The following is a 144,179-nucleotide window of genomic DNA, read 5'->3' as shown; positions in this document are numbered from 1 at the left end:
TTCTCCTAAATTATTTAAAGGTATTAAAAATGCATAGCACATATACTGTACCAAGTCTAATGAAAGAAAGGATTTATCCCGACTTTACATTGAATTACACATTAGCCATTATTTATTGTTGCACTTTATTTCATTTTGGAAACAGAATTAACTCAGATGAATACTTTCGGATGGACACTACTCAGTAATCCCCCCATGTTATTTAATGGGTTTTGTAAATCTACACATAAATGTTTGCAAAGAAAGCTCATTTCCTATTTAAATTGAAATGGGCAGAGTCACCCCTTCACATTACAAGAATTTACCATGATAAAATGCAGTGTGTGTGTGTGTTGGGTTGTTGCTTTTTTTTAAATCATGTGTCTACTTCTGTCTCCAGTCAGGGAAGAGGGGGTCAAATAAAAAATTAAGAAAAATCTCTTCTTCCTTGCCTCTCTCTGCCAGTCTCTTCTGCAATATATTTACCTTTTAAGGATATGAGAGTTTGCCTTGAAATTGTAGAAGAATGTCATGAGGAAGCTGCAACCTTGTTAAAATACCATGAAATTAAATGAGTCTCGTATAAATGGATAGCTATTGTATGAGATTTGTCTGATAGTTGGAACCTTCCTTTGACTGGAGAGCTTAATAGGCTGGTAAATAGTAAAGCAATTCCACTGCTAATTGCACATGTATTAGCCTGGCTTGATACTGAAATACAATCTTGGAAAAGCATATATATCAGTTACAGAGAGACATAATACTTCTCTCCTGATATCATCCATGCAGATGGAGGCAAAAGCTGGCAATGCTGGGGACTGTGGCTGAAGGCCTCCGAGTTGTGGCTGACCTCTGGGGTTGTGCATCACACTGGTGGGAAGAGTGTTTCCATCCAGCACTTGTTCAAGAGGAAAAGAGTTTAAACAACTGTTCACAACAAGGCAGTAGTTTTGTTCCTTAGGAGAAGGATACTGTATGAGTCTACAGTTGTCCAGATCTCTCTTCTGGGCTTCTGAGATGCCGTTTGTCAAAGGGCATCTTATGTCAAGGTTTTTTTCCACCTGTGACCAGGAGTGGGGTGATCCCTTTCCCAGCCTGCAGACCATCTGAAGCCCAGTCAGTTCCCATGTCTCTCATTCAGCATCTTCTGATGGTTGCTTGATTTGAGGGCTCAGATCCCCATTTGCTGTGGGATTAATCTCCTGTCCCCCTGATGTCATATTGTGTTCTCAGGCAGCTGAAGAAATGGTCTGTCTTGTGGCAACACATCCCCAGCCAGCACTGATGGTCTCCACCAAGAAAATCTCGGCCAAAACAAGGAGTGACCTTGTCAGTTTTGCCGGGTGCAGTAATTGCGCACATTTGCATAAATGCCGCTAACATGTGCTATTGCTTCTAGATGAGCGGGTCCTCACTTAACAGTAGCACAGTACCAAGCCATTAATTATGGGAGTCAGAGGAGAGGTACAGCTGCAGATCTGCCCCGTCAGGATTTATCAGGCTCCATTTTATAATCAATGGTTTATTTTTTAAACCATCACAAATGGGGCATGCGCTCTAGCCACGGCCGGCTGCAGCTCTGCTTGGATATTTCATCTGAATCAATGGAAGCAATCATCAGCTTTACATCAGGTATTGAACCTGTGTGGGTCCTTGAGTGATAAATGACTTTATTGTCTGGGTGGAATTGACTGGAGCTGATGCTTAAAGCTGGGGATGAGGGAAAGGTGGTGAAAACGTTGAGTTCCTCCATAACTGGTGCTTTTGTGCTTTTTGTTTTCCTGGTTTTTCTTTTTTTCTCCTCTCTCTCCCTAGCTCCTGAAAAACAAATCAGTCTTTATCTCTGCATTGCTGAGACTGATGCAATGAAGGGAGAGACTAGTGATCTTGGGGTAAGAGGAAATGTACTGGAAAGCAAAAGGGAAGGGGATTTGTCCTGCTTTGGATATGTTAAAATTCAAGGTAACAACCAGAAGCAGTGGCCACTGCACTGGTCTTGGCTCTGACCTCTTTGGAGCACACATCGCACACAAATGGTCCCAATGGGCTTTGGGGATGCCATGGGGCCCTTTGGCTTTTAAGGGCTGCTGCCAAAAAAAAAGACAAAGCAAACAAAATTGCATTTGAAGCAAAGCAGTCTCCAAACCCCTGGAAATCCCCCCTCAGCCCTTCTCATTAACACTGACCAGGCAGGGAGTTGACATTAAAGCTGTGTGATTTGCATGTTGCATGGGGTCTGTTACTGACATAATGAGGTTTTATTGGATTAAAGGCCTTGCTGCCAGAACTAATTGCTCAATAGAATATACAGTTTTTATAAACCTCCAAAACTAGCCTTTGTAAGATCTGCATTAATATATTTCACACCCATGTAAGTAATGGGTAATTCAGGCATGTTCCTACGTACTGCAAGGTAGAGGATTGCAGGGAGACATGTCTCCCTGTAAGACCATGGCATCCCACAATGTTATACAAAAGAAAGGCTTGGGCCAGTGTGCCATAAAATTCTGTATTAAATAAGTATGTACAACCTGTATTTGCTAAATTATATCCATGATAGTTTTGTAGTCAGTTCGTTGTCCTGAACATAGAAAGGGGTGGGGGAGTAATTTTGGTTTCACCTGGGAATAACGTGATCCTTTGCCTTTTCAAAACAGTTAAGTATGAGTGGGCTCCTGTATGGGCCGTGATGGTGGTGTTAGAAAAAAACACGAGGCATTGAATACAATGAACACATTGAAAGTGTATTCCTCACCATGCACTCATTTTCAGAAGTGTACGCCAAACCTTAAACTAGCAAACGTAGCTACAGTCTGCACCATGTGGAACCCAGGCTTATACTTCCAGTTCTGCTGCTGGCTGCCATTTGACATTGAGCAAGTCATTTAACATCAGCCTGGCTGTCTTCCCCTTTCTTGGGGCTCGTTTGGTGATGCATAGCTGTAAACTTAAAACGTGGAGTGGCAACTTCCCTGAGTAGAAGCAGGGAAGAGAATTCATTTCCCACTGGAGCTCACAGTTGATGCTGGGTGATGGGGTGGCACCAGGGAGTGGGAGGGAGACAGATAGAAAGATAGACAGATAGACAGACAGATAGATACATGGCCATCTGGCAGCCCCAGCCCACTCCCTACATTTCTCTACAGCTTCCTCAGAAGTGCTGCCTGGACCATAAGAACTTGACCTGCAGGGTGGGAGACAAGGGTAGTTACATACTAAACCACACAGAGAGATAAATATTCACCTGTCATCTTGGGCAGCTGTTCCAAAAACCTGCTCCCAAAGGGCAGGGTTTTCAAGGATTTGCACAGATAAAGGAAAAAATAAACAAACACCTGAACACATGTTTATCCAAGCAGCGAGTGTCAGCATAGAAACAGAAAAGTCTAAATATTCCTTTTCCTAAAGATCTGCTCCTGCCCATCAGTGAGTGGTCTGTTCTGGGGGGAACACCAGTGTAATGTGTGGGTGAGCAGGTCTGTTCCTGATGGCACAAGGCTTTTGGGGTGTATCCCTGAGAGCTGCAGCCTGAACACACATTTGCTCCTGACTGGACAGTCCCCTGGGAGCAGATGAGGACCCCATCAACATTGTTGAATGCCAGTGGCACCCCAGCAGCTGACATCCAGTCGAGGAAGCTTTCCCAGAGCAGCCTCAGTCATCACGGTGCTTCCTGCTCTTACACTCCGAAGTGTTCATAGCTGAAATTCAGCTCAGAGTAAGTCACGCTATCTGATTTATAAAAGGCAGAGCTGCTATTTTTCACTGTAAATGTACATCCCAGTCATTTCTGGTGGTGTGCTATAGTGAGAAGTTATGTACAAGGTGGAGTTCCTAACTGGTGACTAACGCAGTGATACCTTTCGCGTGTATGTTTACTCTTGATGTTTTCCCCTCCAGTCCTACTAGCAATAAAAACTTGGTGAATGTGGGAAATATATAGAGCTGCAGATGTTATATCTTCTTTTCACTGACCTATTTTCTGTATAAAAGAGGTCAAATCACATTAGGTTTTCACTACTGAGATCCTAGGGCTTCAAACATGAAAATTAAACTAATGTATGCTTATTTAAATGCACTAAAACCTGCACTGATACATTTTCTTTTTTCTTTTTTTTTTTTTTCATTAGAGAAGTTAATTATCTGAGCATAAAAGTGTTTGGTAGAAGATCATAAATGGAAAATTAATCCTCTTTTAAACATTTTGTTTGACAGTAAGTTACGCAAAAAGGACGGATTGTTGCTTCAGAATTACTGTCTTGCTCCTCACTTTGGTATTAAATACATTCAAATTTATACTAGCCAGTTCTTTGGTGTGCAATTTGTGTGCATGTTGATAGGGTTTCAAAAAGTGGTGGGTTGTTGTTTTTTTAACCCTCCGGGGACTTTTTATGTGCAAGCCAAGTGCTTCTGCACGCATGATAGAGCAATTTCTTCGCTCCGGAAAGTGCTACTAGATAGAAATACGATAGCAGAGCAAACATTGACTTCCTCAGAATTGTTACTTGTTCAAATAGGGATACCATAACAAAATCTTACACAGGGTCAAAAGTGCTTGTCTCTGTACTGATGAAATCTCTCTCAACAATTTTTGGTAGGTTTCCAAACAGAGAGCATAGTTTACTGCAAGTTGGCACACAGTGTAGAAAAAAAGCTTATATAACCTCCTGATGTGGAAAATAACTTAATTTAAACCTCAAATAAATTACAAAGTATTTTTATAATTATTTAGGGCTTGTTCCCTAGCTAAAATAGATTGGTAGCGTTTGATTTTGGTCAGAGAACTCATACTGATTTACCCACTTAGGAAATCTGAAGCTTGATGGAGATGTTTTGGGTTTTTGGGGGTTTTTTTGAAACAACTTCATCTCACTGGAACTGTTTAATGCAGTGCCAGCAGAGCCTGGAGAGTAAAGGTGCATATGTATAGTTATATGCAAACACACACGCATCCTTCTAAGAAGAGTGGATTAACAGTCAGACAGACTACTGTTGTACAGAAGCCTGTCATGAAAACTTGAACCCAAGCTAAGCATATGTGCATATATGTAAAGCCCATTTCAAGAGCAGATTCACAGCACAGACCTATTTTAAGGGGATTAATAATCTATGAATAATACATATCCAAGACACACTGCAGCAGTGTGGGTTTGGAAACTGAGAAAACTTCCCGAGAGTTTTGGTGGAGGCTGTGTCCACACTGGAAATGGACTTATTGGGGCAGACCTTCTAACAGCAAAAACCAGCTCCAGGTCCTCTGGCTTTGGAAAAGGAACACTGGTATAAAACAATGGAGCATCTAGTTCAATCTGTCTAGCATAGAGATCTATTACCATTGCATATAAGTAACGATTTCATACTAGCATTTTAAACTATTGCTCCCTTCTTAAACTGTATGCTAATTTTCTTAAAGAGAGGTCTAATTGCTCTCTTTATATGCAACTCCAAGTCAAAAGCTTAATTTATCCCTCCAGTTGGATAATTAAATCATACAATGTTCATCTCTTGTGACTCTTCCTGTCTCAGAAATCTTAAATTCTTCTTCTCTAGCTGTCTTCCACAGAACACAGCTCCTGACAAAGCTTTCACCTTTAATTTACTTGTGCCAGTAAGACAGCCGTTTGTCTCGATTCAGAAGTGAGGCTTCATTTTCCTTTACTTGAGTTTCCCTGTGTCTTTTTTTTCCTAGAAAAGAAACCCCATCTCTCCCACATGTGCCTTCTCCAGGCATTACAAAACAGGATTTTTTTTCCCTCCCTGTGACCTGGTTTTGCAAACCTGCAAGTATTTCCATTTAAATCAGCAGCCTGGCTTGTACGGTTGTGGTTTGGGAAATGGAAAGAGTATGGTTTGAGTTCTTGTGTAGTGTAGTTTGAGTATTACTGCTGGTGGGCAGTCAGAACTCAAGCTGCAAGGGTGAAGAAGATGATGATAATGCCCTGCTGCGGGGAAGTCCTGGGAGTCACTGGTGCATTGCATCCCACAGGAGCAGGCTGCAGGAGTATAGGCTTGTATTGGAAAAATAAATTGAAGGTCTAAGAGTTCATGCTTGGTGAGGCATTTCTATTAGGATTCTTTCCTTTGTAAGGTTCAACATCCTGCTTCATTTCTTTACTTCAAAACAAAGAGTTTTTTGAAATCTCAGCTGTAGATCAATTAGACCTGGAAGTGAGCAGTCCTGCTGCTGTCAGGAGGACCATGCACATGTCCAAAATGAAGACCTCCTAGCAGCTTTGCTCCAAGATTTTGCAGGATTGCATCTGATAAGAGGGATCTCTGAATAATTTTCTTGTGGTGCACTTGTGGCTTTCTAAGAAATGGTATGACAGGTAGTTTCAGAATGGCAATTCTGGTGTTGAAACATTGGTTCTGATTTTATTTTTTGGGTGTAACAGTGCCTATACCTGAAATCGTGTTAGCTTTGCTTAGCCATTATGCTCTGGGTGGAACAGCTGTGTCACTGCACGTTAAAGCAAAGGGTTGGTGAAGCAAGAGAAGCTGACCCTAAAAAAGCTAACTAAAGGACTGGCTTTGTGTTCGCTTTGTATTAGGGTCCTGGTGTGCTCCCACAGCGTAGCGTGCCTACCAGCACTGCTGACTGTCCTTTACTGGAACTGCAGATCAGCATCTCATACCTCCCCACTGATTTTAAAATGTTTTGTGTTTTCCAGTACATTTCGTTCATGTCACTATTCAACACTGGTATTTAAACATCCTTTCAAATGACTACACTGGTTTGGTAGGTGCTGAAGCACTGCTCGCCCTTCTTCTCCATCTTCCCCAGCATCAACCCTGTAGGATCCTCTGCATCTTCTGTCCTCCCCATGGCTGACTCAGGATGATACCCCAGGAATTCCTGAGGGAAAAGCTGAGACATTCCTAAAATTTAAATTAAATGTGCTTTGCACCCAAATGTACGCAAAGTACATTTATTTTGAGTCACGCAGCAACCTATCTTGTGGTGCAGTGTCTGGTTGAAAAAAAGTATCACTGCTCCTGATGGCATTTGTACTGTTGGCTCTCTCTGGCAAAGCTCTGCCTGCTTGGGCTTACATGGGACCAGAGAAGTGATGGAAATTTCACTCTCCCTGCAGCTGGCCAGAGAACAGAGGTGGGAGTCATCACAGCTATGGATTTTTCTTCCCTTCCCTTTGATTTTGAAATAGCTCATTTGTCAGATTTCAGGTAAGGATCTTTGCTTGTGTGAGGGTTGTGGGTCCTTAAGCAAGCAGGTATGATTGCAGATGTGTTGCAGAGTAGGTCCATTTTTTGTCTTGCAGTCCAGTGGTACCTACACAGGCATCACTAATGGTTCTTTTAAAGTGTTGTTTTAAAACTTGTAGAAGAGTGATGCTTAAAGAATAGAGTGCAGTTGAAAGAAGGCGCTGAATCGCCTGAACTACTTTCCAGAATAGTGCAGTACACCCTGTGGGTCAGCTTTAGTACCTACAAGTAGATTTTTTTGTGTGTGTGCTTATTAACCTTGAGACAGTAAGGAGCCACGCAGGAGAAAGCACTGTGACATGAGGGCAGTGATTTTGTCAGAGGTCTTGTGTGCATCTTGAAGGGTCTGGTCCTGAGATTACCCAGATTGCTGAAGTTGCACAGAGATATGGACAAGGAATCCCTTTGAACACTGACCTTTTGCTTTTCCCTTTTCAGTGATAAAATATTCAAGGGAGCAGAAAGTGACCCATTTTGTGCTCTGCCTGCCAAGCCAAGCAGAGGAAGAAGAGTACAGTGAGGGCCCAGGTGGAATCCAGTGAATGCAAATGATTTATGGAGTAGCTGTTTTAAGCACTTTGAATTACTTCTATTGTCATCCAGTAGAGTCTATTTATGGGGCTGAGCTTAAACACATTGCCCAGAACAAACGGATGGCATAGGCAGCTGTGGGACTGATACACACTCCAGCATCTCTCTTTGTCCCTCTGCTCACCGGGTATTTCCTAGGGATTTGCACAGGGAAGAGATGCCTTGCTTGGCAACCCCTTTACATGAGCTTGGTTTTTCCTCACTGCACCACAACTAAGCAGCCCAAGTTAGGTGCTTGGTGCACCCTGAGCTCAGAAATGTTTTGCCAGCTTTAACAGGTTTTTTTTCTTGGAGGCTGCAAAGGAAGGCAGTTCACCCGACCAAGCTGCAGAAGAGCAGAGAAGATCTTTCATGTGTCAGCTAGGCACACAAGTGTGTGCTCTTCTGTCTGACCCAGAAGCATCTGTGGGCTCTGTCTATCTGAGGAGTGTCTGAGCACCTTTGGGCACCACAGCCACACCACACTATCAGTGTGGAAACATGGCAATCAGCTGGCTCAGAGAGAGAGAGGAAGCTGACTTGTCTAGCACAGTCTTTAATTTCAGAAAAGGTTCCAGGGTACGTCTGGTCATACACTTTATCCCAAGGATTGTTTTAGACTAACTTTATGTAAAAGCTAATATTTCACTCCTCCTAGGTGCCAGAGGTTTCATCTGGGGTTAAACAAACAAGCAAGAACACCAGGATTAACCATCAAACCACCATCAGCTCCACATTTTATTCTCTTTAAGGGGCACTAGGAAGGTAGTTTGTGAAGTTGAACATCTTGGTGTACAGTGGAGCTTTTACAGGGCTTCAGCATCAGTAAGCAGCATGCTTCACAGTCCTGAGAGGCCTGAAGTACTTTTTCCACCCTAGTATGCGAAGAACACACGTACTCACAAGTGATAGCAACAAGTCAGCTAAAGATAGGACATTTGGATGTGCTTTAAAGGACCTTGCCAGTATTCTGCCTCTATGCCAGAGTTCTTGTCCATTCTCACTCCGAAGGAGAGCTATTTCAGGGCATGTTCTTTATATTCCCTGCTGGTTTTTACCTTTTTTTTTTCTTTTTATTAAGCTGTGTCCTATTTCTGTTTAATGCACTGAAGAGCATTACGCTGATGATATACCTCCAGTTCCTTAGCGGCATCTTTAGGAAATGAAAAGTGATCAAATTCCCTTGTCAAGTAGGACGCTGACTTAGAGATTCCTCTTTTCTTAAAAATATAACCTAGAGATAAAACATTTTAAAAACTTGCAACCCAGATAGTAATTATGTACATTTAAAATGTAAGCCGGGACAGTCCATCACACAAAATCATTCACAAGCAAATAGTCCCCAAAACCCACGATTCTATCTTTTCTTCACAGGAGTTTAGGTCCTATACAGTAACCAATTTTATGAAATACAGTATGTCTGTTAACCAAGAGAACTGAACACTTCAGTTGCTTAGTAACTAATCCAATCCAAGGAGGAAATAAAAATAGCATACATAATTTTAGAACCTTTAGGACCTTTGCCAAGCAAAATATTCTCACCAGCAGCAGTCAGGTTTGTCATTTGAATGGGTTAGCTTAATAGGATAGATTCTATTTGTTTTATGTAGATAAATGGTCCTTGCTTTTCAAATCTGATTAATTACATATCCGGGCCATTAGGTCTTGTAGCTTCTGTACTCTTCCACAACTTTATTTAACTAAAAATACGACATAACTAAATATAATACAAATAAAAAAGGAAAACTGTTTTAGTTGCTGGCTTCTTTTTCAGCCTTAATCTGGTTAAAAAACCAAAGACTGCAGTATAACTCAATAAATCATATTATATGGCCAGGAGGAATGTCATAAGCATCTGCTTAATTCAAGTGTGTTTTTTTTCCTATGCTCATCTGTAAAGCTTGTTGAAAGGAAAAAGGATATTATTTTTATAAAAAGATATTATTGCCACCATTGGTGGAAATTGCCATATGGTACCATAGTTTATTCAAGCAAGGTAGGAAGAGTTTCTGTAAAATTATGTTTTAGCTGACAAAATATGACACCTGCTTTAAAATACATCTTCAAAAATTCAACATTTGTCTACGTTTTTAGAGGCTTGCTCTGTTCATGCACATTGCCCGTGCGTTTGACAAGTTTCATACACCAGACTTCTGCAAATTACAGCGATGATCTGCATTTTTTCCCCCCACATTTTTATCGGCGTCGCCACTGGATGAAGGATTTGCAGGACTAAATTCTAACGTGTGTGAGTGGCATCGCCGAGGTTGGCTCTGTGGCCCTTATTCCTGAACAAGGCAGGCAGTTCGGGATCTGATGTTCGTGTAACGCCTGTGTCCTGCAGCGGTTGTGGCATTTTGGGCTATCAAAACACAGAGCACTCCTTGCACAGAACAATTGGAATACTGACTTCCAAGTACAGGAATGCTGATTTAATTCCCCGCTCCTCTGAAGCATGCATTTGGGAAGATGTCAGGTTTTCCTTAATCTCTCTCAGTTCAGTAAGTATTTTAATGTAGGGCGAAAAGCACTCAGATTCAGTGTTACATGGCTGGTACATTTTGCTCGATGAAGAACACATTTTTTTTTAAATGTAGTGATTCAGCACATTTTTCCTTCCACTTTAGGATTATCATCCTTTAGGCTAAAAAAGCTAAATATAGCAAATACGTGCCTTGCATGGTAGTTTTAATACTTTCTGCTTAATGCTTTTTTCTTTTTTTTTTTGGCCAGTGGAGCTTCAGACACTGCTATTCTTATTTTTGGCTTTTTAATTTATTAATACAGCTGACAGGATCGTCTGAAGGAAATTAAGATTGTTCATCATTTTGTGCTGGAAGAATTGTGTACCAAATCCAAGAGGAAGTTTCCTCTGGAACATCATTCTAATTAGTTTATGTGCCAGAAACCAGGAGAGATGTAGTAGGTACGTCCATGACAGAAGCAGAACCACAGGCGTTACCCTGCAAGGCCATTGCTTGGTCCATGGGGCTGCCCAGGGGGAAATTTCTGAGCACAGCAGGAGACCTCCGTGTTGGCATTTTGGGGTAAGATCCACAGGAAAGGAGCTCCTGCATGGAGCCAGTGTCCATTTTCTGCCCAGAGTTCCTGTTCGTTGCTGCCCCGGCTGCTTGCATAACCTTAGAGAGCTGCTTTAATGTTTGTATTTTACTGAGGATAAAAAAAATATGAGTGCCGTGGTGAAATGCAACTTGATACACAACTGATGTTTTTCCCTAAAGAAGTTCAGAAATCATTGTGTTAATACCAGGATTTCTGGCCAAAATGTATTATGCAGTTAATTCAAGTAAATTGCAGTTACTCTGTAGCAAATAATTACCACCTGTTTCACATCTGTCTGAAATCCACTCAAAATACAGCAATCTAGTCATCATTCTTGTATTTATGTCATTTTATTATTTGCTGTTAGACTTCTATTTACTTACCCGATTCACAACAATTTTTTCATGCCTTCTGCACACAGAATGATGAATTTAATAACCTCCTTTGGATTTGTTTATAAAACCTTTCAAAATATGTTTGCAATGCATGACAGGGCTTCTGAAAAGCCGCAGACACCCAGTGGCCTGTTTCATCATGAACTGCAGTTGGGAGCGTGCCACTTGCTGCCCTTGGACCTCAACGCCTCCGTTTCACCTTCAAAAACAGTCCACATTAACCTGTCACATGCGTGATCTCACGAGCATTTTCAGTCACATTTTGCTCTGTTAAGATGGGAGCTTCTGGGCTGCCTCCTCAAAGCATTGGTGTGCTTTGATAGTGGATGGACAGCAAGGCACATGAGGGGATTTTAGTAAGAATGATCACCTCCTGCAAGGGTGCCCAGGTACAATAGAAATCCAAAGGAAGGACAGGGACAAAAGCCAAATGTAGGCTGCTTTAAAGTACTCAAACCAGTCTGCAAGCGGGGCTCGGGCTTTTTGTGCTTTGTGCTGATCATTCTCACTCACAGCAAGACATGTTGTCGTAGTGGTTTCTTTCAATATCACACTTCACACAAAATGGCATGTGCAGGAAGGAGGGTGAGGGGTTAATTCCTTGCAGCACATCTAGGCCATCCCCTGAAATCACAGGAGCAAACCCAGCTGAGCGGTGAATCAGGCCACCCTGCCTCTCCAGGACAGGAATAGCAAGAATCAGAAATCTTGCCCTCAGCTGTGCTGGCGTGCGGGGATGCAGAGGCAGGGCACAGGGAAATACAGCCAGTCACTTGCCTCTGAGTTTCAGGTCTTTTCCACGACACCCAACTGGTACATATGGTTTTGCAGCTCCAATACTAAGAGCAAAACAAGGTTCCCCATATACTTTCAGCCTGAGTTAGGGTGACTGGCCTCCCAAGAAGAGTTGCTGTGTTAACACCCCATCTCAGCCTAACTCCTAACCTTAACTCCTTTTCATTTCTGCAGTACCTTCTTTACATTAACCTCTCTCATAACAGGAGCAGCGTTCCCCTCCACTAGAACCAATCCTGCTCAGTTGTGATGCAGTGCCTGTGCCCAGCATGATGTGGAAATGTGCAGATGAGGGAAACATGGAAGCATGTTTCTGTTCTAACATGCTTCCTTGGGAGGGAAGGGCAGCAATGGGTTGGATTCTCCAAATAATTGTTGAAGGTAGAAAAAAAATAAATTATAGCTAATAAAAGTTAAGCCTGGAGGATTCCAGGGGAATGAGTTACAAACTCAGCAGCACTATTGCACATCTTTATGATACCTCTCAAAACTGCCTGTCAAAATCTCCCATTAAGGAGCATTGCAGATTAGTAATTATGCGCATCTATTAACTAAGCATCCATTTTTTCTCTCAAATTCTTTGTAGCAGTATCTCTCCAAAGAAGCACATATCTCATCTAGGTGTCTGCTAGATGGCCATAACACCTCCCCAAGGGAGATGCCTCTGATAACACTATATTAAACACCGGGCTTGGTTTTGTCTCTTAAACCGCTATCACACAAGCCAGTGCACAAGGAAAGACACCTATTATAATTTTGTAGACAAACGCTAACAAAAGCTGCCTGCACACAGGCACACAGAGAAAAATTTAATGTTAACATTGCAGGAGGCTGTGGTGATGATTTATTGCTAGCTCTTCTGTGGAAGGAAAAAAACCTTCTTATTTGTGCAAATAACCCCAGATTAGCTTTATTCCCAAGCATCCCATTTGCGCACATGAGTATGTTTTGTCAGCCATGTCTTTAGGTACTGGTTTTCATCTTCAGCTACTTATGCTTGTTTGTGTTAAACAAATTAGTGTCATAATAACACACACCCCCATAGAGACATTAATATTGTATAGTAAGAATCCGAAATACATGGTGGTCTTGCTTTTTTTGTTGCAGGTTTGCTGTTCTGGTTTGTTTGGGTTCTCCCTCCCCCCTCACCCCCCCTCCCCAAATGCTTAATTGAACTCTTTTATGCTTAGTTTTCCTGATTATACTTTTTTCATTAATAGAGAGCGAATATGAAAAGAACTAAGAGCAAAACTGGAGGCAGAGGATAATAAAATCTACTGCTATTAATTAAACTGAAATCCTCAAACATGCCTCCTTCCAACTTGCTATCTTCCAGATCGTAGATTGCTTCATTCTTTCAGTGACTACTGCTAGACAGACGCATCCCGTTCTGATGAAGGAGACCAGCTGGATTTAGGACTGTGACTTTGCATTTGTGGTACAACTGACCATATGTGATTCTCTGTCAAGTCTGCAGCTTTAATGGGAAATCTCTGAAGTATTTCCACTTTGATTCATGTTTTCTCACTGGTTTGATAACAAAAGGGGAGATGGCTTTGTGCAGCTGGCTTGCACTAACATAGGTTGTAGTGTGACTCTGCAAAGAAAAGGGAAGCTTTTGCATACTTATCCTTAGGAGTTGCTTTGAGCTGTTTCATTTGTTTGTTTGTTTGGGGGATTTTTTGAGGGGTTTTGGGGGGGTTGGTGTTTGGTTGGTTGGTTTTGTTTGGTTGGTTGTTTGGGGGGGTTTTTTAGGAAAAAATAGCTGGGACCAGAAACTACATTTCATTAGGGATATAATTTTGAATTCTTATGCAGATCATGGTTTTTATCTGGCTTCAACAGAACTGAATAATTCTGTTAATTGTTATTGTCTTCCTGCCGGCTTTGAGAAATGTGTGTCTCCAACCTCTCTAGGTCTGGCAACAGAAGGGTAGCTAGTTGTGAAAAAAGCATAATAAACAGCAGATAAAATTTAAAGGAGTTTGGGATCTTCTTTTCCTGAAGAATGATTTGCATTTACTGGTCTTCCAGACCTGAGAGCAGTACATGTAGGGGCAAAGGACAGTGATGGTCACATGGATATGAAGGAAAGGGGAATAAGAAAATTCCCTTCCTTTTGCACTCTATGCAAGTTTTACTTCAAACATGCAGTGAATTATCATTTGTAGTGGGCTACTTTCACCTGTGTTTTATCTGCTCCTCAGCTCTCTGGGCTTCAGGCAGAAAAGTCAAACGCCACAGAAAAATCTCATCTTCTAAGATTTGCAGCCTCAAGGCAACTGGTGAGGCATCAAAACTTCCAAGTCAGCCAAGTGTCTGAAATCTCCTGTTAAACAGGCACACAGAGAAGGCATAGGTTAACACTCAGTACCCAGCCCTGGGCTTACCATTTGTCCTTTAGTCGAGTATGGACCACATTTGTATTTTACATGGCCAGTGAGTTGTGATGGGATTGTATCTTCTTTGCACCTTATCAAACACTGAATGTTTGAACAGTGCCTTAATTATAGTGATCAGTGTTTGCAAACAGCATCTTTACACTTTTCATCCGGACTTTCTTGATAAAGGAGGGGCAGAGAGGAGGCATCCTAAGAGTGACACATGTGTCCAAGCTGCTCCCCACCTCACAGCTGTGGAAATCTCTCTCCTTCCACAGCTGTGGAAATCTTGCTGGTGGTGAGGCAAGATGCCCTTTGCTGCGGCTGGGAGGGAGGAAGAGTCGAGGCGCTGGCCACTCAAACGCTCTTCTTGAAGTGTCCATCGTGTCAGGTTAGAAGCCAGCACCACTGGTCCAGGTGCTATCCCTCTGTCGTGCTGGGAGCAGATAAATAGAGGTGAGAGGATTCAAAGCAATGATTTGTAACTTGGTTTTGCTGGCAATTCCTATGAACAGTGAACGGGCAATCTGGTAATGGGCTATAGATTTCCCAGATGAAAGCCTGCTTGTTACCACACAGATGTATTTTCCGATAAAGAAATTCTAAAATGGATGTGTTGGCATCCAATTCTTTACGAAAATCATATATATATCCAAGTGAAGACTGCATTATTTGAGTCCACTTAAAAAAAATGGTACACTTAGATACTTTGTGGATATTTGACATCCTTTTTCGTTTGAGGCAAAACTTTCATTTTTCTGGAGATAAATGATGTTTAAATTTAAAAGGAGCAGTACAAAATAAAAATGATCAGCTTCTGTCCTGAAAGAGGCTGTACTGCAGCAGAGTATTTAGCAAGGACTGCATTTTTACCTGATGCAATGGTGGGATGCTGATGGGAAGAAGGATGCTTCCAGGTCTTCACAGGCCTTGCAGATGGGGCTGCAGTGTTGGCAATCAGGGAGATAATTACCGCACCTGCATTTTATTTTAAAGTGCTATTATACTGACACTGTTCTCTATTGCTGTAAATCAGTTTCCTAAAATATATGGATGTTTTTTTCTCCTCTCAGACAAGTAATATTCAATATTTCTGAATACTTGATCATGTAAGCATTAGACCCTCTAAAGCAGCTTGTGTGAGGTACCATGGAGTGAGCTCTGTCATGAACGGTAGCAGTCCTGTCCTGCTGCTGTTTGCTTAATGGGGAAGAGGACGCTGACTTGTCTCAATATTGCATTGAGCAAGCAAATCTTCATATTATTCCCTTAAATCAAAATGGGCAGCTGCATCCTAGACTAGTATGGTGCCTATCAGAAGTGTACATTTCATCTGAACATGTCCCAGAGACTGTTTATTTTCTCATTATAAAGAATATTCTGGCCCAGTGTAAATGTCAGTGAGCTCCGTGCACTTTGTGCAATGAAACAGACGGATCTAAAACAGTAGAAAGAGGCAGGTGTGGGTCCTTGGAACTGCTGAAAAGCACTTTCCCTTTTTTGTTTTTCAAACACTGTGCACTTGATTCCCTCTGCCCACTAACTTGAGGCTTAGTCAGCCTCAGAAGGGCAGTAACTTTGCACACACCTCTTTCTCTGAGAGGGCAGGAAATTGCTCTTCATGAAGTGGATGTTGTGCTGGGGGGGTGTTTGCTGTTTTTTAAATAAATATTTCCTTAGTCTGGATTTTGAACATCCCCATACACAGTAAGGAAAACGTGAACGAGACGTCCTTCGTGACCAGATGTGTTGGTGGGAAGGAGTCTCCTATGAGCAAACCAGGCAGTGAACACAGACACTCTGTGCTGTTCCATTAGGTTGTCTGCAATCAATGACACTTAGCAAGAGACAATGAAGCATCTGGAAGATTATTTTGAAGTACACATGTATTGTTTTGGTGAAAACATTGAAAAAAAAGCCAGAAAATCCTTTTGAATTTTGTCATGATCAAAGAGTCCTGCTATCAGGACATCCAAAGGCAATCCTGCAGTCCCCAATGTTAATGATTGACATTGATTACAAGGTGATTTTTCCAACAGAGAATAAGCTCACCTAAAAAAGCATCTTTCTGTGCATATAAAGCATGTACCAGCCTTTACGAAGAAATCAGCTGATTATTATTCTGCTACTGGCTTTTATTTTCTTTTACTCCCTCCCTTGCAGGAAGGCTGCATACAAATATAGCAATCGATTGAGAGGAGATGTTCTTCCTTTACGAGATTAATTACAAACACAGGGATGCTGTGTCTGGCCCATGTGTGTATGATTGATCTTGTAGGAGGAAATGCAATAGGAAACTAATGCTTCCTTTTATCCAGTAAGCAAAGTTCAGAGATGTTTACATTCTGCTAGGTAAGCACAGCTGTCCAAAGATGTGAAGACGGATGGACTGTCCTGTCAGCACAAATTCCTGCCGAGGTAACAGGCTACACTGTCTCTGCGGATCTCTCTCTCTGGCCAGGAGGCTGTAGGGCCAGAATCGTTCATTTAGCAAACAGCTTAATTGTTTCACATTTTAATTAGTGGGGAGATCCAGACACAGTCAACGTACTTCAAGGGGCAGCAAGGGGAAGGTGTTGGACCTCGCTGCTGGGGCTGGGGGTGAAGAGGAAGGCTCCTGGTGATGCCGAGCATGGGGCAGCTGTCGCAGGGCAGCTGCTCGGAAATTGCAAGGGTTTGTTCTTTAAAACCTGGCTGGTGTAAGGAGAGATCTGTGTATTCACTCACTGCGTGGAGCTGTGGAAGCATCTGCAGAAAGTGTAGCACTTTGCTGCCCTTGTTTCTATTTGTATATAAATATAATCTAAAACCTCTGGATTTGGCTCAGGGTCCTTCTGCAAAGGTTTGTTTTGTTCTTGGGCACAGGCTAGCACTTGTATTTAGGCTGAGAAGAAGTGTCAGAGGTGACAGATCCAGCTTAGTGTGACTCAGCTTTCTTCCTCACAGTATCTTAAATAATGGATGTGCTACTGCTGGTATTTAACTCCTGCCAGAGATGCTGAAATATATGGTGTCTTTAAAATACTGCTACAACATCGAATCTCTGCTCTGGCAGGGGAGGAGATCTCCACATGGGATTGGTTTTCTCAAAAGGAAAAAGAAATCAGAGGAAGAAGGAAAGGGAAGAGGAAAAAGCCTGAGCCATAATATCTTGTAAGAATGCCCTTCACCTGAGGCAGTGAAGCAGTCAGCTCTAGCAGTGTGTTGATGGAGAATCCTGAAATCGATGCTGCAGTCTGCGTTATATTTATACAAGCATATGCACTGCGCTGATGACGAGGGAGAGAAAGGGCTGTTCCCTGCGTTAAAATAATTAGTGTAATAAATACAGCCTGGCAAGCGCCAGAGGAAGTAGGGATCCCTTTGTTCACATCTCGCCACTTAGAGCTGGGTAAGCAAGTCTTGTGGAGTTAACCTCAGAATTTACTCACCCTTTTATTCTCTGTCTAGAGCTCTTGAGCAGGACGTGCCGCTGATGCCAGACTTAACAAGCGACACTGGATCTCTTCTGCTTTAGAGTGCTGTTGAGGATTTTATGAGGATCTTTTCTTTTTCTTCTTTCTGTCCATGCAAATCCTGCCTGGTAAACGAGGATCCGTTTGCTGTTTAGCAGTCAGTTTGCTTGGCTTAACAAAGGTTATTGCAATAATTGATGTTCCTCTTCTAATAATTAATGTTAATGAGTCCACTAAACAGTAAACAAGACAACAAAGAACTGCTAATGAGACAGTCTTTACTCATTTGTTTAATCTTTCAGTAAGATAATGGGCGATAAATATGTCGCTATTCAGCCATCTTCAAGTCCTTAATGCATGGGGAGTGTTTTAAAAGGAGATTTGAGCTGATTTTTTACACTTGCATTTAGTAAATTCAGCTGACTGGGTAGGTGGGGCGCCTGAAAGAATTGGGAGACCTATATAATTAAGTGCCTTGACATTCTGCTTCTGAAGGACATTGGCAGATATCCAAATGCTATGTTCTGCTCTCAAACTATTTAATTGAAACCATACAAAAGGGAGGGGGTGGAGGGGCAAAAGAGAGGGAGATCTTGGCAAAAACCTTATGTGCGGTTTTTCGCTATTGGATTGACCAGACAAGGCAACAAAGCTGATAAAACAGGATTAGCAAAATTGCATTGTTGGATATTATATGCTGTGTGACATGTACTACAGCAAGGGAATTTGGCAGGATTAACCTGCAGAGGATAAAGATGTACCAGACAAGAGGGCTGAATTAATAGACTGCTGTGACCAAAGCAAGAAATTCTATTTGCATGGGATATTAAGGGCGATTATAACCTTTCAGGGTGGGGTTGTACTTAATGCCCTGAGTCTAGTGCTGACCCCACGCCCAAGTCCTGCTCACCCCCTGCAACTCAGTGTACAAAAACCAGCTCATTGGCATGGCTTCTTATTACTTTTTCCTGTTTCTAAGTATATATATAGAGATGTATATATGTATATATGTATACACACACACAGAGAAATGCTAATTCCTAGGCAGGACTATCTGTGTTATTGGGTGGGTTTGTGTTGGCGGATTTTTTGCCCCCAAACTGAGAAGTTCATTTTCCTATTTATAGGAGATGACTTTCTTCTCCTAATGCACTAGTGTTATCCTAAAGTAAATATTTGGGTTTGGTGGTTTTCCTCAGGGCTTCTTGACCCAGCTGGCCATGGGGGAATGCCATTCCTTCACTGTGTGTTCCTCAGCTGTTCAGGAGATTCTACACTTCCCTACGTGCAATCGAGCTGAAATTGTAAAACAGCTTTCAGACCATGTAGTGCCAAAGAACATGAATGCTATTGCCAGTAGATGACTAAATAAAATAATATTAAGTAAAAGTGGGAGAATATTAATATTAAAAAACTTAGATGTACACTAAGACTACATTGGACTATTTAACCAAGGGGGTAAAGAAGCAGAAAACCAACTTCTATCTCTGGTGTGTTAGGGGAGAGAAAGTAGATTAAGCGTTCATTTCTCATTTGTACAACATATAATTCTGTTTTTTAACTTGAAAAGGCCTTTAAATTTGCTTCTTCCAGATTACAAGCAATGCATATATGGTAGTGTGCTTTTTTAAAGTAATCTGATATGCTTCAGCACAGATTGTATTAAAGGATTCAGAAGGATTTCAACAACCTTGAAAAAGGCTCATACCATTTGCTTTTCCTTTTCCCACGCACAGTACTAGCGGCAGACTTTAGTGTTCCCAGGGAACAGAGAATGTACTAAAAGTATTTGGCATTGATCTGTGTGTGACACAATGTGGTTCATCAAGTGTGCTCAGTGCCACCACAGACAGTGAAAGATCTGCTCTGGTGAGATGATTCCCCTTCATCCAGCATTAGCGTGTCACCATTGATCAGCACCAGCCACAACACAAGTTCAGCTTTCTGGTTCTTCCTTTCAGAGTTGGAGGCTGATGGGAATAATAGATACACATAAATACTCTTTTTTTTGTTTGTTTCAACATGTTAAAATTTTGGAAACTGCTCTTTAAATAAAAGCTCTGTTAGTACAACATGACTGGGACTTCACAAGTGTGTACACATGCACAGGTGTTAAGAAATTTAGTTCCATTTCCTACAGCAACTAGATTGCATAACCTGGCTCTCTGGAATATTTTCTGCTAGTGCCTATGTTACTCACTTCTCTGCCCAGGGACTATACACATCTCCCTTCTCTGCAGGGGAAAGACAAGGCATGAAGTTTCACTTGGATTAAATTGGGCAGTGGGCATGGAGGGGGGGGATGCTTCCTATGCCTCCAAATCCAAACCATTTCAGGAGATCTATTAAAAACCAGCAGTTCTCCCTGGAGTTGTGCTAGGCTGCATACCACTTTCTTTCTATCCAATGTGCTTAAGGACTCCCTCAATGAATCCTCATCCCAGGGATAGTCCTGAATTAACTCACAGAAACTCTGCCTTCTTCTGGATCTTGGTTGCTGAGGAAGGTGTCTAATACACAAGATCAAGTTTTCACAAGTGCCTAGATTAGTTAACCCAATAAGGAGTTGTTGGCAACCCTTTAAGAATGACCCAACCATGACAAGTGAGTCATTGTACCACTGGTGCAGCATTCTAAGGGGAATCTGGAAGAACCATATGCCTGTTTCCACCTCTTTTTGCCTGCTTGAAAAGCTGCAGGACCACCTGGAGCTGTGGCCTCCCCAAGACCATTCCTGTAGTGCTGCAGCATTGCAACCCTGAGCCCTCGTGCTGCTCAAGAGACGCCGTGTGCATGCTGTGATGGTTGGCATGCTCACCAGTGTCAGTCCTGCACAGGCGAGGGCAATTTCTTTTTCCTTTGAGTCCCCGAATCCGTAACTCCCCTTGTGATTTTACATGAAACTTGTTTTTCCTGGTCAGCAGCGGGTTGTGTTCCTTAGCTTCTGAGAGCTCCTGAGGGATGGGTGCCTTGGAGGGGAATGAAGGGCCTGCAGGCTCGGACATTTGTGGGATGGGGAGCACATTCCTGAATGCCAACGCGCTGGGCAGCTTCTGGGAATGGACCACACGTGCTGCTGTCTCAGCCACCTCAGAGGAGTAGACAGGGTGTGGGTGTGAAGGTTCATGGCCGTGGTGCACTCAGGAAGCCAAGTGGTCCCTTGGGCTCTGCTCTCCTTTTGACAATATCCTGGGATCCATGAAAAAGCAGCCTGCTTCTCCCATGTCTCTGAGGGCTTGGCTGAGTTTCTAGGTTGCTTCCCCCACCTTCCAGCCTCCAGCTCTTATGAGATGAGTGCAGGGAATGAGTTGCAGGAGTGCAACTGTACACGTTTGCAGCATTGTGCTGCAATGGCCATCTCTGCGAAGCCTTAGATCTTGAGTGCCACTTCTGTTTCTTTGTTTTTTTCTCTTGGAGGCATACACCCTTCACACATTTGTATTTCAAACAGACAGGGGTATAAAACTCGTGGGATCAATGGATCTAACCCTGTCACTTTGCTTTCCAGCACTCGATGGTGTGGAAGATGGACTGCAGAGGAGAAGGACAGAGCGCAGAGGAGCTCAGGAGCAGGGAGCCTGGCCAGGTGCCCCCTCAAGGTGCCGTGCAGCAGCTGGTGTTGTGAATCAGGCCGTCACCAGTTGGAGAACGGCTACTTCACAACACCAGGGTCGCACCGCACCACGGTTCGACCGCCGGTTGGAGAGGAGCAGCGTTTCCTGTGGGCAGGCAGGGGACGTGGAGCACCTCCTGGCTGCTTCCACGCAAGCCCAGACCTGCAAAGGTAATCAGGTGCTCAACTCCTATTTAGGCACCAGCCTCCCACTGAAGTCTGAAATAGAAGTTAGGCCCCTAAATATCTCTGTGGGTCTGGCCCCGAAACCCTGCGTCGCTGTGCAGTGCAAAGCTTCAGTAGGCACAGGGCAGCACTGTCAGCAGTATGGTCACTGCCCGTTCACATGCCATATGAATGTTAAAGAACAGGTAGCTTTCATTAAGCTGTGGCAAACAATAAAAAAACCCCCTCTGCATGCTCCATGTGTGGTTCTCCCTGACAGTTGCATTTGTGGTCCTTGCATGTGACTTGTTCTGATCCCTTCCCTATTTCAACACCCAACCACCTATTCTCTGTAAAAAGTCCTATACATACCAGGAAGAAGTTGGACTCCTTGGTATTGATACTAAACCAGCCCTAGGTGTGCTGTGATGAATGAAAAAATAAATGGTGGGGTCATCCAGAAGTGGTACCAACAACTGCAGTCCTTAAAATAGAGAAAACATTGCTAAAGCAGAGTGCCTCATAAATTCCTAAGTGTAGAGGGACAGCGAGGCACACTCAAACCAAGTGACCCTTTAACATGTGCCATGCAGTTCAGATCTGAAACACAGGCTCTTGTCTGCTTCCTCTTTTGTACCACAACACCAGTGTGATGTTAGTTTGAGAGGAGTGGGTTACAGAAGAGTGCTTTCCATCCAAAACTGGGTCAGGTACATGGAAGTCGGCACACAGCTGATGGCTGCCGTATACAATCCCTTAAGTCAAACTGAAACGCTGCTCAGTTTTGATCTCAGAAAGCAGGCATGTGCTCTTGGTCTCAGGATGGGGTTTTCTCTGTTGGGTTTTCATTTCCTCCCACCCCTCAAGATGGCTCTATGCTCTCAGGTGTGTCTGGCTGTTCCCTTGTATGATATAAACCACTAGATAGGTCTAAAGCGAAGAGTGAAGCCCAGAGAGAAACGATTCAGGCAACATAGAACCAATGAAGATTTTCTTGAAAATTTCCTTCATTATCCTAACCCATCTGACTGAAGATAGCAGTAAAAATTATTTAAATTCCATCCTGGATGTATTATTGCTGGCAGGGAGATAGGCATAGGGGAAAGTCAGGATATACACAAGATCTGAAACAGTACGGGACAGCCTGGAAATGCAAATGAGAGGTGACAATAGTGGTCACATTGGACCCATCCTAATCTTTCTGTTCAGGTGGACTTCCTTCACAAGTAGCCCCAAATTCCTCTTCTAGCAAAAAGTCAAATACCACGAACAATGTAAGAGGTGTATGGGAGGCTCATTTGTACCTTAGGAGGGCAACCTGTGGAAACAGGCTAGCATTAGCTTTTTGTCATTGATGAGAGGACAAGCTAGATCATGTTTCTTGTTCATGCACTGTGAATTTGTGCATCCAACATGCAAGAACACTGTTTTCAATTAAACTTGTTCTCTACTAACACAAACTGTGTGCTCTGTGTGGTAATCTCATTGTTTTTTATAACCTTGTTTCAAAGCTTGAAACTTTCCTCTGCAGAGTTTGATTCACGGGGCAATGCACAAAATTCTTTAGAAACAGAAGTCATCAAGGAAATAGTCCCAACAACCCTTACATGCACGCACACCAATTTATATGAGCAGCTATTCATATATGGAATTAAACCCCATTTCATCTTTTATTGTGAGCCAGAAACCTGTTTGACCTATTCAGTTTCTGTCAGTAAATACACATAAACATTTGAAATACGTTAATGCTTAATATCCACTGCCAGGTGACCTGATAGACTATCTTCATACTTCTCCAAGTATGATATGTGGAGACAGGTCATTTTCAGCTCGCTCTGTTAAAGAATTTCATGGGAACATCCCACTTCAGAGGTACTTTTGGTATTTTGGTATTGTACTACAGCTCTACATCACCCTCTGCTCTTCTAAAGCGATTTCCTAGCAAATTAATGCAGGCCATAATGTAGCACTGGTACTGAAAATAAAACACTCCTCCTTGTCACTGAGAAGTCTGATCATGTCATCTCCTGAGGTGGATTGCAGGTTGAATAGCTGACTGTCAGCTTCAGGTGATGGAACGAATTTCTGTTCGCTCCCTTCAGCAGCTGGCACGTGCTGAGATGCACAAAGGTGAATGCACAAAATAAATAGTTCAATATAGGTTTTAAATTGTGTGTTATTCTTAATAAGTGCCTACAGTTCATCTTCATGTCAACCCCAGTCCTGGCTGCTAAGATGGAAAAACAGGTGCTCACCAGGTTTCTGGACAGCCCCCCAAAAGAGAGGCCTGTGCATTCTGTGGGTGAGTTTTCTGGTGCTTTACAGATCCTTTCTCCTACTTGTGTATTATCGTAAAGAAGTGGAAGTTTACCCTACAAATATACCCCATTAGAATTGTTGAAAGGTCTAGTTTTATAACATTAATAAAACACTGTGCTCAGCAATGGGAGGGGGAAAAAAGAGCAAAGTCTATGGAACCTGAAATGCTGGGCTGTAGTCTCTTGTGAAATTTTTTTATGGGGTTGTTATTCCAAAAGTGGTTCTTATATCTAAGCAAATAGTATTTAATTTCACCCGTGAACCCTTTGGAATTTAAATGTGATGGGTTTATTTTCTCAGCACATCCATGCTGTTCTTCAATTGTTTTGAATGGGTTTTTTGTTTCCTTCCTGGGCTCACCAGCAGCTCACGTACCACTTCAGAGACTAGCAGCCTTGTAAATTTTGTTCTCTTTTTCCCTGCATACAACAGCCAAGCTGACAGGCACAGTAGGGCTCAGCATCTCTCACTTTCTGTGTTCGCACGCATGCTGCTTTGTTACTGTGGTGTTCCTCATGAAAAGTGCCATTAACAGATTTCCTCTTCGTCTCTTTAATTGGGCTTTCTCTTTGGCAAGCAACTAATGTGAAATTAAAATGATATTTCAGGCAGCATTGCAAAGCAAACAGTAGGTGGGGCTGAATTTTGGTACCCACAAACCTGAGTCAGGTTTTATTTCAGTGCTATAAAAGCTTCACAGCAGGAGGGAGAAAATACAGAAAGAGTCTTCAGGCATCTTAACACAGTGAGAAAGAGGTGACACTAAGGAGGAGGAAGAGAGGCTGGTTCACAGCTACTGTTTTAAACAAGTGACCTGAAAAGCATATTAGGTATATTAGAAAGGTATTTTTAGAAAAATCAAGAGTTCTCACAGTATATAGTCAGGCCTCAAATGTGCACATAAAAGGGGCCAAAGCATCCCCATTGTGCAGTGAAGTAGCACCACAAAGCATAAAAATCACTAGGCTAAACAACCAAGGCTAAATGACTTTCACTCAAAGGTTGATGTAAAACAACAGAACGGAGCAAGCAGTCTCTGAAGATCACATGAGCTACTCAAAGAAATTTTATAACCTATCCTCTAAGGAGATTCTCTCTACTTAAAAGCCAAAGCAGCAGAGACTTTGCTGTGTCATACTCCTTGTCTTTATGTATATGGGAAATTCCAAAAATTATGATGCTTCTTTGACAAACAGTTGCCTCCTTCCTTAACAAGGCTAACTACCTGTCCCTCAGTAAATGAGTTTTTATGTTGCATTTGATTAGACCTAGTTCACCAACCATGCATTAGCAGGAAAGCACTGCCCACGCATGCAAGCTTAATGCACGCAGCTCTTGCCGTCAGAGATCATTTCGAAAAAGATGATGTGCAAAGCAATCCAGCCAGCTGCACTCTGATACCCACTTCATGCCAGGAAAACTCCTCTACTCACAGGGACATGGTCTGGGTTTCAGGAGGGAGGCTGGCACCAGGTGCCCACCCCGTGCCACTGCGGCTTTGTCCCTGCTGCTGCTCCGTCTGCAGAGTCTGGGGCAGGAGCTTGGGATGGTCTGGTTCATTCCTGGTCTGGAATAGCACAAAAAAAGCAGAGCTGGGAAGATGTCTGAGGTCTATATTAGTACTTTGAATGTATGGTATCTCCACAATTCAGCTAAAAATTTTGGCAGTTTGGGAAGAAAAGCTCAATTTTAGAGAACTCTGGCATACGCCAAAAACTCAACATCCCAATGCGTTGCCCACCATATGCCTTTAGTGAAGTGGTTATTAAGACGACTAAACCTTAAATTCCTTCCTTTGCATAGGGGTCTCATTCCTGAACTCTGTTTAACCTGGTCTCTCTGCCACTGGGGATGTGTGGCTGTGGTAGCATGTGTCCCTGGGCTGTCCAGGAAAGCCAGCAGCTTCTCCACATGAATAGCAGCCATGGACTGAAGCAGCTGCTAACTCTGCAAATTGTGTTTCATTTCCAAAGCTCCAGCTGAATCTCACCACTGCAGACGCAAGATCTGGTGGAGGTCTGAGGAGGCAGAGCTTTGTGCTGGTTTTTGTAGGTGCCCACCAGCCTCAACTGAGACAGAGCATGACAGTCTTCTGGAAAAGGTGCTGCTATCCCCATACACCTGACAGTCCTATTCCTTGATAAACGGCAAATGGCTTAAGCCTTTTTAGGGGGTTTACATGACTATTTTTCACTATGTCAGAATAATGGTTTCCATAGTAACAGCCATGTGGGCCAGCACATACCGTAACTCTGGAGATATGTTGCGGAAGACTCTTGGAGATTAAAAATCCCCAAATGCCCTGGGAACTGCTGCACATCCACAGGGTGTCACATGGGAAAGTACTCCTGCACTCCATAACCTCTCCCTTTGCTATATTTCAACACATCTAGTTTACTCCTTTATTGTTCCAAATAAACTTCTTGTTGTTCAACTGTGGGGACCTCCAGAGAGACCCGTCACACAATGACAGCATCTCCCATGTCAGCTGCAGTGTGTGATAAGTCTCTGGTGAGAAGCAGCAGCTCTTTTCCTCCAGGAATGGGGTTTGATCTCTTCCCACTTTCTGCTAGTCTAAACCCAAAAGTATTGAATCACATTCTGGACGCTGTGTTGCTGTAAGAGCCCTCTAGTTTTATCAGTCAAAATCATACTGTCTTCGAGCCTTGAATTCAAAATGGCAATGTCTCTGCTGCTTAATGACAAGGTAAGGGAAGCGGAGCTGGTGACTGCTCCCAACAGCACATGCAGAGGGAACAGCATCACTCATCCTGTCATGGGGAAGAAGTGTCTGCTGTTAGGAAAAAGAAACACAGAAACCCTCTCTGCCCACAGCAATGCAGCAGTGAGCATGCAGGCAGCTGCCTGCGTGGGAGGTGGTGCATGCCCCAGGGCCAGGGCAGCCACAGTAAGGCTTCCACGCTCTGGACTGCATGGGTGGTTCGGTCCTGGGCAGCTTTGGGTGAAGTGGACTTCTTTTAACCCATGTGAAAGACAACCCACGTGGCTGGGGTTGGTTTTTTCCTCTATAAACAAAGGAGCTCTATTTGTGCTGGGGAAAAGGGGGACATTCACCAAAAAGCCCCCCGCCCCTGCCAGGATGAGCAAGCAGATTCCCAAAGGCCAAATACCATTAACACTGATGCCTCCATCATCATGAAGCTCCCTCAGCCCTTGTTCTTGCCTGCCTCTGTCCCAGGCACATCACAAATTCAGGCACCTTCACCAGGGCTGCAGCTTCATTCACAAGGAGCTGAAGATTTATTCTCTCCAAGACAAGACCCCGAAAAATACCAGATTGCAAAATACAGATGTTTATAGTGATTGAAATACTCAGTGACCAAGAAAACCCTGACACGAGCTTTCTTTTTTAATAAAGCAAACTGCTCTGCCTTGTCATGTGAATTAATATCCCCGCAGCATGGCTCTGTCTATTTATTCCTTGCTGATGTTGTTTTTGATCACTGCTAGATGAAAATGAAATCTTGGACGCTTTAGGGCTGCTGTTAGGACAGATTCAATGAGATGAAAACGCATTTCAGGAAATACCAGGAAGCCAGTTTTTGTTTTAATTTCCAGGGACACACAGGGCTCCAATTCCCTGGAGTCAGGAGGAATTGCAATTGAAGAAAGGCACACTGAAAACACATTGAAAGTGTGTCCTTCCAATCCGCCAAAGCAAATGTCACTTAGAGGCATTGCTGTTAAGCCTCTCAATCACAAACTCTTCCTTTTGAAGGCAACATTTTGTCAGTCCAAGTCCCTTTCTTCACAGGCTTTTTGAATATTAAATGTTCCCTGGGCACAGACAGAAGCCAGGGCTGTAGCACTCTGGCACACTTTCTACTTGCTGAACCCACAGCCTCTCCTTCTGTCTGTCAGTCCATCAGTCTGTCCCATCAGTTTTGTGTCCAGGTTCCTCAAAACCCCATTTCAGCAGCTGTTTCTCTGTCTTACCCATAGCCTCACAGGCAGGTTCCCAGCTGAAGGGGAGCACAGGGACTTCACCCTGCACTGAGGTCCTCTGCTGACTCTATTAGGGGGTAACCTCTTTTCTCTTTTTGAGTTCATGTCCCCACATCTCCAGCTGGGAAGTGTACCTGTTTGGGGAGGTGGTATGAACACCAGGTAACATTCTGTTACTCAACACTTGTAATTACACAACCAGCCTAAGGCAAATAGTGCCAGAATGGATGCTTTGCACTGTGTAAATCACTGCTTTTCACAATCTGTTTGGTTCAAACCCAAGACAAATCTGACTCTGCATCTGAAGAATCACGTCTCTTTGAATTTAGGCACATGACTGGTGTCCACCAAGTCTCATAGCTACATTTGATGAAGAAAAAAATAAAATACTTTCCCCCATATGTTTATAGAAAGAAAAATCTGTATTTGGGATAGAAAAAGTCAGACACTCTGTTATTGAATATAACCCAGATTAACAGTGACAGACTCTGGGATTTTCTTAGAGGAAAATAAAAATCCAAACCATTTCTAAATGACTTTTTTCTGACAAAAATAAGCATTAAGGCAGAGAGAAAAACTTTTGCCCACACTGACCTTGCCCTGCAGGCAAGGGTCTGGGTGCCCCGAGTCCCGTCCACGAGTGAGCAGGGTGGGCAGGCATGGCTCTCTCCTTCTGTCACTCCTGCTGTGCCAAGGGAGCTTAAAAGGCCAAGAAATTTGTCCCCTTTCAGATTTCCTTTCAGCATTTCCCCAGCTTTCTCTGTATAGGCATCGCACACAACACAGCAGGGTTATGACCCACAGCAGGGTTTTATAAACACTCACACAAGTAATAATAAAAAGCCCACACCATCCCCTTCTGGGTGTCTCACAGAAATGGATTTAAGACCCCATGGTCTTTAAATAATGTGCTACGGACAGGACAGAGCCTACAGAGAAGCTGACCAAATCCCACTACTGCAAGATGGGGAGGAGACCTAGGGCATTTTGACCCAATTTCACTCTTGATGCCTGCACCTCCCCAAAGACTTCCAGATTAGAGAAATAAACAAATTAAGTTTGCTGCCACATCAGCCCAAAAAACTCACAGCAAGGAAATGGTGCTTGGACCTGACATTATTAACGAAGCTGTGTGAGGCTTGCTGGGTTGTCTTTTTGTGTGCAGGTCAGCATCAGTCATCTGCAGTATAAATACAGTGATGCAAACATACTTGTGAAGTGATTCAGGAACTATGGAGTGAAAAACTTACACCTTCCTCCCATCCAAAACTGTAGGTTGGGAGGGGAGGAGATAGCTGAGAAGAGTCCCAGTACCTTTGGAAAGCAAAAATATTTGTATGGTCTTCATTTTAATTACCCTGTGAGGAAGCACAGCAGCCTGGGTGAGGCTCCTGGTATCCCACGGCAGGGTGTTGTTCCAGCACAGTAAAATACAGCAGAACAAATACCAACCCACATGGGAGCTTCTGAAACTCTCCATCAAGTCTTTCCTCTTTCCCCAGATAACCCGAATTCTCTTACACGGCCACAGCAATTTCACCTTCATTTAGAACAGAAGATACTGAAATGGAAACTTGGGCGGGGGGGAAAAACCCTTCCAGACTGAAATCAAAACAAATCACTTTTTTTTGCATATTAATAAGTCTCCTGATTGAAAGTGTTCTAGCTGCTCAAGGAGGAATATAAACAGTAGATGCTGCTAATTTAAGACTGGCTAATTAAAAGCAAAATGAAAAAAAATTACTCCCGTAGAAACAGCCGCATACAAAACGCACTCACCCAGCACATTTCATCAAGCTCTGCTTATTATATCTGGGTTTAGAGAAACAATCCCATTGCTTTTTTACTCTCTTTCTGGGTTGGGTTTTCCCACTGCACATTGCCTCCAGCACACTGCCCCTCTGCAGAGCCAGCAGCAGCAACCAGCAGGACCTGCAGGATATCCACAGCTGTGACCTATTTGGGGCTTTGACCAGGCTGTCACCAATGGCGTAGGGCATCGAGTCAGGAGCACCCCTGCCTGTAAGAATTGACACCTGCTGAAGTGCCATCAGGAACCCGTCATGGGTGTGCTCTGTCCCCTTACCCAGCTCACTGGTAGAAACAGTCCCAGAAATGACCCCCTAACCACATCTCGGCAGTTTGGCTACAAGGATAGTGTGGGCTATTGTGGCAAAACTCCTGCCTGCTACAGCAGGGACAAATAGCATTCACCTCCATTCCCCTCCCCCTGGAGACCAAGGTAGTCACCTCAATGCAGCAAGCAATCTGGTCAGGCACAATCCTGCTTCCCCCCATAACTGATTACAAACCAGTCATAGAATCATAGAGTCATTAAGGCTGGAAAATAGCTCCAAGACTGAGTCCAACCTTTGGTGGAACACCACCATGTCAACTAAACCCTAGCACTAAGTGCTACATCCAGCCGTTTATTGAACACTTCCAGGGATGGTGACTCCACCACTTTCCCAGGCAGCCCATTCGGATGCTTAATCACTTTTTCAGTGAAGAATTTTTTTCTGATGTCCAGCCTAAACCTCCCCTGGCACAGCTTGAGGATGTTTTTCCTTGTACTGTTACTTGTAACCTGGGAGTAAGAGGCCAATCCCATCTGGCTACAACCTCCTTTCAGGCAGTTCTAGGGAGCAGTAAGGTCTCCCCTGAGCCTCCTCTTGTCCAGGCTAAACAGTCCCAGCTCGCTCAGCTGCTCCTCATAGGACTCATGCTCCAGACCCTTCACCAGCTTCGTTGCCCTTCTCTGGACACGCTCCAGCCCCTCAATGTCTTTCTTCCAGTGAGGGGCTCAGAACTGGACACAGGATTTGAGGTGTGCCCTCATCAGTGCTGAGTACAGAAGGATAATCACTGCCCTGGTCCTGCTGGCCACACTATTTTTAATATAAGCCAGGATGCCATTGGCTTTCTTGGCCACCTGAGCACACACTGGCTTGTGTTCAGCTGGCTGTCAACCAGCACCCCCAGGTACTTTTCCACTGGGCCACTTTCCAGCCACTCTTCCCCCAGCCTGCAGCAATTTCATTTGACAACAGAACATACAAACGATGCAAAAACTCGGTGAAAAAAATGAATGCAGACACAGTGTAGGAGGAAGACAGGCTGTATCCCTCACTGCAGAGCACTGGCAGTGTCCAGCAGGAGTCAGGAGAGTGGGTGGCAGTGAGATGCCACTTTCCCCAAGCAGCAGTTTTGAAACAGAACTGTTGTAGGAAAAGCTGCTGCTGGGCTCTCAAAAACCCACCAAGAGCTTTACTTTAACAGCTCGGAAGCATAAGGCTTGGGCAGCACTGCTGCTTATGTTCACCGGTTTGAAATAGATGAGGGGAAGAGAGGCCCATAACAACAGGTTCAACCCAGACAGGGGGTACCTGCAGTCAGGCAGTGCCCATCCACAGCTGCTCTGTGAGGCAGCGGCCAGCCAGACCCATTTGCTTGTTACCCCCTTCTCCCTGAAAAGGGCGTGGGCTCTGCAGCCCAAGCAGGGAGGAGAAATATCTCCATAAGTCTGCTGTGAATCAGCACATTCCCACTGAAATGAGAAATGGAGTTCTGTTCTCCTTCTCTCCCTATTTTTTTCTTTTACGGTTATTTATTGTATCTCTTTGAATTTGCTTCCCAAGGGCTCTTGTATGACAGAATGTAATAGTATTAGTCACCGTTTTACACATTAGAGAACATAATATTTAGCGTTCATAACAATTTCTAGCTTAAAAGTGCCACACAAACATTAAAATATACTGTATTTTCCCGTGTTTTTAAGGGATAACTTGTTCTTGCCTGAAGCTATCCAACTTCCCTTTTTATTATCCCTCACAAGAACTGAGGTGTTTCTGTCAGCACCTCTGTCACACAAGGGAATGCCAGTTTTACGGCCCTTCCCTCAGAGCAGCTTTGAACAAAAGGAACTTCCCTGGCTCCTTCTTCTCCCCATCCATTCACAGTTCCCCCACACCTGCCATATTCCTGGCTCCTGAAATCCAGCAGACAGCACCAGCAGCGGTCAATCATTCTTTACTTTGGCAGCTTGTCCTGCTGCCTGTATGACAAAAACTACAAGACTTTTTCCTTTTCTGCTGACGCTTTGCTCATGCTGCCAATAAGCTCATTCTCTGTCGGGCACTAGAGATGGGTGCTGTAACCCACCTCACTGCCCTGTGGTTTGAAGCATGGCAGGGACCAGGGGCTTGCAGCAGGTACAGTGGAGGTCTGCAGAGCTCCTGGAGGTAATGATGAGGCTGTCCTGCATCATTCTGGGGATGAAAAGGACCTTATCCAATAAATCTGTTCCCTGAGAGGAATGCTGAATAGATCTAATGAAAAAGCAGTCTCTATCATGTTTATGTGGCAATATCCAACTTGTTATACAGTCTGATAAATTTCACTTGTGTATTTCTGAGACCAGAAGAAATAAAATTTATATAATTAGTGACATCATGTTTTACATGCTATGGCATTATATGACTTCTTCATCCCATAGAGCAGCATATGAAAAGTGGCTAAGAATTTAAAATCTGTTCTCGTCACATCAGTGATTTTTCTACCTGCAAAAGTCTGAAGTTTTTCAGGATCTATAAAGCTCCTCCAAGTGTTCTGCAAAAGAGTAGTAAGATAAATGAGCTTGTCTGTTACTCAGTACATGTCTGCAGATATCACCTTTCCAAAGCACCTCTGCTTTTGGGATTCCCAAATCAAAAAACACCTCTTAATGTTATACCTCAAAAAACTTTTTTTGATCCTGTGCATAGCAGGTCTTAATCTTGCCTTCAATTTTACTGCCTTTAGACAGCTGAGAAAGGAAGATTAAAAATACCGTCTCAGTTGGAGACATCACACAAGATTTGTATTCATTCCCCAACTGTGATTTGTAGTATGATGAATTCTCAAGAAATATCATAGCTTGGCAACTATATTCCTGAAAAAGAATAATTTGAGCTGGATAGGATCTCTCCTGGGTCATCTAGCCTGCTGCCCCGTAGTGATGGCTATGTTATGGCCTTGGTTGCACTGAAAGGTCTTCCATGAAAGAAAAACAACAAAAAGTCTGTCATGGTATGTATGTCACACACACACTAGATTTGACAAACCGAAAATCCCAAATCTAAGAACAATGAAGCATATAAATATGCCAATTCAGGAGTCATAACAATCCACAGTTTCCACAAATTGCACACATTTTTCTTCCACCAGCCCCAGCCTTACACGCCTCATGCATTTTAATGCACACTTGCAATGCAAATGAGTTTCCAATAATTCGTGTTTGTCAGCTGAACAAAAACCAAAAGTCTCAACCAGAAAAAGTTTCTTCAGCCTCAACAGATGATGAGCTGTATCTTCAGCCTCAACCTCTGCAGGTGAGTCAGTGCCTGAGCTTTGGGAAGGAAAGGGCTGGGATGCTGGCCCTCAAGGATGCTGCTTTGGGAGGGGTGGAAAACTTGCAACGGGGAGTTTTTTCTCTCAAGTTAAATTTCTTGTCTATGTGCAATTGCCAGGTAAAATGAGTTCTGTAGGCCACTTTAAAGGGGAATAAAACATTCTGCCTCTTGAACCACCAGAGAAGCACCCATAGTTTCTACAGTGTTCAGTGAGCTTGTAGACATCTCAGCTGAACAGGAGCCAGAGACCAGGGCTCATATAAGCCCACGGGATTCTGGGTCCTCACCTCCTTCCTTAGTGAAGGCAGCCAGCAGACTGGCCCTTCTCACACTATTTTATCTGATGTCTTCTGCTACTCCCTTAATCTTATTTCACGATGAGGGGGCAAAAAAACCTGTCAATGCTTGTATTTCACCAAGGGCTTTGTAAAATCACTCATTTTGCAACAGATGTAAGCACGGATGGATTCAGTACAGCTTCTCAGCCACACATGAAAATCTCCCCAGTCTGATTATGGAGGCACCAAGTTTCATATATACATGTGCACACCCCTCCTCTTCTCCTGGTTGTCTGCAGTGACAGAGCCCTATGACATGTTGCCATTACCCTCCTGCATCTCCAGAGCTGAGCTACTGGCCAGAAGCTGCCCCAGTAAGGCTGGTATCCACTCTCAAACTCTCCCTTCTCCTGTCAGATTTAAAGAGTGTCTTGTCAAATTATTATTTGTGTATTTGATCACCTCAAGGGGAAAATATGGGTATAGGAAGGAAAAGACACTTCTAAGTTAGTTTTGATTGACTATCATGAAGTACTTGTCAGTGTGCGCTGGTGTAAGTCACAGCAGCACCAGTCCAGGGTGCAAACCAGTTGTGTTTGGGGTCTTCATGGGGCTCTGCCTCTAAACCTGCAAAGTTGGAAGCTCTATTTTGCAAGGTAATTCAGCCTGGACAAGTTGAGCTCGATGAGCCTGACATGCTTGAGCAGGGAAGCTGGGCTTGGTGACCTCCAGTGGTTCCTTCAAACCTTACCCATTCTGTGACACTGTGATATAAAAATGGTCTGGTGCAAATTTTGCACTGTATTCTCCCTGTTTAAACTGGATTTTATCACAACCCCTACTACACAGCTGTCTCCAGACTAACCAGCGGTCTTTGCTCCCTGGCTGGAGGAGATGTGGGGAAGCAAACTTTCTGTGCAAGCATCATTTCTAAACTCCTCCCAAGCCTTTCTCATTGCTCCAGTCACCCAGGAAGCTCCCAGGAGGCAATGTGATCACCTCATGTTTTGTGACATGGAATATCCCTTTGGCCACTTCTGATCAACAGTGCAGGCTATGTTCCTTCCCAGCTTCTTGTGCACCTCCTCATTGGCAGAGCATGGACAACTGCAAAGCCCTTGACTTAGTGTAAGTACTGCTCAGCAACAATCAAAACATCAGCGTGTTATCAACTTTATTCTCACACTGAATTCAAAACACAGCACTGTACCAGCTACTAAGAAGAAAATGAACTCTATCTCTGCTGAAACCAGGACAAGTTGGAGATCTTTAAAGTACTTATTTTTTTGCAACAGGTCCAAAGTTCAATAGGGAACACAAATCTAAGACTTCTCCAGCTTTGGGACGGACATTTTTTAAAGGCTTACCTGGATGCCCGTACCCACTGGGTACCCAGTGCTCTCCATATTAACATTTGCAAATGATGCTTTGAGGTATTGCAGCTCTTTTAGGGCAGAGAGATTTCTCTGAAAGGCAAACCAAGTAGGCTGTGACACACTGCTCTGCCTCCTCCCTCAGCAGCTTTCTGTAGAACCTGGATATTGCATTGACAGGCAGCTGGTGAATGAACTGCAGGCAAAAAGAACAGCCAGTTTTTAAGTTGCTGATTCTTATGCAAAAAGTGGGTGCATGGAGGCTCCTAAGATCTAACATGAGGTTAAAACCAGGTCCTGACCTTGCCCTGGCACACAGCAGAAGCAGGTAATTCGTGGGTTATTGTCAAGAGGCTTTGCTCCAGTGACACACTTAGAGAGCAGCTGTGAGCGGGTGAATCCTCCCCAGTGCGACACAGCATCAGGGCTGTTCAGGTTTACACTGTACCTCTTAAAGAGATGGTAGAAACTGCTCAATTTCTGTTACTCTGCCCAACCCACAAACCTAAAATAGACTCTGGAAAAAGCCACAGCCTCGTGACCCCCTCTCGTGCAGACTGAATTAAAGATACAATTGAAGGTGCCCTATTGTCAAAGCTAAATGTCTATACATACTGCGTCTGGACAATGCAAAGAACCCATAAAAGGCATTGAATGGCTTTAAAACTATATATACATGCCACCTGAAGAAGGAGGCATTCAACCAGAGCCTATTTATTCCCTGTGACCCAAAATCCAGACGCAGGGCTACTAACTGAGCAAACCAAACAGGAGAAGTAGGCAATAAAGAGAATTTGGAGTGACTGAAGATCAGAATGGGTAGAGAGGTCACAAAATAAATAAGGAGATAAGGACCAGACGTGAAGCAGAGACATCACACAGAGCATCAAATGAGCAATTGCCAGTGTGCAGCACATCCATCACAAAGACATGGTACGTCACAGGGATCTCACAGGTGACATGGGGAAGCAGAAGAAAGCCTTGTACTGCTACAGGACCTGCTCCAGACAAGGGGTTGTCACTCCTCTGGCAGAAAATAGGACTATAGGTGAGGAAAGCAGGGCTATAGGTGAGTACGAGTGGTCTCAGCCTGTTTCTGGGAGACAGTTAATTTAATGCTGCTCACAGCATAACTGCAGCAAGAATGCAGAATTTTAAGTGTCAAGTAAGTAAATTTGTATTAAAGTAACTGCAATTATACACAGCCTGCACTCACTCCCACGGGAGGCTGTGGCAGGTTTGTGATGGACTTCACTGGGAGCAGAATTAGGATGATAATCGATAAAAGCACAGCCATCATTTTGCATTTTCTTGTAGCTGCCAAACCTACCATAGTAAAAAGCAAAGGGCTTTTTAGATTACAGAGCAAAGGCCTGCAGAGATTTCAGCTAGTCTCTGAATAATGGCATGTGATCAAGTCCTTTTGTGAACAAAAAAGAAGAGAATTTCCCAATACGTGCATGTAATTCCAAAGCTGTGATAAGTTATTTGTTTCACCGCTAGTAAGATCACTGCACAGTGTTCAGTGGCACAGAAGGTTTTGGCCAATCAATGGAGTTTTGATTTCTCACCTCTCATCCAAATACTGGTTTGTGCCTCAACTGCGTCAACAGCAAATGTACCTCTGGTCTAACAAAAGAAAAACTAATTTTAGTGCTGTGAATAACTCACTGTGCTCAAAAATTAACCACTTCCTTCAATTACACGAACAACCAGGTAACTGAAAAAGTAATTCAAATTATTACAAATTTGATTGCTTTTTGAGGAAAAATAAAAAGGTAATAACAGAAAGAACAGCAGTTTGCTCATCCAAATGGCAGCGGGCCAAAGGGGATTAATGGGACGCAAGCAGGGCTGCAGGTGGATACCAAAGGTTGCTCCATCAGTGCATCTGAAGTTACGTCGGAAGAGAATGACTTGCTTAGCACCACTACCACAGAAAAGCTGAGGCTGAGACTGAAGGTGTGATTACACCGGTGAGCGGCCAGTGCAAAATATAACCGTACCTTCCCAGGTAACTGCAGTGTTTCCCATACTTCTGATCTGAAGATTATGAGGAAAATCCCCATTTGACTTCTCTGCCTGACTAACCTGAAGAAATAACAAGTTCTCTAAACAGAATTTATTTTCCAAGTAATTAGCTTGACCTGCTTCAGGATGAGCCGGTGTTTGCCAGCGGGAGCAATACACAGGGCATGCTTTGGCTTTAAGGTGCTCCAGGAGGAGCTGAAAGACTTGAAGGAACTTGAAATGGAGAAGAGGCTTTATCCAGCAGCAGGGCATGCAGAGACCTGGCCCCAGGCGGGGCTGAACTCCCTTTTGCACAGTGCTGGAATTAGAAAAATATTCCCATGCAAAAAGCGTCTCTTGGAGTGTCTATTGTAGAGATTGGCCAGGAGCAGGTGAAGATAGGGAGAGGACAGGGAAAAGACAGTAGGACAGTGGCAAAGAAAATCTTTACCTTAGGCTGCCATCTGCAAACTGTTCAAAAAGAAGAGAAGGAAGGTAATGATGATGAAATGAGACTTTAGGCTGGGGAGTTAGCAGATTTTTTACCTCTGCTCAAAGGAGCTGCCAACCTGCTCCCTGCTGCCCACTGGGTGAACATGGGTGAGAAATCAGGGAGTGGACCTTCATGGTGGCCGTTCATGATGACAGGGAATGGAAGACATAAAAGGGTATCCAGGTCCCTAATTTCTTACCAGTCACAAGGGAATCATCCTGCACTGTAACAAGCAAAATCCTTTCACCAAGGGCTCTCAGGATTTTGGCAGTTTTCACAATCTTTGGGTTCCCTCTGTAGTCTTGGAGAGATATAGTCTCTTCACTTCAAAGTCTCCTTCTCCATTGAATCTAGAGCAAACCATTCCTCTTTCCACTGCATCCCTAGTTAGAGGGGCTCACTGCCCCCTTGGTTCCAGGGGGCAGAATGGGATATGTCCTCCCTTGTTCCTGCACCTTCAAGAATTTCTCCCCTGAAGACAGAGATGAGCAGAAAGAGTTCATGCTCACTTATTCTCTGACCCTGTGAGGATGTGGCACTGAGACAAAGAGCTGAGACGCTTCCAAATTGTCCTGAACTTTCCTCCTCTACCAAAACAAATGCCAGCGCCTGGAAAGGTGCACTTTTCTCCCCTCCCCACCTGCTTTCACCTGCATGCAGTCAGGAGGAAGGATATGGCTGAAAAATGGTTGCACAGCTCTCTTGGTAGGAAGTCCTGCTAATATTCAAATTGATCGCTGGGATTAAAAGGGTTTCAGTTCTCAGCACTTTGCTCTGTGTACACTCTCTTTTGACAACATGATGTCCTACTGAAGCTATTCTGCAAATCTTTTTGCTCTCTGTGTGGGAGGTGTGATGGGTAGATTTGGCTCTTGCCTTGTGCCCTCAGACAGGGCACAGGGATAAGGGGGGTCATAGCTGATCTCTGCCTCCCACTGGTTGCCCTGGGGTCAGCCAGATTAATGTTTGCATTTTGTTTGATTCATTCACCACACTATCAGTGTAACCCAAGACAACACGGGTGACATTTATTGTGAGCTGGCCCCTTTTTCATTAAGAATTGGCCTAAATCCACACACATTTAGTGGTAATTGCTAGGCAGGCAGCACAGAGCAAATACCTTTTATTTCAAATCCAAGACAAGTCAGTGCTGGCTGATAGTTTGTTGGCGCTTTCCTACATTAATTAAGTACCTCTCATCTAATATTACATGCGGTCTTTCTGAAAACCTCTAGTGAAAAGTCTATTTGTTAAAAGTGCCAGTTGAAGTCAAAACAACGTCCAATATTGCAAATTAGGATTCCAGATTCCAGGATGAGATCTATTAGTCTTTCCCTGTTTAACTAATTAAAAACATGGAGGGACAAAATTTGTTTTGTCATTCTTCTGTCCGTAGGACTCCTTACAGTAGCTAAGAAAAGAAAACAAAATTCCCTTCATTTATCTTAAGATATCGGCTGGCTTACCCATCTGTGAGCAAAGAATGTTTTTGCTTAGCTTGCTTAACTAAATGAATCTTGGTTCACTTGCTTGCAGCTGAAGACAAATTAGGCTGATTATACACGAAAGGGCATACAGCACATCTAGGAATTAAACTGCGACTGGGTATTTAGGATGAATGAAATGAATAGGCAGCAACAGCTTTGCGTGGCTCTGAACAATCAGCAGTCCCCTTCTCTTGCAATCTTTTTAAAGCACTTTCAAAATAATCCTCGGTGTTATTCTTGTGTGTAAGTCGCTGGTTTGCAAGTACGGATTTTTAAAGAAACAAAAAAATCCCCACGCAAACTTTTTCCCCCTTTGGAACGGGCAGCATTGCCGAGCTCAGCAGCTTGCTGCGACGCTGCCTTTCCCACTCAGCGGAGGAATTCCTGACATGCCACGCTGCCGGGCTGCTCCGTGCACAGAACGTAGAGGCAAGCAACGGCATCGCCCCCTCCAGCAGTTTTATTTCCCATATCTCTTACTCCGTAGGACACTGCAGAATTTGGACTGTATCTGCTACAAGTGCCTGACAGGTGGTATTTCACATTCACCGCTCTCGCTGGTATCGGGAGTAGGCTGAAATACTGAGTTCTTCACGTGTCGGTGGTTTTCAGTAATTAGCATATTTCAGCCCAAATCACAAACATCCTCCCTTGAAAAGAATGATAATCGGTGACAAAATCCATGGCATGCAGTTAAATCAAATGCAAATTTGGGCTAATAAGATAGATGCTGGGCTGCACTAGGAGAATTATTTGCACCACTGTTAGCAAAAGTAATTTTTGCTAACATTTTGGGCATAATGATTTTTGAGAGGACATTTCTAATTTTAGTGCTTATGTGATAAAAGTGGGGATTTGAAATACACCGATAAAAATGTCTTATTGGACTGTGCTTGTGGCATACCACTGATCATCCCTTGTACAACTGCTTCTCAGTACGACCATGAAAGATCAATAAATCTGAAACAAACTGGAGATTTAGATGTCCAGCTCCTATTTGAAACACACATCCTCATTTGTTCTATTCCAGATACTTGCTGACATGCAGTAATTCCAGTTTTGCTCTCTCCCCTCACTGTGCATGTAAAGGGAGGTTGGAGAGTGTCTCTGGTTTTTTTTGAGCCAGAACAGGATTAGGTTGATGCTAGCTCCTTTGCAGTGCTGGTTTTACAGCTCCATGACCCGAGCAAGGGTTCAGGACCACGTTTGATCCCATGATTGGTGTCAACAGGGGAAAGAAAAGCAATCCCTCTAGCAAGAGAAAACATACATTTCTTGAATAGTGGGTGTTGCCCATATACTGAAATCAGATGAAAACTGAAAGGCAAATATTTGTACCCAGATAGCACAAACCTGTCTTTTGAAAGCAATAGACAGTTCCCGGTAAAAGTGATAGAGGCTTGAACTGTACAGAGCCCCAGTGAGGCAATTCCCTCAAACAAAGAACACTGCTAAGGTGTTTGGAGGTTTCTGACCAGAAGTTTTTCTACATTATGACCATCTTCAGCTTTGAGGGACACCTTGGGTGCATATGGGCAACTGAAAGACAGAAATACTGCACTTGTGTTACCCACTATGACACAGGGAGCCCAAGCCAAGGCAAATAGTGAACCCAGGTCCCAAAAGTCTTGCTCACAATTTCAGCCAAAGCCAGCATTTCTTCCCATCTCTTGTTTCCAAGTGGGATTGTTCTTTCCACCTGTACTTGCTTTCCTGTGGCTTGGCCATCCTCTGTCCCTGACCATCCCTGCCTGTACTGCCATGGCCATCTTCCCTCCCCAGCATGCGATGACTCAGTCGCAATGGGTATGATACCTAAAGCCTCCAACACCTGCTATGTTTCCTACACTCCGTTTTAGCAGCATGGATAGTCATGGTAGACTGACTCTGCCTTCTCATCTCAGCTGCCCTAGCACATATTCAGGCTCTGGAGATGCAAGAGAGCACTTTCCAGACCACAGGCACAAAATAATACCCAAAACTACTGCAGCACCTGCAGACCCAGCCACTCCCCGTTGATGGAAATGTGATTCTCATCTCAGTAAGAAATCAGAACAAAAGTTTTCTTTCAAAGACTTTCTGACTACAAAAACATGAGAAGCAAATACAGCAAGTCAAATCCCCAGGCTGAGATAGCATTGTCAACACAAGGCAGGATATGGCATTTGGTGTAAACTGGAAGCCATCTTATTAAAAGCTGATAGGTGCTCATGAATATAAGTTAGCAGTTTACTTTTATCTAACGGGGTTTTTTTCCTCTGAAATGACAGGTTCCTGTTTTAGTATATAAACTTGTTTTGAGGTATTGGTGTAACATAAGACTTATCAAACATGGGGAAAACAAGACAAACCATCATAATGTTGGGGGGTTTGCAACACAATTATTGAGCTTTCATGATATAAGCATCATAGTAAAATGATTAACTACATACAGGAGTGCACATCCAGCTTGCTTTTGAAAAATCACATTCCAAACACACACACACACACATATATTTCTATAATAGCCATATAAATAGACACTCAGTCATATCCTAACTTACAAAACATACACTACTGGCAATAAGGGCGATAAACGCTTGTCTAACACTGAACAGCTTTGTCTCTTCCCTCACTACAATTCTCTACCATGTTGAAAACAATTTTGAATGTACTGCTGAATCCAGGCTCTGAAGTCTGCAGACTGTTAGATCACCGTGCTGTACAATCACCGAATGCCAGATTAAAGTGTACAGAGGCACCATATTACTCCATGATCAGAAAAGCACAAATACATCTTCTTTCAGTTATTATTTATACAGTTTTAAGAAGCTGAATTTCTTTCCAGAAAACACTGTTTCAGAATTTCCATCCTTAGCACACAGTAATGTCACTGGTATCTAAAGAAAAAAAGACATAAATGTGGCAATTCATCTTATAAATATTTTGTATATAATTATTAGCTTTTTAAAATTTAGGACAAAGTCAAACCCATCAGATAATGTGAGCAATTTTTAAAACAACGGTGCTTTCTTGGTGTCATGAAAAGCAAACTTTAATTTAAATCTTACATTACTGCTGAAATGCATTTAATGTAACAACAAAAAAGAAAATACCCTTAGCAATGTTAATAGCTGGTTTGCTTCAACAGCCATCAGTAACTGATCGTCACAATGACTTCATGTGGCACTGAAAGCTGCAGTATCCCCAGAAGTCTCCATGCAGGGAAATCTCAAAAAGCAGTCATACAGGGAGAAACTAGGATCAGAACAGAAGCAGCTGCAGAAGCTCCATTTCTTTTCCAGCCCTAGAGACATGCCAGTCCTCTTATCTGCAGCATCAATGCCATGTCAGTGAGAGCCCAGCAGCCCGGGGAGCTCGGGCTCCTGGGGCTCGGCATGTGTCAGGAAATTCCTCCTCTTCTCTGCTGGCTGGGCTGCAGTGGCTGCAATGGCAGTAGAAGCAGCTCAGGGAAGGCAGGAGGGAGATGTGCTGCAGGGGTCTGGGGAGGTGGGAAGCACCTGGGAATAATCCAAGTCACACTGGCCTTCTGCCTCATAGATGTTTGCAGGAGTTTCTGTGGAGAAATCCAATATACAGACAAACCAGGGAGTGGCTGTTTTCTATGACATGCAAAAGCTTCCAACATCCCAGCTGCATGGGATACATGTGAAATGAAACCTGCCTACTCATGATGGAATTGCAGTCTCAGTTCAGCTGCATAATTTTCCATTGCTGTCATATAAAGAATAGCATTTAAAACCTGACATCTGCCCTTTCAGTCATACAGGGCTTCCCCAGACAGATGACTAAACAATCACCCAGGTAAGGGGTTTCATGAGCACTTGGAAAGCTATCTTCATCTAGAAAAGACCTCTGTGCATATATATAAGCTGTGGCCAGAATTTTAAGTGATCCTTGAAAGGCTAGATGTCAATAAGCTAAGATTTCTGATACAGAGTCTTCTCCACTGGAAAACATGGAGGCATTTATAAATTAAATGGTTTTTTTAAAGGTTGAAAATTGTGGAGCTGGCATCACTGAGATATGCAATCAGCAGGGCAGATCGGTGTTATTAGCCAGAAGCACTGGCTGCACCCACTGCTTTCACCATCCCAACCAGTGGGTGACCAGAAAGCCTCCCTGGAGAACTAGCTCACAGAAACACCAGCATGTTCCTCATGCAATGAACAGAAGAAGAACAAAGACAGAATTTGGCCTTATTTTGACTAACATTTACCTGCATGTTGTGCATTCAGACATGAAGGGATGCCAAACCCCTCCCAAGCCCAGTGTTTGCATGTCCCCAACACTGAGCAGACACAACCTTGCTGATGTATGAGCCACAACTGACAGCTTGTAAAAGCCCACTGCAAGGAACAGTAAGCCCTCCTGAAAACTTTTCCCAGGATAAAACTGAGTTTCCTACTTTTCTGCAGTGATTTTTGGGTTTGTGCATGGTGGTTGGTATTTCCCAGCTCTGTGTGAAACAGGATGTAAATCCTGGGTTTCTTCTGCAGAAGCTGGAAAGCACAGACTGCTCACAACACTCATGACCAAATTTGCAGACTCATTCTTTTCCCAAACCGTTAAAAATATCGGGTTGCTAATTCCAATCTAACCAGCAAACCCTTCATCCAGGATTTCCTGGGAATGGCCAAGTGGTTTAGGATGGCCAGAAATCCTCTTTTTTAGGAGGTTCAAAAGCTAGGAAAAATAAATGTGTTAAACAAGGATTTTAAAGGAATAACTAAGGTGGTAGAAAACATGAGCCCAAAATGTTGGCTGTACCCACTATCCTCTAATATTTTCCCTTTCATATTATCAAAAGATCAAGTTCTTAAGCCTGCTGAACTCTGATGGCTAGGAAAACCTGAGCTCAAACAGAAGGTGCTAATGAGAGGCATTTCCTAAAGCTGCTTTAGCAGGTGTTTCCTGCTGAAATGAGGAGGGTCACGAATGGAAATCTCATTTGGAAAGTTTCTAACCCCGAGGATAATATTCAGTGGTGCTGCCACTCTCACTGCCATCTGCACTAGAAAGTGGTTCAGACTGAACTAGATAGCACTTGATCCCACTGAGTGAGCCCAATTGTTTGCATTCTTGCACAAATGTGTGAATGGCAGCCTTCCGGCGAAGCGAATGCTGGGTCTGCTCCCTTCAAAGGCTTTGCCAGTGATCCTTGCCCTGCTGGCTTCATCCTTAATTGGCCTACACGGTGGGGAGCAATTAAAAATAAATGGTAGCTTGCTGCGCTGCTGTAAGGGGAAGTTTTGCAACTCCAGGCATGAGTGCAGCTACCTTAGTCCATGGTGTATGCCATGCATGGGGAATGGCACAAGGGAAAGGGGAGAGACCTGGCTATTCTGAGTAAGTGCCAAGGGAAAAAAAAAATCACACTGTTGTCTGCAATAAATCAGCATTAGTTTTACAATCAAAGGTTTGATTGTCTGGGGCTGGAGCACGTTTTCCCTTGTGTGTCTGTGGAGTGTAGGAATGGCATTTCTTATTATGCCTGTCATCCAGAAATGGGATTTTTCATAGCATCTTCACAAGACAGTATGCTGCCCTTCAATACAGTCTCACCAGAGAGAGAAGAATGGCTCTTATCTGCTTGGAAAAAAAAAAAAAGAGGTTTCTTCAAATGAAACATCCAATACCAGAAGTTGTAAAACTAATCATTAACGAAAGACAACTAATCTCAAAGAAAAGCAGTGTCCCATAACTGTGTCACAAGGCTCTCTGAAACTTTAGTCATAGGGGGGGAGTTTTGAACCAGCAATTAACTTGCCACAATCATGTGTATCAAGCAATGAAGTTTCTCAGATAATTTCCTACTACTTATTAATGAAAGTCTGTTATAAGGATGAACTGAAGAACACAATCATTTATGGAATTAAAACTTGAATTACAAATACAGATTTTTGCTACACAGCAACCCATATTTCCATGACATTCAGAAGTAGATTAAAGCACACAAAAAAAGGAGGAACTGAGAGTTACTTTACTTTCCTTTATTTCCTGAAGATATTTTCCACTGAGGGTGGTCAGCTTTACCCAGGAACTCATGTCAGCAACAGCTATTTTATAAACATGACATGTGCCACTTCGTAATGATGGGGTTGCACATCATCTTTGCATCTTGCTGCTTTACTACAAAGCATCTCTGTGCTTCTTGTATCATAAATGTGTGGCACCTTCAGGGATGTCTCTTTGTTTCATGACAGAATAAAAAGGGATGAAGTCTGCCCTAGGAAAATCTCCAGGACATCCTTTTCTTTTATCTCTCTCTGTCAATACTAAATAGAGGCTAATAAAAGGCTTTACTCAGATGATAGCCTGAAAAATTTGTGATGCGGTTTATAAGAGCTTAGCATCTCTGGAAAAAGCTACTACTCTTTTTAAGCAGATTCAGTGAGCATGGAATAGAACTAGTGTAAGACACACACTCCTTGTTACACTCGTTTTTATGCCCAGTGTTTATGAAGAAAATCTAGACATACATTTAAAAATTATTTGTCCCATAGCTAACATGTGATACCCCACTGTCTCCAACACACGTCGGATTGGGACAGAAAGGTTTATTGGTTATGGCAGGGGAGCTGGGACTAGATGGCCTTTAAGGTCCATTCCAACCCTTAACATTTGGAGATTCTATGATTCTATGTACCAGGGCAGTTCAAACTCCGTGATTATAGAGAGCTCCCCTCTCCCAGGAAATGACCTAAAAGAAGCAGTACAGAAAGATTTTTTTTTCAGTAGATTTCATCCTCAGGAGGAAACAGGTTATATAAATTGGATTTCTGCATAAGAAGTATCTTGTGTCTTGTGCTGCAGTGTAGCAAACCATCTGAACTGCACTGACAGCATATGATTTACTCAACTGCTGAACTAGGACATTTATGTGCAAGCACATACATTTGCTGTATTGTTTGTAGGCACCTCCAAAATTCACCTTCTCCAAACCTGCAAAATCTCAACAGCAGTAGGATGCTGTGGGGGTGGCAGAGACACTTTTCATGTTCTCTCCATAGAGGGCTGGAGAAGATAATGTAATTTCTAATTCTTCAACAAAGAAATGTCACTCATCCAAGGCACTCTCCTTTCAGTCCATTAATTCCTGATGCAGTTTCTAAAAGAGAAAAAGTTCAAAATGAGGCAAATCTCTCTAAACCAGATCTGAGCACAGAAACAGTGAAGGGCCAGTTGCTTAGTGATAATCACAAAGGCAAAGAAGAAAATACTGCTCTATCTACATGGTCAATGTGATGAAAAGGCCATGGCCTTGCAAGGGTAAAAACGTTGAGCTGGTTTGTTCTCTTGCTTGTGAAGATTTCTTATATGCTCATTCTACCTGATTACATTCAACATTGACAATCAGGTTTTCTGACCCCAGGATTAAAAAAAATTACTACTAAATAATGCTAAGGGTTCTAATATATTTTTACCATGAGCTTTGTAGCAAAGTCTTTAAAAATCAAGTGGTATTCCAAAGTACAGGGCAATTTACAGCATTTTGCACATACTGTTTCTTCCCCCCACATACTTAAAATACAGCATTTAAGCACTATGAAACATGTTTAGATGAGGCACAAAAGATTTCAATGATATGAAGTCTGCCCTAAAAAGTTTGTCTGCTCAGACTATTAGACAGAATCTGTGAGAAGACTTTACTATTAAAAAAATTACTTTTGCTAGGGCTGGTCTTATCAGCCATGAGGTCACTTATTGAAGTCCTTTCCCCACTGCTCAGAACCTTTGATCCCGTAATAGTCACTACATGGGTCACAGGCAAATGGTCCTCCATATGGCAGGAGTATATCACCAAAATAATTTCTGACTGCTGCCAGTGTCTTCCTGTTCAAGAAGCACAAGACAGAGCTTAGGGAAAACTCAAATTTTTTAGTGTTAATTCCTGACAACAGTGCTTGTGGTTACAGTAGCAAAAATGTGATTTTTAAAAAGCAAACCATAAAAATTGCAGTTTTGCTTACCTACCTGCTAAGTGCTTTTCACATTTACAAATCACTCCAAAATAGCAGAGTAGGAAGTGAGACAAAGATTTTTTTTTCTTTCTTTACCAAAAGGTTCTATAATTCTTTAATCAAGAATGAAAGAGGAGCACTGCCCTGACCCATCTAAGAGGACTGACAAAATGAAGGTGCACATAATTTCTAGCCCCAGAAGTAAGCTGTATATTTATACAAATTATGCAAACCTTGAGGGAATACAATACAAAGCCAATAGTGCAAACGAACTAAAGAGTAACATAAACGTAACAAAACTCCACAAGGGGAAATTCAGATTGTGTAGCACCTATGCACTTGTGTAAACAGGCCACTTCCATACTGAGTGGTGGCAATTTTCAGTGTCCCCGAATCCCTTTCCCTCAATAAACTTTGCATCTTAAGTTGCATCTCACAACGTGCTGGAGAAGGGCAGGTACCGGAACGAGGAGCTGTCAGTCCTGGACACATCCCTCGCTCATGGCCACCAGTGCAGCACCATCTGCTGGGAACACAGACACTTTGGACAAATCCTTCCAGCATCTGTGTTTGTCACCACCTGTCCTAAACACGACACACAGAGAAAATTTCCACCTCCCCACTTTTTTGCCCTTCTTACAAAGATGAAGTGATTAACCACCAAAGATGAAATGATTAACTAATCAGACTATTACTTGAGCAACTGGAAGCTCAGAGGACTTTGCAGAAAGCCATAGGGTACACAGCTGGTATATTAGGGTCCTGTTCAATAAGTCACTTTAATACAGTTACAGGTTAGTGATGCTAAAATGAAGCCAGGAACAGGAGGCAGGGCCCCTTGGACTGAACAATGTTTTTGGGTGTTCAACCCTTGTAAGGAGACTGGTTTCAGACATTCAAAAGTGAGACAGGAAAGATAAGGGTTAATTCAGCAGAAGGTGCTGCTAGGTGAGAGAGCTAACCTAGTGAGTATAGCACTAGCCAAGTTATTATGTCAGAGTTAAATCTGTGGAAGAATCAGTCACATTTTCACAGTCAAAACTAAGTTTTATTATAAAGTAGGACACCAACATCTTTATTAGTTATGAAAAACACCATGCGTCCTCCCTACATTAACAAGAGCCAGCTGGAAAATTTTGGCCGGCTTTTATTTTTTCTCTCAGAAAAACATACATTTGAGGAGTCTGAACCTTTGACAGAAATTAGAAAACTTTTACCCTGAAAAAATACTGCAGGACAGAATTTCTGCAACCTCAGAAGGGCTGGTTAAGGGTACAGGCAATACACTGAGGCAACTATACTGTTGCTGCTGTGGGAAAAACTTTGATTAGTCCTTCCTCAGGGATCTCCTCATCCCATCCTGTTGAGTGACATAGGCAGGGCCAGAAAGACATTAATGAAAAATGTCCAAATGGTTTGCTTACAGAAGGAAATACAGAGTGATACTCCTGGAGGTTTCAGTTTTGGGGGGGACATTTTTGGCAAAACCTTAATTCCTGGATCTCCTTCAAAAGCAAACCAAAACCTCTGAAAGCTAAGGATCCCTTAGTATGATGCAGCTTAGAGTGAGTTGAACTAAATTATATTACCTTAGGGTAGAAACTTTACATTGAGTATAAGAGAGGAAAGACGTCCAGGAACTCTTGGTGGGGTGGTAGGCATTATTCAGTATCAGCTAACCAGTTATGCATGCTGTAAAGTGGTTCAAGATTAGAAAATATATCAGAGATTTAAAGACCAGAGGCACTTAGGAGAGCCAATCCACCCAGTTTGCTTCAAAAACTCTTCCACTTCTTTTGGTAACCCTGTGGACTCAGCTAGCACAGACAAGTCTGCTTATGTGTTCAGACTTTCAGTGAGAATTAACTTTTTATCCACTGAGAATGTCATCATGGATTAACAATCAAGAAAGGGTCATCCATCATGTTTTTCAAATAAATTCTTCCTGTTTATCAATGTATCAAAATATTACTAGGTTTTCATCACCACCTGGCTACAGCTTTGCAAATTCACTATACCACCATGTCATCTGCTCCACAATTGAATTTGCAAGCAGGGCAGCCATTCATTCCTGAAAAATCCAATCTACTACCCACAGCCTATATTTCTCCTAAAACATTTTATGATTCTGAAAAACAATTTCTATCATGAGAATTTCATAAAATAGCTGGGAAATTTGAGTGTATAAATCCATATAAATACCTAACCGTAACAAGCTCTGGCATTTTAATTCAACATAGTTTAGTTTCCTTCTCATAAAAATGGTTTCATTTCACAAATAGTACATTTTAACATATGAATTAATATAGTTTGGATATGAAAGACAGTCCTGATTAATTCTTTTTTCCAACTATTTTTAGTAACAAAAAATGGACAGGAGGGAAGGTCACTGTGACCAGCAGCGTTCTCTGAATCCAGCTGGAGACTGCTCACAGCAGCTATTTACAGTTTCAGTAGACAAATCCACAAGTCGCAAGTATTTCTCAAGCGCTAAATCAATTAGTCAATATTTAAAGGCTATATATGATAAAATTCTTTGTTCAGTTGCCCCTGCAAACATTACCACTTTTATCTCACATGTTCAGGGCACAGTAGCAACTTGCAGGCTCCATCAGCTGGCGCCTCACTCTGAGAATCAAAGACACCCAGAATAATGGTTTCTGACCCAAAAGCCTACAGTTTAAATGGCAGGCCTCCCCAAAAGGATGACATGAAGGGCTATCTGGAAGGGGATAATAAAAATGTATAGGTTGGGTGTCCCAGTGAATACTATTGCAGTGTATATAATTCCTTTTCAGAACAGTATCTCTTCTGCATCTCCATTTGACTAATGAGGCGTGCTGCTTTAGTTTGGTTTTTATAGCAAAAATAAGCTATGTACTGTAGCCGTTTTATAGGCTATGTACTAATTCATATTATGTGGCTTGAAGCCTTCATGCATGGAGGAGCAGCGAGCAGACAAGAGAAAAGAAATGGCAGTTTCCTCACAGAGCATGCCAGGATTTCTCTTTCCATAGTCTCCGGCTTCTCCTGCTTCTTTTTCTTCTCCCAAAAAGCAGAGGTTTGTACATGTGTGAAGCCTGGCTGTGGTGGCAGAGCACATACTCCAGCTCATGGGGCCAGCACGTGCTGGTCAAGGAGGTTTACCTGTCACCCTGAAAGTGAAAAACAGATGCAAAATCCAAGCTGAGTGTTCAAGCATGGAGAAGGTGAGGTTATAGCATGGCGAGATTTGAATACAAGTTCTCATTCGCACTGGGATGTGTCTTTAGCATCTACTCACACATAAAAGGGGAAGACCAAGAAAACCCATCACAGAGCTCTACGCAACCCCATGTGTAGCCTCTTGGCAGTGCAGTAGGTTTAGCTGCACCAACAAATTCCAAAGTAAATGTAAGGACTCGGTGCAGCCCCTGAATTGTTTACAGTAACCTTCCCATCTCACTCCACAGAAAGCATTTATTCAGGGAAAGAGGAGAATGAGGGTATCAGAAAACAGGTCTCTGAAAAAGCAAATGCTGCACATAGTGCCTCACTTTTTTAATGAGGCAGCAATTCGTTAATTCACCTTTCTGTTTTAATAAATACAGCCTATAAAGGAAACGTATTCACAGAAGCCTGTAACTACTTCAAAGGAAAGATGTTAGTTAAAAACATCCAAACAGATTCCCGATTGGAAATAATTTGTCTTTGGCTATACATACTAATTTCCTCAGCAGCCAGGAAAACAAGCTAACAGCCCCCAGGAAGATCACAATGCAGACTTATGTGACAAACCACTACCTGAAGATGAAGCGTAAATGTTATGGGTGGGTGGGGAAAAGACAAGGTGCCGAGTGTATCCTGCAGCACAGGAAGAGGTTTCAGTTCAGCATTTGCCCAGCCCTGATCACCTGAATCCCTGCCAGCATCACTCTTAGCCCACATAAGGCAAGTGACTGATTTCAGTTCTCAGACTGTTGAGCATGCAAAACGAATAAAAATACCTGGCTTTTTTCGAGATTCAAAACAGAATAGGAAACTCAAACATAAGCTGCAAAGATAAATAACTATTTGCATGTTCACAAAAGCAACTTACATCATTCTAATGTAAATAAATATATTGTTTACATTTATTCATAATTTCACTACACAACATAAACTATATATATAAATTATTTTCCTGTAAATTCCCATGGACTGAGGAAGAGGCTCATTTATTGGAACAGTCCTGAAAAACATTCAGATGCGCTACATACGAAACATATTATTCCACAGAGGGATTAATACTGCTTTATAGCTTGTGTCCCCCAACTTTAGGAAATCCTCAGGAACAACATTTACGGCCTTCTGGTCATAAAGCTCTGCCAACAACTTTAATGCCCATGGAAGCTCTTTCCCCTCCAGCAGGTCTTCTCACAAGCAAGATGCCCCCTGACACCCAGTCTTGCCTGAAACCCTGTTCAAGATCTTATAATCAGTAGCTCTGTAAGCAGTGGGAAAAGACCTGGAATCTGACATCTCTCTTTTCTATGAATTCACTCATGTTTAATAAAGGGTGAGCCTTTCTTTCCATGGAAGATTTCTCATCTACATTAATGTCCATCTTCATGAAATATGCAGGAACTTAACAGCCCTGCTCTCTATCCCATAACAGTCAAATTTAGACAAAATTCCCCAATACTTACTCAGAGACCAGGAAGGAATGACTGACATAAGCAGGCACACAAATAGTGAATGCAACACAATTGCTGCAGCCAAGAAGGAAACTGAGTGCCTTGCTGTTCTAACTTGTGTGTTGGATGGTGACAACAACATTGCTATTCATTGAGAATTATCACTTTTTGCCAGCCTTTTTACAGGTGGGTAAGCATTTGAAAGAAAGGCTCCTGAGGTGCAAGGAAGGTACTTCTGCATAGATACTATAACATCAGAGAAGACCTGCTCTTCTTTGTTTCTGTACCCTGTGCTGTGTGAATACATAACCTCATTTCCTACCTGATCATCACACCATGATTAATGCAAAGCACCCCAATTTTCATCTTGAGCAACGTGCCAAATGTTGTGAATGTGAAACTACAGTTTTAATTATCATCATGAATTAAAGTCTTTAAACCACCCATGTACAGTCTCTGCTCAGAAAGTCTTCACATCTTCACAAAATTAGCACTTGAGATGGTTCATTCAATTGTCCTCAGCTGACTGATCCGGGGACTAGGAATGTAACTACTCACTTAAGAATTCTACCAATGTAATAGTAATAGTAATAGTAATAGTAATAGTAATAGTAATAGTAATAGTAATAGTAATATTATGCAGAAAAACTACAGTGGAGTCATGACTCATAATGGGGTTTCAGAGCTATTGTGTTATATTATTAAAGGATGTTTTCTCTGTTTGGTATCAAAGGAATTGCTTTAGAAAGTGGCAAGGCTGAAGGGAAGTCCAGCAAATAATTCCCCCTGTAACAGTGAAACATCTAGTTTCTTCAGTAATTACATACTTGTCTACACCAGCAAGCACGGAGACATTCTGATCAGCTCTCCACAGTAACAGAGTAGCTGTTTGCAGGGAAATGTCTCCAGAAATCACACTTTCCACAATTACTTATGTGCTTAGTCTGACCCACCAAGTGACAGCCAAGCCAAAGAGTGGACACTCTTGCAGTTAGCACAGCATGGAACCTGGGCCATCACAAACACATCAGCAATCCTCATGCTGATTAGAAAAATATTTATCTAGGTGAAGAGGTGAAAAAGAAATTTTCTGTCCCCAAATGCTGGCTAAGCAGTAGGACACAACAGGCAAGGAATATTTAGATATCTCAGCAAATAGCTGAGATATCACTCAGAGGTTATGACCCAGCTACTCAGCCCACCAAAGTATGAAGATATGCAAGTGATGTCAATATTAAGCAAATAATTTATGCTGGATGCAACTCCATGCTGAATGGGTGCCTTGCTTTGACTTAGCATCAATGAATTTTACTTCCAACCTCCACTACAGCACCTAGTATGTGCCTGGTTTATCTGAAGATCGTTTTCTGTTGTTTTCAAATAGCATAGTTAATTACATGCGAAGAAGTAAGCAGATGAATGCAAATGCAGGTAAATATCCGATCCACTCTGCTCTTTCCTACACAGCAAGATGTTGCAGTCTTGTATATGTGAACCAATAATGTCAGCTTTCATGCAACTCCTCCCATAGATTACCCTGGATATGTCAGGGGGAAAATGTTCAGTGGTAAAGTCAGTATACATTCCAAAATGGCAGTTAGGGAAAGCTGTATAGTCAGTGCACTGCACAACAGTCAGCATGGTTTCATCAACTGTAAAAGGTACTTTCATATTACTAGAGAGTAATACTGCCTCAAAAAAATATACACATATGTAGGTAGCAGACATTTCCTAGATCTGCAGCTGTAAAAACACAGAGTAACTGCAAATGCACTCTTCAGGTTCAAAACTATATATACAAATTATGTAATGTACATGGGGATGTGGAGTGACCTGATGCTTATGGACGAATCACCCAAGGAAGAAAAGACACAGCAGGCTGTTCTGAGGCTCCACACTCGGTATGTCAGCCACCTTGACACTACTAAGCAGACAAAGATGTAAGGTCCTAATGGATGACCATGGCACAAGAAATTGAATGTAGGAGCCAGTCACTTTCAGTGCCTAACAGCAAGATGAATTAGGTCTCAGACTGGGGTCCCAGTTTGCGATTGATCACTGTCACTATTCAAAGTTCAGGCTCTCTTTACTTTTCCTAGGAGCACACTGCTAAAGACGACCCCCCACTGTTTCTTCAGTCAGTCTGAACCACAGGAAAAGTTTTCTATTACTGTGTTTAGTCTTCACCACTCTTTTCTGTGGTTTTCTGAAGCAATTTGGGGTATTTTCGTCTGTGTTCTGTCTAGCACTGTTTTCCCTGATTATCTACCGGTTTACTGCATTCTGTCTATACCTTACTGAACCCCTATCATTTCTAATCCTATGCCTCTTCTAGCTCTGATTTATTCAACTTTAATTTCCTCTTTTCCTTTCTCTTTTAACTTTCTCATCTAAAAATCACTTTTTATAATCTTTTTTTGGCACCAAGATGGAGGTGTCACATACTTGCTAGTGTCCAGATGCTTTTCTCCTAACTCCATCTTTTTCATCCAGGCACTAGAAGTTGTTGATTCTAAAGACAGACTTAGTGGTAGGTACGTGGTATGTATTATCTACATGAAAGCAAAGATATGTTTTATTTAGAGAATTTTAAAATAAATTGAGATTGAATGTTGTGCTGATGCTATATTTTTATTGTATTTTCGTATGTTCTCTGTACCCCGAGGGTTCATCCCTACCTTCCCCATTGCTATTCCCAGTTGGTTTGCCCCAGACCCAAGCCGCTCCCCCGGTGTTCCCTATGTGGTTGTTCTCCTCCCCGTGTTCTAGTCGGTTCCCCATCAATCACCCAAACCCCGCCCATTACTCCCGAAAGTTCTGTGCCTGTCACCCGAGCCCTCCCTAATTACTCCTATATGGTCCCCGTCAATCCCCCGAGATCCTGCCCCCTCAGATACCTCCCCTCTTGGAAATCCCCTAAACCACGACGCCGCATTGGGGCATGTGACCCTTTTCCCTCCACTCCTCGAGACTATTGGCCCCTGTGAGTGTCTATTCCTGTCCATATCCCTCCCCTAAGAGATCCCTAGTTGGTCCCCAGTTAAGCCATCCCCATTGTAACGCCTCTCTTTATAAGATGTTTCCCGGAGAGAAACCTGAGGAGACCTTTCCACAAAGTTGGATTACCTCCTGTGTCAAGCTTCCTCGCTACTTTCTATCCTCTCCCTCTTCTGGGCTGCTGACAGCTACTGTCCCTGGAGCTTCAGCCCCCCTGGATAGAGCTGAACTGCAGAGGAGCAGCTTTAAAGCCAAGAGCCTCCGGCTGCTCCCCACTCCTGCTGCACACTGCAGGGGCTAGCCGAGCAGAGCAGCGAGTGGTCAGTGCGACAGAATGTGTAGTCCCCTACTTGACTAGTTAATCCTCTATTGCTTGTGTATTTTTTATTCTAATTCCAGCTAGACAGCTAGTTTATTCTTAAACTCCTAGCAGCTGAAATTTTAAAAAGAGCCATGAATGAAAGGGAGTAAAACAGAATATGAACCTTACACAGGGGTTCCCTTGTGGAACCTTAAAACTGATTAGTGCCACTTTCTGTAAGGTTCAGATCAGATGTGATCATCTGGAAAGTCAGTCTTTCAGAATAAATGTCAAGCACCACCATTACCAAAAAAGAAGGCAAATTATCAAGGCTTGCAAAACCCAGTGTGAGAGGTCCTTATCCCTCCTATGTCTATCCTTTGACAGAAACAGAATTGCCAGAGGGAAACACTGATTCTATACAATCAATAATCTTGATTTTCATGCTGTCACAATTCAGTAGTAAATTAGGAATCAGAGGATCTACCAAGAAATGCCAGATGGTTCATTACAAAATATAGCAGCTGTCCTTTTTCCTCCAATGACTCGTTTTAAACTGGTGGAAAATGAAGTTACTTTAATCTGCCCTGTACAGTTCTATAATAAAAACAGACACTAAAATAAAGGTTGAGGTATCCAGCTACTCACTGGATTCACCTAGTCTGCCACCACAAAGCCATGTAATCACTCACAATGAGTGTAATCACGCAGCAGTTTCACAAAACAGATCACGTATTTTCACCGAGGTATCTTCACTCTCACCACCCTACTGGCCCTTGTTTCACAGAGTTCACAGTGTCAGGGCAGACAAGGAAACAGCTGCCAGTATGAACTGGGTCAACATCTACACACAGGAGTACCAAGGACATGAGCTGACCACGAACATCGTACCTCAAGCCCAATACAAGGGCAGTTAGCAGCATTCTCATTAGACACCATGTCAAAGGTGGCTCCTGACTCAAGAGCCTGGAAGTGAAAAGCAAAGGCAATTTTAGAGGGATATACATGAATGGATTGAGAAAAAGACCAACTTCTTACTTCAACAGATTAGAAATACATGTATTTCCAAAGCACCAATGTATTTGAACAGAAAACAGGGGATAAAGAAGTTACTTAAAATTATCACAAAAATATTTACTATCTCTGGGTTCTAACTTTTTAAAACCAATAGCTCAGAACTGTTAATAAATCCCTGGGGTTACAAAAGGATCATTTCTTAGACATACTGGAATGAAACACTTTCCTGTTTCTTTTTAGCTGTATTACTTAAGGACTTAATTTGGTGTGTTTTGAGAATATAACAGACTAGACATATTCTTCAGAGCTCAGTCTCAGTTATTACAGCACAGCCAAACTCTTTCCACCATGGTTTGCTAGAGATAACAAATCTCTCCCTCAGCCAAGCATGAAGATGCAAGCAGTGTAAAAAGAAGTGGTCCAGGGAGACATTTTTCACATTGCCTCACAAAAAAAAAAGGTTCATTTTCAAGTTAATTCTTTCCAGTTCCCTAGCTAAAAAAAAGACAGTTTAATTCCTGTTGCTAGGTGAGTACATTAGCAAAGTCTAAAGTACAGCCCAATAAAAAATTTATATGATTTGCTCACCTGTGTAGCTGGATTATGTGTTTATAAATTTCAATCTTTCAAAAACTTTTGGAAGATTGCTCAAATGTATCATTGTTAGATCTGCAACCACAATTTCTCTGCAGTAGCAATGTAAATTACATCAGTTGGGGAGCTAAGTGCACACACTCCTCTGAGGAAAAAAAAAATTACGGACTTCACATAAATGTAGTCACACAAGTTCCTTTTTCCCATTTCAAATTTGCCAGACATCTCTAAGTATACTGGTAATTCTGGGGGAAAAAAAGTATTTTAGGCACCACGGTTCCCTTTTAACTTTCAGACACCTGGTACCTCATCTTTCTATAACTGTCTTGAAGTGTCTAGAATAACAAGAAATCACTGAAACAAAGCAACAGCTCAGCAAAAGCTGAATTAGTTCTAAAATTTAGATATGGCATTGAAATAGAGAACTATAAAACTCAAGAGGAACAAGCATTTATCTTTATTTCTAAACAAGATGTAATTTAAAAATAAAGTTTAAACATTTCCTAGCAGTATTACTAATTCAAATGTTGTTGAAATGTGAAAATAACTAATTTTTCATCCTTAAGCTGTTTATATGATTTTTGAAAGTTTTTTCCACTTTAATAACCTACAGTTTTAATAAACACTTGACACAGAATTTCTTTAAATATGCCTATATATTAAAATTCTCTTATCTTTCAAGTATTTTTAAAAGATGGTTAAATTGATCCACTTTGCAAGACAATGTTTGTACCACCTCTTTTTAGCAGTATTGTAAACTGAATGCAATCTGTTTTTTAACATAATCCACAGCTGCTTCAAAATGTCCTTTTTGAAGCTCTAGTGCTTTTTCAAAGTACTTTAATGAAGAATGCCTTTAATTAGTATTCATTTCAAGTAGATTTTTTATTCATTTCATAAAAATCTGGTCTGAGGAGAGTTCTCATCATTTTAAATAACTGACTAAATACTAAAATCCTAAAAATTAGAGTGAGCAGTAAGATAATTCATATGCCATTCTTCCAGATTTCCTTTACTTCTGCTTTTCAGCATATCTTCTTCATCTTTCTATCATAAAAGACTCTGTTACACACTGAAGAAAGTTTGAAGTGGAAAGGTTAAATGGTTAAATTTCACCAGAGCTGAATGTTTTATGTAATACTGGCCTTGCAGAACACTGACAATGATAAATACTGTGCAGTTAACTCCCTTTTATTGGGTCCTTTCTGTCCCAAGGACCAGAAGCACAATACTGAGCCACAGGAGAAACTGCCTAAGAAATCTGTATTTTCTGCTTTGATTAGCTTTAGTTAGCCATTTCCTGACTTTTTGCATTTAAGCATGTATGTGCAATCTAAAAAGACGATAAGTAAATTAAAGTTTAACCGTTTCCCAGCCTTCCTGTTCTTTCTTTATCTATGGAGAGATTTTAGCAAAAATCCTATGTTCTCTGTCTTTATTTGGATTGAAATGTATTATCTCTACCTCTGGATGGAGAAACAGAGATAAAGTGAGTTACATGGGCTGAAGTTACATAGTGAACCAATGCCAATCAGTAAAATACACCTTTCCAATTACTCTTTTACATCCCCAGAACTGCACATCTAGCAAGCTGTGATGTAAAGTGCCTTATTTCTTTGCACAGATCTCAAACTAGGATGTATGAAATGTGAACACCAGAAAGCACTAAGCCATGGTGAAATGAATTTGAGGGAGTTACTTCATCCCTCAGAGACCACCTGAGGCAAAGAGAAAGGGACTGCTAGTAGGACACGGTCGTTTACTAACCATGTGCAATTTTGCTGATTGCATTGTTGGCATTAGAGTACCACCTTATTAAGTTTAATAATTTGGGATTTTCATAGCACCTGCCACTTAGATTCAGTCTTTGTACAACATTGATTTTTTAAGCTAACTTCTACATGTTCACATTATCACGCAGGGGATGGTCCTGAAGCTTTGGTGTTCTCCACCTGTGTTGAAACTATCACCCCATTCAAAGCCCAAACACCAACTTCCATTGTCTTCTGACTATATAATCTATTTGAATGATTTTTTTCCCCCTAACTCAAGTCCTGAGAATCTGTATTATTTGAAATACAGAGCTGATGTCCTCAGCATGAGAGAGACATGGAGCTCTTAGAGAAGACCAGCGGACAGCTTTACAGTTGATCACAGAACTGGAGTATTACACAAGGAAAGGCTGAGGGAGCTGGGCCTGTTCAGCCTTGAGAAGAGATGACTGAGAGGGGACTTCATCAATGTCTGCCAGTATCTAAAGGGGGGGTGCCAAAAGGATGGAGGCAGGCTCTTCTTGGTGGTGCCAATCAACAGGACAAGAGGCAACAGCCAGAAACTAATGCACAGGAAGTTCCAGCTGAACATGAAAAGCTTCTTTACTGTGCAGACAACCACGCACTGAACAGGTTGCCCTGAGACAGTATGGAGTCTCCCTCACTGGAGACACTCCAGAACCGTCTGGACACAATCCTGTGCCATGTGCTCTGGGATGACGCTGCTTGAGCAGGGGTGTGGTCCCTTCTGACCTGACCCATTCTGTGTTTTTGTGAAAGAACCGCATGGCGCCTCAGTGTCGGCGAGCTTCTGAAGCGCTGTGCTCGAAGGAAGGAATACTGCATCCCTGAGGTGGATGGAACACCCGACAAAATAGGCGAGCCTCGGTCTTTACCCACGCGACTCCGAGTTCGGGGCGAGCTGTCGTTTGCTCACAGGCTCTGGCAGTTCCACACCGAAGCCCGTTACCTTGGGTGCCCCATGAGCCTGCGGCTATGGCTGTGCCCGGGCCCGGCAGCTCCCCATAGCGCCTCGGGCGCCACGGGGCAGCACGACGGCTGCGCAGCGTAAATCGGCGCACGCCTGCCGGCCCGGGCGCTGCAAACACCGAGGCACGACCGCCCGGAGGAACCGCTCTCGCTATCCCCAGCGCTGGGGTTTAACCGTGCAGGCGGCACCGCTGGCCCGGCGAGAGGGCGAGCGTAGCCAGGCGGGTGTTTCCGCCGCCGCCCGCCTCTCCTGGCCGCGCCACGGAGCCGCCTCACGTCGCCGGACCACCATTGCCCGCCGGCGCGGCGACAGCTCGGCGCTTTGGGCGGGCAGGGGGCGCTTGGACGAGGCGTCGAGGGACGGATGGGTAGACGAGGGTAGAGAGAGAGAAGGTGGAAAAGTGGCGTGCGAGGCTGCAGGCAGCGGCCTTCTTGAGTCTGGAGAGGTGCGGGACTGCTTCCTTCACCGCCCTGCTCTGTGAGAGGTTGCTCCGGGTGTGTGTTTGGGGGCGGGGGGGTGTGTGTCAGAAAGGGCTTGTCGGTGGCCGTGGTTTTTCTCTGGGCGGCCTGGGCTCCCCTGGTTGTCCCCTGAGGCGGCAGCCTGGGAGGGGTTGTCCCCACCTCCGGGTCGGGCCTGCAGCCACTGCGGGTGCTGGGCTAGCGAGATTGCAGCGAGAGGTGCGCTGGCGAGTGGGTTTTGTGGGTTCTGCTGCTGTCTCTGCACCACCGAGATGGCGCGGTTGAGGTCAGGGAAGGTGGTGAGAGCCAGCGAGGTGAAGCCGGTTGATCCGGAGGTCACCAGCCCCGGCTCTTCTGGTGCAGGGTGTGAGGCAGGGGAGAAGCTGGTAGTGAGGCGGAGCCCTCGCCTGGCACCAAAGAGAAAGCCTGAGCAGCGCTTCCCTTCCTTTCCACAACCTGCCAGGCTTTCCGGTGCTTCCTTTAAGCGTTTTGCTCCTCCTGTGCCCGAGCAGAAGGAGCAAGGTGAGAACAACCAGAAATTCCCAGGTAAAAAAACCAAGGGAATCCAGCACAACAAGTCTCCCAGAAGAAGCAAGGGTGTAGTAGCTTCACCAGTTTCAGACACAGCTGAGTGTGACGATTGGCAAGCAGCAGCCACGGCTGCAGCAATGTGCTGGGAAGAGACCGTAAGAAGAGGGACAGGTCAAAGTCAACAGCTGTTCTTCGCAGGAACTACTTTGCAGAATAAGTTTTCAGCAGGGATTGAAAGGAATGAAAGTTTCTCAGAAGACCTGAACCTCTCAGATTTCCAGGAGGGTTCAAGGAGCTCAGGAAAAGAAGGCAAATATTCCTGTATGGAAATAAAATTACAAGTCCCATCCTTGAAGGGGGAGATTGAGAGCACAGAGAGACACAGAATTTCCTGTTTTCCAGGACCAGAAGATCTGCAACCCAAAAAGGTCACATGGAGTACTGGAATGAAATGCACTGACTCCAGAATGACACAGGACATGCAAATCCCAGATCTTAAGAAGAATTTGGGGGCTCAGGAAATCATGCCTGAACCAAAACCTGAGGAAGAGGTTGATATACCAGAAAACTTGATTGGGTGTCCATTAGTCAGATCAAGAACGCTAGGGATACAGGAAAAAGAAAAGAGATGCTTGGGCAGGAGAAGGAGGAGATCGGTGGTGAAACCAAAAGTACATGGTCCCAGAGAGAGGGGTAGTTCTGCCTTGCTAGAACAGCATACACTGTTTCCAGAGTCTAGGAAACGAACTCTGAGTATGAGGAACAGAAATGCACTGCTGTCACAGCGGCTACAGGGTCCGAGTGGACAAGAGCAGCCAACAACCAGAAGAAAGACTCAGAAGCGTTGCATGAAAGAAGAGCAGCAGAGCTCAAGCCATCAGAAAGGACCAGACAGCCCAGGGGAAAGGGGTAAGCACTGTTAGAGCTCCATTGTAGAAGTACAGATTTTAGGCTCCTAAATTGGTCCTGCGGTAAGACCCCTTTAAAAACTGGCTGCTGGCTTAGTTTGAGAAAAGCTAGGGTGTGTTTCCCAGTACTGTGAATACCACCAGTCTTAGAAGGAGACAGATTTTCAGAAAAAGGAAGGGCTTTTCTTGGAGGAGGAAAGCAGCCTATTTAACACCAAGGAGAGGAGACCAGTTAGCCTTTTGAGGGGGTAGAGAGAGAGAGGGAGGGAGGAAGGAAGGGGTATGGGCAGCAATAGGCAGGCCTTTGGTAAGAAGTGTTGGGAGTTTGTTTCCCCTAAAAGCATTCCTCATTTCTGCAGAGGTGGTGAGGCACAAGCAAGAAAGGAGGCAGTAGTTTCAGCAATGCCAGAATAAAAGACAGTCAATTCCTCATTCATCTATTATCTGTTTATTTTTGAATATGTATCATGCTGTCTTGTTTCAATGTCTGCCTTTATAGGATGCTGGGGTTTGCTCTCAGAACTTTTTTGCTGCTATTTTCTGCAAAATCCGAAAAGATGAGGAAGCAATGATTGTGTTTTGATGTTTTAAGAGAATGTTGAGTCAAACTGGAACAATTCTGAAAGAGGAGTTCTAAAAGTCTCTTTTTTTTCCAGGATGATTTTTACTTTCAAAGTGGGTACATTCAAATGACAAATATTTACTATAGATTATTAATATTTTATCTAAAAACCATATTCTGAAAAAACTGAGGTATTAAAATTGTCTTACCTTGAAAAGGAATGTCTAAAAAAAATGACATTATACTAGCATCTTGAGTTCATTCTCTAGTCTAAATTTTCAGATAAACAGTTTTTTACATAATCTGTATTTGCTTTCAAATAAAAAGTAGTAGTCTCTAAAAATGCAAGTCCTTCAGTTTTCCTGGATCTTCTTGATCAGTCTGATGCATTTGATTGGACTATGTCTCTGGAAGATACTCCTATGAATAAGTGTTCCCACTAGAATCTGCTGTGTAAACAAAAGATTTTAAGGCTGAGCGTGCAAACGGCATCGGCATTTTTTTGCTAGATTTGCTCTAATTTATTTCCACCTATGTGGAATACACAACAGATACACAACTTCCAATGTCCTTATGACACCATAAGGGTCTGTTCCTCTTTGCATTTGTTTCTGAAGATACTACATCCTTTGTTACTGTAAGTCTCACAATAGTGTTCATTAAAAAAAAACATCGTAGAACTTTACAGAAATATTTTAGCCTTATACAGTGTCATGTTCTTTAGCAGCCTTGAATGTTTGGGGGTTTTGGTTCTCTCTATAAAAGAGTTCAATAGGGTAGTCTTTTTCCCTTAAAGTTTTCTTTAATGACGCTTCTTTGGTTTTTTAATCAGCAGAGGAACAATTGAAAGCAATTGAGCAGGACTCTGGTACTTTACAGTCTGTGAAGAAAGTTAAGACAAAGCAAAACAGGGCAGAAGATTCTCAGGAAAAGGAATCTCACTATTCTAGATCTTCTGCAGTTTCTACTTCAGGTGGGACTGAAAGCAAGAGCTTTCTATGCCATGCTGTAACAAAAGAGCCTGGTGTGCAGTATAAAAAAAGGCAGAACAGATCTGGTCGAATCAAGCACTTGCAAAATTTAAGTGTGACTGCAGCTGAAAAAGTGATGAATACATCTGCAAAATGTGATGCTGAACATTGCAGTAGTGCCCTAAACCGCTGTAGTGGCTTGCTCTGTGCAACAGGAAAGAATCCATTTGTGATGTTAGAGGATTGTAGTTACATCAATACATTAGTGAAGCCTTCAGCTAGTGGAACTACCAACAGTTATAAATTAAATGGATTCTTCCATGTAGCCCATCGTACTGGAGATCTGAATGATAGAATTTGCAGCACTAGTAGAATGCAGAATGAGAGGTCACTCATGAAAGGTGGTTTATCATCTAATAAAGAAAAGAATGAAAATGAAGAAGGCTGTTTTTCAAGCTGCCTGAGTGAAAGCAATAAGTGTTTAAGGGGGAAAAACTGGAATACTGGTAGAAAGCCTAGAAAAAATATGAAAATCACGGAGGAATCTGCAGACATGGCTAGTAAATGGAAAAAGTGTGAGTTACAAACAGAAGCAGCAGTTGCCATGTCAAGCTCGTTTGCAGTTTCAGGACTAAATCATACTCTGTCAGCTTCATGTGATCATACATCAGATTTTCATACAGAAAAAAATACTCATGAAGTACAAACTGTATCAGCCTGGAGAAATAATAGTACCAAATTACTTGCATTTGAAACTGGCTTTAAGAAGACATCTGAGCTTTCTGTAATAGCAAAAGGAGAAAATTCAACCCGTGTGGCACATTGTGCAGCTGCTTCAGGTAGCCTGAGAGTGTTAGCTCACATCCATGATGTTTCTGATTGTCACAAAAGCAAGACAGGAGGAAATTTGAACAAAGTTAATAAGAAATTGCTGCAGTTTACCTGTCAAAGAACAGTACCCATGACTGGTAAAAAAGTTTGGCCTGTTGGATCTTGTGCCAGGACTTCTGAATGGTTTCTTAAAAATCGTGGGTCCATCTCAGAAGGAAAAAGACTTTTAAAGGCTGCTTTGGAGGATTCCTGTGATAAAAGCAGTGTTAAAGCTGTAGGACATAGTGAAGTGACTGGGAATTTGAGACAGTTGGATTTGCATACATCATTGGCAGACATTACAAAAGAAATTACGCATAAAAAGATTGATCTAAATATTGACTGTCAGACTTCACTTGAAACACCAGAATCCTCTTCTGTGGATATTTATGAGACTTTGACAATGAGCAATGAAAATGGGGAATCACCAGTTAATACAGATAGAAGTGCTGTGGCTCTTAACCATGATGATGTGCAAGAAGTTAAAGCAACCTTGAATTTTACAGCAAAACAAAAAGATGAAAATGAAGGAGATGTAACAGAAAGAAACCTGTCTGTGGCAGTCCAGAATGGCACAACAAAACAAAAGGATAAAGATGAAGGAGATGTAACAGAAAGAAACCTGTCTGTGACAGTCCAGAATGGCACAACAAAACAAAAGGATAAAAATGAAGGAGATGTGACAAATAGAAACCTGCCTGCGACAGTCCAGAATGGTACTTCTACAGATAACACAAGCAGAATAAACTCCAGCTGTGAAGTATCAGTAGTGAACCAGACATTTGCTCATTTAAACCTAATTAAACCATTAACCTCTGGAAACCTTACAAAATTCAAAATTCCTTTATGCAGAAACAAACTTGAATCCAAGAAATTGGAATCTGTCCATTCATTTGAAAGAAAAACTTGCAGTCCACTAGAGCTTCTTGAAAGCACTAGTGCTCCAGGAAGGCAGAAGACAGGTGAAGATACTTTCTTGGTGAGTTCTGAGCAGTGTCCTCTTCCTGTCATGAGTGATGCAATATCTCCACCTTCCATAGAGAAAAAAACAGATGACATTGACAGTAAGGACTTCCAGCGTGATGGCTCTGTAAAATTCTCTAATGAGATGTCTGTGCTCCCTGAAAGTTTTTCAGCATATCCGCATCCTCTTTGTGATGGACAGCTGGAGTCATCTGTGCCAGATTTCTGTGGTACTGAATGTGTGCTGAAATCTAGTTTTCCTGGTCATTCTTGGAATGCAGTCGACCACCTTGTTGGATTAGAAATAAATGATGATAGAAAATCAAGAGGGAATTTTTCACAACACAGAAGTGAAAATTTACCAGATATCCTTGAAGCTTACAACCAAGACATTCTTGTCATTGATGTGATTCAGAATGACCCTGACCTTTTTGGAACCAGTAATGAAGAGGAGTTTGCACCTGCATACTGTGAAAATTGTCCAGTGAAAGCATCCTCTGCAAACTGCATTAAAGACACAAGGCAGTGTATTAAGCCTGAGTCTCCCGTTACCTCAGAAAAGACCTATTCAGTAGAGAATAGTTTTAGGTATGCATATCATTCATTTTTTTAATCACAATATTCCTAAGTACTTTTATCTCATATTTGTATACTTTGGTTGTAGTGGTCAGGCTTCCTTAGAGAATTTCACTAATTTCTGTTGAAATTAATTTTTTATTTGGTATTAAGTGGCTAAGTTTGATTGAGTGATGACTGTATTCTGAATGCAGATAAATTAATTTGTTCTTCGTAAGAGGTGGGATAAACTCTGAGTTTTAGGACAAGGTAGTCCTAAAGGACTTGTTTAAACGAAGTGAATTATGAAAATAGAAACAAAGGGAATTAAAAGTAATACTCAATCTGGTTGACTGGAGATAGCAGATACCCCTTTGAAGGCAGTTTTCTTAGTTGTAAAGTGGTATAATACTTAGAAATGTTTTTACTTTTTAGGTGTATCTTATTCTTCTCTTGGATCTGTAAGAGTAAATGGTTCTCTCTACAGTAGTATTCCGTTCTGCCATTGTCCTTCCCTCCTTTTCTCCCATCCTGAGCCATATGAATATTTTTCAAATGTGTAATTTGGCTCAGGTGGTGTAAAGGTTTATAATCCTGCATCTTCATTCAGCAAGTTCCTGGTGTAAATCACTAGGTGTTAATGTTTTACTGGGTTTTGAGATAATAATAAAAGTCACAGGAGGAGGAAAAGAAGTTTAAAGTAGAAACTAACTTTTGTAAATGAGGTAGTAGTTCTTCAGGGAATGGATGAACTACTGGATCTACTGTCCAGTCTGTTTTCTCTCTTAAGCTTTGATACTTGTGTTCAGTGAAAAAAGTTTTAAGATTGAGTTTTTCATTTTACCAAGAAAAACATAAGGTTTAAATAGAAATAATGCAAGATTTTTCTCTGAAGATTAGTTTTTTTTATTGGGATGGGTGTTCTAATTTTCTGTGTGTGGTCTTTCTAGGTGGCTTTATGTTACCTGTATTTTAAGTAACACTTCACTTATTTTCAGGATTGTGTCACCTTATAACTGCATTCTTCTCTTTTACTCGCTGCTCTCCTTATCCTTTCCTTTTCATTAAACTCATGTGCAAAAGAGGAATAAAATCTTCTTTGAGGTGTTGAACACTTTTTTGAACATGAGACTATAAAATTTTCAGATGATAATAGAACAAAATTTCTGCCAAAACAAGCCTCTAGGGAACAGGGCAAGTCCGTAGTAGGAGCATCCAACTTCTTGAGAAGCTGCTAGGCTGTATCATAGTAAATTCATTAGAAGGAGTATTCATTTTGGGCACAGTGCGTATGATACTGATGCCATGATGATTTTTTGCCTTTTCTTTTATACCCCTTTTATAGCTTTTTGTATTCTTAGCGATTTTTAGCCTACATTCTTAGACTTACTTTGTTAAGCTAGGAGACTAAACATCTTAGAAGGCTCGTAGTTATGGATCAGAAAGCCCCAGACACGAAGGTCCTTTCCAGAACACATTTTGTGAGCTAAGATAGAACCATCCAGGGGAAGGTTCCTTGGGGAGGGGGGTTCACTCGAGCCTCTCACCCGGGAACCTCTGGTAGATATGCTAATTAGTAAGACCTATAAGGTTATACCCAATCTATCGTGTTTGTGCATTTCGGTGCATTCCACCTGGACCTGGTGCACCTGAGGATCCTTAAAATAAATACCGAGGTAAAATCCCTTTTTCCCTTCTAACCATGTTTGATTCTTGATTTTAAGACCAGGGAAAGGCATCAATACCTCATACACACTGTATAACAAAATGAGTATTTACTGTATATTACCCAGGGTAATAATGGCAGTGGTTTCCAATTGACTGTTCAGACAACTCTTGCACAGAATGGGAAACCAGAACTTCTGAGCCCTCGTGTATTGGTTATGGTAATAAAGTTTGCTGTTTATCTAAATATTAACTGAAAATTTTGTTGGATCTTGTAAGTACTTTATAGGGGAGGACAAATACTCCCTTAATTATTAATTACATTTAGAGTAACATTACAGATTATTAACTAGATGAACAATGAACTTGTTTGCAAGTCATACTAAAACTTTCTTTCTGTTGAATTGTTTTGCCATTAGCCAAGGCAAATAAAAATGCGTGGTGATTCTTTCTTAGAATTTCCCCTTGGTTTGCTAAAGAAACAGGCAAAATTTCTTACTTTGCTTTTTACTTTCTATAATTTGATGCAAAGATCATTAGATGGTGGTTAACCATAGCTGGTAGCAGTCAGGAACATATTAATGAACCGGAATATGAGAATATTGAAATAAGGCAATAGACCTTACCACAGTTTTATCAGGTAATTCGTGGTATCACCAGATAATACCAGATCATGGCCAGTTCATGCTAGTTTTTTTTGTTGTTGTTGACTTTTACCAAATACAGTTGGGACTTCAACAGGTTATTTCTCTGGTGCTTGCATTTTACATAGAGAACAGTGCTGGTCACTTCCAGGCATCAGGAAAACATTCTGGCCTGAACCTTGAATGGGGCAGTAGAACTCATTTTTCATATATGCTTCTGTTTGTCATTTTCTGTTGCCTTGACTAGACAGCTTGCTGTCATTGCACTTGGTGTTATTCACCAGGTACAAGCTTCTAAAATCTGTGATGATGATGTTTTATATATTCTGTATGTAACATTTAAATATGTATTTGTACCTCCTGATGCTAAGGAGAAATATTTATTTTTTTCCCAACTTATCTTTGAAATAGATATCTTTCTATGAACAGTTGTTTTTGTTACTTTCTTAGAGATTCATTGTTATGCAAATTATCTTGAATATAAAATTACTATAAAATTACTATAAATCACATTTTTTAGAAACTGATGAATTGGCTCATTAGCACAGTGTTTCCTTGATTTGCTATGCAGAGAAAATTTCCCTTCTCGGTATTTTAGGCAAAAATTAAATGAGATAATGAGCTTTTACTGAAAATTTTGGGTTTTGAAATGTCTTGGTTTTACTTAAAATGTTTAGGCATATACCTGAAGGTATGAACATAAGAAAGCCAAAAGAGAAAGTTAAAAAGACTCTTAAAAACAGTGTGTTGGATGTAAGGACACTGTTCATGACTAAAAGTATCACTGAGAACTTTTGATTTTATGTAACTAGTAGATTATTTTTGCTTTTGTGCAAGATGGAAATCTTAAATACACTTTCTGTTCAAAACAGATGCATGCAAGAATCTGGAATGTCAAGTGATACTGAAAATTCCCATTATTTGGTGTTAAAAGGTAAGGGTCTCTGGAAATTTTTGGTATGTAATTAAAAGAAGAAGGAAACCAAAAATGTTTTGTGGCAATGCCAAAACTTTCTGCTTTCTACAAAAAAAAAAAAAAAAAAAAAAAAAAAAAAAAAAAAACCAAAAAAACTTATCTGGTTTTGTATTATCTTTTTCTTGTAACAGCAGTTTGTTTCCTCATGCATATAAATCAACATCTTTCAAAATGGCACAAGTCTGAGTCATACAGGGAACATCTTCTCTGTAGTACTTGTCTGTTGGTAATACTGGTGGGTTGGGGTGGGGTGTTTAGTTCGGTTTTGGTTGTGGGTTTTTTTACATTTCTCCGATAGTTTAGGCGAAGAATTCTGTTAGTTGTTGAGATCGTAGTAAGGTGCTGAGTCATGCTTTGGAGTTTAGCTCACAGTTAGAGGTGGTTGTTCTCTTGTGTTCATCAGCACACAGAATTCTGTAATCAGGTATATTTCCAGGTTGTCCTCTTGGGGTTTTTTGTGGATGCTATGCCCATTCCATTGAGACACAGTTTTGTTTCTAAAGGATGCCCTTTTTTAGTAAGATATGGCTACTTCTGATTTAGTGGGGTTTTTCTTCCTATTTAAAGCAGAACAGTCCAGCTAGGCAGCACATGAATGTGATTTGTTTTGTTTTCTACAGCTTGCATACCAGACCTACTGTGCAAGGTATACCTGGTGTGGAAGTTTCTATTACATAGATTGGAGGAAAAGGATTTTGACTTTGAATAGAGGCCTGTTACTGACCTAGTGGACAACACATGGAGTGCTGAGACTGGTTTTGGAGGTTCATGGTGTTCCTGGTATCAGTTTGTCAGCTTGTTATTAATCTGACGTTAATGTGTTGATTTTGCTTCAGGCTTGAAAGGTGTCTGTGACAGTCCCTCTTGTGCTGGTTTTCCACGTTAATGTGTTATATTCATGTAGAAAGAGTGGTTTGGGCAGATAGTGCCTCCTGGAAGGAGGTGCCTAGTGACTGTTAGGGGAAGAGAAGATTTCAGGCTTCAGGGATTAGAAGGCAGAATAAAAGGTAATGAGGTTTTAAGAGCTCAGATACCAAGAAATAAACACAAGTTCCCTGAGGAGAAGTAGAGAGGAAGTGCACAGTTAGGCCTCTGGTCATGTAAAGAGACAGAGGGGCCTTTGGCATGGAATCTGCAATGCTAAGGTGATTGAAGCCAAACCTGGCAGCAAATTCTGTACTATTCATTAACTTCTTCATTTTCTTTGCTGTTTTACTTCATGTTCTAGTGAAGTTTGAGGCTAAAAGTCTTTGGTTCTTTTTGTGGTGCTTAAAATAAAGAAAATTAAGTCCTTCTTCCAGATCTGAGAAACAAGATCACATCATAATCTTGGATGAATATGCACACAGTAACTTACGTTTAAGACGTGACTTTTAAAAAAGACCTGCATAGAACAAAAGAAAGGTGCCTGGTTTTGCTAATTACTGACTATTTATGTGTTCATTTAGAAATATGTGTTACTGCTTTGGTGTCGTGTGTTACGTAGTGAGGTCATGGCTGCTTGCCTTAGTGGCTTCACCATTTAAGAAGGGGGAAAAGTACTACAGTAAAAGTATTCTGGATGACATCAGTCCTCTTCACCTTTCAAGTGGAAATCTTGTGTATGTTGTCTTCAACCAGATATGTCTTGTACTTGGTGATCACACAGAGAGACCACTGACTGTAAGAGAAAAGCCTTTCCCATACTAATCTGATTCTTTCTTCCTGTGTCTGGACAACACAGTGCAGTTGAAATTCATTCATGTAATCCAGTAGTGATTTTCTTTTCTATGCAGAACTCTTCTGTTGTACATAAACAGCCATTTCAGGAAGTTACAGCCAGGTGTATTCTTCATTTCTTATGGCATCTGCAAAAGGTGCTGAAATTTCCTGACACTGAATTCTTACTGAGCTTACTATAATACAGGAATTTGGAGCTTCTCAGAGCTATCTATATTTAGTTCAGGGTTGCATCCTGTCAGTATGATTAACTTATGCCTTTTTCTAACAAAGACTATAAAGTCTTTTTGCTTAGCAAATTATCACACATATCTTCAACTGTGTTTTAATAAAAAAAGCTTAACTGAATTTGTTTCTAAAATACTGAATTCAATATTCTATAAATAAACCTGTTGTACTGTTCTACAGGGACCATTAAAGAACATACAGCTTGGAGAGAATTTTAATTGCAGATTCAGCCTGATATTTGTTTGAAATGGTCCTGGCCTTAAGCGTGAAATACTTTTCCATGTAAATTTCACATTTAGGAAGTCCTAGGAGTTGTTAAATGTCATTAAGTTCTAAGCCTTTGTAATATTTAGGAAATAAAAGCTTTGTTGTCTTGTAGCGTATGAAACATATAAAGCGAGGTGTTTATACATTTTCAGCTGCAGATGTGAAAACCCACAACTCCTCCAGAGGAAGCAGTCCTTCAGGAGATGTTAGTGAGGACCTTCTTAAAGACAGGCAACAGAGCAAACTAGATGAACTTTTGAAGAGTTTTGATGTGGATGAAAAGGTACTGAGAAATTACACTTTCTCTCCTTAAACAGTTTAGGAAATTACAATCCACATAATTGGATAATTTCAATTACTAATGCTGTTTTGTCAACAAAATTTTAAATTTTCTGTAATAAAAAGAATATTAGCATTTCATAGATTAATATGTATTGACAATATAATCTTTGCTTAACAGAACTTGATTTTTTTTTTATTGTCACCAATAATTAAGCTTCACATTTGAAATGAAACAGGATATTGTTATGTCAGTTGTTGCAGTAATGCTGTATTCCTAATGGTATGAAAACTACTGTTCCAATGAACACCTATGAGTACTGCTTTGCATATGTAACATCTTTACATAGCATACCTAGTTTTAAATGTTGCTGTTAAATGCCTCTCAGCACACAGTAACAGGATGGGGCAGTGTTGGCAAGCTGGGGAGCTGCACAGCCATCATGCATCCAAGAAGAATCATTCTGTGCTTCATTACTTGTGCAAAAGGGCCTTTACATTAACATATGGACTTCTAGATGTTCAGAGGGAACCATTTTCATGCTCACTAACTTTGTCTGACCTTTCTACTTTCTGTGTCCTCCCTTCTCTAGATAATAAGTCTAGCTCTTTTAAGATTTGCTGAAGTTTTACACTATTTGCTTTTTTGATAAGGAATTGGAATTTACATCTCTCTGCCACTCATACATAGTTGCTGATAGCATTTACTGTTTTCCTACTTCAAGAGTGGCTAGTGGTTTTAACTGGTTAAGTTAAAATGTAAAATTCACATGGTTAAAAATTGGTAAGTGATTGAGAAGTTAATCGAACAGCAGAGAATCAGTTTCCATTTCAAAATCATTTAAAAGAAGAGAAACATTTCCTTTAGCAAATGGAATTGGGGCTGCTAACATGCGATTCACAAAGTTAGTAGTGCTTTGTTTCCTGACCTTTTAGAGAGACAAAAAGGGTCTGTCAAATAGTACAGTTTGCTGATGGTGGGGTGCTTGTTGCAATATTGCCAGGTCAGTCAGTCCCAGTTGGGTTGTTTCATAGTCTTGCTGCTTTGTAAAATCAGTGTGCTAGTGCTTGCTTTTCTGTGCTGTGTTGGACAGCAGAAAATATGTACAAATGATCTCACTCAACCCAAACTTAAACCACAAAATGCATACCCTACCTAAGCCCTACTTAAACCTATTCTGTGTGTGGGTAGAAAATACCTGCACACCTGCAGGGGGAATGCAGTGGCAGAACACCTATTGCAGGTACTCTGCCATTTGGGGAGATATTCAGATTTTGCTTTTTTAATGGTTTTTCCAGGTAATAATCCCGTGAGAAGGGCAAAAACTGACCATGGAGAAAAGGCTAAAAATATTCGGGACCTGGTAAAATAAAGTTTGGAAATCTGATGAGAGTATATGCATCTCTTATTCTTTGGCTATCATAAATTTGTGATAGAATATTAAGTCCTAAGTTACTTCATGAATAATGGATGAAACAAAGCCAGGATTTTATGACTGCATTCTGTATTAGTCTTTTCACATTCTCTCCTCCAAATATGTTTCATGCTGTTGTTGGGGATTTTTTAACTATCCATGATGGTGTACAGCTGAGCAAAAGGCTTAAATTCCTTCTCGGTTCAGTTTTAAATTTCATTAAACTTGATGAAATGACTTGTGGTTTTCCATACATCTGTCAGGCACAGTTAAAATTGGGCAGTGGGCCTAAAAATTGCTGAAATTATCACGGGAGCAAAGAGAAGTGAAGGCAGTCACATCACCTTTTTTTCCAATTAACAATCACTATTTTCAAGAACACAGAGTATAAGGGCATTACGTCTGTTAACAAAGATGTTTTAAGAGTAACCCTACACACCAGATTACAGTTCCTACAGTTAAGACTGTCTTACCACACCTTGGCAGTGATCACTAACAGTTTTAAGTCTGGGAGTAAAGCATAACAGGCTTAGTAGTGCTTTGCTGTACCTGAAAATAACTTTTCAATATCTTCACAGTTCAAGCTTGCAGATGGAGTGCCTGATGTTGAAGAAGAAAATAAGAGTGAAGCTGAAAAAAGGTACATATAGCGTGTCCTTCATGTAACCTGTGGTGTTCCCCAATTATTATACAAATGAAACGTGATGTTGTTACCTAAACATCATCAGTATTTAATTCAATTTTCTATGTTACTGTAACTATGTGACGAAGAAAATAAATATGTGAAATAATATCATTTCACTCTACAAAGTACAGAACAAGTATAGTCATAGCCTGACAGGACAATAGGGCTTATTTTTTTTTTCTGACTGGTAACAAAATATATTCACTTCATGACAGTGTCTCACTTTTGCATCTTGGTGTTAATGTAGCATAAAATGCATTTCTTGACACAATAGCGCTTACCAGAACTTAACAAAACCAAAAAATAGTAATAAATAAATCATGAAGCTTTCATTTTTCTTTTCTGCTTATGAAAGAATTGAAAGATCTCATTCAGATTCAGGCTGACATATATTTGTACAGCAGTAGAAAAAAGGTGCTTAAAAACATGTCACATGGAGTTAAGGACATGCTTTACTGTTCTTCTAGCTTCAAGCTGTGTTTGCAGTGTTTATTGTACACATTGTTTATTAGTCTGATTTACAGAATCACAGAATCACTGGATAAGCTGAGTTGGAAGGGATCCGTAAGGATCATCAAGTCCTACTCCTGGCCCAGCACATCAGTCTGTGCCTAAGAGTACCGTCCAAATGCTTCTTGAATTCTCTCAGGCTTGGTGCTGTGACCACTTCCCTGGGGAACCTGTTCCAGTGCCTAACCACCCTCTGGGTGAAGAACCTTTTTCTAATATCCAACCTAAACCTCCCTGCACACAACTTCAGGCCATTCTCTTGGGTCCTGTCACTGGTCACCAGAGAGAAGAGATCAGTGCCTGCCCTTCCTCTTCCGCTGACAAGGAAGTTTTAACTGCAGTGAGGTCTCCCCTCCGTCTCCCCTTCTCCAGGCTGAACAGACCAAGTGACCCCAGCCACTCCTCATATGGTTTCCCCTCAAGGCCCTTAACCATTTTCGTTGTCCTCCTCTGGACACTCTCTAACAGTTTAATAACTTTTTTACATTGTGTCACCCAAAACTGCCCCCAGCACTCGAGGTGAGGCCACCCCAGTGCAGAGCAGAGTGGGACAATCCCCTCCCTTGCCTGGCTGGTGATGCTGTGCCTGATGCCCCCAGGACAGGGTTGGCCCTCCTGGCTGCCAGGGCGCTGCTGGCTCATGTTCAGCTTGTCAGTGACCAGGACCCCCAGGTCCCTTTCTGCAGTGCTGCTCTCCAGCTTCTTGTTCCCTAGTCTGTCTGTACATCCAGGGTTGCCCCATTCCAGGTGCAGAATCCATCAGTTTCCCTTGTTGAACTTCATATGGTGCGTGATCGTCCGATCCTGAATTAGTGTCAGACTGAGAAATTTTCATTCATCAGCAGTCCAGAAGTGGCAGAGAATTAGTTTTTGTGGGGAAGGTGTACTTAAGATGGAATCTTAAGTAATTAGAAGAGAAATAACATATTTTAGAGTGTTGTGGTTTAGGAGCAGTAATCAGCAATTAGCTACTGCAAAAATTAACCCTGTCCTGACTGGAACTAGGACACAGTAATCTTCAATATAACCAATAAACCTTAGCTGACACAGAAGAGAGTACTGCTTTTTTTCCAACACCACTCACATTCTGCAACAGACTTGAGTGTGCCAAAAGTCTGTTGGTGGAGAATACTGCATCTTTTTGTTAATCCACTAGAGAGCTCCAAGCTCCTCCTGCTATAAAATACCCATTTAAATTTACCTTAGTAGCATAAATAGTTCTTTATACTGTAGAATAAGTAGATTGTGCTGAATAAAATATGTTTGTGCAAAGCAGTACTCTGTGTGGTTAGAGAAGAAGCCTTCATTTGGAGTTGAACTATTTTCTCTAGTTTTACTCAAAAATGTTACATTGCAAAGTTTTATCTAGAAGAAAACATAGTTGCTGTTCTTATTTAGCAAACTCCACTTCTAGTGATGCTGTTACTAAAAAAAAATGCTTGTAGGGCTGTATAGGTTACAGTTCCTGGCAAAATTGTGTGTAGTTTCATGTCTAGATTAAAGAGCTCTGAAGGTAAACTGCTATGACAATCCTGTTGCGTCAGATCTGAGCCTGGCATCCTGAGGAAGCCTAAAAAAATTTTACGTGGTAACTTAAAATTCTGAGTAACTGAAACTGCAGATTTTTTGTTCCCTCTGGAAACCAACCCAATGCACTGATGAGAATAAAGATCTTGAAAAATTTGGGTTTGTTAGATGGAATTTCTTCCTCTCTACTGTAGCATTTTTATTTCAAATTGCATTGAAAACATCCTGAAGTTTAGGAACTATTTGAATTATCCTGGCTATAAGAAGTATTAAGTATTTTGAATCCCTCATAGGAGATAGCAACTCTGTTTCTGTCTGCAGAGGAGTAAGCAGGTTGAAATGTCCTTTGTACTGAACCAGGATTCTTAATTGAAAGGGGGAAGGGGAGGGAGATCTCATGAAAGGGGATGATTTTTTTACCTGTGGCTTTGTTTACAAATATGAAAGAGATTACTAAGTATTTTGCTAGCAATATTTTTAGCTTCTTTTTGAAAACGTCACATTTTAGTAGTTTAATTCTCCGGAATGTACATATTTGGGAATAAAAGCAGAACAGTCTTTAATTGGAGTTCCCTTTGAAATCACCTAAATCTTCTGTCCTGTAGTCAGTTTTTAGGAAAGAAAACAGTTGACTCTTCAAATGTAATTTGAAAAGCCTTGGGGCTTCCTCCTTTGGCAGATGCTACATAACAGACTACTGTAAATTAGATACTTCTTCAGTGGTGTCAGAAATCATCTCAGTCTTCTTGTCAGCATGGGGAGGGGGGAGGAGTGGTTCACAGGTGCCTTTTCTACTTATTTATTGAATTTCATATAGTTACGCCTCAGGGCAGAATAATCTCAGCTAAAATCATAATCAGATTGGACCAGGCAAATGAGAGTAATGAAAGTAAAATTGTTGGGACTGCTAGCTATTTAATTTACCGCAGGTTTTGAAGTGTTGAGTAAATTGTTGAAGAAATTCTCATCTTTTATATGCTTAATCCCTCTTTTTAGGCATGCAGTACATGAAAGAAACACCTGTTTAATTTGGTTAAACAAATTAATTGTAACAAATTTTTGGTTTTTAATACTCAACAGTGACTATAAATACAAAGGGAACTGCGAATTGTTATCAGGATTGTCATTGAATGACCGAAAAGTAAATCTCTTCAGTGAAGCTACAGAGATGAAATCCTGGACAAATGGTATTGTATGCTGTGTTGGTGAACCCTTCGGAATTTTTTTTTGTGCTTTATTTACCTATGAAATCTTAAGGACTGTTTTCAGTTCCTGAGGGTGTTGGCTGGAATTTTACTTTGCATGTATAAAAGCAAAACTGAAAGCTCTCATGTGATAGGTTAGTGAGGGGTTTTGGGTTGGGTTTTTAGCAGAATTCTATTTGGTAGGATCAGATAGAAATAATTCTATCTTAATATTTATGCTTCTCAGATACTTCAATGGTACAGCAGGGCCTGCATTCTTAGTAGTTTGACACATTGTGTTTGAGTGTGTTTGAGGTGCCTTATTAGCAAGTAACTTGTTCTCCTTTATTTGTGGTCAGAGAATGTGACTGCAGATTTGGTTGGTTGGTTGGTTGTTCTTAATAAAAATTGCTAAATGGTTTGCCTACCTTACTGAAGGTCAGAACCTTGTTGTTTATGCCAATTCAAATGTTGTTGAGGCATTCACTAGACTGGATCAAGGAAATTACGTGGATTTAATAAATAGCACTTCATATTCACCCAGTATATTTCACACCTGGAACAGATACCTCCTTAGTGTCTTTGCCACCAGAGAAATCATAATGGAACTGTAGCCACTGAACATAACAAATCTGACACTTAGCCTTACATAAATGCATGTTTTATTTGGTGTACAAGATAGAGATAAAACAGGAATTGATTACTTACGGATAGATACTGCATTCTGTTTCTTTGCAACAGCTGCTTTGGAAATCAATTTTTTAGAATCAATGTTTTTAGAATTATTCCTTAATATGGATGTGTATAAACATGGATTTCTTGAATTAAGATCAGTGACGGGGTTCTTGTTTAGTTTCAAATTACACTGTCAGTCTGAGCTTGCAGAACAATTTTATCATCATGTCATTTAACAGTATTTTGAGGTAGTGCAAGAAACACAGATGCTATAAAAAGCAGCTTTGAATATGTCTTCAGACTCGAGTTGTTTGAAACTGCTCATGTCTTTGGCCTTCTGAAGAGTTCTTCTACATCTTCCTTCTTAAAATCATTTGAAAGTTGCCAAAGCAAGAGTTTCTGTGCTAGGACAGGGCAAAACAGCCTTTTATTCCCAGACCTGTACAGGCAGGATTAGCTGTTTCACGTTAGTGCCTGCTTCCCTACAAGTCTGACCTACAGTCCGCAGGAAGAGTACAAACACTTGAAAGGACCTGGTCAAAAACTCTGTGCTTGGGGATGGGAAGAATCTGGAGGAAAGATCAAATTCCCAGTGGCATTTTTCCATAGGTAGTGGTTGGCTGTTTTCTCAGTCTTTTTCTTGTCACTAAGTGTATCCAATCCTGAATTTATCGATGGCCCACCATCACTTCACAAGGTTTTGCGATGTGACAGTACCCGACATTAAATATTTGTTGTTCTACACTATGTTGTTCCTTCCTATCCTGTGATGGCCCTGTCTGTTTAGAAAGACATGCAAATTAAGAACCGAGTACCTAGTGCCAGTCTCTAGCAGAACATTTGTTACTGGATGCCCTTTAGTAGCTATAGTTTATCAGAAAGGGCTGAGCACCCTGTCTTTTGACCACTCAGTTCTTTGAAGGAGCCAAATGGGAATCCTAGAAAGCAGGGCATTCAAAGGCTCTCATTTGTCTTTAGGTACGGAGCTGAAATTTTGAACTTTTATCTTCCATTAACATTATTCATTTTTCAAAGAAAGAAAACTGTAATCAGTAATAATTAAAGTTCTAAAACCAAGTTTCACGGTTAAGAAACCAGTGACTTACATTGGGCTAAAGCTCACTACTGCACTGCTTAAAACATATGAGTATGAAAGTTTTTCTATCAGTTCTGAAAAAATAGCTTAAATTTAGGGCTAGTGATGTTGGAATGCAAAGATTACTGATGAAGTGGTAGGTTCTTTTCCTTTTGAAATTAAAACTTCTAGATATTTTTATTTCTTTTCTTATCTCTGTAAGTTAGAGTAGGAACCTTGGATAAAATAGTGAATTTTTAACTTAAATGTGATTACTCTTGAAGTTTGTGTAAAGTCTCACTTTCAGGATAATTAAGAAAACTGTAATTTAAATTACTGGCTTTAGACTGCATTAATCAAATTTTCATTAATAGTTGCTGTGACTTGAAGGAACTATAAATATAAAGGAAAATAAGATAAATGAGAGAGGTTTCAGTATGATTCATTTTTATTACGTGACTTGCTGCCCTCATCCCAATTTTTAGGTTACAAATCTTCAGGAAGAAGTACTTTACTGCCATTGAAGAATTGTGGAGATTTTGAGCCATGGAAGACAGAGAAAAATGCAATTGTGAGTTGTTAAATCTTTGATTTCTGATCCTTTGGCACTAAATTTCGTATGGCTATTCAGACAGTTCCCCATATATCAAGTCAGAAATTATGAATCTGTACATGTTTATGTTTTTATACCTTTAAAGATGTTATCACTGAGTAAATACCGTTTCTGAGAACAAAATCAATGATGAAGGGACAGCTATTCCCAGTGGAGTTTTCTTGATTTCTGTTGTTAGCTTAAGCAAAATCAAATAATGCTTTTTGCTTTATTGGTTTTTGTAGAACTGAAAAACAGACCAGGTTTCACATGCTTAGGACAGCCTGCTTTATCCATAATGCTGGGCACTGAAAAAGGGTAAAGGAAATTTATGCCCCAGAATTCTCAGATGGTTACTCAGAGCCTTGCAGGATCTTGTCACCTTTCTCCTTCCTCTTTACTCATTGTCCATCTCATTTAGCAGTTCTTGCATTATCCCTGTTTGTGGTCTTCAAGACAGCCTTTTGTTGTGTTAGACACTAATGTGACATGACAAGGGATTGATCTTTGTGTCCTTTGAAAAGCTGCAAGTACAGTATAGAGATGAGGGTTGTTTCAGAGGCTTAATTATAGATCACACCTGCTTTTGTAGATATTTTGAAATTCTAAAAAACAAAGAGCATGTTTGCTTTCAAGAAATACTAGGTGGCTTCTTCTGCCTGTTTTAATTTTATTTTATTCCAGGCTTCTCATTCAGTCCAGCAGATCCTTGATGCACTTAACTTGCCCCGTAAATACTGCAGATATTATTTCATGACTTCACGTGGGTGTGAAAGAGCAAAATGTTGGTTCTGTCATGTTCCTGGACAAGGGGAAGAAAAGGTAAAAAAATTTATTGAAGTAAGGAAAAGATTGTAAGTGTGAACACTTTTTAGAGCAAAATATCGTTTCCTTTGTTCATTTATATATGGAAAGGGAGCAAATTTCAGGGGTTGATGGATGAAAGAATTGTTCAGAAATTCTTCCTCTCAAGGTCTTCTAAAGTTTTTTTTAAACATGGTATAATTTTGAACTAGTAGATATTTTGAGAGAACACGCATCAACAAAAGAGCAACAATTAGGCTGTACAAATATAGAGTAGCAGAATGGGCAGATTCTGAGACATTTCTATCCTGAGCATCAGGGACTTTAAGCAAACCTTTGCAAAGGCTTTTTATGCATTATTAAAGCCAAAAGTCATCTATGGTATATTACTTCCTGCATGTTTTGTGCAACACGAGCATAGTTGTTCTAAAATGCTATAATCTCCTTAAATGGAGCAACAATTCTCATAATATTTGCAAGCAAAAATAGTTTTCCAGTGATAGGCAAATTAAATGTGTTTTCAAACCATTTAACAGAGATATTATGATTTTAATGCTTCCAAGAACTGTGCAAGGCAAGCTAATTGTGCTGACATTATGTAATAAGATTTTGAAATTGGCTGTATGAAAGTTTTGTAAGTTAACTGGAAGCAAACAAAAACATCGAAACAAGTAACCAATAACAAATGCCTAAACTTGTCCTCACGAGGTCTTACAAGACTTATATCTTACCTACCATCTTATTGGTATGAGTGCAATTTTATCACTAATGTCAGTAGGTAAAACATTTCAGAATCGAAATACAGAAAATAACTTGCAGTTAACCTGTTAGACATAATTGCTAAAGAAAAATTAACATCTAAAGGAGCTTGTCTGTCTTCCTGATATCTTAGATATACTGTGTCAGAATTTTAAAAATACATGAGTGTGATTTGGTTTTATTGTTCTTAATGTTTTCTCTTTTCCTTAATATATCTCAAGAAAAAAGCTGCTTTATATTTTTTCTAATGCTTTCTAACCCCTTTGAAAATTTGTATGACATCTTAAAAATACTAAGATAATTTGAGACTAGTTTTATATGGAACATTTTTCCTTTTTTCTCAAGTGTGATATATCTTTGGCAGGCTGTAGTGAATATTTGCAGTTTTCAGCTGGCTTATCTAAGTTATTGTGGTTTGTAGTGCTTCATTATATTACAGGCACATGAAAGAATTATTTGCCTAAAACTATTAAAAATCCATTCCATTTGATTTTACTTGTGGCGCAGCACTCCAGCACACTTTTAACAGTTCTGCCCACCAACCCTAGCCAAAGTTTCGTGGTAGTCTGAAAGTATACCTGGGTTTTGTTTGTTTGTGTATGTATTCATGGTTTTAGAGCTGTCAATTTAAAAATGATAATAGTCCAAGTACCTCATGGTGGCACCAAAGTACATAAACGAAAAACAGGTAAAGAAGCGACAAAGGCATCTAATCTTATACTAGAGGAATAAATCTCTTCAGGAACTGTTACGCAGACTGATAGTCCACTTGCTTAGAGCTGTGTTTTCAGTGATAATAGTTTCCAGCGTTTTTGAAGAGAAATACCTTTCCACATAATGTATATTTTTTTCTTTAAGTAACTGGTTGATGCTTTAAGGCATAACTTCCTAGTATATAACACTTTAAAGTTGTGGTTGATCACACAACACAGTAGTGCTTGAATTCATAAAAACATCATATGTTTTGAAAATCAGCATACTCTTGAGCTCAGCAAGTTGTACACGTTACCAATTTCTTGTCCTTTTTTTAGAAGATGCCTTTCATTTTCAAACAGTGAAATCTGTTTTGTATTAGGTAAACAAAACTGTTAAGACTGTTTTAAATACTTGCCAAAGTAAAGGGAGGGTGGATCTTAACAATATGGATCAGTGATGGAGTGATGAAGCTGGTCTCTTGTCAGTGGTCCTCAGTGAAAGGGCAAGAGGCAGTGAGCTTAATACAGGAAATTGTTTTGTTCAAATGACACTTCGAGTGTAGCACAGACAATCATTTCATGGTTAAATAAGTCGTTTGAAAACATGTCTTTATGCAAGCTGTATTTCTCTTCGTGATTTTATTTTAGCTTTGTGCACCTTACTCATTAATTTTTTTGGACTCCTATCCATTAAAGAAATTTTTACTTTTTGTGGCTTCATATTCTCCTATTCCTTAATCCTATGAACCTCTTAACTGGAAACAAAATGGATATAAAATAGGATGATTTCTGCCTTCATTAGTGTTGTCTTAAACTGGGACCTTGGGTATATGCTTCTGTTGTGGTGGACTTTGGTTTTGTTTTTTTAAGGTGGCTTCCTAAAGAAATGAGATTCTACATTGTCCTTCTGTTACTGTCTCTAACCACCACTAAACGACCTTTGAACCTTTTGGTCAGTTTCAGCCACGCTGAATAGGGAGTGTGCATCTCAAAGCTTCCACACTTACAGAAACTTCCTGTAAGAACGATCCTGGTTTTGATCTCACTTAGATAAAGGCTGCACTATGGGAGTTTCTCCCTTCTTAACAATAGAGTGGGCACTGACTGGAGATGCTGAAGTATTTACTGAATTCCTGTGCTTGTTCTTCTGAATAAGTGCATCTGTGTTACTGTAGTAGGACCATGTTTTACTGGAGATTTGGTTGGTTGATTGTATAAGATAGAGAAGCCTTTACTATGGTTTTTATTAAATTGTCATGTTAAATGAGTCATGGAATCAACTGATAGATGACAGAATAGTGCGATTTACACTGCCTTTTGAAAATAGGAATCATCTCTTTCATGTACCTTCATTCAAAATCTATTACAGCTAACTCAAAATTTAAAGATTCTTATATTTTTATAGTCTGTGGGTGCAGTTACACCTTTCAAAATTGGAACAACTAAATCAACTGAAGCCTTCTAGAAGGTGTAAATGAATAACACATTTAGTTTCTTTTATTAATGTATTACAGCATGTCCCATGATTAAATACTACTACAAGTGGGTTGTCCAAGCAATTTCACAATACTTGGAACAGTCAGGGCTCCAGATGCAGTCTTGGCTTTTTTTGGGAGTCAGTCCAAAGAAGGAGAAAAACAAATTCCAAAAGAAAGCAAACTGATTTCCATACTATAAGCATGTACTGAAATTTTTTCTGGAAATGCCCTCAGCCACCTGGGAGTATAGATTTGGATTAAATGAGTTAACCTGTTCTCAAGTGACACTTCATGTATATTAATGGTCAAAAATTTGACATGATTTTCTGAAAGGTGTATCTTGGACTATAGTTCAACATTACAATACTGCTTCAAAATAAAAACAATAAGATTTATTTATACTTAGGTGTTTTTGTATTCTTTGGCTTGATGATCTGAACAGGTTAATGGTTTTAAAAAAAGAAAGATGTCTTGGCCATAAACCAGTGTCTTCTGTTTTGATGACAATTCATTTGATGTATAATGAACTTCATGAGTGAATCCTGTGTTATTTTGAAGTTGCATGTAAAAATATACCTGATTCAGTTCTGTAATACCATGACATTTAGGGCATTTTTTGTCTCTTGATGTTTAACTATTTAACAAAATTGTATTAAATATGACCAATGTACATTGTTCTGCAGAAAGACTGTAAATGCTCCAGAAGTGACACAGACTTTCTAAAAAGGGGGTGGAGGTTTTCCCTAACTTGGAATTCTAAGATGTAATATCAGTAGTCTTTATTTCTTCATCTGCAGAGATGGAGCAAAACATAAGTATCACAAAGCTGACAGCTTAAGATGTTAAGACAAGAATGTTCCAATATCAAATAACATTAAAATCCCTAGGTGTGAATTTTTTTTTTTTTTGGTCAAGTCAGTCTGTGGTGAAATGGCTCATTAAATGAAGTTAGTTCTGAGTTTTTTGTTCTGTGTCCTTATGAGTGATTCTTTGTGACAAATCAGTGTTACCATCTTCATTTCTGGATGATTTTTTGACTTCTTAGTTGGTACATGAATGTAATTTTTACTTACCATGTTTCACTTTCACATTTTTGCTTCCCTTTCTTCGTTTATAGTCTGCCACATTTATACTAATTCTGAAGTGACTGCATTTTCAAATTCTTTTTTTGTTTGTTTGCTATGAGTAAATACACACATACAAATATTTGTGGTCCCAGCAGCCTCTTTCCCAAACATTTATCTGCATTATTTTTCTGTTAGATTTGCTGGCCTTTTGACAGAGCCTTTGCCTACAGACCCCATTACCTTCTTACATCATTTGTCAGTATGTGTGGCTTAAATAGAAGCAATGTAAAGCTCATTATATAATAGAACTCGTGTTTGTGGGTAGTTCTTTTGTTTGGCATAAACTGAGGTTACATTTTACTATAATTTTTTTTTTTTTTAACAGATTTGCATGGCAATTCTTAGGACATACATTAGTATCAAAGAATCAGGTCTCCTAAAACGTGCAGGTATGGTATAGTAGTAGCTGCTGATGTATCTTTGATACTTAGCTTATTTAAAGCAAATTAAATAGTCTGTTAAGAGAGAAATGGTTGCCTCTTCAGTAGTGAATAAAAAGTTCTTACTTCAAATGAAAGAATACATTCAATCCCTCCATTTTCATGGTTCAGTTTCCCAGTAAGGCTAGAAATTTAGATATGCACTTGCCTGGGGAGGTTGTTAGAAATCTTACTTCCACATAAAATGAACCTAACCTGACTGTAACTAGACTTGGGAGTAGAAATATTTAAATGGGGCAGGGAGGAGGTTTAAAAGAACCCAAATTTTATTAAGGTGCTTTTGAACACCCTGGCCAAACATCAAAAACTGAAAAACTTGAGAATGGAAGCTCTTGAAATTAAGTGTTGCTACTGTACCCACCCCAAACAGCTTTAGTTTAGTCCTTACACCATATATGCGAACAATTTTGATTAACGCATTTTAGGGACTGCAGTTCGTTCAGATCCTTCTGAGCCTTTGAGTTCAGTCAGAAAGGGCTTTTATTTTGTTTCTACTCTGAAGAGTGATTCCTTTTATACCGGTCCTGAGCATTCTTTTAAGTTTTTGAAAGCTTCTTAGAGTGTAGCAGAATGAGAACGGGGAATTCAGTTGCACCCTGTGCTGCAATGTTCCTGTGCTGAGCACATGAGTGTTTTAATGTGGGTAACACTGGCTACCAGCAGGCTATAGGATGTGTTTATCAAGGAAGGGTAGCACTGGAACAGGTTCTAAGAGCATCCACTGTAACACTGCACTTCACTTCCTGGAGCTTCCTGTCTGGAAAGGCCTTACTACCTTGATGCACATACCAGATCTAACAGGGGTTTGTGCATTCTTCTTGTGCTGCACCAAATCAGCTAAGCTTTCTTGGAACCTTCAGGGCTTACAGTGCTCAGTTCAGTGATACAACATATTTCAGAATAGTCAGTCTGGTTCTGGTAAGGTTAACACTGTATTCAGACTGGATCCTTTCACCCATATTTCTCCATATCCCTGTCCCTAAGATTTTGGACAATTAAGTGTTGTTACACTGTCTCTAAAATGTAAGGAAATAACTTGTTTAAATAGTTGGCATCAGTTAACCCCAAAATGAAATTCAGTTTAATTGCTTTTGCAGTCCAAATATTTGTGCAGTACTACAAAGAAGTTACTCCTGGTGCAGATTTTGCTTCTGAAGTGCTGAATGGTCTTCTTGTTTCATTGCTCAACAACTGTTTGTTGCAGGAAGTATTTCAGATATTGAATGCAATTGTACAGATCAAGACACTGGTAGGTGACTTTGTAGTATTTTTTAAACCTTAGTTTCATAATTTTAGTTTTTTGAGTACTATGCCATTTGTAGTAATAGGTTTGTTTTTACTCTGGTACTCAAATCTTGGGTGAGGGGAGTAATTCAGAATACCCTATTATAAAATCTCTAAGCTTTGTAATTGAACAGAGTTGCAAAACTGATTGTGCTTTTTTTGTCTATATTAGCCAGCTGTAGGTGTTCTTCTGAAAGTTTTTGAGCATGTGGCTTCTTTGAATATAAGAAAAGCTGTGCCTGCATTAATCAGTACCTTTTGTAAGGTATGAGTTTTGTTTGTTCTACTGCTGCTTGTTGGAATTTCTGAAATACGTTGCCTGTTTTAAAACTCAAACATATCAATTGAAAAAACAATACTGAAATAATATTAAATGTGTTACTATGAGAAGCTGAATTTGTGGTATCAGTTTTCATTTATTCCTTCGTTTTTCAGTGAGTTTCACTGTGATTTTTCCCAGTGTTGTTTGCCACTTACTTCTGAAGATATGTTAAGTCATCACAATTTCTTGTATACTTACTTTTCTTACCTTGTTTGATATTACAGCTCATTGATGCTGGTATGTACCTTGAGTTAGAACATTTTGACTACATTATTAAGTTACTCCACCAATTGCAAGTTTCCAGTTGGGAAATGAGTTCTGTTTTGAACATAAAATCCAGGTATGACATTAAGGAGCTGTTCTAGTTATAGCTGTCTAGTTCCTTCTTCAGCATCTATTTTTATAAATTTATGTGAAATCTGTAAGATGTTTTGGATGAAAATACTATCATATCATGCTTAATTGTATTTTAAAGCACTGCTAATCTGCTGTGTTTCAAAGATCAAGGATTGTTAAATCAAAACTTAGATTCTGACCTCAATTATTAGTTTTTTCCATATCGGTCATCATTGTACAATCTGCTGCCAGCTGTGATACAAGTTTATATAGATAGCCAAATTAGAAACATCATGGTTTAATGTATCATTTAGGCCCACATAAGCAAACAGTACTTCTAGGCATAAGAGGATTAGTTATAATATGAAGTAGTTCTCTAGTTTCCTTTACAGTGTGACTACATAAACATTTGTGCCAACACTGCTAGGGAGGAGGGTCATTTTTTGAGTACTGCTGGAATATGCTGGGCAAAATGTCAAATCTGTTCCAAAACTGCTGGTACTTCCCATTGCTTGAACAAGATTGGATCCTTTTTCTTTTTTGTATCATCTGCATCATACACACACACACACACACACACACAAAAGTTGAGAAACTAAATTTTGATTCATAAACATGCCTTTGATTCTTAGAGCAAACCAAACATGCAACCTCTGCTGTCTGAAAACAAGTCACCACAGTTCCAACTGAAAGCACTGTAGAAATTACTTGCTGCTTTTGCGTACTCTTCTCATACAGTACCTTCAGCCATGGATCTCAGTGTTTTACTAGTGCAACCTACCACACACATTGGAGGTAATTTTTATCACTTCTTTTATCAGGAATCTGCTTCACAAAGGCATGACCTCTTGCAGGTTGCCTCAGTATGTACGTGTGTTCAGCCGAAGGTGAGAAATGATCTGTATGTATGAAGACTGAGCAGCTGTGCTGCTTCAGCTACATGTGTTGGCACATTCTTGTGTAGGTTATGTATCTCTTCATGATAGCATCTCACTGGGAAGATGAATCCATTGTTTCAGTAGCAGCACCAGAATGAAGTGTTGTGCTCCTAGGTACTTGAAGGTAGCACTTGTCATTTTATGTCAGACATACAGACAACGCAGTTCTGCATTTACTTGGTGGACTGCAAGTCTTATTTGTACCTTTTCAGTTACATTCCTACTGAGGGAAGGGAATATATTTTGTGAAAATAGCTCTGCTCAGTTATTTGTTTAATACATGCGCTAACTTCCCTTGGCAAGATTTTAAATGAGTGTTTTCAGTGTGCATTACACATTTGTGTAATGTGAAGCAAATAGGATCAAAAATCACATCACTTCATTGTTCATATCTTATAATTTGCTGTTCACCTTCTGCTAGTTCAATAGGATGTGTTAAAATTTAAGTATTCTTCTTTTTTTCATTTGGAAGAATTAAGGAAAGATATTTTGAAAAGACATGGATTTTTGACTTCAATTTGGCAGTGGCTGAAATTCAGGTACAGTACGTGCATTCTTCATTACTTCTTTTAAACCTACAAGAAATAGCAATTTCTACACCTTTTTAAATTAGTGGGCTTTATTGTTAAGTATAGTGAGCTTATAGATAAAATACATCTATGCAAAGCCATGTTTGGGAAGGCTTTGCATTGGGAAGGCTTTCTCATGCAGGAGAAAACTCTCAAGGGCCTTTCTGTAATGTCAGTATTTCAATTTACATACTTGTAGTTTTTATCTTCGTTTTGCATCAAATTCAAAGATTTTGTAACTTCAGGTATTTATTTCCTCTGCTTTACATTTGTTGTGCTTGTAATTGGTAGTGGTACATCATTCACCAAAAATTTATTTAATACCTTATTTAGCAGATAGAATTCATATCTAGTATAAAAAACCATAATTGTAAAAGCTGCAATTGACAACATTGAGCAGATATTTTAAAGAATAAGAAAATACTGTGAAACATTATTTGGACACTTGTGTCTTTCCTATTCAAGGTCAGATTACTCATTATGCACAGTTGTAATATAGTTTACATATTATCACACATCCTGTGCAGATCCAGAGATTGAAATATAAAAAGGGAAGAAAACAGACTGATTTTTTTACTCCTTTAACACCGAAGTCATCAAGTGATCTGGGAAGCAAAAGACTAATTCTTATAGAAAATAACCATAAATTCAGCATGCATCATGGGAAAAAAAAACCAAACCTGTATAAATGCGAGTTCCTAAATAGGATGAATAAGTTATGAGCTTTCTCAGTTGGGGTCATGACATGAAAAAAGGAATTTAATTTTTTGAGGGACAGAAGTAATTAGCAGTCCATGAAAGCTTGGCAACATGTAACTGCCATATGAACATGAAGGTTCTTGGCAGTAGCGTTTCATCTCCATTTTTTTCTTCTTTAAGTCCTATCCCAGGTACATATCTCAAATTTCAATGTATTTTCTGTTTGGTTTTCTGGAAGCAGGTTTACTTACATTTATCCTTTGCCTTCTTTACAGCATTGCAAGGAGAAAAGGGATTGGTCCAAGATGGGAGCTTTGTATCTTAATGCAAGAACTGGATGTGAACATTTTGATGATCTTCAGAAATTATTTTTATCTATTGCTGAAATTCTAACCAAAGATTCTGAGACAGACAGACCAGGAGTCCCTTTTTGCGATTTTGCTGATGCAGGTAAAATTAAGATGCAAGAAGTGCTTTTTGTAGAGTTTTTAAAAGATATTAGAAATCAATTCATATCGTTTTCTGATTATTAGTTAATTTTATGTTACAATATTCTGAATGTTTTGAGGTGCAAATAACAATCAACTGTAGTGTTCAGAAGAAGCTATTTTCCAGTAGAAGGAAAGTGCATAGTTGCTTACACTTAAAGTCAAGGAAGGCACTGAAGGAGGAACAGTAGTTTTGTGAAATCAAAAAGAGAACCCAGAATTCATGATCTTTTAATAAAAATGGTCTATGCTCAGGACAAAGGCAAATGTGTTTAAGTATTGTCATGTGAAGTGTCACACTGTTAATAGCATAAACAAACTTCAGTGCTGTAAATATATATATAGCTATGTATTTTAAAACACATTGAACAGGTTACATCATGTATACAATTTGTACTTCTTTTTTAGTAAGTTGGATTTTTAGAATTATTTTATTCTCTAAAGAACCAATGGTTTCTGCAAGGGCTGGGTGCTCGAGAACCCAATGTTTTAATAGTTGTGGCAGGTTTCCTTGCCTCTTTGCTCTCTATGTCCCTTCATCTGCATATCTGTATCATTCTTCCTGATAAGTTTGCAGATTGCTGAGGCTTGGTGAAGTGTTAGTGGGATATTAAATCATTTTATAAAGGATTACTTAGATATTTTTCAACCTGTGTTATCTACTAAAACATAGTGAATATTTATTCCAGATATGTGACATATGCTTTCTGACCACAGACTTTCATATTATAAAAAAGCTGTCAGAGCTTCCAGTCGGGACACAGAGAGAAGATTTTGTCAGAGCTTGGGACTTAGTCTGTCTTCCCTAGAGCAGTGGTCTCCCAACTGATAAGCACCTCCATCAGTAAAAAATTTTTGAGCACCCACAGTTCATTTATTTATATATTATATACAAGTGCTACTACACCAACATATTAAATTCATTATAAACCATACACAAAAATAGGAATTACAAATAAGAGATAAATATTAAATAAACACTACATTTTAAAGTATTTTACTTATTTTTATTTTCAAATAGTACAAAAAAAATTTCCTTCCCACAGCTGAATGGATTGTTGTGCTCACACCCTACTTTGAGACCACTGCTCTGAAATACTAACAGTGCTTCCAAAGAGGTTGTGATTACTGAGTTCTGCAATTACCAAAATTTCTTTGTGGTGTCAGAAAATGTAAAGCTTACTTTACAAATAATGATGTTATTAAATTATGCCATTACATGTCCAAGCATTTTGTGGATGACTTAGACTGCTATGGAATATTGTCTGAAAAAACTATAGTTATTTACCCTACTTCTGGTGTTAAGACTTAGGAAGTTGCTACTTTCAATGGAAAATATTTCAGAACATGTATTTAGTATTTTCACAATGACTGTGTTTTTGAAATGTGTGATTTCTTTAAAACTGCATTTACATGTTAAAAAAAAAGAAGATTAAAAAGCCTTTTTGTTCTTCATTCCAGTAATGAAAAATTCACACCATAGTGAAGCAGACAGACTTTTCATTGGAAGGACTGGGATAAGCGTAATGTATTCGTATCACAAAGTACTGCAGTGGGTAAAGGTATGCAGGGCTAGAGGAACCTGTCTGGAAGAAAAAGAATTAGTCATTTCTCTTCTGGATATTAAACAGTGTTTCTCTAGTGGAATGACTGGGTGTGCCACCTGCCTCCCAGTTGTCTTAGTACTTCCTAATTGTCCAGCTGGACCGAAGCATTTTATTATGCCTTTCTGAGCAGTGGTCTTCTACATCATAGCCCATCATAACCTGGTCTTGCAACCTAGAAACTGATTGCTCGTGTTCATCTTGTGATTTTTCTGAGCTGAGGTTGAATCTGAACAAAGAGACGGGTCTTCCTGAAATTCTGGGGTGAGGTGCTGATGGGATTGTTTCCCAGAAATGTCACTTTCTTCCACCTGGCAATCATGCCGCATTCTGAGATCTCCAACTCAAGTGATATTTAGAGAAGTTTGGGCTATTTCCTGCACTTGGTGCTTCTGCATCTGACCTCAAATGGAACAGATTAAGGCCAGGAAGACAGAAGAGCAACATATCAAGGCTGCACTTGATGAACTGCTTGTTCTCCAGAACACTGCTGGAAGTGCTTTTCTTCCACTGAATCTAAGTTCTGTGTATCTTGCAAAACTCAGACATCACAAAGAAATACCTTTGCAATCATATCTTTGCTGTCAAATACTACACAGGGCCAGGGCTAAGAGACTAGACTTTTGACTGGATGTTTTACATTCCTTAGGCCTCAGGCAGTATTGGTCATAATTCCACTGCAGCAAGATCCATTTCAATGTTAAATTTGTCTTTTCTTCCTGGAAGGAACCAGTGCGTACCAAACCAGATCTCTTACAGAAAGCAACATGACAAGTGACAGCATAAGAAATTATATAAACCACCAGTGATTTTAGAGTGTGTTTTGGTCAGTGATCACATTCTGAACTTGGGCCTGATCCTTTCAGCTACTAATTATGCTGTACTGGGATGTTCCTCATCCCATATTAGATGATTTCTACCATGAATTTTTATGAATGGAAGCAAATGCTCTCATCCCCTTTTGTCTCTTGAGGTTTTGGGTTGGCTTTTTTATGAGTTATCATCAGGGAACCCTTTCTGGTTTGCATCAAGGAATTAAATTGTCTTTTGTACGATTGTCTCTAGGGGATGACCTTCAGGAATTCTGTTATGTAAAAAACCTGTGCAGTGCTCAGTCTGTTTCCAGGGTCAAACCGAGTCCCAGGAGATATTTGATAGAGGGGCTTAGTCTAGCAGCACGATACCTGTTCTGATGAATCATTAATTTTGCAGCATTGGTTTCTTGAGTTGAATGGTCTTTGGCAGGTCCCTATCAAGCTACAGCACAGTGTGGTACTGTTTAAGAGTAAAAGGAAGGAGAGAGGGTCTTTACATTAGCAGTTTACTAATACTGCGCTAGAACTTTTTAGGCGTTTTTGTTCCACAAAACTTAGCAGTTAGAACAGTTAAGATACTCCTGACCACAGAAGAGAGAATCTAAATTCTTGGCATTGAGGTGTGGTAGTGCTCACATGCCCACTGAGGAATTTAGTTTGGCTTGGGGTTTGGCTGTCTTCTTCAGCATATGTTTGTGTGCCTTCACACATTTTAGCTGTTTTCCAGATCCGTCTTAAGGGAGAGCCTGATCTTGGATTGCACAGCTCCTGACATTTCAAGGAGATTGATTTTCATGTCCTAATTTCAGAGGTGCAAGGTGTGAAAAGCATGTGTAGTGTCATTCTTGTACAACATGAGTTACTAAAAGTAGATGCTTCTTATGATATTATGATTTCTTTCATGTCTAGAGCAAAAGATCTTTGTTTCTTTTAGAGTGTTTTGTTAGGCCTCAAACCTACTTCTTAAGAGATAACTGACAAGATCCTCAAACAGTGTTGTAGACAACCTGTGTTGACCATATCAGAGTGTGAATGAGGCTCTGCTCTGAATGATTTTTATCAGAACTGGCAGATCCCAAACTGATCCCTGCTTCAGGGAGCTGTCATTCTTACCTCTCTCTACCAGTTTCACTCCATTATGTGTATCAGATAAATCCCTAATCCTGTGGTTATGGGCTAGTATCAACTTGATACCGTGTCTTTCTTGCTCCAAACGTGGTCCAAAAAGTAAGGTAGTAATGGCTTTGCTCTTCCTGCTCTGCCCAAATTAATTTTGGCTTTAGGACATGCCTTGTGCTGTTTTATGAATATGTTGGACTGCCTGAAACTCTAAATGTTTTTCCTTCAAGAATGTCAAACCCCTTTATTGCAGAGCTTTGGTGATTAGTGGCTCTTGGAGGTAAAATATGTATGCTCCTTGGTCCTGAAGAGAATATTCTTTGTAAGAGGCAAGGAAAGTTCATAAAACAGATGTACTTCAAAAAAACATGCAACATGAATATGTCTTGTATGGAGACAGCTCTTCAAGCAACTCTAGACTGCTTTCTGGATATTTACTTGTAGAGAATTCTGTAACATCAGTGCTCCTTTGGCAGCTGTTTCATCCACTTCCTATTTCAGCTTTTTCTTGAAAGACATTGCTATAGTTTATTTTTACTCAGCTTTTTAATATTTCAGAGAATTGGTCAGAGGTTCTAGTCCAGTTAAGGATCTCATTCCACAACTGCATTTTAATTGAGTGCCCTTCCTTTAAGGATCATTTTTCTGCTTATAGCTGCATACTTTCCATCTTTCTGTAAAGACCACTTCCTAGTGGCCCCTTCTTTTCCAGAAGGGTGGAATAGACACAGATCCTCCTTAATTTTATATTTCATTTCTGGTTTGCCCTTAAATTTCAAGTTTCACCTGAGTCTTTCTGGTACGTAATTTTCCCCTTCATCCACATACATCTATAGTTTAATGGGTTCTTTACACCTTAGATGTTAACTGAAGTTAATTTTCGTATTTTTTATGGGTTATGCTGAAATAAATGATTGCAGATACCTGTAGGCCTTCAAAAGTGTCCAGTTTTGAGCACATACCAGTTCACAGTGTATATGTACATAGGCATAAAGCATTTTTAAAAAATGAGCTTATTAATGAGTAACTTTCTGTCAACTTCTCTGTTCTCCTAAACCTCTCTTTCTCTCTGCCTCCATGGCCCTTGCTCTGCCACCACAGTGCATGCTCACACACGACCACAGTTTTTAATAAGCCACCTCCTCATTGATGCACCCACTAAGCAAGAGCTGAAACACATCTGGTTTGGAGTTTTGTCTTTGTCCCTTGACTAGCAAGGTGCAGCCAGGCAGGACAGGTATTGAATTCTGCCTGGCCCTGCTCTGCTGGAGACATGATTTTGATACCTCACCTTGACTCGATCATCCTCTTTTTTAGATTCAGATCTTAATTGAGACTGCTACTTTTCTTCCATTTTTGACTGAAAGGGACAGCCAAAAAGTTGTTAATAGGAAGTTTCTCTAGAAAACCAGTCTAAATATCAATCTGGAATCCAGTGATAAAGTTGTTGGTTCTTACAGTGTTGGCCGGTTAGGCCCAGCTTCTTCCAGTTTATTGTCCTGCTGCATACAATCATCAGTGTTTCCTTTGACTTATGCTGGAGTAATTATTTCAGTTTAACAATTACATCTCTGCTGCAAAATGGAAATTCTCTGTATGATATTCTAGAATTTCGTAGATTGTGTAGTACTGAATGGAATCAAAATTAAAAATATTAATAAAACAAAGTAAGCAAATACAAATTAATTACAAAGTATATAATGTCAGTACAGTATTTTTAATATAATAGAAATAATGTTATGGGTAATAGTGTCTTGGGAACTCTTTGACAAGAGGTTGGTAGAGTTTTTTTGTCTACATAGTAAACAAAACTAAACTCTTCATTAGAAGTTTTACTATACTTCACCCCTGACTTAGTTTGGATAACTGAACTGATACCTATAAACATGTAAACTAAATTAAATCTTGCACTATTTTATGTAAATATACTCTGTGTTCATTGATGTCACTGCTTTCTCTGACCTTCCCCCTTTCCCTTCTCCCTATTATACTAGGGAAGGAAGGTTTTGGATAAACTGCATGAGCTACAGATTCATTTTACACTCTTGAAAGGACTTGTAGGTGCAGCGAGGTCAGCATCGAGATGTCAGATTGTTAATAAAGCTGCAGAAATCTTTCTTCATTCTGGCAATTTGGATGGAGCAACAAGGGTATTGAGAGGTAAGCTTGTCTTACAGTTTTTACTTAAATTTGAACAGTCACATTTGAATTTGTCACTTCTGTGACAGATTTCAGATAAAAGTTACAAGTTGGTCTGTGTTACTAAATACAGTTAATAATACTGGGGCAACAAAGGAAATGTGATCCATTTTACTGGTTAGTATTCTTCTTGAAATGTATAAGAAATATTACAGCTAATGCCTGATTTTTTTCAGAAGTTTTCACAGTATTCTGCTATCAACACCATTCTACCCATAAATCTGCCATGAGGGAGGAGTGCAACTTGGAAAATGACCCTGTCCCATGTGTAGTTTTCCTTTGAACCAGGGGACATTCTGTGTCAAAAAAATTTCTGGCTTGGGTAGAAGCAACATTCCTTTGCACCTCACAGTATCCCCATTTAATATAATTGCTTTAGAACAGTATCATATTTCTGCAATTATTACATACGGCTTCTCGGAATTCTGATTACTGAAAAGAGAAGGAATTCAGAAGCATAAGGAATAGAATGTATGCTATAAAGTGATATTGAGGTTGTAAATTTGCTATTCAGTTTTATAGCTGTACATATATGCATATCTGTATATGCCTATCTATATACTGACAGTCCATTTTACTGCAGTGATATTTCACAAAAGGGGTGATTTACAATATAAAGGTTCAGAGAATCAGTCTGAGGAGTGTTGGTCATAAGGAACAAATTATTAATAACTCGAGCTGCACTTTCTGTACAGTTCAGAAATCTGTGTCATGGTACAGTTTACAGTACATTCTTAATGGTAAAACGTCTCAACATCCAGAAGTTCCAGTTCCTAGAAATAACACTGCACTGTTGTTTGCCACAGAGTCAGAGTGGATCACAGATGCACCATTGTGGCCCTGTGATAAAATGGACATCCTTTATCGACATAATCTGTTATGTGCAATAGTGCACAAATACTTGAGGAAGAGTTTGTACAGGCAGGCATTTGAAGTTCTGCAGAACTTACCAGGTTTGCAGAAACATTCTGGTAAGTAAAGAAAAAGATTTTATTATTATTTTATTTTAGCTCTGTGTCAAGAGCTAAAAATTTAACAGGTGATTCTGTGCTGTTCTTGTAGTGTTTTCTAGCTAAAATTTTTTGAAGTAAGATGGGTTTATACAGGCCTGTTTCTTTTGTTGTGCTCTGCTGCTCTTGCTGCACATGTGCACACACACTTGGATGGATGTGCACACAGACCTGTCCTCTTTTACTCAGTTACACAGGGCAACAGGAAGTACCCATTAAATTTTTAAGGATCATACACAGTCTATACAGTGAGATAAAATAGGGATATTTTAGTTTTATTTTATCTTAATTTCAGATGAATGAGGTGGGGATCTTTTTCTTTAACTGAGCTAGCCAGCATAAGTGTCTCTTACATACTATGTCAAGAACCGAGTGCTCTTTCAGGCTCAATTTATCTGACAAATTTTGGCTGAGTACTTCAAAATGAGATACAGTTACTTAGGCTCCACTGAGGAAACCTCATCTGATTCCTGTGTGTAGGACTCAGTCTACTGCCAGTGTATGCTTTTAGGTATGTTAGGAGAGATTGGTTGGAGGACCCTCTACTTAGAGGATCTAGTTCTTTGAGTTATCAGGTGAATACAAGGCTGCTCAGTCCTGCCAAAAAGGAGACAGTTCAGAGTAAAAGTAGAAGCAGAAAACCAAGGGGATTTTTATTGGTGGAAATCTTAAATCTAGAGATCAGGTGAAGATTGTATTTATAGGCTTGAGCAAGTGAATGTATTTTTATCTGATTCTCTTGGTTTTGGCAGCAAATTAATACTTGAACCTTAACACTTCTCCATCACAATGTGAATGAACTACTGTATGAGAAGACTTTTGATGAATAAAGCATTCATGTTAGTCCAGCCTTGTTCCATCTTGCTGATAGAGGCAAAAGTTCTGATTTAGGTACTGATTGATAAAAAATCCTTCAACTAGATTTGCATTTGAATTAATTCAGCTGTTAACGTCCTTAATTTCATTTCAGATATTGTAGATGCTTCTCAATACAGCTGCCTTTTTAACAAGCTGATAAATGCCTGTTTTGAGAACAAGAACCTCGGGGTCTCATCTTCTGCAGTAGACTTCATGCTTTCCAAAAAAATTGCTGTTGATTTTTTTTTACTTAGAAGATTAATCACAGCTTTGGGAAGAAGTTCTTTATGGTATAAAGCTAGGACCTATTACAAAAGTAAGTTGCTTCTTAAACAATATCCTCCCCTTACATTCTTTGGATAATATGCTCATAACAGCTCAGTCTGTTGGGGAGAAATGAGTAAGAAGAAAAACAGTACTTTCTGTGTCACTCTCGGGAATTTATTTGAAACCAAAATACTTACTAGGAAATGGTGAGTTGAAAATAAGAATCAGTGCATACTACCTGGCATGAAATAAATGTAATAATGATAAAATTAGTTTTTACACTTAGTTTCAGAATTTCAGATATGTGAACCCTGAAATGGTTGAAAAGTGCATCATCTTTACTTTCTCTTCTAGGCAGGTTAGATTTCTTGATACTTCTAGAAGTATAACCTCTATCTTCATGGTGGTAATAATATTTAAGATTTGAGAAGTCTGGCTCATTAGTTTATCCTAACTATAAGAAAATTCCTTTCAACTAAAAGCTAATAGTCTGTAATTGTTTTCAGCTCCCCGTTTTTTAGCTAAGTTAATACTGGGTGTGCCACTCTGCCTAGGGTCCTTCCATATTGTCACATTATTTACTGCTTGATTCTGTCTTAGAATTGTTGAGGTTAGCAGACTTCTTAAAGAGTCCATCCTTTCTGGGATGGATACTTGGTTTTGTTAACATTAAAATGATTGTTTTTCCTCATCTCTTTTGGGTTTTTTCCCTTGAAATGCCATATAGGTTGGGTTGCTGGGATCACGTGACAGAAGACAGGGGAACAAAGCAGGAGATGCTGTTCAGATGTTCTCTCACTTTAACCATGATTAGCAGCTTCTGTCTGACCTGCCTAAATTGTACTTGTATTATTACACACTTGGTGTCCCCAGACTTGTGACAGAGCTTTTTAATCATAGCTGATAATACTCATTGGAAAAAAAAAAACAGCAAACATTTTACAACAGTGAATATTATGTGTGAATACTGTGTGCTGTGTTCTCAAATCAGGCCATTTCATAGATGAAATAGTAAAATCCATTAGGGATTTGGGGTTTGGGTTTTTCCACATTTAGTCACACAGAAGAAAACAGATCTATATTCAGTTTTGGTAATCCTAATTCCTCGTGTTTCTGCATTTACTCTCAGATGCTTTATCGCTGGGTTGCTACCCAGAGCTGCAGGGAAATTTATGTCACAAACTTCTGAAGATTCCATCTTACCTGTCTGAAGTTGAGATGCTGTTGACCATTGAAATATTTCTTGTTTCAAATGCCAGTGATATTCAAAGTCTGAGGACTACTAGTCAGACTCTTCAAATAATACTGAAAAGGTTCGTTGTCAGACATGTACCATTTTGATTGTATTTGTTCAGGTGATCATGTAAGTAATAGTTCTTATTTTCCTTATCCTTCCCAAAGAATATATTTCTTAATTGTGTTCCTTGGATAAGTGAGAAGTTTTTTATCTCTTGTTTCCATGTGTATGCTATTGTATGTCTGTTTCCTTAAAGAGTAAGTTCTGCTCTTGGAAAAAATGTAGGCATGTTACTTAGACACAACCTTGTTCCAAAAGTGATTACATGCCAAAACTGAGTAAACCTTATGGATTCAAGCGTGTACATGAATTCTTGCTATATCCAGTTCATTAAATAGTTTGCATTCCTTTACTGAATTTTCCAGCCGAGAGACATTTTTTCATGAAATGTGCTGTGAATATTGCAGAGCTACTTTGCACTGGCGTTAAAGCCTGTTACTTTTCATTAAATATTTCATTAAATATGTTGAAAATATACTTTCTATAACTTCTTAATTCTTCAGAATAATAATCTAATCTGTCTAGAAATTAACATAATGTTTATTAGTGAAGTGAATACGAGGCATTATTTTAATATTTTTGTAATCTTCCTGCCAGTATAAAGTGTCAGGTAAGTGACACAGGGCCTGTATGATACCTAATTTGATTGTTAAAATTCCCTTACAGATCTGAAGATCAGACAGTTCAGAATAACAGTGCCTACCATGTGGCAGTGGAGAGGCTGATCCAAGCGGCTCGTTTATCTGATCCAAAGCTTTTTCTTAAGCATATGACAATGAATGTTAATATGGAAGAAGTTTACAGCCTGGAGCATTCATCTGCTCTAAAATGGCTTCATGAGAATATGAAATGGGCTGAGAAGGTCTGGCTGTTTCAGTAGTTATTAAATAGTTCCCACTGTGTTCAAATGGTGCTTTACTGATTTACAGCAAGGTTTCAAACTCAGGTTTTGTTTATAAATACTATATTGATGATAATGCAGATAGTAGCACAGAAAGAGTAATTTTTTCCCTAACTATATAAACTGTCACACTGACTTTATATTTGTTTTGCAATGGCATCACCAGATAAGGAGGAAGTTGCAGCCTCAGAACCTACATTCTCTTTTTGTACAAAGAATTAGCACTTAGCTTGTTTCTCCCAGCAGGTAATCAAATAAGTATAGTATAAGCATAGATAAAAGTATAGGTAAGTGGATTGGTTGAGTGCATTTACTGTTCTTGAGTGAGACATTTTTCACATTCATTCATAATCTGTAGAAGTATTCTTTTGTCTGCCTCTCACAGCAACTTGTGAGGTTACTGTCCTGACTGTTTGCACCTTAGATCTTAATTTCTTTACTCCAAAAGCCCAATGAAAAGCACTGAGAATAAAATAACTTCAAAATCACTTGAGACATGCCTGACTTAGGATACCTTTCTTCACAGAACTGAGAGCCTACACATTGCTCACAGCTGAAGGTTTGCTTGACAATTTAATTAGATACTTATTTGATAAAAATGTAATTAGATAATAGCTTGTGTATGGTTTCACATTTGTATGTATGGATATTTCCGCTGAAAAGGAAAATTTGCTTTCTCCCTTGATTGTGCTCGTAGAGAGAGGTCAGTTTGCCCATCTTTTAGGTTCTGCTAACTGCACGATGAGATGGAGACTTCCAGCATGCTTGTTCCACCATTCCTGGTTCTGCTTTTTTTCCACCTGAAAATCCTGAACCACATTCAAAGCATGAGTTGCTTAAGGCACACTCTGCAGCCTGAGTAAGAAGAACAAAACATTTACTATCAGAAAACATCCCATGGCAAAGCAACACGGCCTCTGTCAAAGCTGATACTTACTGAGCTCACCACTTCTGTAGTGTTGTTAGTTCAGACCTCCAGTACCAACCTTCACAAACCTGCCAATAATACAGCTCTTTTGGTCCTGTTCTCCATCCTTTTTAAAGCCTTTTGTTCTGAACACTTTGGCTCTTTTGGATATAGAAGTTCATGAGTTTTTAGGCTGTTCCATCGTGGATGGTGGCATAGGACCTCAGTGTTTGAAAAATGTCTCTCCTTTGCGGTAGCATAAGTCTCTTCCCAGTTCCTGCAGCATTATTTCAGGTGTTCTTTGCAGCTCTAAATTATGAAAGCCATCATGATCTTAGTACTGGAGGGTTGTGTGGAGGGTTTTGGTGTCAGTGGTTTTTCTCTTTGGGGGAGGTTGCCACTCCAGTCTTGGGGTTTATGCCATTAATCTGATGTCATGAATCTGATTGTCATTTGTTAGATTCCTGATGTCTTCAGGGCCAGGTCCTGACCTTTTTCAATACCACTTCTCATCCAGTCTGTTTAGGGAGTTGCTGCTGGAAGAGAGAGGATTGAATCTGATGACTGCCAAGGTCACTACTTTCCTCCTGTGCCACCTGTACAGAAAAATGCAAGGATAGAGGCTCTTGTCTTTTCACAGGGTATCATTCTTCTGCAGGGATCATCTGCCTACCTTGTAAAAAATGGTAGATTCAGTACCAATGGTACCAGATCGCATTTCTGTAGAAGCCATTGACCTCAGTCTTAGAGTACAGTTGGCACTGGTTCAAACAAACTTTGGGTTTCACCCCTTTGTATTCACAAAGATGGCTCTGCCATTTTTAAGGGTATCCAGGTGGTCAAATCCGACTGGATTCTACTGATTTTGCTTCCCAGTAGCTGAAAGACTGGGTAAGAATTAATCAGGTTTCAGATGAGGGATCTAAACTGATGCTCTTGCAGCCACTCCAGTGTTAGTGAAAAGAGCAATTTTGGAAGGTTCCAACAAACTAGAACTGGTAGTAAGATACCAAGTAATTTTTCCTAATTACTTCTTGTAAGATCCTTTGTGGCTTAATCTCCCTTGGAATTAGACAGAGGCTGTCTGACCCTCGGCTAAATCCCATGCTTCTGTGAGCAATACCCAGTGTGGCTAATAGTGTGTTTGACAGACACAGAAGGACAAAATTTTCTTTGTAATCTGTATGGCTTCAAAACTTGGGATGTTCTAGAGACAGCAGAGTTTTTTCCTCTGTCAGTAACCTTGAATTTTCACTTGGATCATCCCCAGAACAAAACTCCAAATGTTACTTTATTTTTCAGACAGAGGTTAATCATTGACCTTCAAGCTTAACTTGGAACTGTGTAAAATTTTTGCAATGTTCTGGCTCCATCTCCTGAGTATCATCTTCAGCTGATAGGATGTAATCTCAGTCATGTTTTATATTAACAAAGCATGTTGCCCACATCATTGCTCAGAAGTTTTGTTGCAATGGAGGCTTCTGATGTTTCTGCCAATATATTGTTTCTCCCTGTATCCCCATGATAAACCAGTAGGCAATTTAAACAACTTTGGTGTTAAGTCCTGTATTTCACGTTTGTGTTCTGTCTGGGTCCACATGAAATACAATGCAAATCTCATCATTTGGATGTGTATCAAAAGGCCAGAAAGGTTTCTTGAGTAACATTCTCGGTGTTTTGGTAACAGAAATTCCATGTGCCAAACAGGACAAAACTCCAGTGTGGAATGGAAACAAGCCTGGAAAGATGGAAAAAATATCCTGAAGAATAAAGTTAAGTACCACAGAAGCAATGCAGTTTTGCAGAGCCAGCCACTCAGTAGACAGTATCCATATTTTTGCTTTCTCCTAGTATAAGTTAAGCTGAAAGAACTTCCATGTTTGACATTAAGCAACTTATTTGATATAATTTTTCATATAGAAAATAAAATGTATGTTTACCTGTTTGCAGAGAGAGATGGAAAAATGTGCAAATAAAACCTTCCCTGTGCTGTGCTCAGTAGCTTGGAGTAAACAACGCTGTGCTCCTTCAGTATGTTGTTAGATACATGAGAAATTCCCTCTGTGAAAATCTTCAGTTTTCACTGATTACACACTATGCTCTTGGAAAGATTATTTTTGTTGGGTATGGACAGTTTCTTGTAACTAAAACAGAATAATGTGGTTCGGAAGACTTACCACAATTTTATTTCAAAGTGTTGATAATTTTGAGAGTTTCAAAATGCAGGATGGAGGTGAGAAGCTGGAAATAGGAGCTTGAAAGTTTTATGGTGTTTTATAAAGAGCAACGAGGGGGAAGGGGAGGAGCATTTTGGAGGAGTTCTTAAGTTGTTAATAAACGTTTTTTATTACTTATATAAAGCATTCAAAATATCTGTGAGTCTGTATTGTCATTAAATTATTTAATTCTATTCAGATTCCTGTAATGAATATGCAGGAAGATAGGCAAGCAGCAAAGTAGCTGTGGAGAGTTTAATATCTTGTAAGTACTACAAGAATCTAGAGTAATACGCTGCATGAGGAGGTTAAGAAAGTATGAAATCAGTCAGAATCTGTGCAGTTCTTCACCACACCAGAGCATGCAATGTAGCAAATGCTTATGAATAAATTGGGCTGAAACTCCCAGCTGTGGAGATGGCCAGCTTCCAGCTTTAACTGGAAGTGGAGGGTACAGCCAGGGTTACAGGCTGTGCTCAGTTCACTGAAGAATTCAGATGGATGTTAGTGTGGATTTCATATAGGAGAAATAGTAAAATGTCTCTGCTGTAGTAGTAGAAGTTTAATTACTAGTCTCAATGCCATACTCCTCAGCTTAGTAAAATTTAGCCACAGTAAAAGCAATTACTTTTTTTGTCCTTTCACATTCTTCAGATGCATCTTGCATCTTTGTGGTTTTAATGGAGGGGGTTTTTTGCAAATCCCAGCTCTACATTTTTCAGTCTTAACTCCTGCATAACTTTTTTTTCTAAAATTACTAGAATGATGTGTAGTATCAGAAGTGAATGCTGACATGATCGTCTCGGAGTTCTAGACCATTGCATGTGATGAGATTGGAGAAACTGATCCTATTTTTTGACCTTCCACAGACCAAGGACCAAAACAGAAACAAACGAGCAAGGAGAAAACAGTTTCAATTGCGACTTGTAGCAACTTAGAATTAAGAATTAAGAATGTTTAAAATCCTCTGTTAGGGCATAAGGCATCAAAATACAAACTTTTTCAGAATGTAAGTTTATCTGGTATAAAACAAGCTTTTCATTTGGAAATCTATGCCACTCTTGCTGAGCTAGTGGGATGTGCCCTGGGTATGGATAGGGAATGTTGTGACTTGATAAAGCCACAGTAGTACTCCCATCAGCACAATAAACGTTGAGACTTAAGCTAAAAAGCAGGAATTAGTTCCTCTGCCGGGGCAGGAGGGGGGGCTCTGAAAATGTGTACCTTAAGCAGTGGAGCTGGTATCTGGCTGGCACTTGCTGATGACCTCTCCCAATTTATTTCATTCCTCAACGAGTTAAAATAAATTCCAGGTGAAACAAACAGCACACTTTTCTGTTGAATCAATTAAATTTATTTTTTCATTTGCATAATTGTCCAACCAATTTGTTTACATAACTGATTGGCTTCTATGGGGAAGCAAGAAACACACTGCACGTCATAGAAATTACAAAAATCCCCAAGGGCTGTGAGACTGTTAACTTGTTTTAAAGCTTCACTGAACTACATATAGTTCCTAAACCTTGTGAGTTCTCTTTTTAACCTTTCCTGGCTGGAAATGCAATAGATCGCATGCAAATAACTCCAATCCCTAGCAGTTAATCTCCTTTTGTTCTCAAACACTGGCAGCAATAGACATTTTTGCTCCGAGCTTCCATGTCCCCGTGTCAGCTGCATTTTGACACCAACTACCTTGGAAGAAAAATAGATGTATAAATGTATGTGTACATCGAGCATTACTAACATAAGACAAGTCGTAAGCTGTGTCAGGGGAGGTTTAGGCTGGACGATAGGAAGAGTTTTTTCACAGAAAGGGTGACTAGACTTCGGAATGGGCTGCCTAAAGAGGTGGTGAAGTCACCGTCCCTGGAGGTGTTTAAGGAAAGACTGGATGTGGCACTCAGTGCCATGGTCTAGTGGCCGGGTGGTGTTCGGTCACAGGTTGGACTCGATGATCTCATAGGTCTTTTCCAACCTAAGTGATTCTGTGTAACTCCAGGAAAGAAGCTCTTGCATTCCCTTCAGGACTGCAGAGCTCATGCCTGGTTCTTCGCCTACTTGGTGTTTTTTTTCTGCAGAACAAAAGGCGAGGTGAAGCGCACGCAAGCATTTGGCTAAATTGCTCCCATCATCTCTGCAAAAGGGTAGGAATTTCTTGCGTCGAGTTTTCCCTTCTTTATCCCTGAGGAACCGCTGCAGGCGTCCCGGGTCTGACGGCCGCGGCAGCCTCTGGACTGCGCAGGGGTCGCTTCCCTCAGGCGGCCCTGAGGGGCGGGGTCTGCGGGGCGCGCGGCTGACGCCGGGGGCGAGGCCCGGGCGGGGGGAGCCCCGCCCGCCCCGAGCGGCCGCTCAGCGGAGGAGCCACCAGGGGGCGGGAGCGCAGGCGCGCGGCGGGCCCGCCCCCGGCGGGAATCCCCCGGGCCCGCCCCCTCCGGGGCCGTCGGCGGGGGCGATGGGGCCGAGCCCCGGCGGGTGCCGTCCGGCCGCGGCGGTAAGCGGGGCCGGGCTGGGGGCCTCGGCGCGCCTCTCCGCGGGGGGAGGGCATGAGGAAAGGAAGCGCGGCCCACCGCCCACCTGCGCGGGGGGTCCGCTCGGACGGTGGCCGAAGGACGGTGCGCGGCCGAGCCCGGGCGGTGCGGGGGGGGTCTGCTTTGAAACCGGCCGGGCTGTGTCGCTCGGTGCCCGCCGGCGGGGCGGGGCGGGGGCCGGGACCGGGGGCTGCCTCTGCGCTGGCACGCGCGTGGCGGTACGTGCGCGCGGGCACGCGCGGCCCCGGGTCTCGGCCGAGCTCAGCTCGGTTCGGCGCTGCCCGGCCCGGCCCGGCCCGGCCCGGCCCGGCATCGGCGGCTCCTTACCGCACGCCTTGTTCCTGAGGGTGCGAAAGGCCCGTGAGCCGGATCGCGGTCAGCTCTGCCGCCCTCTGGGAAGACCTTGCCTTTAGTGGATCTTAAAGCGAATCCTACCAGGGCTCTGTTTTCAGTAGTTAAAACTGTTAATGGTCGGACCACTGCAGCTTATTTGCTTTCAAGCAGTAAGCGAGTCACGTTTTCCCGAGCTTATTTTCTGAGCGCTGTCATCTTGTTGATTTTCACGCTGTTTTCTCCGTGCTGCCTCAAGTGTAGGTAAACACCTGAAATAGACAAGGGCGGGCTGAGCGGGGAGGTGGCAGCGATGTGCGACGTCGTGGTGCCAAAGGCTTCTGCAACATAATTCATATTTTGTTATGTTTCAGTGGGTTTGTTTGTCTTTGAGGTGGGGGCAGGTGGAATTTAGTCTTAACCAGGAGGTTTTGTTTTTCAGTTAAGCAGCGTACCAATTTCCAAGCAGTTAATAGAGCATTTAAAGCAAGAAACAATGATGCTTTTGTCTGGTTATATAAAGTGTCACCGCGGATTAAGCGAGATTGTTGAGTTTTTTCCATCCTCTACCCAAATGCCTGAAGCTAAAATTACAGCGAGGGAAAACTGGTTTTATGACCAGAGAGCTTGTTAATGTATTTAACTTAATTTATGATTAGGACTATTGTTATAGACAGTGAAAATGATATGGTTGCTGTTTTGCCCACCTAGCTGAAAATCAGAAAACAACAATTATCGAATGTTTTAGGGCTATTTTAGCTCAGTATTTTTTTCCTCCCACTATCTGCCCCTAGTAAAAATTTAGGTTCTTGGTTAAGTATATTTGTATTAGTAATATGCACTTCTAAAACTTCAAGTGCTTTGCAAAGTAGGCATAGGAAGTGTCATGCCGTATTGGAACACGGACGATGTTTCTCTGATAGTTGTTCATCTCAGGTGCTTTGAAACAGCATACGTAGCAGGCATGTTATTCTGAAAAGTGCAAAGCGTATTTAAAAAAAAAGATTGAAAACGTTGCCAATAGGGAGCTTACCTCATAATCTCTAATAATTAGCTGTATATTTGCACTCTGACATGCCAAGTGGTTTGTCTCCTGTTGCCTAGTGCAGAAGTTACTGGTAAGAATTGCTAATTCATTTTTATGAATGTCAGCAAACCTTTGAGAAAGATTCCCAGGCACTGTTGTATGACAGTGATTTTCCCTCTGGTTTTATATTACCCTCCCATAAAGTAGTTGGCACATGTGTTTTAAACTATTAATATTTGTTTGAGTGTAGGACTTACTAAAAATTTACATGAAATTCCATGTGTTAGTGCTTAAAGCTTCTATTTTTTTGCTTTTAAAATTCTTAGGAGTTCTTTTTCCCTAACTGGAGTACCTTTAAATGTTCATTCTCAAATCAAGATATGGTAACAACTCTTAATATTGGCAAGACTCCGTTAGTAGAGGAAACAGAAAGATTCTTACACAAAGCTTTAGGTTTTATATTTGGTTGCTCAATTTTATATTACTGTTCTGACTTTAAAAGTTATCAGCTAGGGTTTAGAAAATGCACTGGTAAGTAACAGGGGAAAATACCCATGTCCATTTCTGAAAGGGATTTTCTTCTCCTTTTTTTCAAGTGAGTTAGTGGATGGCTGAAATTTGGCTCAACTACTGAGTTGCTGAAATGTTTTGCTGCTTGAGAACCGTGAGAAGGTATGGCATGTTATGGACCTAATTTACCTTTAGCATATGTTTCAGTGTTTGCTTATGACTTGCATATTTGTGAAACTGGTTTGGTATTTTTGTTTCATGCTTATTTCTTTGACATTCTCATCTTTACAGCTTGAAGCTTTCAGCAGAGCATCCACAGTTGATAATCCTCCAAAGCCATATGCCTGTCCTCAAGTGAGACATTAAAAAGGCTCTCAACAAAACGAGGAGTTTTAAATGGCTTAATTATGAGAAATATGAATATGATATTCAATGTATTATTGCATTATTGAGTTATTAAAGCTTAATGTTTCAAAATGTGTGAATATGTCTGTAACTATGGACTTAATGTAACAGAGCTTTTCAGTGCCAAAGCTCTACGCCAAAAAGTTGAACTTTGGAGAGATGTGAAGAAAAAGAAAGCTGAAGGGAATTATTTAACCAATAAATTAAATCAGTCTTAGAGTGTGATTGCATAATGTGTTCTAGTGGAGATTGTGTTTCATGTCTTTCATGGAGACACTGTCCTCAAAGTGGTTGTGACCTTGGTTTTAATACAAAGCCTTTCTCTGCTCTTCAGATCTAAATGAAGCTCTTGGAACAATCTTTGCTCCTTGCGAGTGAAGTCATAAACATCTTTCTTGCATTTTCTCTCTCTAAATCCATTTTAATTCACTTACTTCGTCACTTCAGTTAAAAGATGCCTCAGAGTTCTGTCTTTCACCTTCAGTGAATGAATTCTTCCTTCTGTCACGCAGACTAATTTTGGCCTTTGAGCATTTCTCTTTTAAGCAAGTTCAAAATAGACTTTTGGCTGGAATCCTGAGCCTTCCTACTAGCATGACAGTGTTGTTTAGATACAAAACAAGGGAACTAAAGTTAGCCATCCTTGGCCATTTTTCATGTAGAATAACAGATGGAACTTTATAATTAATAAACTCAGAAGTATGATTAATGGCTTCCAGTTATGGTGAAACTTTTTTTCTGAACTACTGGAAACATCATGCAGTGTAGGTTGAGAGTGGATGTGGGAAATGGTGTACAAATAAGGTGAACAGAGAACTGAGCTCCTCTTCCTTCTAGCAGCTTGGTCTAGGAGGATGTGAATTTCTTGCATGGCAGTAATCTGCAATTAGAAGGGTAACTGGTTAGTTTACTTTTTTCCTTTGCTGGAATTATTTTTTCCTTTTACTGTTTTGTGTCCACTTGCTACCCAAAAAAGAGAAAAATTTGCTATTTTTTTTCTCAGCAAGACAATTTTTTTGGTGTTTCCAGATCCAGAATGGTAAAGTATCTGACGAAGTGGACTTTTATCCAGAGTGCTTTGCTCCCTGTCTTGCCTAGTCCAGTAGAGGTGTTCTTCCTGCATCACTGAGCAACTGTGACATGATTTTGTCATTAAGAGTTTTCACTCTCCCTAAAAACATTATATTGCTGTGATACTTCACCATCTCCTGCAGGTTTGAGTAGGATCATGGGCTGTAGTCATGACTAGTCTTAGTCTTAGAGTCTCTGAGATGCAGCCAAGAAGGAAGTAGAAGTGTTTGCCAGTAATACATTTTCACTTTTTTTATTGAAGTCATAGCAGATTTGGAATTTCATCAGCCTTATATCATGGTTTGTTGTCCCACTTTTCTACAATAACTTCTGTTTTCAGCAAGCTGACTTTTAAGACCTGGTAATTAAATATTTGCCCACCTCTTAGGCAGAAGGCATTAGTCTTACCTGCTTTCATGTTTCTAACTGAAGAGCTGGGAAGGTTGACAGAAAAAAGGTAAACTAAGGGTCACTGCTTCTGCTTGACAACTCAAATGTTGTCATTTATCATTTGCCAAAATAAAACATTCTGCATATTGTCTGAGGACAAATTTGGGGATTTTTAAAATATTTTTAAATTAATGACAGCAGTCAGGAAAGTCTCACATGTTTCTGTGTCCAGGATGATTATTTGGTCTAGGATGCTGGACAAATAGCTCTCTGTAGAACAGTCCTGCAAACTATTATTAATACAGTTACTAGTTCTATGTGAATTGGAAGCAGCTTTGTCTCTAATCTGCTGTATATTTTCCTGTTTAGGGGTTGCAGTTTGAATGATACTGTGAGGAGTGGAACGGCATTGTACTTCTTAATAGAGCAGAGTCCCTGCCCTTATGATTTGCAAACTAAAATTAATGTTAATCACAGAAAGAGGCCTGTTGAATTTGTTAGCTTGTGAAATCAGCTGAAGGAGAAACCTGTTGTATATTTTCCAGTTCACATTTTCTTGCTGCTTTTGTGTGTACTCTCTTGGTACTTAGTTTGCTAAACCTGAATATTACCTTTGAGCTATGGCAGGATATTTTGGCGGTCTGTAATGAAGGACTTGGTATCTCTTTCCATTTCAGTCTTCTGTTACACAAGTGTACTTGTTACAGAACTGCTGTTCAATTTCCACATAATTGCAGGTATTCAATAATTTGCACTTTCTGAACTTCCTAGAACTTCTTCAACTTAACTTTTCCTTCTGATCTTAGGTAAAACAGTTTTCTTCTCCTACCAGTAATTTTCTTTAAGTCCTTGTTTCTCGTAATTTAGTGAAGATGAGAAGACAAAAAGTATTGTCTTTTTACTTGATGTTTTCTATAAAAGAGTATGTTTGGGAAAGTCGATTTTTTTTTTTTTTTTTTTTTTTTTTACTGGACACAAGTATGGAACTCACAATCTAATGCAGAACTTTTTTTTTCACTGAATTGGGTTTATTATTCCTGGGTAAAATTTAAGATTCTTTTGATACTGCTTGGAAAATACTGTGTTTGGCTTTTTAACTTGGAGGTTCAAAGATATATAAGGGTTGACTTTTAAAAGCAGCTTCAGCAATGTCTATGAAAAATACCACTAAAGCCAGTATTTGCAGTTTGAACTACTTGACTGGGAAACTTTTATGTGAGGCATATTTGAGAAAGGAGAGAGAAGCTACCATACTTATTTACATGTCTTATTAAACCATTAGCATCCACCATCCTTCAAACCTGTTGGATTGCTGCTGTGAAAACACAGCTTTGTTAATCCCAAGGGGAAAGATCCAAAACTCAGACTCCTAATTTAAATTCTACAGTTTTAAATTATTATACTTGCAACTATGAATGTTTACTCCATTCTTTCCCATTTTAATGTAATTATATCAGTTTGTCACTTGATTGGTAGCATCATGCATAAACATTTTACTGCTTTGTTAGGTTATGTCTGGACAAGATATTGCTGCAATGCGTTCTTCAGTCAAGAACTTTGTCAGGCGCTGATGCCATCAATGCTCTCAGACCTTTCTATTTTGCTGTACATCCAGATTTCTTTGGCCAGCATCCCAAAGAGAGGGTAAAAAATATTTTGTATGCTTTCTTTGTAAATATTTCATATTTCAAGGATGGAAATGTTCTAGTTTTCCTGCTGCCAGAGAGACAAAAGTAATGTTAGAATTCAATATCGTTGGTACCAGAGAACAAAAAGATGCACTTCCTTAATTTTTAGCAAGGATAGGTCCCTTAAAAGTTCATTATTTGTTAATCATATTTTCTAATCGTTATAAAGAAAATACTGAATCCTTCCAGGCTAATTTATAATACATATTACTTTGTCCCTTTGAAATGCTGTGCATTATATTTGAATAAATTAATTTCTTTAAGCTTGAAAGCCAGTGCATTTTGGAACGCACACAAATGTACAAGTGTGTACACCATACAAATTTATTCGTGCAAGGTAATTACAAATGCTGAGAATATGAGCTGTATCACTACTTGTTAAAAGCAACTGGAATTTTGTGAAACCTAATTCTGCATGTAAGATTAAAAAGGTTTAGATGAAAAATGGCCTAATTCATCATCTGTAATTTTTGTTTGTTTTTTTTTTAAAACAGGAAGTAAATGAAAACTCTCTGAAGAGGCTAAATGGCTACTTGGAGAACCTACAGAAACCAGGATTTCGTTCCTTTAAGCCAACTCAGCTTACCTTTTATGTAAGAGAAAGAGAACCAAACTCTTCTAATGTTCAGGAATCCTTCAGTGCTTCAGGTGCTTTTATATCGTGTAGAATGTATCTTCCTGTACTTAAATTCCTTCACACCATTGCTTAGCTTTGTGCAGTCATAATAACTTCACAACTGAATAAAATCCTGTCAAACTGTGAAAATCTGTATTAGATCAGGCAGGTGGGACCATCCCAAGTAATTAAACATCTTCAGCTTTATAAAGCCTTGAAAGAATGAGACATTACAGTGTTGAGGTCAAGTTACAGTATAAGGAAGTAAAAAAAGTGGATGTAAATGATAATATTTTTGCTTTTAATACCACTGCCATGTTTAAGTGGAGCAGTGTTGGGTCCTTGTCCTCATTGCAGTTCATGTGTAGTACATAAGGTCAGGGCACTTGTAGAACTTACTCTCTAAGCAGCTGTATAACATCTGAAGCTCCAATTTACTTCATTGTCTCTTATCTTTGAGAATACAAAAAATATTGCCGAATTTGAAATGTTGCTATTGATTAACTTTATTGTACATATTTGTCTCCAGTACCAATATGTGTTACCTAACAGAAGAGTTTTACATTCTATATCCTGACAGTCAAAACACTGCAAATTGTGAGGTGTCCTTGTGCTAGGAAACAAAATCATGCTGTTTTTTAAGAAAATAGTAGTGTTATGTCTGGTCTACTTAACATAATATTTGAACTGGAAGCTGTCTTCTGCTCTTGAGTCAAAAGCTTGCTTTCTAACAGGGAAGGTAGGCCCAGTAGCTAAGTGATTGGACATAGTTAAACTGCATGTGAATTTTGCAGTGAGTATTGAAATAATAGTATCATCATAATTTCCAACTATCTGTGCCTTGTTTAGGCTCTTGTGTAAGAGGAAAGAAATGGGAATGCATTTAAAATAATTTTAATTAAATAATACTTGTTTTTACAGGGTTTCGAGCAGTCAGTTTTACGTTACATACTAGGGATCTCCTGAGCACAGTATTAGATATTCTCAACTCCTGCAGTTTATCTACAGAGCATGTTCAGAGTTTGAATGTGAACGCTCAGCCCCACAAGGAAGCAAAAAGCACAGTAAACAGACCTATCAAATGGGATAAGACCTATTACTCCTTTACTGGATTCAAGGATCCTGAGGAGGAACTAGAGCAAGCCCAGAGAGTGGAAACAACTTTAATGTATGTAATGCTTTCATTGAACTGAAATTTTGTAATCTAAATTGGTCTTACTCTAATGCTGAGTTTTTTAAAGGTAGGCAATAAACATTCTGAACAATACAAAACTTTATTGTCCAACATGTAATTTTGCCATGCTTTTTATACTTAGAGTTCAGATGAGCTCCTGGGACAACTACAGTGCCAGCAAAGCTGAAACATTCTTGTCTCTTTGACCAGCATTCATGTTTGGTCAATCTAGTTTTGGTTGATCCTGTTTTTCAGATTTGTGGAATATTGGTGGCAATTCAAAAGAAAACAGAGGTTCCACTTGCTCCATATAGCTCCTTACCTCTTACAGGAATTCTGTAACACAAACCTATATGACTATTAACTTTATTGTTCCTATTTCATTATCACATTCTGCTGAGGGTGGGAGATAATACATGAAAACTAAGGTTAAAAGGTTTTAATAGGCATGGTATCTTAGTGTTGGGCTTCTCATTTGTTGTTCTGCAGGAAAACCTTAATATTTAAGTCAATGTAGTTACAAATGCTGAACTTGCATTACATGTAGCAAGTTATGTAGTAAAGTTGGTGGTTTAAAAAAAATTTGTATGTCCTCATTTTGGGACACAGGCATTTTGGGGCCTTTAAAATCTTTTTGTTACAATGAGTTTTAGGTGCCATTTGAAATGAATGCAGAGCTGTGCTGGAAGGATCTTCAGAGCAAAGTATACCCTTTGTCCTGCATACCACCTCACAAAACTACTGTAATATGCACATTTATAAAACAGTTAACTGAGATTTAACGTACTGAAGAATATTTTTACTTATTTTTACACATTTACAGGGAATGCCACGGACAGTTATGTATTAACAGTCTCGTTTTAATACATAGACAGCTGGCATCAGGCCTCCCTTTTTACTTGAGTTTGAATTTTTTTGCTACAAATTAAAATGAGAATGGAACTATTTGTTTGTAAAAGAGTATGAAAATAAGTTCATACTATGAACAAAGGCTAAATCTCTTAAATAGTAATCTTTTCCTAGAAATGGTATTATCTACTGAAATTTTAGATGTACTCAATGGTCATGTTTGTCTGGTTGTGATTATTGGCAAAAAAACTATAAAACTTTGACCTGTTCAATCTATGTTCATGTCAGCTCTGTAAAAGTTACCTAACTTAGCCCTTTAGTACCACCTCCCATATTTGATAGTCTACTATAATCACTTTGGTTGGGGTTTTCTTGTTAGGTTTTGTTGTGTTTGGGTTCGTTTGGGGTTTTTTTTAAAGGCAGATGTGTGGAAACTTCTTTAATTAGACCACAGAGTTCTGAAGATGTCCCATGAAGTCGCACTGATCTGTTGGTTTATGCCTTTTACACACACATCCAAGTCTTACAGTTTTAACATTGTCAGTGTTTTTGATTCAGTTTGATTCCTTAGTCCCCTCCAAAGACATTAAGTGCCAGGGTTTCCTCTGTAGATATCTTAGGGTGAAGCACTTAGCAATTTCATCTTCTCTATTTTTAAAAAAATCCCTTTACCTGATAATTTGACTTGAAACACTTACATTAGCAGTAAGAATTGAGTTACCTGTACTGTTTACATGGTAGATCATACAGCAGCATGCTTCTACTGTTGAGTATTTTTCCTTGTCTTCCAGATCCTGGCTTGATGATAATGAAGCAAGTGCAGTAAAAAAGCTGAAAAAGAGTTTGCCGCTTAGAAAAGAATTAGAACGTTTAAAAATTGAACTTTCTCATGAACTCCAGCTCTCAGATATCAGGTAATTAATTAGATCAGCTGTACTTGGATTAAGACAGTCAAAGCAACGAAGTGTTGTCTAATACTATGCTATGAACTTTAAAAGCTTATTTCAGCAAAACAGCTATATTTCATATGTGAAGAAGTGTTACTGCACTGAGTGTTTTTCTAGAAGAATTCTATTGGGACAAAAGTTTCCTGTTACAGTCTGCTCCGGGTGACCTCCTATTTGTAACTGAAAGTGTAGGCTTCAGCTGAGGCAGACACAGAAATAGATCTAGTGTGTATGTGTTAGTTTGGATGTTTTGCTGGTTAAAACTGCATTTCCGGAATTCGAGTTAATATCTACAAAGGTAACTAGGCCAGCAGTGAAATGCAACTTTGCACATGGTACATAATGAGATCCTGTGAATGCTTAATAAAAATGTTCTTTCTTCTAGTGTTTAGTTTCTCACTCTCCAGAGGAGGAGGAGATTCGTTTGTTTGAAAGATCTGATTGCAGTTGGAGATCTTGATTCTTCAGAATATTTTCCAGAAAATAATTTGCTATCTTTTTTTAAATTTTGTGCCTTTGAAGATGTAGGGAAATGAGATATTCAGGGTGGGGGAAGTGGCAGCGAAGGTATTCACAAATGGAAAAATAAACTTTGGGAGATTATTTCAAGGGCTAGTCTGTTAGGTTCTATTTTTTTAACCAGGAAAGAGAGAGTTGGAGCTTCTAAAATCATGCTTTTGTCCTTTCACCCTGCAAAAGACCCTGGTTTCCTTTAAGCTGAAGCCAGGCTTTTTGAACACAATTTCTAATGCTCTGTAACTGTGCTGTGGTGAAGATTTTTAACATTCTGAAACAGTCTTCAGTATTAAACGCGTAGGTTTGATTTTATTCATGGCTTATATTAATTTTCTTAAATAGTTTGTGCTTCTGAAATACATTAAAATTATTGTGTTCCTTGAAGAGTTATTAATCTTCCATGAGTTACACTGTTATAATCCAGGGAGGAATGTGAGTGCCGGAAACCTGACAAGCCACTATCTTAATAGGACACTATTACTTCTGATTCTGGAGCCTCATGCTAGTGTTCACAGAGATCTGAAAAATGACTGGGTCACTGGCTTTATTCCATGTATAAGTTTAGGACAGCTGAAGAAATGGCCACCTTTTTCCACTCCTGTCTGGTGCTGCTGAAAGCAAAGTGATATTGCTAGGTAACTAAATAATTATTTGAATTACTTGTATTAGATTAAATTGCCTCACATGTGCTATGGCGTAGTGCCATTCTCTGCATCCCAAAGAGTGAGGTTTTGCCAGTTAGGTTTCCCTAAATGAGATTATGTGGGTGACCCTAGCCAGCAGCTGAGTACTTACACAGCCACTTGCTCACACACCCCATGTGGGATGGGAGGAAGAGAATAGAAAGAGCACAAGCAAGAAAATTTGTGAATTAAAGTAGAAGTTTAATAGCTGAAGTGGAGCAAAGCACAGTTCAAGCAAAGCAAAAGGAGGGATTAATTCTCTGTTCCCCAGTGACAGGCAGGTGTTTAGTCCCTTCTGGACAGTTAGGCCTCAGTGGGCCTCAGCATGTGTAATGTTTACTTGGGGAGATAAACACCATAACCATGAGGGTCCACCTTCCTTCTCCTTTCCCTGAGCATTTACTGTTGAACATGACATATGGTCTGGAATATCCCTTTGGTTAGTTGGAGTCACCCATCCTGGCTGTGTCCCCTCCCAGCATCTTGTCCACCCCAGCCTATTTGCTGATGGTGGGGTGCAGGGTGGGAAGAAAAAGAGAAGACCTGGACACTGTGCCAGCACTGCAGAATAGCCAAAATATTGATGTTTTATGATCACTGTTATAGTAAAAAATATAAAATATGGGTGTTATGAAGAAAATTAACTCAATTCCTCACAGACACAGTACAATAAAGGAATGGGAATTTTCCACTTTGAGACAGTTTTATATCAACTAAAAGTCTGTAAAAAGGTATATTTTTTCCAATACACTGGGACAACGTCACAATTTAGATGCTTTTTGAAATTTGTTTAGCAATCTGTGGTCAGTCTGTAATGAAAAAGATGCCAAAACTGTGTGTATTAAAGCCAGCAAGGTAACACCTGACTCCTGTATGGTTTAACAAAAATTACTCCACTGTAAAATATGAATAATACATAGCAACTTTCCATTGGAATCATAGTAATGTTTTGGGCTAGGAACCAAAAAAAAAAGAAAAGATAATGTCCTTACATACTGTATTTGCTCCTCTGGACAAACATTACGCAGTGTCCAAACAAACTGCATGCTCCATGACCAAACCAAATACTGGCTTGTCTGTTGCTGTTCTCTTACTAACTCCCTTCTTACTGGGGGAGAGATTTATGTCTGTCTACCTGGTTTTATATTCATTTTTTCTGGTGTTGGTTTTCTTTGTTTGCTTTTTGGGACTCACTTTGAGAAGCACTGTAATTTTATTTAGGCTTTCTATCAGTTCAAATAGCATATGACTTGGACAGGTTTTGAGTAGCCTTTGCTTTTATTACTTTTGGGGTGCTATTCTGCTTGTGCTACAAGGCTTTGAGCTGCATCTTAACTTCTGTGATTTTTTTTTTTTTTTAATAGTATTGAGGATTAAATGCTTTCAATTACATTTTCATTCAGGTGGCAGAGGAGCTGGGGTATTGCTCACCGCTGTAGCCAGCTACACAGTCTGGGTCGATTGGTCCAACAGCGACCTGAAATATTAAAGAATGTTAAAGGTATTTCTGTTGCTTGATTCACATATCCTAATATAGTATTGATTCAGAAATGAGCATGGGTCTTCTGTTGCAAGGGATTCTTTTTACAAATTCTTTTGATAACTGCAAAAACAAACTTGTCAGGCTTACTGAAAAGCTGGTGAGAACTTACATTTTAAGCTGCTGGGTATTTTTTAAAGTGACCTTTCCTTAGAGTTTATTCACTGCACTCAGCTTCTAGTTTACTTCTTAATAAATGCAAGTGGAGTCTGTTGAAGGCACCAGACTTAATATTAGCAATGAAAGTAAAAAATGTAAACTGAACCTCTGAAAGGGTGGAGGTAGCAATAGATAGTAGCCCATGGTGAATTCAAGACAAAAATGTTAGTAAGTCTCTAACCCTAGCAAGGACTTACTAGAATACCTTTAAAATTGTACTGCTTTCTTTTCTCATGTGGGTTCCATAAAATAACTGTATTAAAGTTGGTATTTTCTCAGGAAAAACTAAAATATTCTGTAAACCTGACCTACCATTCTTCTCATACATCTGTTTGACCTGTGGCAGTAGCTGTTTCCTCTAATTGTAATTCCACATTTTATGCCTGTCTCCAGATACTCAGTTTTGAGTGACTTTTCATTTGAGGGTTCACCTAATCCTTTGCCAAAAGACAAGAGTGAGTAGGACAATAAGTAGTAGTTTTAAATTGTATCAGATTTCAAATTAGTTCTTTACCTGAGCATGCTAAAGATTCAAAGCATTAGAGAAGTCTGTCTTGTGAACCTGTTGTAGTCTCCATCTTTGAAGATATTTAATAATGCACTGGATAAGTACCTGTCAGTAATTATACAAGTACAGTTGATGTTGCCTTTGGGTACAAGGTTTAACTAGATGCCTTGAAGCCAGTGTTGCTCCTTCTTTGGGGTTTTGGAAAACTGATTTCTGAGAGCAAGAGCTTCTACTTAAGCCTTGTCTTGTAGATTAATACATCACACTGAAGACTTTTGTGGAAGCTTATTTTGATAAATAGTTGACTGTGCTATTACCCTAAAGAATTCTTGACCATCTTTGTACTCAGCTAAAAAAGCAGACTCAAAACTGATTTGTCCCCCTAAAAATCCATGTAGAATTAGCGCTTTATGTTGTCTCTGTTTTTAAAAAGAATGAAAACATAATGTGCAAGTGTTTCTTATAGCTTGCATGTTGCAGAGAGTTGTGAAGTAGAGTTGAATGGCCTTATTAATAGTTCTTTGACCAACTTCTGCCTTGTATATGCTTCAAGCATTTAGCGTGTGTTTCCTACTTCACACAGGATTCGTACAGATTATTTGGATATCCTCTCTGATGAGATTTTCTCATATTTTAAAATAGTCGCCTGAAAAAAGTCTGAGTAGCTAAAACTCTATCAAGTTCAAACAGAGAGAAGGCAAATGCTGGGTCAGGTTTGTATGAAAAAAATTCTTAAACTGGACTTTTCAAGAATCTCTTTCAAAATGTTGAGAATAACAGAAGCATCTATTCAACGTGTGTTTGTGCTGCAGAAATGCGCTGCTTGTGACATGTTAGCAGCATAGTTAAGTCTTCAGTAATTGTAGGAATGACTGCAGTAACCCAAATTAGTAAAGAGCTTTGTTCAATCTCTAGGACGCACGGTGGTATTTACAGATCGCTCAGGTATGAGTGCAGCAGGTCACATAATGCTGGGGACCATGGATGTTCACCATCACTGGACCAAAGTAAGAAGATTTCAAAGTAAATGATAACACTCCTTGTTGTGACATCCTTTTTTAAACTGTAGGAAAAATTAATAGGTGCAGATAACTAATGAGTAATTTAAAGCAAACACTTAGCTAATGTGTTTAGCATGATGGTGTACACTGCAGTCTTAATTTAATCCTGTGTATGCTGTTACTAACAAGAGTCTTTGCTAGATCTTTGCTGCTGCTTTCATTAATAAGTCAGCACCACTTCTGATTAGATGTAAAGAAAAACTAATTAGTTATGCACTGTTCCAGTCTGTGCAGTGAGTCCTGGCAGAATACTTTGTGATCCATAAAGAGCTCATTCCCGTGAAGAGCTAATGGATTTTATTCCAATCTTTTGTAAATACGAGATTTAAAGGAAGTTGTGAACTGATGATTTCAGTCAATGACTACTAACCAACCCTGCCACTCCATCTTGTTCTTTTAGGCAGCTAATGTGGATGTTGCAGAATTTTATCTTTAGTGACTATGCCCGTTCTGCTGCTGCTTGTGTAAAGTTCAGAGTGATAAGATTTCTGACATCCTAAATGATAGTGTTGTATGCAAAGGACCAAAAACTAAATATGTGGCAATATCAACATGTCACTTCAGGAATTTTTCTTTAATCTTGGTTACTGAAACATTACTGATAAAGCTATGAAAAAGTATTTCTTTGTAAAGGAGATTATTGGTGGAATTTCATAGTTGGGAATTTCACCCTGCTAGAATATCAGAATATTCTATTTCTGTATTCCAATCAGTGAAAAAAATGAAAAGTTAACACTCAAGCTTCTTTCTCTGGTGGTAGTTTGAATTTTTGCCTATATATGTTTTACTGAGGGGGGAAAACAAACTGTGGCTTGTTAGTGTGAATGATTTACTAAGAACTTAAATTGAGAATCTGGAATTCAATAGAAAATTTTCTGGGATTTGAGAGTGTTGACAGTTGTTGGAATAAAGGTGTTCTGATTAATATTAAAATAATCTTTTCAAGGAAGTTAGTGTTTAATGCTTCGTCTTTCTAACCTTTGCTTCAGGTTTTTCTAAAGGGGTCATAAAGCCACACAAAATGCCATGCAGATAGAATAATGTGTGTAGTTAGTTGTAGTGATGGTATTTGCTTGGGAAGACAAAGGAGAGGTATATATTTGAACCTGAAATCAAAGGGTTTTTATTTTGAAATGCACTAAAGATCATGTGAAATGTTACACAGAAAGTCAGTGAAAATTTTGATGAGGTGGATGAGTCAGTTGGTTTTTAGAGAGCATGTTTGTCCCAATTCTACCCCATTTTAGAAAGCAATCCTGAGTGCTATTACTTTTTGTTACTAAGTACTAGAAGAAGGAAGCAGTAGAATACTGTCCAAGTCAGTCTGTAGAATGCTTGGTCAGAAGTACAATATTTAAAGGATTTTTGCTGGTTTTCTCTGTAACAAATGCAAAAGCTGACCCAACTGTTATTGTGCCGAAAGCTGTTCTGATTCTACTATCAGAACTATCTAGTATCTATTCTGCTGTTCTCCTGGGTTTCTAAAGAGATAGTTCTGAAATCACTTGACTTGTTCCAGCAGCAGCTTTTTTTTGTATGAAAAACTACTTTAAAATAACAACAGAGTGGATGGTAGGTAGTGACTACTGTATGAGGAATAGCTCTACCACTATAACTGTAGTGATAAATGTTCTGTATAGGTGTCAGATTATGTATTTTTGTTTATGTGAAACTATTAATTTCTGAATATCTAGAGGACATCCATCCATGGTTTTATGTCCTTTTGGGGCCTTTATGTTATAAATATGGGAAATACTTAGATGCTTGTTCCATTATATCCTGTCCCAAAACACATATACTTTATTTTTCTCATCTTTGGTGTTCTTCAATTTTAATTTTTCCCCTTGGGTTCCATGTTTGCATTGTTAAGTGTCTCTTTTATAGTTTCTTGTTATTTTTTTAATTTATTAAAGCTAACTTTTAAGCTCTGTAACATAGAAAATGTTTGTTCATGTGTATGCACAGATTTTTGAGAGACTGCCAAATTATTATATGCTTCAAAAAAAGCTCCTGCTCTTGGAAGATCGGATAAGCCAACTTCTGGGAGGCATCCAAGTAATATATATTGAAGAGCTGCAACCTCTGTTGACTCTAGAAGAGTACTATGAGACTCTCAACTCTTTCTATAATAAACTACGTGACAGCAGACTACCTTTTCATCCTCGCAGTCTGCGAGGCTTGCAAATGATTCTGGAAAGGTAGGTATTTGCAGGGAAAGTTGATTTCTTTTAGAGCAATTGCTCTTCTTTTTGTTACACTGCTTATTGCTCTCACTAAGAAGAAAAGTAATATAATCTCGGATTTTCATTATGTCAAAGTCTTTTTGTTTCTGAAGGATTTAAGTGCATTTTTATGGGTTAAGAAGGAATCAGACTGAAGAAAATCCTGCTTAATTTCATTCAAATTGGACTCAAAGTTCTGTCTATTTTACAGTGTTGTGCTGGGTTAAATCAAAAGTTTTGTGATGTCGTGTTGGTATTTATATTTTTTGAGTATTCTTGCCAGTTGCTTTTGAAATGTAATTTTAAAAAAGCATTACTACTGTATTTCTCTAGTGTCATGAACCAAGCCTGATAATTTTTTACCAATTATTCTGATTGTGATTAGTTTATATTCTTTTATCTTTAGATTTTTTCTGAAAGTAATTTACATAAATAGATAAATAGTTGCATTCAAAAATTATACCTTTTTCTTGACTTCCATCATGTTTCATTAGTGACAGATATGCACCAAGCTTACATGAATTTGGACACTTTATGATCCCAACGGTCTGTGATCCAGCAGCTCTTCAATGGTTTATTTTTGCCAAAGCACAGGAAGCGAGAGAGAATTTGAAAAGAAAGGAGGAGTAAGTGTTCGTGTGACTCGATACATTTAGCCCTTTAAAAATATTTGCATGTCCTGTTTTTTATTTGGAGAAGGAGGAGAATTTTAAAGAATGTATTCATACTGTTTTGGTGGAAAAACCCCTTTTGTTTCTAAAATAGAGCTCTACCCATCAGCTTTACTAAGTAAAGAATTACAGCATTAGTGAATGCAAACAGTTACTAGAAAATACCCTCTTTCACCTTGTAGAGACAATTGTACTTCATTCAGAAGTAAAATACCTTTGCTTACAAGACAAAATTGCATAATATGTTCTACGGTTAGTTCCCCATCTAAGAGGTGGAAAACACCTTTTCAATGAATAAGAAAAGCAAGGATTTTTATTAATGTTAATTAAAATGTGACAAAAAAGCATTGAAATCTAAACTAAAAATAACTGAGACCAACTAGAGAATCATTATTTCTAGTTATTGGTCACTTAGTTGAGAAAAATATTAGTTTGTACCTAACAAGGCGAAGAAAAAAAAATCGGGGAAGAATGATGAGTGAAACACCTTGTGGGTATTCTCTCACAGGTGTGAGTGAGATGAGAGAGTTTACAATAGGGAGTCACAGCACCATACTTAATATTAGGGCCATACTTTATAATACCCATCAGAACTGTAAATCTGCTTCTTGACCTTGTACACTGCGTGTGTCCTTGAGGATGAAGTAGAGGTACTGGGGTTGTTAAGTGGGTGGTAGTACTTGTCCTTTCAGAGGTTGTTACTGCAAGTTTATTTTTCTGCTTTGGAAAGTTTTTAATGAGCTGTTGAACTATCACACTGTCACGAGTGTATACATGATGTATAGATCCAGATCTGTTTTTGTGAAGTTATTTTAGGCATGAGTTGCTGAAGGCACTATGGTTTTAGCTCTGTTAAGACCTCATTATTTGGAAAGATATGTTTTGCAGGTGGACTTCAGTAAACATGATTTGTTGGAATTTTTCAACAACCCTAGTCCATCTTGGAAATTAGATTTTTGCCATATAAATTGCAACTACTGAATAGCTCTCTATGTAGCTGTCCACATGTGACAGCTGGGAAAGTATTGTCTGTCGATTTCGGGAGGGATGTTGTAGGAAATGTATGCATTTGCATCTGGGTAACTCACTCTCCAAAAAACCTCACACTACCACACTTCATAAAGACACTGATCCAGGAAAACTATGCCCTCAGAGTACAAGCAGCTGTGTTGTAAGAATGTAAGAGCCAAGATGCATATCTTGTGTGCTGGATGATTGCTGGTTGGTATGAAATAGTAAACAACTGTACTGGATTGCAATGTCTGTCCCCATCATCCATTCGCTTAAGGAGAGGCTTTATGGATGGGGCAAAAAATGTGATGGGTTTTTTTACTCCATGCTCCTTCCCAGTTTCTGTCTGACTGCACTTGAGAAAATACTTGAAGCTGGAAACATTATCTCATGTTAACAGCATTCAGTCGACCTTTTTATTTTCCCTTCCTCTTAATTGTCTTATTTTTTGAGCCAGTTTGCATTTTGTGGCTCCAAATATCCAATGGCAACAAATTGCATATTTGAACCACATATGGCATGTGTATATGAAAGAGGGAGGAAGTGTTCTGTGATTTATAGACCCACAGCCTGATGATTTCATTTGTCATTCTTTTGTTCTTGTGTGATAGGAAATACAAAACAGTCATTCTCTATCACCTCTGGGGTTTTTTGTAGCTGTGTCCTATTTCCTTTTACTTGTCTTTTATCGAAGCTGAAAACTCCTTTTCCACTTAATGCTTCCTTGGACAGAACTCATTCTGTTCTTCTGATTTTCCTTAGCCTCGTGTGGCGGTTAAAAAGGCCTTAAGATAAAGGAAAATTGTTGCGGTGAACTGCAGCAGAAAATATTTTGAGATGGACTGGCTGTACTTTGCACATGGACTTGAATGTTCTACATGCAGTAAACAATATAGAATGGCTGGAATTCCAACCTGAATGCTCAAGGAAGTCCAAATTCTGCTGCTCTAGAAAGTTCTGTTATCTGTGTGGATAATGTCAAGTCTTCTAGTAATGCAGGATTCTCCTTCCCATGCTTCTGTAAAGTATCAGGTTTGTGTGGTAATAAAGGTGTAAACCTTCCTGTGGAAGTGACTGAAAACAAACCTGCAATTCTCCAGCTAACTGGAATTCCTTCGAGGGAGCCTAAGATTTCACAGAACAGGAAAGCTTGGTGCCTAGGTATTTGGGAATGCACTCGGGAAGGTCATGTGGAAATGTTCTGTAGAGAGGACAGGCTCGCTCTGGTTAACTCACTGGCTCAGCTCATTGCTGACTGCCAGAGTGGGCTGGGCTCTTGTGCAGTGATCTGAGTGCCTCAGCAGAGCTCAGTGCCATGCAAGTACACAGAGGCACAGAGGTCCCATCCTGAGCTCTGGAGAGAGTAGTGGCAAGGCCCTACAGTAGCGTTTTCATGTGAGGCAAATGGTGTGAGTAGCTGTCGTGCTTAGCTTGGGCTGATTAATGTCCCAGTGGTGCTGCTGCTTTGTAGATCCTCCCCTGTCTAGCACAAGGTCTGTGTTGTAGGGCAGCAGTGGTGCTGTGTCTGCAGCCAGGCTGGCTTGGAAATGCAGCTGTGTTCATGTGGCACAGTGCCTGAGCTAGTGGGGCTGGCTGAACCTGAACTGTCTCTTCATTAGTTGATCAGTCACAGCTCCAGTGACTTAATTAAATCTACACATTAACTTTGCTTCTGAGTAGTTTGAGTTTGCCACGTGGTGTCTTATTTCTCTGGAGTGAGGAAAAAGTTGTCCGTAAGCTTCGGATTCAAAATTCATAGAATCGTTTAGGTTGGAAAAGACCTTTAAGATCATTGGGTCCAAGCAGATCAACAAAATTCTGCAATTGGGAAGTTACTAGCACACTTAATATGCATCAGTTTACTGTACTTACCAGTTGTTGGTTTTGATGACATACAGAGTACTGGTGTAACTAAGAGTAATTATGAAGATGATTTTGTGCATAAACTTAAACTTCCAATGTTATTTAAGTATTTTCATTCCTTACATTAAAAAGGGAGCCTTACAGGATTTTTATTTTTGTGTTTTTCCCAGTTATTTAGTGAGCAAAAAGATGTCGTGGCACAGGCTTTGAAATGTGACTCCATGGGCATGCGGTGCCCATAGTCATGGAAGAACGTTCACTCTGACTTCTGAGATAGACACATGCAACAACCTGCACAAAAATCTCAGCTCTACCATAGCTGTACATGAATTGACACATTTGTTTACATGCATATAATCTACTTACTTCAGTATTTCTTGTTTGAATAGATATTCAGTATACATTGAAATGCTTATTTTAAGGTGGGGGTTTTAAGAGATGAAGTTGTAATTTTGTCGCTGTGTGTTGTCTCCATTTGCCAGGATGATGATTACAGAGAAAGAGCTCATCGATACTTCCACGGAAAGATTTTCTTTGGATCGGCTGTATAAGGAACCCAGTGTTTCCAGTGCACAGATGATAGATTGCTGTAAGCGGCTGCTGGAGGAATCGTTGCCCTACCTACAAGGCATGCACCTTTGCATTTCCCATTTCTACTCTGTGCTGCAGGATGGAGACCTGTGTATACCTTGGAACTGGAAAAACTGAGGGATGTATCTGATAATCAGATAAATTGTTTTATTTTCTGTAAGAGGTTATAAATATGAATGTTTTTAAGAGTAAATTATTTAAATCTGTATTTTGATATCAGTATTCAGCTCACAAATTTTCTTCCGGCTGCTGCTGAGGAAGGATTGCAGTCCTAGACAATTTGCACAATGCACAGTATTGGTAGTCCTGGGAAAGAATCTGTACATTATTCATACTACTGTAGGAGTCCCAGTGTATGGTTACAGTTGTGAAACAGCATTTTTGTAGTGAATTCTGAAAATACATTAAATTGCAAGTCTGCAAAAATGTGCATGTGTATTTTTAATATACATGAATATTGCCGGATAGATCATCTGAAATAAAGAGTGTGCTACTCCAGCCGGACATTACATGCCATCTTAAGGGGTTCATTGAAGGCAGAAGTTAAGTACAGAAGTTATCTGGTGGCAATGCTGGCATTTCATATTGCTGCTTATCACTGAATTAGGAAAAAAAACAAGAGAAAAAACATCAGAATATTTCTCCTTTGCAGAAGAAAGCAGTACATTGGTGTCTACAGCAGAATTTCACATGCTGGTCCAACACTGTTGCCTTAGAATTCCAAAATATGCCAGTTATACTGTCTGTGGTTACTTCAAAGTAGACATCAATCTCTTCTTGTTTTCTGGCATTTGCTCCATAAATACAGACAATCTTCTTTACTTGCACTATAACAGATTGCAAATCCCATACACAACCCTTAAAACCTGAGTAGGTTAATGTGACATCTATGGGAAGGAAGCACTGATCTGTGTGGGATTGTCTGCAAGAGTAAGTACTTCTCAGTAAGAACAAGGAGTTTGCAGTATGGCAAACATGTGGATCCTTACTGGTACTTTATTCTTTGGAAAAAAGAAATAAAGTGTGAAAGCATGTCAACACTTTTTCATTGTACTACATGCCAAGATGCATTTTGATATTTGGATTACTACTTCGCAAAATATAATTTGAGAAAGACCAACTGCTTAACATTTCTGGATTTGAATTTACCATAACTGGCAAAAAGAAAAGGAATTGTCAAATGCTTACTTGCCTTGTATTTTTTTTTGTATTGAGCAGGGCAATTGGTGTGGTTCTCTGTTTTCTCCTGTTAGAAGGCTCAGTATCAAGTTGTTAATTATTAAGATGTCAAACTTAAAGCAAAAACCCCCACTGTGATCTCAGAAAGGACTGTTCTAAAACGTCAAGACAGAAGCTGTGACTTCCTCAGGCCTGCAGTCCAGGGGATTTACCAGCAATGCACGGAGAGGTTTTGAAGATCAATTGACCGTTTCTTCTAAGTTAACTTCCATGGCACATGACCTCCCTCAGTCCATCTAGCACTGCTGATACTCTGTGTCCCAGCTGTGCTAAGCTAGTGAGCCAGTCCCACCCACTGTAGCTTAGCAATATTCCCTCATTCAGCTCTTTGAAGTAGGATATCTTTGGGAATAAAAAGACTATAGTAGTGGGGTTTTTTCTTGCGTGAGTTGAATGACTCCTTCTGGAGCTTGAGGGAGGAAGCAGCTGGCCACTTTGACTGTAGAGGAGATGATAAAAGGTCTGAGGGAAGGTGAGTGGATGCAAACAAGCCTGATGTGATCCTGTGAGGACTGACACCAATGTCACTGAAACCAGTGACTGCACCTTCTCTTCGCGGCACAGAACAGACAACTGAAACTGGCGGGAGAAGAAGACATAAAGAGCCTTTATGAAATAGAGTATGGGATGTTTCCACAAGTAATGGAGACCCTGACCTGGAATGGGAGTTGGAGAAGGCAAAGCTTGATAAGGGGAACTGGGGCTGAGCTTAAAAGTAGAAGCAGTGAAGTAGTTGCTGTAAAACATTGCTAGTCTGGGATGCATCTGAAGATTCTCACCATTCCTTCTAAGGGAAAATAGCCAAAATCCTCTGGCAGAATGTGTCAGCCCTCAAAGGGTGGCATGGCAGCTTGCTTGCCTGATGGTTTCCTCCAGGCTAGGGTCTGGGGTCTGTGCAATTAACCAGCGTTCCGGTCCTGCAACCCTCCCACCAGGGAGGTGGTTAGCTCACATGCCATGGTGGTGGGCCTCCCCTCCTCTGTTAGGTTTTGTTTTCCTGAGTTTTGAAGGAGGTGCATTATACAATCTCTAAAACTGCTCAGAAGTTGAGCAATATAAAAATGAAGGTTGAGTATAGGTCAGTAATTCAGCAGTGTAAGGTCTGTCTCAACAGTGTTATTTTACAGTGCACTTTCTGTAAGACGGTTTTGCTGTTGAATGATCAAGTTGCCTTTACAAACATATGGGCCTCTTTACATTCTTTAAGATACTTAGGAAAACAGTGGGGTAAAAAGGTACATGTTGTAGGTGTTTATTTGGTCATGTTTGATTTATTTTGAAAACTATCACCAAAGTAACAGAATTATCCATTTAAGTAAATATATATGGGTTAAATCTGTCAGAATTACATTTTGATTTCTAACATTTTATATATGGCAGGGAAAAAATAGGGGTTAGGACTCTGAAAATCTTTTGCCACTATGGCAGGGTAGAAACAGATAATGATTTGAAACTCTTGTGTTTTTAAATAGTGCAGAACACCTCAAATTCAACAGACAGTGTGGTCACCTCATTGTGGAAATAGATTTGAATGATTACTAACATCTACTGTAGTTTTATCCAGTACAAAGTCCTGCTTGCTCTGTGACCAACAACTAAAAACATTCCATATGAAGTTTCAAGAAGCATCCTCCTTAAAAACAAATCCTAATATTAAATTAGGTGGATTTGGTGTCTTGCTGTTTTAATCATTATTGTTTGGCTTAGATTTGAGGTTTTTCTACTGTTCGGAAATTTGCAGCATACATTTGAAAGGTAAGTAAGAAACCCTACCACTGATCAAAGAATTGAAATGTGTGTTGGTTATCTGTCATGAGTCAATAAGCCATGATGCCCAGATCGTGTCATTCAGCCTCTGAGAGTGGTTTAGTATTTTAGTGCAGCTGCCAGAAGGAAATTCAATGCTAAAATAAAAGAGATGGGGGCTTGAGACAAAATTTATCACCTTAACAAGTTATTTTGATGCTGTTAAATACTGTGTCCTTGAGATGCAGGTACTGGCAAACAACACTTTCCATTTTGTCAGGTGTTGGTGTAACATTTTACAGTATCAGTTGTTTGTGAATTCCAGTGTTACAGAACTCCTGCCTATGTTTTAACAGCTGTGTATGAAAATTGCATGAAATTGCATGCAATAATGCACATTTGTTGTTGTTCTTACGGCTATTAACTGCTGGGATACGGTCTCCAGCACCAGGAGGCTTGTATTCATGTTTTGTAAGACATTCAAAGGTTGATAATGAATCTTGAAGAAGACTTAAAAAGGAAAAGTCTTCCAGAAGACTAGAGCTGATGTATCAAAGCATATCCAAAATTCATCAGAACTCTTAATGGAAAATGTAAATCTCATCTGGTTTGTGTACGTGACTGCTAGAAAAATCTTTCTGAGGAAACTGAAATTTTTAAACTTAGTAATTTCCAGTTGTCTTTCTGAAAATATATAGTCTTTGTCTGAAAAGTGTTGTCTCTGTGACTCCCTGGACATATTCATGTATGGTATGTGTGTAGTATATGTATACAAAGATGAGACTCCTAGTATTTCTTTATAAGCTTAACATTATGCAAATTTTTAATAGAAAAGTGCAGGAGGTTTTTTTGGGGTATTTTTATAAAACAGGTAGCCTAACTGAGAGAGAGAAAACATGGCTGTAAATACAGTAAAAATGTTAATTTTAAACGTTGAGAGAGAAAGGTGATCCTTTTCATCTACATATAAATACTAGAGTAATCTGACTTTAAAATACAAGATTAAAAGCTGGGGTCTCAATTCTGTGCATGGAAAAAATGTCTAGGTATTCCCCTGGAAAGCCCTGTTAAAACTACAGTATATACTAATGTAATGGGGAAATAATCTTGTTTTGCAGTTTGTCCTTTTCAGCTACATATTCCTTACACAATTGCTTAAATGCTGAATAATTTAGTACTTCATTTTTACTAAATCCTCCGATGGGGCGCTGCATCTAAGTAGCCAGACTGATTGATTGTGATCTCAGCAATGTCTTTAAGACGAAAAACCTTTAGAAGATATTTTATTTAGTAGACCTGAAATTTAATATTTTCTTGCCAGCTTTTATATTCTGAAAGGGTCTCTTCTGTGATCTTCTATTTCCATAGCTTTTGGCTATTGTGTGGCTCCATATTTTAGTTAATAATTTTTAACCTTTTTGCTTTTCCTAACATATTTACCAAAAGAGCACAGGTTTAAATGTCTGTGCTGTGAACTGTGCTAACTACAGACACCCCCAACATGCCTGAAATTGAGCTGCTTATCCTCTTTGTAAACTTCTCTTAGATTTTAACAGATAATAAGATTTCAGAAAAGTGAGAGTGACCCAAGTTTGTGCCAAATGTAAAGGCTGCAATGGCAACATGGAACGGTTTTTAACACTGAGATTAAATAAAAAGAGCAGGGTTAATTTTCTTATTTAGTACCAACACCCCTACCTAGGTCCTCAGGACAGCACAAGGCAATTTACTGTAGATTAAGATACCAGTCAGCTTTAATTTCTTTTTTATTGTTTCTCTTTCATCATCTCCTTTGTCATTTGATTTTTATATGTTGCAGGGACATAGCTGAGTAGTCAGCTAATGCCTGTGGTAGCTGTGTGCACCCTCTCTCTGTAATGGGATATTCTGGGACCATTTACTAAAAGCAGCAATCGGATGGGAACCTGATGTCCTCCCTCAAGACTGCTCTGTGATCTGGCGGCCACAGTTCAAGATCAAGGCGTTTCCTTGATAGTGCTTTGTCCAGCCCACACGTTATTTTACCCATCGGGTTTGTCATGCTCCTGGGAACTTGTCATTTGGAGTTGTTTTTTTTTTTTTTAATGGGATGTTTCAAGTTCATCTTGAGTCAGTGGGTTGTAGTTGTAGACTGAGTTTTTGAATCCTGCTTGTGTTATAATCGAAGGACATGGTAACGTCTGTTTTCAGCTTGTATTGATTTCAGACAGTCCATTGAGACAGAGCTGTAACTTCTACACAGTGCTAAAAAAAAGAGTAAATGCAAATCCTTCGATTTCACACAATTAAAATTGTGATAAAGTACTTAACAAGGAGCCCTAGATATAACTTTAATTTGATTTCTCTCACCAATTGGCAGCTAGGGCAGTGTTGTACAGAGACTGTATGATTTGGGGCTCACCCTGCTAGCAGGGTGCTGTGAAGGGGACATCTCAGAGAAGCCGAGCTACCAAGGGTGAGCCAATGTCTTCATCAGGACTGCCTGTGGAGCCCCAGGGGGGGACACCTGATCACAGCAACCTCCCGGGTGGAGTGACCTGAGGAGCCCTGCTTATCTAAAAAACAGATAAATAAATTAAAATAACCACAGAAACAAAAGTGAGGAAGGGCCTTTCTTAAACTACTACCGGGGTTTGTAGCAGTGCTGACAGAATTAACAGCTTACAGCATTCTGAGCCATTTCTCTGATTCAATTTTGCACAATTCAAATAAGGGAAGATTCCTGGAGGATGATGTTGCTGTCTTTGACACAGACAATCCCTCCAGCCAGGTGATATTTAAACACAGGGCCATTAGTGTATTGCATGATCAGATGCACATTCCTCTCTGTTTAACCTTTGTGCTTGCTAGACCTTTCTCTAAAGGTCACAAAGTGTTAATCTAGATGTGACTAACCACTTCACAAAGGTTTTAGTAACAGGGAATCTTGCCTTGGTCAGTATTTGTGTGATGTCTGGAATAGCTCGGTCTCTTGCACTCTGTATTGCCACAAACAAAAAAAAACAAATTAATGAATCAGAATTTAAAAGCCCATATGACTGCAAATGTTTCTTCACTGCTCAGGCCTTTGTTGTCCTGGCATGACAGACTTTGAAGGGAAAATAAGCTGTGCTGTAAATTGAGGGATATATATGCATTCTGGTTTAAGCCAGAAATCTGTGCTTCATTTTGAGATGGTGAAAAGTGGGTGGGACAACAGGCCCTGCAGATCTAAACCCCTTATGGCCAAAGTCAGGACTTAAAAAAAAAATAACATATATTGTACAGTTCTTTCCCTTTTTACTGGGTACAGAAACCATAACTGTAACCTTCTGGCAGGAGCCACATTTCATCTACACTTTACGCTCTGGCCTAAAAATGAGGAAAAGGAACAACCAAATTTAGGGTTGCTTCAGCTTGGCACTTACGAGTTTTTACCCATCTCCTTCCTAATGCAGTTTGTCGTGACCAGCACTGAGCAGCTTTAAAGTACAGGTTCCAGCTGAGATTCCTAATTATAATTTAGTAGCATATCCCTACCTGGGTGGCAGGGGGAAGCCATAGAAACCTTATCGTGTGTGCAGGTATCTTCAGATGTCTTCAAGGAGTCCTAACAGACCTTCTCAGCTCAAGGGTCTCTCTAAGAAGCCTTGAAATTTAATCACGTCTTTATTTGAAATATCTCTTGAAGATACTCTCTCATCCAAGTAAAGCTGTGTAAGTCTGTATAGTGAGCACAGTATATCATAGCTGGTTGGGACTAGAAGTTTCTTTTGGAGAAGGAGGAAATCTCTCTGTTCTGGCTAGGTACCTGTGTCCTGAAATCCTCCTTCATCAGGTTAGTCTTGGTAGGTACAAATCATAGACAGGTTTATTCTAAATGCCTGTGTTCAAAAGCAATTAAGAAGAGAACAGTAAGAGATTGGGTGTTGAGCACATTCCTGTTTTCCTTCCTCTCCTCCATTTGCCATTTCAGGGATTAGTGAGGCTTCTCCACCTTGAGTATGGACCATTGGCTGTGATGGTGAGAGTTTGCCAAGAAATTGCAAACCAGAGTTCCCAAAACTGCTTTCTGCTTCTGACAAAACAAAAGCTTTGCTGGGCACAGGCACTGTGTCGTAAACCCTCATGCTCCATCATAGCCCCACAACATGTAGTCTACCCACATTCAAGTACATTCTTGCATGCTGCTCACCTCGCTGGTAAACTGTAAAGGTGCTATACAAATACTGAGTCATCCGTGGCATGGGGTACTTGGTAACTCCTCTGTTCTTTTTTGGTTTAAAGTTTGTGCTGATTTTGTCATTCCCTCATTGTTCCCTTCTTTTATTATGTTCATTTATTCCAAAGATAAACCAGCCTTTCCTGAGTTAATATTAGGTGAAACACAATTATGTAGTGATTAATGGAGGCCTAGGTGCAATTAGCAATTACTTTAAATGGCCTGGATTTCCTAATGATTACATTGTTCTCTACAAATTTATTCTGCAGACAACTTATTATACTGAATTTTTCTTGGATAATAAATTTGTGAAACATTTTGCAGCATCACCCTGAGGCACTAAAAGAAATTGCCTCCTTACTGATAAATAATTTAGATGGGTAAGATCTTGTGCAGACCCCATACACTCAAAAGGCTTCATCAGTTCCCATCTTCTGGGGGGAAAAGGTGACCACAAAAGCAAGGAGAATTGCACTGGAAAATTTGAGCATTCACCATGGTGCACTGTTAAAGTCATGGAACGCGTAGGTAAGAGGCACAAACAGATGATATCTGAAAAATAACTTGGAGTAGCTGTAAGCTGTGCTAGTGTTTCCCTTTCTGCTTTATTAGTCTTTGTACACCTCCTGCTAGCCAGGTTATAATTTTGGGATTATTCTTTATATGATAAGTATATTTATAATGAGTATTTGTGTCCTATAGCTTTAACCATAGCATAGGTTATTAAAAATTAATTTAATGGTCCTCTAGGATCCAACTCTGGAGGTAGCAAACAAGCATCTCGGTTATATATTGTCTTCAATTATTCATTAAGAACTATGAGGAGATTTTCTAGAACATACCTCTAGCGAAGCTCAGAGCTGTTCTAATGCCAACAACAAAGCTCTGCTACTTAGTTTAACAAAATTGGACATGATTTCCCTGTTGGATTTCTCTGTTTGAGCTAATACTTTATCACATTTAATAAAGTTTATTACAAACGTGACTTGGTACAACAAAAATCCTCATGGTGAGGCTAAAGCATCATTTAATTTTGAATGGACATTTTGCCAAAAAGAATTTTAATATATCACCATGCATGTGACCATAATAAATAGTTGAACACACACAAAGCTTCGGTAAGAATAATTTTCTTGTACACTGGAGCCATTTTCTCAGCAGTTTGCACTCCCAGTTCCGTTTCTTCTATCCTCAGTGTTATTCTGGTTTGGACTTTGTAGTTGTTGCTGATTCTTTTTTGGTAAAGCAAAGCTGTTTCCCTCAAATACTGCCAGTGCTGCATCTTCGCTGCAGGAAAGGGTCTCATTCCTCTTTGTGCACCAGATGTACAGGTGCATAAATATACAAGGGTCTATGGGAAGAGTGTATCCAGGAAAATGTCAACATTTTGAGAGCCAGAGTTTAATTCAGGGTGCTAAAATAGTGTAATGTCTTGTCTGAATAGTTGTTCCAGTATTTTGTTTTCTTCTTGGTTGTTCTATTTTCTTAAACATATACTCTTAGCCACAAGTGAACTTTTAAAAGTTTATTAACTATTGCAGAGGTGGGTTTCCAGTGGAGAATTGCACCAGAGTTACTGTAAGCTAAATGTACAATTCAAATGCTGTCAATTTTGTGTTGACGAACCCTTGTGTGGCTTCAGTGAAGTTTTCTCATTTACATGACAGCTAATGTGTTTTATAATATTTCCCCTTTCCTGAAGGATTGCATAGCATTTCTGTAAGCCCTGCTGGAAGCTTTGCATCCAGAAATTACTGTGGAAACAATAGTGCACCTAGTGTTCTGGAATTCTTTGTAGATTTTTAATTCCTGCTATGAACAGGTCAAATGCACAGATTTTGTGAAAAGTATTTTTTTTCCCTTAATATCCTGTTTTGAAAGGAAGAGCTCGCTTTGTCCTGTAATTTTACTGCCCTAACAGGAGGGCACAACACGAGGGAGAAGATAGATTGGTACATTCTTCAGCACGGTTATAATTGAACTTTCAACAAAAACAATGTGACACTTCCCTCCCACTGTAAAAAGGTTCTGAAGAGAACCATACCATGAGCTTCACACTGACAAACTCACTTGACTGCATTTTCATCATGCAGGGATGTGGCTTTCCTGCAGGATGCCTCTTGGAGAAAGGTCCTGTCCACGTGCACTCCCAGTGATGTGCTGCTTCCATTAACTTACACTTTAAGGAACACCTAGGCCAGTCCTCTCGTTTCATTTCCAGGCATTCTGTTTTACAAAAAGCTGTATCCTCAGCTAAATTTCCAGCAAACAAAAGATGGGTGATGGTATTATATGATCCAGCAGCTCAGAACAATTCAGCAGTCTCCAGCTCGGAGGGGAGGGCTGTGAGCACATGAGCTGTGCTGGAACCATGGGGACCCCCAGTTCTGCTTCCCTGGCATGACCTCCACTCACACAGCAGGAGGAGCATTCTGGTGTCCTTGTGAGAGAAGATCCATGCATATTACTGGATTTCTCCATCCACATCATCTCTGCCATCTCCAGAATCAGCATGAACCAGAGTTTGAAGAACCCGTTGGTCCACACAGAAAGATCAAGAAAGCAAAGGCACTGCCAGCAGTTTCTGACCATCCTTCAGGTCATGAGCTCCAGGGAGCACTTGGTCCTGTGATGTGCCTACAGTGGAGACCAGGTAAGGATCAGAGTCTGCCTGCAGACCCTGCAAAGACCTGGGTGAAAGGAGAGTGGCTCAGTTCTCCCTGCAACAGTTTGTTTGCTGGTCCCCTTCAGACAGGCTGGGATGTCATAAGGGACGTGAGAGACAGTGCTGTGTTCTTGTCACATTGGTCATCAGCAATTAGTGCTACATCTGATGTTGAATCTGCTGCTGCTGCTGTGGGTCACAGGCCAGCCATGCCTGGGGAGTGCAGGGACCCGCACCGGGTGGGGATGTGTCCGTAAGGTGAGGGGCTGGATGGTGCAAAATCTCTCCCCAAGAGCCAGGACTCCCCACGTGAGGGAAAACGCTAATCCTCTGTGGGGAGCCCAGCCAGGAGAGCTGGAGGCTACCTGGAGATTGTGCAAGGACCACCACGGGCAGGGAGAGCACGGCTGTGGGCAGGAGGGCTGCAGGCTTTGCACCATGCTGTGTGAGCACGAGAGCTGTGCTGAGGCTGAGGGCTGCAGACCAGCACCAGGGATGTTGATTCTTTCTAGAGTGATCCAGGACATGTGGGGTGGCTGGGCTACTCCTGCTCACCTGCTTGTAAAAAAACATCAGTCTCCTGGAAATGCTTCTTTATGATGGAAATGCTTAGGTATGGTACAGGATAATTGTGAGAACTGTAGTCATCCTGGTATGGAGGGGTCACATCTAAAACAATCCCCACCCCAAGCTCTATGAACGTGCCTGCTCATGGGGCAGAGGTGGGTGAACAGGCTTCTCCCACTTGCTCACATTTTATCTCCAGAGGTTTGCCTTATCTCCACGTCTTACAGGCTGCTTTTCCTTCCTGAGTACAGGCACTGAGAGTTAGCAAGCAGCATCCCTAAAGTGCTGCCAGTGGAGAATAGAAGTGTTCCAGAGGAAGTGTGCTGTTACAGCAAAGCTGGCCATGAGACTCCACCACATCCCACCCACTGCCTGTCAGGCACCCCTCAGGATGGGCTGAATGCCCACCTCTCCATCAGCACCACATGCTGCCCTCCTCCAACACAAGGCAGCAGTTCCTCAGCGCTCACTAAGGCACAACGCTCTGTTCCCAATGCCTTCATGCTCTACCACTGCCGCTTCTCCCCAGGGACACAGCCAGGCCCCTCAGCTCCAGCCCTTTAAGCTGCAGTGCAGGACATGCTGTTTAGGGCTCCACTGGCCAGTAAAATTAATTATATTCTTTTTTTTATAGCACATTCAAAGACAGAGATATCCAGGTTATTTGTGTATCTTGAGGGTTGCATTCAGTCTCTCTGTCCAGGTGAAGTCTTTGGGTCTTGTTTTTCATAAAAAACAGAAAATTTATATTTTTAACTTAGCTATTTAAATGATAAATCTATGATGAGGTGTGGTCTAATGCAGAATGAATCTCTCAAATGTTTTAACAAAGGAGAGTAGGGCATGTGGGACCTGGAGCTCTGTCCTGCCAGAGGAGCAGCCCCGCCAGCGCGATGAAAGATATTCCACTGGGAGATTTCTGACACATGCTGCCCCTACATTTCTGGTATTTATTATAGAGGGAAGGGAAGAAAAAAGCTCAAGGGAAAACAAAAATCTAGGTCTGCCTCAGGTTATTATAAACTGAGAATTGATAGGCAGGCTCAATTGCCTGTTGCTAAGCAGCCAAGAGAATTGGTTGACCATACCCTGGGCCTTTTAAAGAAAAAACACAAAGCAGAAAGCTTTGTGTGTGTGTGCGTATGTGTGTGCATTTGGTATATGAAATAACATGTAAATATCACATTGGAATACAGGCACCCAGTATTTTTTTTTGTTGAATGTTTGTGAGATGCTGCTGCATGGGTGATGTGAAACAAATCAGGCCTTGGGTGGGCAGGATAACCTTTGCTTTAAAATTAAAAGAGAGAGAGGGATTCTGCCATACAGCCAGACCAAGCAGCACTTTCTTAGTGCTTCCCCATGGCAGACTACGTTTAGGGAATGATCTCACATCCTCTGGAAAGCTGAACACTGACGATCACAGGAACTGGTTCCTGGGGAGCCAAGTCCACCCCTCTCCCAGCCACTATCACCAAAGTGGCCTTAAGCATTATTTTTTTCCAAATGCCCATGTATAAAACAGCACAAAGTACTGGAGAGCCCCCAGCCCTTATTCTCACCACTGCTGTTCCCAACTTGCTTTTGGAAGCTGGGAAAGGCAGGATGCAAAACTCGTACTGGATGAAGTCGCGCTAGGTCTCGGGGAGAGAAGGGAAAGCCCAGCCTCACTGGGGAGACCCACTATGCTGCTGGCTTTCCAGGCAGCTAAAGTGGGAGACAAACTGTGTCTGCCTGGCAAAACAGTCTGCCAGAAGGTTATGGGGGTTTTTTGTTATTTTCTTATTGCTCAGACAAGCTAAAATGGTAAAATAAAATAGACATTATACTTGGTGAAGAGAATGTTGACTTAGGGACCAGCTTTGCTCTCACCACCCATGATTATTTCACACCCTTTTCCTTGTTTCTTCAAGTGTGATTTGGCCTGTCTTAAAGATAAAAACCCAAAGCCTAACTTGGTTTGCAATAATCAGTCTCAAAGTTGGTGATTTCTGTGTTCTGACATTCCCAAGTCCCTCCTCCATTCCAGTACCTTCCCAGCAGCCCCTCACTCATCAGCAGCACCCAGAGGGTTATATCAATTAGAACAGGTCTGCAGCAACCTCACTGCTTTGCACCAAACCATGTCTTCCCCCACCACCCAGAGCGAATCCCCTTGGAAGCTGCTCACTATGGAGTATTGCTCCCTGTCCAAACCATCTGTAGCATGTGCTCCTCCTCCTCACACATGCCAAGCAGACCTATGTCTGCAGGGGTTTTGGGGTGCTGAAAACACCCTGGTACCATCCCTGGCTCACTCAGTGTGCGTGGGCACATGGGGCCATCGCTGCACTGTGCAAACATGGGCAGGCACAAGGAGAGAACACAGTGGAGCTGCACCATCAGGCAGGGTCAGCCCACCCCTGCTCCCCCTCCTTCCCCGAGCACGGGCCTAAAAATAGACGTAATCAGGCTTCAAAAAGGAAAAGAAATGGAAAGGTCAAGTGTCATGACCTTAGACATGCTCTGAGGCTGCTTTTCTCCTCGCGTAGCTCGCCCTCGCTGGGCCCCCCGACGGCGTTTCCGGACCAGAAGCAGCCGGGGCGCGCGCCCTGGGCACGGCCATCAGCTGTGGCCTCTGATCGGGGGGTTCTTCCTTTTTATCCTTCCCCATCCGCCTTCCTGCCGCCTGAAACCGACTCCTACCTTGCCTGGGGAAAAGCACCAGTGGGTGCCCAGGGCTCCATCCCTGTCTCCTTGCTGCAGTCACCTCACAAGGCCAACCCCCTCCACTGGGTCACCTGCCAGAGCCACACTAATTTTGGGGTGCTTGAGCCCCACCCTGTAACAGGTGGGTGCAGGGAGGCACCCAGAGTTTTCCTTTCATGAGCCCACAAGTCTTGGCTTTCCATGGCTGGCCCACATGGCTGCACTGCTGTCTTTGATTTTGTGCCCATCATAACAGAATAAAGCAGCACATTTCATGCTGGGAACTCAAGACCTGGAGCAGGGAAGGTAGAGGATATTGCATCTTTGCAATTATGTTCTCATTTTTCCCAACTGGTGAGAAATCCCTCCATCCTCCTTTGCTTTTTCCTTGCCCAAATAACATCTGAAAAACTTCGGTAATTTTTTTCTGCGTATGTGCTCAGCGCAGGTATGAGTCAGGACTCACACTTTGCCTTCTCTTTCCTTTTGGTGCAGTGAGGAACACACAGTCCACCCTCTGGATCCAACCAAAGATCCACAGAGACCATCTTCTGCCTCTGCCAGCGCCAAGTCTGCCCTGGCAGTCTGCATTTATGAATGTTGCAGAAGTCACTATATTTCATTGTTCATCAGTGCATATGGGGCTGGCATGGAAACAAAACCCTTTCCTGTGCTTTCCATTTGCAGATTTTCATGTTTCCGACTGGGAGTATTTTACTCAATGTTTTAATTTTTATTGCAGCAGGAAAATGTAATCGTGCGGCAAAACCAATCCGTGGGTGCTCTCAGCTCAGAGCATCCTAGGGGCAGACAAAATCTGCACCATGTCCTGGCCTGCAGATGCGGGAGCTGGCAAAGCACAAATACTGCAAGCAAAGCTCCCATAACACATTTATTCTGCAGAAAGCAGAGGGGGCAGGATTTGGGTTTCTGGGGCTGCCATGCAGCTGCTCCCTCCTCTCCAGGGCTGGGGGCAAAAGGGCAAAAAAAATGACATGCTAAATAAACCCTGACATTTCTGAGGTGTGAATGGTTATTCTAACTGCCTGAAATATTCAGCAATGTAGCACTCTGTCTTTAGCATTTTACTTGTCCCCTCAGTTTGTCCTTGTCCCCTCCTTTTATCCTATAAAGCTCCCACCTCCATGTTCCCAGTGCTTCCTTCTGGCTCGCCTGTGCCTCAGCCCTCCTCCCACATCCTGCATCCCTGGGATCCTTCCTTATAAAGCACAGCAGAGGATTTCAAAGCCAGTTGTCTCTATACCAATCCACCCAACCTTGCCCAAAATAACCGTGGCACACAGAAAGGTGGTGGCTGTCACACAGAAAACAAGTGTTTTCCAGGAGCCACCAGTAGCTGCGTGCACACGCTTTGCACAAGCTGTCCTGCCATCAGCTAATGTCCTGGATGGATGCATGGGGATCTAGAGCAGATATTTATTTAAAATCCAAAAGGTTGATACTAGAAAATCACTCCAAAAGGGTATATTCAGAATAATACTCCCTTTTCCTTAATTGAGAAGATTTATCTATTAAACAGGCATGTTCTCTGCTTTAAAATGTTCATTACTTCTGCAGTTTTCTGCTTCTGTATGTCGTAAATCTATTCTGGGCACCTGGCTTCCTCTGTAATGATGTGTGGAAAACCTGGTGCATGTCATGTTATTTACTACTGGTTATTTCCTTCATCTGCAATACCAAGATCTGCCATCCGAGGTGAGATTTGCCTCAGGATCCTTAAAAATTTTAGCTCAGAATAGAAATCAGAGAGCTGCTTTAAAAAACAAGTTAGAACCGAGGCCTTCCAATAGGAAGTTTCCTTGACCTAGATGGGATCTCATGCCAGCTGATGAAAAAGTTTTCGTGGGAGACTGGATCAGCCTGGCCAGTGGTGCCAAGTGGTACCTGAAGACATCAGCTGGTGCATGAGCCCTTGGCCCTCCTGGTTGAGCACAGGGAAGTTCATGGCCATTAGGATCTTCAAACCTGTAAGATGTACTCAGGCAGCAGGGACCCCTGCTCACAGTCCAAAAGGATGTGTGTGGGCCACCATCTCCAAAACATCCTACGTGACCCACTGGAGGAAGGGCGAGGCAGTGTTGTGAGACTGCAGGTTTAATGCACTCGCACCCCTCTGACCTGCGTTTTGTAAAATGGGATCAGTTGGGGTTTTTTTTGTCCTTCACACTGGTCAATTCTTGCTACAACCATAGATGCTAACACACCTCCCCCTCGCTCTGCCAGACGCACCTTTGGGACATCAGAATTAAAAACACTCAGTGCCAGACCACATGCAGCCCCAGGGAAGGATGTGGGAGCTCAGGGGAGCCATTCCCATGGGGCTCACACAGACTGTGCCTCAGCTGACAGGGACATTGTCACCAAGATGCCTGTGGGCTTCCGGGAGCCCCCAGGGACAGCAGTGCCCCAAAGGCTCTGACAACTCGTTTTTATGGACTTCACCACGGCATGTCCTGGCTTAAAACACCCTGGCACAGCAGCCCCACGCTGCTGGTGAGCAGAGAATGCTATTTTGGGGATTGAAACCTTGCTCTTACCAAGTTGTGGGGGCTGTCAAGGCTCACTCTTCCCACTGGGGTTGTGAGGGGTTGTCCACCAAACTGTGTCTTGTCAGCCACATGACTGCTGAAATGAGTGGGGCTGTGTTAGTGCTGGAAGTCACAGGATTACCTCGTGTCAGGTCAAAAAAAATCGGTGAATTTTTATTAGCACAGATTGAAGTTTCTCCTGAAAGTTGATGAAAACTTTTCCCAAAAACTGACTTGCTTGTGCAAGGAAAACTTGCTCCTATATCCACCTAAGCTGAGCATCTTCAGCAGCTTGAACAGGCTCACCAAGCTGAGCTGAGGAGGCTGAACACAAACCTTGTGATGTGCAGTGTGACTTCTCCAAGCAGACAAGAGTTGTGCTGGTGAGATGAGTTCTGGATGTTTTTCTTGAGGTTTTTTACAAAGCTTTGGCTGACAACGGCCATTTACCCACAGCAGCAGCATTGCAGAGCTCATGGCAGGGGAACAAGAACAATGGGCAGTGTGCAATGAACTGGGCTCTGGTCCATGAAGTGCATGCCCACAGCACGATCCGATGCAAAACCTGTGCCAGGACCTCTGACACATTCAACAGAAGCCCAACATGCTTGTGCCCCATCTGCTTTGGGGTTCTGCTCTGAGTGCCACGATTACATGCAGGCAGGGTCTGTGGCCTGAGCCATGAGTTGTCTTGGTGTATCCTGTAGCTCAGCTCAGGGTCTGTACCATGAGATTGTCCCACCTTCTCTTACTCATCCTATGAACAAAAATGTGTGTTGGAAGTGAAACCTCCCTGAGAGAAGCCTGGTTTAGACAAGACTGAAAATACTGAGGGATAATCACACTGGCTAAAGGAGAATGGGGCTTACTTCAAAACATTTCTTGTGAAAAACACTGATTCCTCATGGCATTTTTGCATAAACTCCTAAAGCTCCACCATGTTCCCAAAGTGAGAATTTTGCTTCAGCTCTCCTTGAGAAACTTCATATACCAGCAGCCAAGTGGTGCTGCACAGAGCATGGCTCTTGCTGTGGCAGATGGAATTCAATTACTTAATGTATCACAGCCATGATTTTCAGGCTCCTGCTGCCTCACCTCTCGAGCAGGAGGAGGGTCAAGAGCCATCAGCCTGGGTGCAGCTTCTCTACTCTGTTTCCACTTGTAGAGCAGAAAATGAAAAGCAAATCCCCAGGGCCAGAGGTTTCTCCAAGGTTGTGTCTCCACAAAAAGCAGTTGGACTCCTCCTGGCTTGTCAATCCTGCTGCTAATCCTTCTGTGAGAGGACAGCACTGGTTACCTGAAACCACACGACAGTGGAGGAACCTGCTCTTTTAAGGTACAGTTCCTCAGGACTTGGCACCTTTGCTAGAACTGGGAGCCAAAGCAGGGTCATCACGCTCCAGCTTTTTGACACAGATACATTTGTAACAAATGCTGCCTCCAAGGTGTCTTCAATTCAGCAGGCAGATGGACAGATGTTAACAAAAGCTTTTTAATTACCCTTTGGGAAATACTGATGAATTATCAGGAGGAAACTTAGATGGGCAATTCTCAGAAGGTGAGGAGCAGCTCCCAAGCACGGTAGCAGATAAGCCTTGCTGAGCTGTTCAAAGTCAAGTGGGGTTAAAAAGTGAATACCACATAGCAGAAAGTAAAAGAATTATGACAGTGGGTCAGATCTGGCGTGTCTCCTCATCCCAAACCTCCCTCTATCAACAACAAGTAGCAGATGTTCAAGGAAAGATGAGAAATGAAGGAAAAGTGATATTCTTGTGTGTTCTCCTGGTTTTCAGCACAGTGGTTTTGGCAAATCTCTAAGTCCCAAGGGTAAATCATATATGAAATCTTTTATAATTCTTATTTCTGTGATGCATGACTATGAGATTTTTGTCCTGAATCCACATGAGCTCATTCAGCCACTGAACTGGCTTTTCAGAAAGACAGCATTATTGCAATATCCTGATGCTCTCTGCGGCTTTCCACATGACTGCTGCGGAAGGGGAGCCTGTCGGGCTGTCTAAATCCAGCCAAGAAGCCTACCAGCTACCACTCAACAAGTCATCAGCTCCAGATTCCCAGTACTTACATTAATGGTTGCAGCTCAGGCCACAGGGGGAATGGTGTGTCTCCCTCTGTGGAGCAAGAGCAAGGCCACAGCATTGGGTTGCTCAGCCCTCCGGGGCTTTAGGGCCATTAAAGTCTGCCAGGACGGCTGCAGATTTCTGTGCAGCCTGGTGGAATATCCCAAAGGTTTTGTGTAGAAAGGAAATGTGTAAAAACACAGGGGAGAACATTTTGTCTGTGCAGGGGGCTCTACCCATGTTCAGGTGGATGGGTTTTGAAAAAGACAGTGAAGAGGCAAAAGCCTTTTTTCTCAAGAAAATGCTTCATTTCAGCTCCAGACTTTGCACAGCAGAGGACAGGGTGGGGTTGTAAGTTGTAACCTCAAGCAGCTCCCATCCCTGTGCCCTAAGGGTGCCCTGGGGCACACCCCCAGGCATCAGCCACCTCAAGGTTCTTGGAGAGGCAGAGGGGCTGTGGGTCAGGGAGAGGACCTGGCCACTCCGAGGGGCAGTCACAGGCTGTAACCCACACCGGAGACTGCCTGCTTCCTTGGGCTGAGCTGGTGGTAGGAGAAAAAGGGAAAACTTGGGGCAGCCTAATCCAGCATTAAAGTCCTCACTAATTCTCTCCTTCCTGAGGACACCTGAGCCGCGGACCAGGTGCGTGGGGGCCGGCGGCTGCTGTCACAGTTGGCTTGAGCAGCTGCAGCCATCTGCAGTACTTGTCTCCAGCAAGGTGCAGTTTCTGCAGGATGGACGCCCCAGGGCTGGATTTCTGCTCCTCAGGAGTCACCCCAGTTGGGGTGATAGAGGGATGAAGCTTTCTGGACAAAAGGAGGGGGAATATATTGCATAAATAGCCCTGGTGTCAGGTGGGAGATGCTAAACCTCTGTGTCTCTCCAGCAGCAATGTTTGGGAGGAGGGAGAAGAGGTTTCATGGAGCAGAGCTCTCCCCTTACCGCAGTAGTCTGAGCTGCTGGGAGCCAGGATGCTGCTGGAAACTCTGCAAAGGGCAGGCAGAGAGAAGACAGGGAAGTCCTGTCCCACGGGGTGAATAGGGCAGGTCCCGTTGTAAGCAGTTCACGTGCAGATTTTGCCCCCAGTTTCTGCCAGCGATAAGGAAAACTGACAGGTCTATGAAAAGGTGAGATAAAGCAGCAACCTTCTGTGAATTTGTGGCTTTGCAGCTTTGCATCTTTACAATGTGGTGATGGACACACTCAGATCCAACAGTAATATAAACTGACCTGAAAAAATCAGATTGATGCAAAACCTAAAAAGGAGAAAAGATACAAGGACAACACAATTTACATTTCCCTGTCCTCTTGGGTTGTTAGACCCACTGAGGCTGAAGCAACTTTCAAAATGCATAAACAAATCAAATAACTAAAAATAACACCAAATGATTAACTCACCCAGCTGTATATTCACAAGTGATGCTTACTTTTAAAATACAAGGATTGGATTTTTTAAATCTTTGCTATGTTACTTAAGTACACCATAAGCTGTGGTGAGCAGACATATCTATATCCTTCATCAGCTTTGCTTTCTACCCCACACGCTGATGGTTTTTTTCTCCTTATCTTTATTTGCTACTGCTTGGAGAATGAAATCAGTTCAACGGCCAGAGGAGCTTTCTGGTTCTTCTGCCCTCACTCAAAGCAGCTGGGCAGTGCATGAACATGCATCTAAGGGCTGTCATCAGCCCAAGGGGCAGAGGGTGAGATCCAGCCTGGAGGATGCTGGTGTAGGGCAAGGAAGGTGAGAAGGGCATGGAAGTAATTCTCACAGCTCAACTGCAGGATTGCTGAGTGCTCTCAGGGGTGGTCCCAGGCCAAGTCTTGGGCCACAGTCCCACATCTGTAAAACTGGGACAATATTTTAAAAGCTTACACGGCATTCAGGAAGGTTGTGACTATGAATGGTCATGAAAAGCTCCACCATGGCAGAGTTGTGGTCCTTATAAGGGCTGCTGTCTCTCACTTGAGAGAAAAGGCTTAATTCAAATCAGCTGTCCCCATTGGTATTAAAATTGTTATCACCATTCCTCTTTTGGCTGTCTTGGTGCAATCATCCTTTTAGAACTAAAACTGCATTTCAAAGATTTAAACTGCAATTTGACCTCCATGGCTCAGCCAGATTCCATGAAAATAAAGGTTGGAACTTGCTTTTGATTTTCTTCTCACAGTCCTGGCCACAACTGGTCTTGAAAATATAAATACCAGTTATCAGCATTCAAACAAAAATGACTCAGAGGAAAAATGGTGCCATTATTTGGAAGCCACAGCACAAACTGCTGGCTACCCCCTTCAGAGCGATAAAACACGGATAGTTTCAGTGAAGAAAGAAAATTAGTGCCTGAGTTTCCTACCCCTGACTGCTATTCCAGACTGCAGTTTAATTCAGCTGTTTATGTGAAGATGCCCTATTGGGATAAGGCAGTGAATCTATCCAATGTTGCG

At 40.7% G+C, this 144,179-nt stretch overlaps 2 protein-coding genes across 2 annotated transcripts; both read left to right on the top strand.

Annotated features, from left to right (window-relative positions):
• Window positions 1-59,977: 59,977 nt before the first annotated feature.
• On the top strand, window positions 59,978-98,494 carry TOPAZ1 (testis and ovary specific TOPAZ 1; the record flags this gene model as incomplete). The annotated part of the gene is made up of 20 exons (XM_082302630.1): window positions 59,978-61,145; window positions 62,539-65,098; window positions 68,247-68,308; window positions 70,717-70,847; window positions 72,843-72,898; window positions 76,061-76,167; window positions 78,400-78,485; window positions 79,191-79,328; window positions 83,695-83,758; window positions 84,907-85,058; window positions 85,266-85,358; window positions 85,640-85,755; window positions 87,162-87,228; window positions 88,233-88,407; window positions 89,907-90,007; window positions 93,978-94,143; window positions 94,989-95,153; window positions 96,163-96,366; window positions 97,447-97,630; window positions 98,281-98,494. The coding sequence occupies 20 exons, from the start codon at window positions 59,978-59,980 to the stop codon at window positions 98,492-98,494; spliced, it is 6,009 nt and encodes a 2,002-aa protein (XP_082158756.1).
• Window positions 98,495-104,061: 5,567 nt separating this feature from the next.
• TCAIM (T cell activation inhibitor, mitochondrial) lies at window positions 104,062-125,161 on the top strand. The gene is made up of 11 exons (XM_082278380.1): window positions 104,062-104,129; window positions 106,120-106,195; window positions 109,408-109,543; window positions 110,082-110,235; window positions 111,125-111,371; window positions 113,018-113,140; window positions 115,776-115,873; window positions 117,495-117,586; window positions 119,606-119,838; window positions 120,357-120,488; window positions 123,890-125,161. Exons 2-11 carry the CDS (start codon window positions 106,167-106,169, stop codon window positions 124,113-124,115), a joined length of 1,470 nt encoding a protein of 489 aa, XP_082134506.1. The 5' UTR covers window positions 104,062-104,129; window positions 106,120-106,166; the 3' UTR covers window positions 124,116-125,161.
• The last annotated feature ends 19,018 nt before the right edge of the window (window positions 125,162-144,179 follow it).

Source organism: Coloeus monedula (genome assembly GCF_965178545.1).
Source record: "Coloeus monedula genome assembly, chromosome: 1".
Lineage (NCBI taxonomy): Eukaryota > Metazoa > Chordata > Aves > Passeriformes > Corvidae > Coloeus > Coloeus monedula.
Note: the sequence above shows the minus strand (reverse complement) of the source record. Positions and strands in the feature narration are given on the sequence as shown.

What these genes read in the sequence shown, in the direction of transcription:
- TCAIM (XM_082278380.1), top strand. Translation starts at nt 106,167, where the DNA reads ATGTTTTGCTGCTTGAGAACCGTGAGAAG. An exon ending in GCCAGCATCCCAAAGAGAGG is followed by an intron (nt 109,544 to 110,081) that starts GTAAAAAATATT and finishes TTTTTAAAACAG; the next exon opens with GAAGTAAATGAAAACTCTCT. An exon ending in AATATTAAAGAATGTTAAAG is followed by an intron (nt 115,874 to 117,494) that starts GTATTTCTGTTG and finishes TTCAATCTCTAG; the next exon opens with GACGCACGGTGGTATTTACA.